Genomic DNA, 140650 nt, shown 5'->3' with positions numbered 1-140650 from the left:
TGGGTCATGACCCTCAGGTGCCCTTACGAAGGGCTGCTGTGGAGCTCTGTGAGAAGATTCCCTGGGGGGCACTAGGTGGGCTCTGCAGACCCCCGAATCTGCCGCCTGCGATCCTGCATGCCCCCTCACACCAGCCCCCGTTCCACGGGTGCCTCCCTGGGCCTCCCCTGGCAACTTAGCCCACACAGGCCGTAATGACAGTTCTTACCTCCCAGCCAGATCCCAAAACAGCCCAAACTGCTGGGAAGGCAGGGGACAGCCCCCCCCCCCCCCGTCCCAGGGTGCTGTGGAGTGAGGAACCGCCTTTCTGAATGGGCCCTCGCCACAGTCTGCCAGTGCTACCTGGACCAGCCGATCAGAGGAGGGACAGGGGATCCGTCAACACTCCAGTGGAAAGACAAAGAGGCGTGCGTGTGGAGGCTGGCGTCGCCTCCCATGACAGGCCGCCAGACTGCAGAAACACGTGAACCCGTGTGAGCGGGCCTCAGGTGGCAGCCTGCAGCTCAGCTCAGGGCAGGACAGCGCGCAGGCCCACCTGATACACATTGCCTCCTGCCTCCCACCCCCGATGCACTGCGCTCCGGCCTGATCACGGGACTGCGTGGCCCTGTTCCCTGGTAGTGGAGCTCATGACTGGGCAGTAAACAGCAGGACCAGGCTTACTCCCCTTCTTCGGCCTTCAGAGATGCAGAGTGGCCCATGCGGTGCCCAGTAGGCTGTCCAGTCTCCATGCGCTAGCCCTGCCCCACACATGGGCACAGTAGACCCACCCAGCCCAGCTACTGCTGGGAGTCGGAGTTGGCCCTTGACTGATCCAGGACCACTGGACACTGCCTTCCCACTGAGGCCAGACCCTCTGAGGGCCTTCTCAGAAGCACCTGGTGGCAATGACCACAGCAGATCACAGCCTCTGGCTTCTTGCTGGGAGCCATCCATGAACCTGGGGGAACCGAGCAATGTCTAAGGCATCAGGCAGGGAAGCCTCGCTTTGGGACTCACAGTGGAAATCCGGGGACTTGAGAACACCCGACTCGCCTGCGCCTTGACCTGCTCACCACTCAAGTTCAAGCCCAGCCCCCGTGTAGCCTGCCAAACACCCATCAACCTGTTTACCACAAGACCCGGCCACACCGCCAAACAAGCCCGGAACAAGACTCCTCCCGCTGAACCCTTACACCTGCCTTTGACGTCCCCGCCCGTGAGTGAGAACAGGGCCTTGTTCAGTGGTTCGGCTCTGGGTCCTGTCAGGACTGGAGGACCCACAGGCAGGCGCTCTGCTTTTCAAACCTGATCTTTGGCGCTGTCTCGTTTCTTACTGGTTTTCTCAGACCTGTTTTCTCAGGCAGCGTACACCTCCTGAGCAGGAACCTGCGCTATCGGGGCGCTGGCCGTCCCCAAGCTGCTCCTCCCTCCTTGCCTGGGGAGCTTTTCCACAGGCAGGGGTCCAGCCCTGCAGCTGATGGGCCTCCTGGAAACAGAGGGGAGGTCTGGAGACAGGGCCATGGCACAGGAGGGCGGCCCTGGCACACCTTTTCCTCTGAGCATCCGCGTCCCTTCCTTAGGGCGGCGCCTGGGGTGCTGTGAGGACTGGTGGCTGCAGCCCACTGGCTCCTGCCCGGGAGCTGTGCTCTGCCAGGCGTTCTCATCATGCCTTCCACATAAGGGGTCCACATAAGGGGCCACCGGGACCCCTGCACAGATGATGGCAGGGGCCAAGAAGCCGCCCAGCCTAGGCCTCGGTGCTTACGAGGTCGACCCCGAAACACTCACCTGAGCCCAGCCCTGCTGGAGGCCTCTGGCAGCCAGGACCAGGAAGCGCTCAGGCAGGTGCCCTCTCCACCCTGCAGGTGTCAGAGCAGATCCCTCCCTCCGCCCTCGTGGGAGCCGAGTGCGGCCACGCGTGTACTGGCAGAGTGAGCCTCCCACACTCTCTCTCGTGGGGTCTCCCGAGCAGGACCAGGCTGCTCCACACCTCGCGGGAGTAGAGATGCCCAGGGTAGGTGCCTGAAAATGCCCCAGGTCATGGCCCGTGCACCAGCCCCTTTGGTCCTCGCTCAGCACCTACCGTAAGCCCATCACCTTGGAGACAGCACAGAGGTGGGCCCTGTGTTGGGGCTCGGGCATTAGAAGGCCCAGCCTGGAGACCCGCAGGCTACAGAGGCACCTGGCCTGAAGCCCCGCTCCCACCCTGAATGGGACAATACCCTGCCAGGGCCCCTGCCTGCCAACCGCCATGGTGACCTGGCCTGGCCAGCCCCTGCCCCTCTCACTGGAGGCCCAGCCCCACCAGCTCACGGTCCTGCAGAAGCCATGGAAGGGTGCCCACTCCCACGCTGCCCACAGACAGCGGCCGCACCGCCACCTTTATGGGGTATTCTGCACCCGAGGGAGCTGAGTGGAGCAAATGAAATCGGGTTTTATGATTCCTTTATAGTCTTGCATGGCAGAGAGCTTTTCTTTAATTAGCTTCTAACTCGACACCTTTGGCAACTCTAAATAATTCACCAGTCCCCGCCCCCTCATCCCAGCCAGGTGTGCTCATATCTCTGCTGGGAGCTTGGGTTGCAGCTCCTTGGTCATCAGGGCAGAGGCCCCTGGAGGGGCAGTGCCCACGTGACCCACCCTCTGGTCACCAGGCAAGCAGGGCCACCTTTCCAGAAGTTGCAGGGCGTTCCTGACTCCAGGGCATGCTGAGCCGCCCTGGAAATGGCTTCTGTCGTCTCTGTTCCATGTGGAAAGACTGCTGCCGGCACCGCCCTGTGGGCCCTGCCCTCTGTGGCCACCCAGTCTCAGCACAGACCTGGCCCCAACTGTTTGCACAGGCTCCTATCTTCCCAGGGTTTCCAGTGTTCTGGAAGAGCAGTGTCCCCTGTCTCCTCCACCCACACTAGCGGAAGATCCACCCCACCCCATCACAGGGCCAGTGCCCAGGCCAGAAGCCTGGACAGCTGAGTGACCAGCCACTGGTGGGCCAGCTTCCAGGGGCCTGGTGGAAACGCACAGGCTGCCACTCTTGGGCCAGTCCATGGTTGGTCTTGGGGAGGGGTCCCTGGGGCCATTTCCCTGTCCCTGAGAAAAGGGACAAGGGCGGCTGCTGGCTTCAGGGAGCCCATTAGCCAGGGCTCCCGCTTCTGCGTTTAACAGCTCCTGTCAAGGGCGCCTGCCCAGATTCAATTACCACGGAGGTTTTATAAGAGCAGGGGCACCCAGCACGCTGACGTGGAGACACAACCCCAACCTGCTTCTCTCCTGCCAACGCCGGGGGAGGGCGGGGAGGCCAAGGTCACCTTCGGGGGGACACTCCCCTGCTCAGCAGAACGGCAGCAGCTGGGGCGGGTTTCCAGGCACCCTGAGCAGGGCTGCCGCGGGAGGCAGGGCCTCCCCCCGGGATGGCAGACCCTGCCAGGGGTCCCCGCACCTGCACTTCCACCTCCACCTCCTCTGGCTGAGGCCCTGGGGCCACAGGCCTTGGCAACCTGGCCCAGAGTAGACGGGGGACCCATGCTGGCCAGGACTGCCCGGGTTTCTCCCCAGGGCAGGGAGAGGGCAGCCCCCAGCCGCAGCACAGAGCTCGAGGCCTGTGGGGTCTCAGGTGCTTCTGCAAAGCTGGTCTCGGGTGGAGATCTGGCCTGCCCGGCAGTGGGGAGAGGAGGAGATGGGCAATTGTGGTCTGTGCCCACCTGTCCCCGAGGCCCACAGCCCTGTCCTGTCTCATGAGCTCCGGGGAAGTGTCCCCGGCCAGCCCCTCAGCTCCTCCTCACTGGCCCAGCAGCGGGTGGGGTGCCTGGCTTTGCCCAGCAGCAGGCCCTGGCCCCTCGCTGTGGGCCCTGAAGGCGGCCAGCCCCTCAGTGTTCCCCATTCCTCATCCCGTAAGGAATCCCACGAAAACCACGCCGGACACGGGAAATCACATAAGGAGGTTTATTAAGCAGAGTGTCTCCCTGCAGAGTGAGAGAGAAAATGAGAGGAAAAGAAAGGGAAAGAGAACGGGTGCACGCTAGAGAGAGTGGAAAGCGAGGAGGAGGAAGAAAGGGAGTCAGGGGGAGAGAAAAGCAAGAGAGAAAAGATGGCGGGGTAGCTACCATCAGCAGTTGAATTCCGCCGGGCTAACAGGCGCCTGATAACGGAGAAGGACACTTGCAAGCTGACTGAGGAACCAATAGCTAGCTAGGATGTTCACAGACTGACGGTAGTTGGGAGGCGGGGAAATGGCTGCAACGGAAAGGGTGGGGAGAGCAGCTTTGTACCTTCCATTCCCCCGAGCGGAGACATGGCAGAGCTCTGAGCCACGGACAGCGAAGTTGACTAAGGTCCTCAGAGCATTTGGCTGCAGGCCCCACAAACCCCCAGCACTGAGGCCAGGTGAGGGGCAGCCATGCCAGCCCAGGCCTAGTGGGCAGAGGCAGAGGCCAAGGGCCGGCCAGCCTGGGTTCAGCACCTGATGGCAGGGACTGGCACCGTGAAGCAGTCCCCGAGACACCTGCCTCCACGCTCTGCCCTTTTAGGTTCTTAGGGCAGTAGAAGATCACAGTGACCATTTCCTGCCCAAGAGTCATGTCCCCAAAAGTTGGCCCTCAGGAGTAGCATTCCAGGTCTTACACCAGCTGGGGGCAGCCACCCCTCTGCCGTGGTCACGGAGCCTCCTGGGAAGGTCGGGGGCTTGGGGCAGCCTTGTCATTTGGTCAGACACAGGGCAGAGCCTCCCGAGAGAGGGCACTGCATTGCTAGGCAACTCAAAGTCAGCTTGACAGTGTCCTTCCAGCGCTGGGGACATGGAACAGCAGGAGGGTCCTGGACGGGAAGCTGTGGTGGGCCCAGGGGAGACTGCAGTGAAGTGGACGCCAGGGCCCAGGTCAGGTGGGACCGTCCCCAGTCCCCTCTCTCTAGGAGCCACCACAGGCCTCTGGTGCCAGGGTCAGAGCCAGGGCCACAACCTCCAGACAGCGCGGGGAGCCACCCAGCCTGCCCTGCTCAGGACCCCTTCCTGCGCAGGCCCCTCCTGCACCGGAGCTGCCGCAGGCTCCCACCAAGAGCAACGCCAGCATCCAGACAGGCAGGTCGGCACATTCGCTTCAGCACCCCACTCTGGGCCACCCCAGGCCCTGAGGAACATTCCGGGGTGAAGACCAGCGCCAGAACCACCTCCAGCCCGCGGGCCAGGCCCGGGCGCTGGGCCCCGGAGAGGGGGACTCAGCGGGCCCCCCACGCTGCAGCTCAGGGAGAGGCTCCCCAGCTCTCCAGATTCTCCCGTCCACACAGCAAGGGTCCCGAGGCCCCCAGGCCGGCCTGGGCCTCAACAGGTCTCCATCCCACCCCGCCCTGCAGGCACGCATGGTAGGCACTCACCCCTGGGCACAGCCAGTTAGGAGGCAGGCCCCTCAGGCCCCGCGAGCAAGCCCGCGGCCTCCAGCACGCGCCCTCCGCCCTCACTCGGGGCACTGAGGCTCACCCCCTCTGTGCCACCCAGGCCTGCCGCCACCCGCCCTGCGGACAGGGTGGTCACACTGCGCCTCCAGGGGCTTCCTGCCCTCTGGGGCCACCCCTGCCCTCCCAGCTCCCACCCCCAGGCTCCTCTGGCTCCCGAGTCTCCCTGCCCCCTCTGCTGCAGCTCGAGGCTCGCTTTCTGCCATGACCCTGCTTCCTCTCCAGTGATGGGTGCTGCACTCAAGCGAGAACAGGAGCCATTCCCTTCCTCCGCGGGAGCCCCTACCTGGACCCACGCCGGGGCTCCACAGGTGCTCTGTAAATATTTGTGGGATGAAGGAGCCAAGAGCCTGCTGCCTGCCAGACACGCTCACCTCGCTAGATAAGTGGCATCTCCCAACAGGATGCAGCTAAGCCCCCGGGAAGTGGCTGTCATTCCTCTCCCTGTTTTCCAGTTGTAGAACTGAGGCTCAGACTGATTAAGTAACCTGTCCCTGGTCACAGAGCACTGAGTGGGGCCAGGTGTCCACCCCAGACTCTGACCCCTGCACAACCTGCCATCTACACGGACATCCAATCTTCAGCCTGTCCCGGTGACGCACATAAATCTCCCCGCTTCACAGATGAGCCGACGGGTGCTCAGATCCTCTGCACTAGCCCAAGGTCGCGTGCTTCCTGCATGGGCAGGTCCAGCAGGGACCCGGCTGCTAAAGGAGCCTGTGTGTCCCCTCCGAGGCCCTCCACCCCGGTTCGCCCGAGGGAGGGGCTGGCTTGGGCTTTTCCTGGAGGCGGGTCCAGGCACACCCCTCCTCCTCCCACATGGCTTTTAAGAAATATCACCTAATTAACTGATCGTTGGCGCTCAGCAGTGCCAGCTTCCCTCCCGAGGCATCTGGCCGCAGCCTGGGTGCTCCCATATGCCAGTTGGCCCTGCCAGGCGGAGCTGGCGCCTGCTCCCTCCTTGGCAGGCCTGCTGGGCCCTCTGGCTCGGCACCCAAGCTGCCGTTCCTGGTTAGGTCCCGAGTGCTTGGTGTCCTATCTGGCCAGAGTCAGCGGGCTGGTGAGCCAGACCAGGCCAGCTGTTCCCACGCCCAGCCCACCTGCGGGTCTGCATCCCACCCCGCCCTGTGGGCACGCTCCTTCCCAGGTAGCACCGAGGTGGGTATCCAGTTCTGCTCTCTCCAGCAAGCCAAACACCCTCATTCTCTTAATTATCGGAGAACAGATTTTTCCCCAAATAATTAGGCAATCTAAATCATACAACCTTTCCCTGAGAACTATATTTAACCCTGATTTGAATGTAATTCACACATCGCGGCTCCCTGAAGCAGCTCTGAGAGCCAAAACATGTATCAAATATTTCTTAAATGTCAAATGCTGCTTAATTGTGGATTGCGCTGAATTTATTTGTACAGACAAGTGCTTGATCTTCCGCGACTTTCTCCTCAGAAGTAGTTTTCCTTAACCTATATGATGCCCCAAGTTCTCTAGTGCTGGAGGCCCTCGCGTCTGTGAAGCAAAGAAGATGCGATTCAGAGTGGGGCCAAGGGTGCCTGAATCCATGCGGGGCTCGTCAGGCAGAAACAGCCTTGGAAGAGTGTCGGTGCTGAGAGCAGCCGGTCCAGGTCCTGGCCTTGCCACCCTCGCCCGGAAGGACCCGGGCAGCCCCAGCAAGGTTCTCCCTGGCTCCTGCTCTCCTCTGTCCTGCTCTCTTCTAAATATCCCCAGGAGGGAGGTGTTGGTTATTGCACACAGGCAACAGGGTGGGGCACAGATGGCACCCTTAGGAGCAGACCTGAGAAACAGGACCAGCCAGGGGAGGCAGGAGGGGGGACAAGGGACCTATGTCCTTGTCAGTCTGGAGGTCAGCCATGGCCCACAGGAGAAAGGCAACAATGGTCAGTATCAGTCAGCTGGTGGCAGATTCTGCTGCAGTAACAAACATCCCTGTAACTTCAGCAACCTCCAGTACCCAAGTTGGTCTCTTGCTCATGTCCATGGAATGGGAGGCAAGCTGTGGTTCTGCTCCACCTGTCCCCTTCTCCTCTCCCGACCTGCTGTCCTATGGCCAAGGGAAAGGAAAGGTAGCAAAACCACACGGCCCTCTTAGAGTTTGTGTCTGGATACGGCATACCCCACTCTGCCTGCCAAGCAGGAATGGGTGGGGAAGCGTGAGGAGAGGGTGGGAAGCGGGTGGCAGCACTGCACAGCCCATCCCACTAGCCACTGGGGCTAGCAACACAGGACAGTGACCCCGAAGCCTCCCTCATGAGGCATCCAGCTGAGTCCGGTTCTAGGAGCCTCAACATCAGATTCAATCCAGAGCCCTGTGGACTGAAAGGAAAGACTGAGCTCGGTGCTGCAGAGCGCGCCTCTGGGACGGGGTGGGATGGAGCAGATAAACCCACTCTCTCTCTTTCTTTATTTGTTCTTTTTAGTTCTACATGACAGTGGAGTGCATTTTGACAGATCATATATACATGGAGTAAAACTTCCCATTCTTGTGGCTGGACATGGAGTTTCACTGGTGGTGTATTCATATGTGAGCAAAGGACAGCTATGTCCAATTCACTCTACTGTCCTTCCAATTCCCATCCCCCACCTTCCCTTCATTCCCCTTTGTCTAATCCAGTGAACTTCTGAACTCTCTTATTGTATATTAACATCTGTGTATCAGAGAGAATATTCAGCCTTTGGTTTTTGGGGATTGTTTTATTTCTTTTAGCATAATAGTCTCCAGATCCATTCATTTACCAGCAAAAGTCATAAAGTCATTCTTTATGACTGAGTAATATTCCATTGTGTATATGTACCACATTTTCTTTATCCATTTATCTGTTGAAGAGCACCTAATTTGGTTCCATAGTTTAACTATTGTGAATTGAGCTGCTATAAACATTGATGTGGCTACATCACTGTAGTATGCTGATTTTAAGTCCTTTGAGTATATGTTGAGGAGTGGAATAGCTGGGTCAAATGGTGGTTCCATTCCAAGTTTTCGTAGGAATCTCCACACTGCTTTCCAGAGTGGTTACTCCAATTTGCATTCCCACCAGCAATGTACATCCTCGCCAATATTTATCTTGCTTGTGTTCTTGATAACTGCCATTCTGACTGGAGTGAGATAGAATCTCAGTGTAATTTTGATTTGCGTCTCTCTAATTGCTAGGAATGTTGAACATTTTTCATACGCTTTTTGGCCATTTGCATTTCTTCTGTGAAGTGCCTGTTCAGTTCCTTTGCCTCTTGATGAAGTGAAGGGACAGGTCCTGCGGCCACATGTCCTTGGCAGCACTTTGGTCCCTGGGGCAGAAGTCTCCAGGGTCCCGTGGCTGTAGGAATGCGCCTGGACCGGGCTGCCTCCTGAGGGTCCCTGGGCCGTGGGGCTCGCAGCTTCCTCACGGGAAAGCCCCAGCAGCCTGAGGAGCCGGCGGGCCCAGCCCTGCTCGCCGGGGCTCCCGCCCCAGGTCCGCCTCCGGCGTGTGTCGGGGCACTTCTGCTTCCTGGGGTGCCTGCACCCCTCTCCTCCTGCTCCTGCCCCAAGACTCAGAGCCCAGACCTGCGGCCCTGCACCTTCGCTGCCCACCCAGGCTGGACGCCGCTCCTGGTGCCACCCGCTGCCCCTGTGCTTCCAGGCAGCCCCTGGCCGAGCCCGCAGTCGCGGGGACGCTCCGATCCTCCAGAGCTGCCTGGGCCTCCTGGGGAGAGCGGTGCCCGCAAGCTCTCTTCCTGCAGAGCCATCCAGGGACGTCGAGAGACACAGGGACAGGCTGGAGGGCACACTCCCTGCCCCTGGCCACTGCCTGCCCACGTTCATCAGGCAGCACAGCCTCCTCCCTGGCCCTGCAGAGAGACAGCCTGCACCTACTTCATCTCTTCAGGCGCCTTGTCTGTCGTTCCCAAAGCAGTCGAGGCACCGCTGGTCTTGTCTGCAAGCCTCTGCCGGATCCAGGCTGCCGTCTCTGCCGCCTTCCGCGGAACCCATCCCCGCCACTCTTTTGCCAGACCTTTATCCACTGCCCGAAAGTGCCATTCCGGCCTCTGATCCATTTCCTCACTCTCCCGGGGCAAGGCTGGGAATCCGGGGTGCTGTGGATGGGAGCACAGTGCTCAGTACCAGCTCCTTGACTAGCGCTAATGGCCACGGGGACGGGCACCGGTGCTGATGGCCACGGGGACGGGCACTGGGTCCGCACCTCCTCGGCCTGGCGCACAGTCAGGTACTCTGTTCCGCACTCGGGCTGCCTGTTGGCCGTAGGCCCTGGTGGTGTCCCCTCCCCCAGCTTGGTGGGGAGTGGCTCTGCTGTCAAGCTGGCCCCTGGAGTCTGGCCCCTGGAGTCTGGCCCCTGGAGTCTTGGGGTCCAGTCACATTCTTTGGTCAAGGCAAGTCACATGTCCAAATCCCGTGTCAGGGAGGGAGGCAGGAATCACTGGCCAAGGCCAGGGCCAGGCATGGAGCTGACCACCGGGGACAGGAGCCCAGCTCCGCAGGCAGGTCCACCCAATGTCCAGGTCTGCAGTCCTGCACACCAGCCCTGACCACAGGCAAGAGGAGCAGCTGGCATGGGAGAGCCACAGGGGCCCAGGGACCCTCCTCAGCCTCCATCTCCACAAGTCCCTATGGTCGTGCTGAACAGAGGACAGAGCAGATGGAGCACCAGACACTGAAGGGACCTGAAGTAGGGACTCTCTCGTGTGTCTTCACACCTTGAGGAACTGGAGTCAACAGCAGAAGACGCCTTGGAGGTCCCCAGGTGTGTGGAGATGAAACGGCACTTCCAAAGAACCCGCAGGCCCAAGAGAGGTCTCCAAGGGGTTTCCAAATATTTCCGACTCAATGGAAACACAATGTATCAAAATTAGCTGCAGCAAAGGTAGCGCTTCGGGGAAATCTGTAAGGCAAATGCATGTGCCAGACAAGAAGACCCAAAAGTAACCTAAGCTTCCATCTTAGGAAACTGGGAATAGAAGAATGATTTAAGATCGCAGCAAATGGAAAAAGACATCATAAAAATTAGAGAAAATCGGTGACACTGGAGACAGGAAGGCAATAGGAAAAAAACAAGTCAAATCTCATTCCTTGAAAAGATGGATTAAAGTGATAACTCTCCCAAGCTAAGAAAAAACATCAAAACTGAAGAGGAGTCCTCAGCATGTCCCTGGGACACGAAAGGGCCAGTGGAATCCTCTGCCCCACTCGGTGCCCACAACCTGAAAATCCAGAAGAAACGCGCCACCCTGTAGCGTCTCTACCAAGAGGTGCGGAGAGCCTCATGGGCTGCGGTGGACTTTAAAACCTGGAGCCGTCATTTGTCACCGTCCCAGAGGAAACCCCGGGGCTCCTGGGCTTCACCGGTGAGCCCCCCCCACCATCCAGGGGTAACTACCCTTCTCCACGCAGCCCAGGAACGAAGCAGAGCGAAGGCACGCTGACCATCCTCCAGACCACCACGGCCCGAGGCCCACACCAGGAAAGACACTGCAGGAAAGCACGGGGCGGGAGCTGCGGAGCACGCGGTCCAGGAAGCTGCAGCAGGACGCTCCCAGCGCACGTCCAGTGGCCTGCGCAGGACTGTCCGTCGCGACGGGTGGGTTTGCTCCAGGTGGACTTCCCGTTGAGCAGCCGCTTCCAAAGGAAGGAATGAACCCACGTCCTGGAACAAATGAGCCTGCAGGATACGGGGACACGAGACCTCAGCGCTCCCGCCTCGTCCCCCATGAGCGCCAGGAACCCAAGCTTGCGATACAGCAGAGCCCAAGATGGAAGACCAGGTCTGATGCTAAGAATATGCAGAAAGAATCCATGTGCTGGGGGTAGAGCACTGAAGACCGCAGGATCCAGAAGCTTCTGTGGACAAAGGGGGACTGAGTCTGAGGTTATGCAGAGTCACACCGCGGGGACAGTGAGGATGCCCAAGACACTGGAATAGGCCACGCCACAGGGACACACGAGGACCACACAAGAGGCTGGAACAGGCCACGCCACGGGGACACATGAGGACCACACAAGAGGCTGGAATAGGCCACGCCATGGGGACAGAGGAGGACCACACAAGAGGCTGGAATAGGCCACGCCACGGGGACACACAAGGACCACACAAGAGGCTGGAATAGGCCACGCCACGGGGACAGAGGAGGACCACACCAGAGGCTGGAATAGGCCACGCCACGGGGACAGCATGTGAACCGTCCCCCATCCTCAGAGCCCACTGTGTGGCCAGGACCTCAGGGCAGGACGGAGTTGGTGAGACAGGTGGCAGACCTAGGAACCCCGCAAAGATTGACCTCACTACCTGATCTGCAACCAAGGGCCAAGGGGGCCGTGGAGGGGTGGGCTGGCACAGGGACACCGTGTGCACGAAACAACAGCAGCTGAGACAGGAAGGGCGTCTTCACGAGAACTAGCGCCAGTGGATCACGGACCTGGAGGTAACAGTAGGACTCCCAGGAGACCTGGCACCGCGCCCTGGGTCCAACGCCCAGGCTCCGGTGGCACCGGCAGAAGCACGACCCGTGAGGAAAGGCTGATGGAGGCGGCCTTGGAGCGCCACACCTCTGGGAGCGGCCGGACACGCCACCGGCTGGGAGGAAACCGCGCAGCGCGTGCAGCTCAGATGAAGAACTGCGTCCAAAGTGCACAGAGACCCTTCAACCTCCGTCACTAGGAAACGACCGGGTTTGAAAACGAAGGGCTGAGCCAACCTCTCATTTGAAAAAGGCAGGAGGCAAATGGGCACATAAAGACACAATGCCATCTCCACCAGGAAGTCACATTAGAACAATAAAGAGACACCACTGTGTGCACACAGCGTGGCTGGGTTCCAGAGCACCATCGCAGCCTGGCGCGAAGCCGTGGGATCTGCATCCGTGGCTGGGGGAGCAGAAGGACGGCCGCCCGGGAGAGGCCTGGCGCTTCTCAGTGCTGAGCATCCGCCGCCATATGAGCTGGCAGGCGAGTCCCTAGGTGTTTACCAACTATCTAGAGGCTTATGCCACACAGAGCCTCCTGCGCGGGTCCGTAGCGGTTCTCACACAATCACCAAAAGCAGGAAGCAGCCAGCGTGTCCTTCCAGGCCAGCGGACAAACAGGTTCAGGTGTACCGACACCTCGATGCGAGTCGAGGAAACGGGCCGTCGGGCCACAGAGAGGCACAGAGGTCGCCGAGTGAATCCTGCTGGGAGGAGAACAGATCCCACGGGCCCCGCGGCGACTCCGCTCCATGACGCTCTGCAGAAGGCGAGCCCGTGGCCCAGGGTGCAGGCCAGGGGGACATCACGGGGAGCATGGGCAGCAGGGCACTCTGTGTGCGTGCCGGGGAGGTGGCGGAGTGTCCTCAGCCTCAGCAGAGATGGCGGCATGTCCTCAGCCTCAGTGGAGGTGGTGTCCTCACCTCAGTGAAGGTGGTGACCTCACCTCAGTGGAGATGGTGTCCTCAGCCTCAGTGGAGGAGTGTCCTCACCTCAGTGGAGGTGGTGTCCTCACCTCAGTGGAGGTGGTGTCCTCACCTCAGTGGAGATGGTGTCCTCACCTCAGTGGAGGTGGTGTCCTCAGCCTCAGTGGAGGTGGTGTCCTCACCTCAGTGGAGATGGTGTCCTCACCTCAGTGGAGATGGTGACCTCACCTCAGTGGAGGTGGTGTCCTCACCTCAGTGGAGATGGTGTCCTCAGCCTCAGTGGAGATGGTGTCCTCACCTCAGTGGAGATGGTGTCCTCACCTCAGTGGAGATGGTGTCCTCAGCCTCAGTGGAGATGGTGACCTCACCTCAGTGGAGGTGGTGACCTCACCTCAGTGGAGATGGTGACCTCACCTCAGTGGAGGTGGTGTCCTCACCTCAGTGGAGGAGTGTCCTCACCTCAGTGGAGGTGGTGTCCTCACCTCAGTGGAGGTGGTGTCCTCACCTCAGTGGAGATGGTGTCCTCACCTCAGTGGAGGTGGTGTCCTCAGCCTCAGTGGAGGTGGTGTCCTCACCTCAGTGGAGATGGTGTCCTCACCTCAGTGGAGATGGTGACCTCACCTCAGTGGAGGTGGTGTCCTCACCTCAGTGGAGATGGTGTCCTCAGCCTCAGTGGAGATGGTGTCCTCACCTCAGTGGAGATGGTGTCCTCACCTCAGTGGAGATGGTGTCCTCAGCCTCAGTGGAGATGGTGACCTCACCTCAGTGGAGGTGGTGTCCTCAGCCTCAGTGAAGGTGGTGTCCTCACCTCAGTGGAGATGGTGACCTCACCTCAATGGAGATGGTGTCCTCACCTCAGTGGAGATGGTGACCTCACCTCAGTGGAGGTGGTGTCCTCAGCCTCAGTGGAGATGACGGAGTGTCCTCAGCCTCAGTGGAGGTGGTGGAGTGTCCTCAGCGGTCCTCTTTGGCGCAGGCCTGAGATACATCAGCCTAGGAGGAGAAGAGCTTTAGCTGGGCTCGCGGCTTTGAAGGTTTCAGTCCACGAGCAGCCGGCACCATGGCCTTGGGCCTGTGGCAGCAGAGTGGACATGCGGGAGATGGAGGAGAAAGACCTCTGGTCTCACGGCCAGGAGCGAAGGAGAGGAGGAGACCGGGCCCCACAGACCTGAGCGCCTCCCTGCAGAGCCCTCCTCCTCCCGTTCCCAGCACTTCCCAGTGCCCCCAGCGGGCCACGCTCTAGCACATGGCTTCGGGGACAGTACAGGTCACTGCGCACGACGTCGTACCTCTGGCACAGTCAGAGCCTCACGGCCAAGGGTGGACTGCCCCGGGCAGGCTTCTCCTGCACGCTTCCCACTGGGCCCCGGAAGGAGGGCAGGTGTGAGTCCGGCTGTGGCTCAGAGGACACCTCCGCACACCCGCGTCGAGGGTGCTGGGCCTGTTGTCTCCGTCAGCAGAATCGAAGTCAGAGACAGGCAGCCAGCAGCAGGTGTGCTGGGTACAGAGACAGGCAGCCAGCAGCAGGTGTGCTGGGTACAGAGACGGCTTCTCCAGAGAGAAGGCCCAGCCTGGGAGTCTGGTGGGGAGTTCTGGCCTGCTCTGTTCAGGCTCCCTGGAACTGCCTCCTCCCCTTATCTCCTCCCGCCACGCGCTCTCACTCTTACTGATTGGCGCCCCCTCTGTCCACGCGTCTGTTTTAGTTTTCTAGTGGGTCCCGACTCGGGAGGACAAGTGTGGCGGTGTCTCTCTCGTGAGTCCCTCTCGTGTCCACGAGCACTTCCATCACGCAGGGAGGACCTCATCAGGAGACCTCTCCCTGCTCCTCTCCCTGGTCCTGCCCGGCCTCCTCCCTGGCCATCCTGCCTGGTGGCCTGGGCCCTTCCTCAGCTCCCTCATGAGGGTGGGAGGTGCTGCCCAAGTCACTCGGGAATGAGTGGAGTCCTCCAAAGTGAAGCCACAGGAGCCGCCCACAGACCTAGGTGACCACGGCCCCGTGACAGGCAGGCAGTTCCACCACTGCTCCAGCTGCTCCAGGTGGACAGAGGGCTCAGGCCCCTCCTGCTGGAGAGGGAGCTGCAGGTGGCCTCAGCAGGGGCCAGTGGGGTCCACGTGAGCTGATGGAGCCTGAGCCCTCGGCGCCGATGCACGTTGAGCCTCATGGATGCCGAGGTAGGATGGGCAGTTCTGTGGGCCAGCTTGACCAGCCCCAGGACTCCAGATTAAAGGCTCTTCTGTGTGTCTGCGAGGTGTTCTGGGTGAGGGGAGCACTCGGATCTGTGCACGCAGCTAAGCCAGCCCCCCCAGTGTGAGGGGCATCACCCCAGGGACCGGGGGTCCCACAGGACAAGGTGGGAGACGGACTTGACCCGTCCACTTCCTCTTTGATGCTGCAGCTGGTACGTTCCTCTCGTCCCTCAGCCTGAGAGCACCGCCGGCTCCCTGGGTCCAGGCCTTTGGGCTCACCCTGAGTCGCTTCCTGGGTCTCCAGCAGGGGCAGCGTGGACCCCTCAGCCTCCACGATCAGGCAGCCATTTCCCATATCAATCTCCTTGTACGCGGAAATACGTGTGGCTCTGTTTCTCTGGAGAACTTGAGGATGTATACAGATGGTCACAGAAAGAACTGAGCATGTGTGTACGTGGGCTGGCCCACGTCTTCTCCTCGCTCTGTCACTGAGGTCCCAGAAGCCACGAGGCCCAGGTCTTGGTGTTTAACAGGGTCCTTGGCACGAGGAGCCAGGGCTCCCTGGGGGCACGGCTGGGGCCAGGGCTGGGCCAGAAGGGCACAGGATGAGCCTGGAGCTTCTCACAGAGCCAGGAAGTAAGGACAGTCCAGCACCCAGGGATGGGGCATGTCAGAGGACACGGGTGCCAGTGAGAGAAGGGGCTCCCGGTGGCCAGAGCTGGCATGGTGGGAGCCACAGAATAAATAGCCAGGTGTTGGATTACAGCCCAAGTGGGAATCAAGACGTGGTCCACACTGATCTGATCAGTGAGCCCGTGGCAGGAGGCAAACGCCGTGCAGGAGAAGTGCAAGGAACTCTGCACATGCCCGTCCTCCAGGAAGTGGGCGCCGCTACAATTTTCTATGCCACTTTCACAGCTTTTCTAGAAATCTAAAACTGTTCTAAAAAATAAATTTGGTTTTTTAAAAAGGCATGTTTTTTATGCATGTAAATTTTACCTCAGTGAAGTTGGTTTTAAGTATTGAAAAAGTATAGACTCTGCTCTTTGGACTTTGGTCTTGTGAAAGAGGAAAATAATCCAAAGGAAGAAACATGCGTGTCCAAGTTCAGGTGTGAGTTTCGCTCTGAGTTGAGCCAACAGAGCTGCAGGCACACGGACGGGCTCCCCCAGCCAGGCACAGGGGCCTTGGGCTCCACATTGCACAGCTCGGCCACCAGGGCTCTGCAGGTGCCCTCAGGGAACCGTCCCTGTGCCCACAAGAAGATTAGGCCAGGGGGAGCATCCCGAGGCAGGCAGGGGGCATGGGGACCCCATGGAGGCATCTGGTGTCCTCAGAGGAAGGCAGCAGGCCCAGCGTGGAGACCAGGCCGCCCGGCACCAGGCCCTGCTCAGAGACGCGGTCATGGCCGTTCCCACCGGGCTTCTGGGAAACGGCTGTGACCAGGCAGCAACCGCGGCCACTCCACTGAGAAGGCAGCCCCCGGCTCAGCGCCTCCTGCCTCCAAAACACACTCTGCATTAAGTGTAATGGGTTTTAGGGAATTTATTTTGCCAATTTTAGAACCCACCATAAAGAAGAAATATGAGAGAATTTTATGAGGTGTACTGTATATCTTTAATACTCGTATTTTTTCTCGAAATGCTGAGAATATCAATTACGTTTATGGCTTCACAAGAAGGTGCTCCACCCCGCGGCTGGCAGAGCGAGGTGTGGCAGAAAAACGCTGTGGTGGGCTTGGGGTCCCTGCGGGCTGGGGTCCAGGCAGCTCAAGGCACCGGCCAGCTCCAGGCCAACCTGTGCAGACAGCCTGGGGAAGCTTCTAGGGCAGGGGTGTGTGCATGTGTGTGTGTCACGTGGGTCTGTTCATGTGTGTGTGCATGTGTGTGCCACGAGGGCCTGTTCATGTGTGTGTGCATGTGTGTGCCACATGGACCTGTTCATGTGTGTGTGCACATGTGTGCCATGTGGACCTGTTCGTGTGTGTGCACACGTGTGGCTATGTGCCTGCATGTGCTCTCCGTGTCAACTGCTGAGTCAGAGGACGGTCCTGAGTGGGGAGGGGAGGTTGGGCGAGCCTCTGGAGATGGAGAGGACCCACCAGCAGCCCTGGTACAGGAGGGAGGGGGCTGTTCTCCAGGAGTCCCACAGGCCTCTATGCCAGACCCTGCCGGCCCCCATGCCCTTGGGGACCCCCGCGCTGGCCCCAGAGTTTTCCGTGATCCTTCCCATCCACACCTGGTCTCTCCACCAGGCCAGGATCCCAGGCAAGGAGCCAGAGGCACCCACAGTAGCAGGCAGGCTGGCCCGGGGGTTTCTGTCTAAGGCAGCAGAATCACAGCCCTGGGGGCATAGGGCTCAGGAGCTGAGCGGACTGCACCCCACGCTTTCAGTCACTGGAAGAGGAGTCCTGGACCTCTGAAGCTATGGTCTGGGGCCTGGTGCAGGCCCCCGCCCTGCATATGGTAACCCCAAAGCCCAAAGAGCAGCAGGCTCTGAGCTGAGCATCCAGCTGGGCTGCTGAGCCTGATAGCTCACACCGTGTGCACCTGCACACTCACGCTCTTACACTTGTCCGCAGGTTTGCACACACAAACACATGTGCACCTGCTGCTTGGAGGGCCTCTGTTCCTCACAACTGAGGAGCTCTGCAGAGCAATGGCACTTGGGCCCTGTGCACACCTGGGTGGGAGGCCAGAGCCCTCCCCAGGGCAGTGCTGTGCACCCAGGGGTGACCTGCAAGGAGGTGCCCCTCCCAGCGCTGCTTAAAGTTATTTATGGCTCTGACGTGCACGTTTGTTTAAAATCTGCTGCGGGATTCATCCTCTCTGCCACTTACTCAGCCATTATCGGCCATCGCAAAAGTGCCGAAGAGAGAGTCATAAAAGGCTGAGATTTACGAGGCAGCAAGAACACAGGACGAAGGCAAGGAAATTAAATCCTTTACCTGAGAGATTACTTACAAGTCCAGCTGACACTCAGACCCTCAGGGCGAATGGCGGCCTGGGGCACCCGTGAGGTGTCTGTCCTATGCTGGACCCGGGCTCACCTGTGAAAGGTGGCTGCCTGCCAGGGCCCAGGCCCTCCTCCTCCCTGCAGTCTGCCTGGGTGGGCCAGCTCAGGACGCACATGGGGCTGCAGGACCTAGGATGCCCCACCCTCTCTGGGCCTCAGTCCACCCCTCTGAACCGAGTGGGAGTCGACAGATGGGCTCGGGGACTACAGAGCCCCAGGACAACTTGCAGGTGTCCCACACTGGGGTGCACCTCCCTGCCGCCATGTGAGCCTGGTCTATCCAAGGCCAGGGTCTTCAGGCCAGCCCACCGTGAGCCACCGTGGCCTGACCCACCTCTGCTGTCCTTGTCCTTCACTGCTACTGCAGTGTGGGGACCCACATCCTGGACCAGAGGAGAAAGCCATGCTGTCCCAGCCCTTTGTCCTGCCCTCTCTAAAGGACCCTCCTCCATGTCCCACTATTCTCCCCCAACACGCCAGGAAGCCTCAGGCCTCCCCAGTCTGAGTGGTGATTTCCAGGCAGGGTGGACCTCATCCATTCGGCTCTGGGAAAGGGCTGGATCCATGGGGTTCTGCTCCTGTTTTCTCAGGGTCTGGAGCTAGAAATTCCCAAGAGTGGGAAGAAGGTCAACAGGAAATCCCAGGCAAGGTCCTGACCGGCCAGGCCCCGTGGAGGGTGCCTGGTGTCAGGGCCCCAGCCTGAGGAGGTGAGGACGGGCTCCCTGGGCCCTCAGGCCCAGGTGGAGGGGAAGGCCGGTCTCTCAGGAGGGGCCCTCTGGAGCCTCGCCCCATCCCCCCTGGCCCACCTGCTGGCCCACCTCCTGCCACTCGCTCGCCTCCATGGGGCTGTCCCGTCCAAGAGGGCTCTAGCCCAGAAGGGACACCACTCCGGGGCCACCAAGAGATTCCTATATCAGAAACCAGCTGGCGGTGACAGGTGTGTGCTCCGGTCTGCGTGGTTTTCACTTCTTTAAGAAGAAAACCGCCAGGAACTATGGTTGTCCATAAAGCTCTATGTGGACTTAGAAAGGAGCAGGGCACTTCCTGAGAAAATAAGAATTTGATTTTTCAATTAAAGCCCGGCATAGACTGAGCCTGAGCCTCGGGGACACATTTGCTTTTCAAACAGCTTGGTGGCATCGTCATCCCCACCCCAACAAGGGAAGGGCAGCACAATCAGCCCCTCCTGCCGCTGCTCGCCGGGCTCCAAGCCCTGCCCGCTGTGGGCTCTGCCCCCCACTCCAAGGCTCGTCCCAGCTCGGGGTCCTCACACCAGCCTGGGGGCTCAGGCCTCGGGTAGCAAGAGGTGGCCGAGTGTAGCAGGAGAGGTGACCCTCAGCCCTCGGCCTCGCGCTCGCGCCCACACCCCGCGCCCCAGGCCCAGCCGAGCTCCCCTCCCTCCCTGCACCAGGCCACTGCTTGGGGGGCTCCAGTCACGCCCCCACGTTGCAGTTCCCAGATGGAGGCCTGGCCTCACCCTCTAGGGCTCAGGAGGCAGAGAGCAGCACCCACCTCCAAACAGCTCAGGGCCAGCCAGAGTCCCAGGACCGATGTTGGTGGGGGAAGTAGGTCAAGGGAGCCCTGGGAGGACCAAAGGAAGGAAGGGACACTCTGGCCAAGAAGGCCACTTCAAAAGAGAAGTAGAGGTGAAGCCCACAGTGGCAGTGCCCGAGGGCAAGACCAGGGCAATGCCAGGAACAGGCGTGCTGCGCCCCCACAGAGCTCGGGGCTGGGCAGGACCCCAACCCGAGGGCCCAAGGCCCAGCTTCGCTGATCTCAGGGCTCACCCCAGAGCACAGCTCAGGACTCACTCACCCAAGCCAGCCGCGGGCCCCAGGCTTGGGTCCCCCTGCCACCCCCAGGAGGACCCCCCTGCAAGCCTCCGTTTCTCTGGCTGGACGAGGAACACGTGTCTAAGGCACTTGGGCTCCTAGGCCCTGGGGTGATGGCCTGTCTGGTGCCGGCTGAGTCTGGGCCTGCGGGGCCACTGGGTCGCCTGCTCTAAGGCTGCAGACAGCTCCACCCAGGGCTGCTGGGCACAAGGCCGCCCTCCGTCTCACTCTCGTTTTCTCCCCATTGTAATTGAAAAATCAATATGTTGCAGAATCTGTGCAAACCACAAATATGATCATTTCCAATCACAAAGAGGACGATCCTGCTGCTCTGTCCCCCGAGACCCCAGCACAGCTCTCAGGGTGGGGCCGGCCAAGCCCGTGGACGCCACCCCAAGCCGTCATCACAGGGCCCCGCCCAGGGACTCCTGGCCCCAGATTCAATCAAGCCTTCCCTCCACGCTTTGATCGCAGTGCCCGGCTCATAAATAATGGCACTTAATGAAAGGCATGAACAGTCAATTAACTGTGAGCATAGTCACACACGGCCACGCCACACCTGTCACCGACCGCGCTCGCGGTGGAACTTATTACATTTTTATCAACTCGGCCTCCCGGGCCGCCGCGCAATCTGGGCAGTGCACCGTCCTCTGTAATCAGAGTCGTTGGCTTTTATGGGCTTGCTCAATTTCGCCCAAGGGACAGATGGCACAAAGCAAGGAGAAAGCCACCGCAAGCTTTCACAGGAGGGCAAGCCAAGGCCAGACCCCAGGCCTGGGGTAGATGAGGCCAGTCCAGCCTGCCCAGCACTGCCTGGCAAGACACGGAGCCCCGCCACCCCTGCGCGCGATCCCAGGCCTCAGGACATGCTTGCCCACCGGGGACCCACCTGAGCCTAGTTGTCCCCAAACTGCATTATTCCAAATAGGCCCAGCACCATGTCACCCAGGTGCATGGCTCCCTCTCTGCAGCGGGTGGGCTGTGCCTTGTCTGCTGGCTGTGGACTCCTTCTCAGCACTCCAGTGAAGACCCAGCAGCTATGCGGTGACTGCTGCCTGCCCTGCACTGGACCCCCAGAGCCAGCGCCTGCCCTGCAGGAAGCCAGGTGCCCAGAGTCCCCACCCAGGGCTCAGCCTCTCCTCCCTCAGTGCCAGGGTCCTCAAGACCTGGCTGAGAAGGAGGAAGCGGACCAGAACTCAGAATCGGCACCGGGGCCTCCCCCATGCCTCAGGGGGCACCTGCCTGCCCAGCCCGACACCCACCTGCTCCTGGTCTGCTTATTCTCCAGTGGCCTCGCCCTTCTGAAGTGCACTTCCGGAGTGAGTCCACCTTCTCCAGAGACCCCTGCCCACAACTTCTCACCCTCCAAGGGAGACAGTGGGAGGCAGGGACAATGTCTCAACAGGACCAAGGTGTCGCCAGCTCAACACCCGGTCCCTAGCCTGCCTGGCGCAGGGCCCTCCATGCCTCCCTTCCCTGGCTTTGGGCCTCAGCAGTGTGGTCTCCCAACCACTGTGGCCACCTGGCACCTCCATGACTTTACTCAGGGGCCACCAACACCTCTGTCCTCACTGGGTTGGACAGCAGGGGTCTTGTCCCCATGAGGGTCCCTGGGGCCAAGACACAGACCTGGCCGGCCACTCCAACATCTGCCGAGGACCTGAAATCCCTCCCTCTGGTTTCTCCCCTGAGGTTTCGAACTGTGGTGATGACCACGGCTCACACACTGTGCATTGTGTGCGGTCTTTCCTGTATACAGCAGGCTCCTCCTTCGCCACACTTTCCAATATGCGGGTCTACTGAGCACCCTGTGGGTAGAGCTCGCGAGGTGCGATTACCTCAGACTAACACTGAAGGGTTGTGGAAAATAGTATTCCTACAAGACAGCTCCCCAAGAAAAACGGAGGGGCGGAGCGCCTGGGAGGAGCGGGGGACCGGCCAGTCACTGAACCCTCCCAGTGCGCACTTTCCCAGTAATAACGGGCCCTGAAGGAGCGGGGCGGATGCTGGAGGCTGGGCCCTGAACTCTGACCTTCCCCCATCGCACATTAGCCCTAGATGGAGGCACAGCACGTATCGAAACTTGGGGAACAGTGGATCCCAGAGAAAGAAAAGCGAAGGGCTGGATTTGAGAGCTCACCCCTGGCATCTGGACCCCTCTCTCCCCAGATGACAGTGAGTTTGAACCTCTCTACAGCCTCCTAACCTGCACACCAGCCCCTGACGGTCAAGGCTGCGCACACCATGGTATCCCATAAAGCCAAACCCCGTAACTGACAGCGCCAAGCCTGCCACGGAATCCAGGCTTCTCTGCGTCCAGTGAGGTCTGCCTCTGTCCTTTTGCGTTTACAAACACAAGGTGTTCACAGCGCACCACCTGTGGGGCTCACCACGCCCACCACAGCACCCTCCCTAGCAAAGGGTGTGTCACGTGCCACAGGGAAGTTCCTCCCCATCCGGCCGCGGTCGCAGCGCCCGAGCGGATCTGACTTCTGCCTTTTCCAGTTAGTGTGCACTGCCTAGAAGAGTATGTAAATCCCTCAGACTCCTGAGTAGCCCTGCTCCGCGTCCAGCTGCGGTCACTCAGCAGGCCACTTGTCCATGCCGCCTTGTTGCCAACCAGGCTGCCTGCGCATGTGGACCTGTGTGAGGCTGCCCTCACCCGCAGGGCCAGCGGGCACGCGGCTCTGGCTCTGGATTTGATTCTCATTTCCAGCAGCGAGCTGAGCGCCTTTCAGGTGCCTACTTGCCGTCTGTGGGTCATGACTGGCGAGGGGCATTTCCTCCCTGTGTCCTGTGGAACTCAGCAGGGGAACCCCCGGGCGAGGGCACAGTTGGTCTGGCCGTCCACCCCATCGGGAGCGCGTGTGGCCCCACGTGTTGTCCAGGGGCTTGCCCGTTTTGAATGGAGCTCATCAGCACGAGGGTCTTTATGCATGGCCTGCTGTCCCTCAAGATCAGTGGCGCTAGTTTGACACTGAGTGTCCTCCCTCCCTTGCTCCCAGCAGCCTGGTGGGCGAGGACTGGCCGTTCCACCAGTCTCGGGCCTGTGGGTCTGCTGAGTCCCCCGTGCCGTTCCTCCTCACCGCCCCGTGGGCTTCCTCTGGCCTCTGTTGACTCCTGTCCCCGATGACACCCGCCTCCCTTCTCCGTGCTCCAGGTTCTTGAGGCGCCAGCTGAGGTTGCTGGTTGTGATCTTTCTTCTCTTCTAATGTTTCTCTCCGCTCTGTCATTACTGTGACCAAAAGACCTGACGAGAGCTGCTTAAGGAGAAGTTCATGTGGTTCATATCCTGGGTGGTTCAGGACACGTGGCGACTGCACAGTCGGGCCAGGTGAGGCAGGACATCAAGGCTGAAGGGCACAGAGGAGGAAAGCAGCTCAGAACCTGGCACCAGGAAGCAGGAGGGCTCTGCTCTCCAGGGACAAAATATAAACCCCAACGCACGCCTCCAGGGACCCACCACTTCCAGCCACTTCCCCCTGCCTACAGTTACCACCCTGCTAATCCCTATCAGTGGATTAATCCACTATCAGGTTACACCTCTCATAATCTAATCACTTCACCTCTGGACACTCTCGCATTGTCTCACATGAGCTTTTGGGGGACAACTCCTATCCAAACCCTAACGCCTGACGTAGGTGTGTCATGCTCTGAATCTCCTCCTAAATCGTGCTTTCGCTAAACCCCACAAATGCCAGTAAATTCTGTGTCTTCATTTTGACTCAGATGAAAATACTTTCCAACTTCACTTTTGATCCCTCCATGACAAGCAATCTGTTACTAAGTTTCCAACACCAGGGGGAATTTCGGGATCATTTTGCTTCATTTCTAACTTAATTCCATTGTGATCAGAGAACATTCTCCCTGGCCTGGATCCTTGCATGTTTGGGGACTTACTCTATAGTGCAAAATATCGTCCCTCAGTAAATGCCGCCCGCAGCCTCCAGAGGAGCAGGGATTCTGCTGCGGTGGAGTGTATGTCCTTGCCCCTCTTTTGCTCCTGGGCTGCTTCTTTTGGATGAGATGTCTTCCACAGCCCTGCTTTACCTTGTGTGGGTCCATGAACTCTGCTTTACAGCCTACTGGGGCTAAGGCTCCCTGGCAGCCCTGGAGGGCTTGTGCCACCTCCCCACCCTGGGGACATTTCTCTCAGGTCACTCCCTCCCACTTTACTTCCTGTGTCATGAGCCACACTCTACCCCAGATCTCACTTAAATAATCAATCATCTTTTAAAGAAAGGTAAACGGTAAGCAAATCCGACACATTCACCTGCAAAACAGTTCCAGGGTGCGTGCCTTGAGCGGCTCCGCCTTCCGCCTGGGGCCCCTGTCCTGCCCGCAGGGCTCCTTGGATGGTTTTGCAGTGGCTCTTCTGGTGAAATATTCAGAAGAATTTTGTATGTCATGGAAGTCTTTATTTTGCCTCTTTGTTCTTTCTGTTTTGGGTACTGGGGACTGAAACCAGGGGCCCTAACACTGAGTAGCAACCCCCCCCCTTATTATTTTTTATTTTGAGACAGGGTCTCACTAAGTTGCCCAGGCTGGCCTCGGACTTGCAATCCTCCTGCCTCGCCCTCCTGAGTCCCTGGGACTACAGGTGTGGCCACAGCACCCAGCTTTGCCTTTGTTTTGAAGGAGACTTTATCTGGTCCTAGTGCGCAGCTCCTACCACTGTCCCCTGCAGGGGGTCTCTCACGTCCTAATGCCCCAGGCCGCAGAGTCCATACCTAGCACACCTCACCAGGCTGGGACCCAGGGCCTCTGCACTTGAAACCTGGAGAGCGGGGCAGCCTGGAGATGTTCCTGTCCTTGTGACTCAGGGAGAAGGAACCCAAAAGGGCCAGAGGTCCCAATGCAAAAATAGACGAGGGGTTTGAATGGATGGTCTCAGAGAAGACACCCAGGGGCCAAGAGGCAGGTGAAAGGAGCTCAAGGGTCCTCAGGGACGTGCAAAGCAAAGCGACTTTGCACCAACAGGCCGTCCAGGTCACACAGAAGATGGTGAGTGTCCGCGGGACCTAGGGAAGAGGCAGTGCTGGGCGGAGGGCGAGAGGGAGCCACCCCACGGGGAAGAGCGGGGGTTCGTTAGCCAGACACCCGTGGCCCGGTGGGTGTGCTCCTGCTGGGACACCAAGGACTCGAAAGCAGGGCCTGCAGGAGGCTTGGATGATCCACGTTCACAGCAGCACTGTTCAGACAGCGAGGGCCGAGCGGCCCCGTGGCCATGGAGGGAGGCATCCGCACAGCTGGGCCTCAGGGAGGAAGGCCGGCCCTGCGCCCGCGGACAGGGAGCCCGGAAACGCTTCCCTGGGGCAATGAGCGGACCAGAGGATGTGTTGTTCCTCCTGCTTGAGGGAGGGTCTCGGTGCAGAGGAAGCCGGGTGGGAGGGCAGGGCCCTGGCACTTGCCGGGGTGGAGGCGCCGGGGTGCAGGCTTGGGGTGCCGACGTGGGCCGGCTGCATAGCTCGCACCCTATTGACATGCCGACTGGCACCCGCCTGTGCAGGTGGCTCAAGTGGGTGGAGGCCCCCTGGCCATGCAGCTGCCAGAGCGAGTGCGGTCAGCCCTGGGGAAGGCCAAGGGCCCCAGGCGGGAAGGGCTCCTCCCATCCCCTGGGACTCCCTTGTCTCTGGCCCTGGGTGGTGTCCTCCCAGGAGAAACAACCCCTCGTGTCCGAGTACCGTGTTCCTGAGGCATCACAGGAGGTGTGGCACAGGCTGGTCTCTGTGGGAGCTGGGACAAGAGTGGGGCCGGCTGGCACCCTCCCACCACGGGTGGCCTCGGCTGGCTGGTGGCTTCCTGTGAACCAAGGACGCCCTGCCACCCAGCTGTGCCCTCCTGCTCCTGGGTCCCAGCCTCTGGCCCTGCCTTGACATCCCCGCTGGCCACTCGGGGCAGCCCACTCACAGCAGCACAACACAGCGTCCCCTCACGTGCAGCAGGTCAAATTTGCCCAGACCTGACTGACCAGTGAGACCCTGTCCATGGCTGACTCCACCAAAGGCACACACACAACCCGCACCCAGACACACGGGAGCACACACACACAGATCACACAGGCCACACGCAGGTTCCCACGAGCCCGCACACTTGGGCAGAGCACAGACACTGCAAACCTAGCATCCACGTGCTTCTTGCAGCCAGAAACAATGCTCTTGCCACAGCCTCTTGGAGGGCTGCTCTGGCCCCCAGGGCTGCAGCCCCGCTAAGCAGGCTGCGGGATGTGCAGACACACATCAGGCCAGCAGGCCCCCGGGGAGGGTGCTCACAGCGTGCTCTGGGCCTGAGGGGCTGCTGGGATTGAGTCTGAAATTGCCTCCACCTGGGCTCTGGGACCACAAGCACGCAGAGGACCCTCTCCTCAAACCCCCTGCCTCCGGGGCCCGCCAGCCTGCACCGCCCGCACGCCGCTCACTGGATGGTCATGTGACTCCTCAGGGTCCCTGAGCCCAGCAGAATCAGGCCTGGTGTGAGGGCAGCCGGCAGACCTCCACACTCACACGCACACACACTTGCAGCCCTGCACAGATGGGCTCTCCAGACGCCAGATGCCACCGTCAGCCGGTGCTTTGTTGCCTGCTGGCTTCCATCCGTCCCTCACCACTGGAGCCCCTGACCCCACGAGCCACTGGCACCCAGCTCTGCATCCTTCCTGGTGGCCCTACCTCGGCACAGCGTGTTGGTGCTGCTCAGAGCGCATGCCGGCACTTGCAGACGAGGTCAGATCAAAGCCCAGACTTCTGGCTTCCCCTGAAGTGCTCAGCCCCACCGAGCTGAGCCCCCGGCTGTGGACACCCTCAAGACAGGCCTGTCCTCAGGGAGTAGCCTGCCCGGCTCCCACTGGCTTTTGGGTTGGTGGCCCTGATCTGGGGGCCAGGGAGGAGCTGGGCAGCGCCTCTTTCACATCCAATAGAATGCGGCCAACGAGGAGGGGCTTTCTCTCAACTGGGCCACCCAGTGCCAAGAACTTGGGACCCCAGCCCCAGGGCACCCAGTGTAGCCAGGGGCCACAGTGCCCAGGGCAAGAGAACCCAGGCCAGGGCGAGGTAGCAGGAGCACCACAGCGTAAGGACCTGACTTGAGTCAGGGAAGAGCCCGCGGAGACAGCCAGCCCACAGGAGGTGGGCTCACAGGACACGTGGCCCCAGGGGAGGCTGTGAGGGGGAGGAGCCCACCTCAGGTGCAGGAGGTAGGTGAGCCTCCTAGTATGTCCACTTTCAGGACGGAAACGCCAAGCTTCAGAGAGGTGGCTCTTCTGTTTCCCCCATGCTGGGGATCCCAGCAGGGATGCACCTAGACAGCGCCCCCACGGATCCACACCTCCTGCCCTGCTGTCCTGTGTCCCCTCCACTGGGGCCTGAGAACAGGCGGGCGACCCCTGAGGACCTCCTTCAGACTAGGGGAAGGTTAACCTCCTCCAAGGTCAGAGGTGGGGAGGTAGCAGGTGGGAATCTGCTCCTCCTTGGAAGCCCTGTGCCCCCAGGTCCCCGCTAACCTGCCTTCCCTTCCGCTGTGAATTGCAGGTGGGCCTGGTGGTCTTGGGCCAGCCCACAACTTGGGACTTGCTGTGCCAGGTCCCTCCTGTTGCCCGGCTCTGCAGCCACCTCGTCCCTGCTGCTGAGAACATCTGGGTGGGGCCAGAAGCATGGAGCAGCAGTTTTGGGGGGCAGGGATCTGTGCCACCAGCCGTGGGGTGAGAGCCCCCTAGGCTGCCAGTGAGCTGGATTTGTTCTCAGAGGACCTTCCAGGCCTGGGGCTCCCCAGAGCTGCAGTCCTCGGCCTGGGCGCTCAAGCCCACCACCCTCACCCCAGCAAGCGGACTGTCGCAGGAGATGGGGGCTTGGTCAAACCCAGATGGCCACCCCAGGGAGAGCCGCCCACGTCCGCAGCCTCTCCCGGTGCTGGCTCTCGCTGGACACAGAGGCCAGTGGGCTGTCGAGGACCAGACAAAGGGCTGCCTGTAAATTGAGTGCAGTGCAGGCTGTGGACCCCCTGCTGCGGGGATGTGATAATTGGACCAGCTCTGAGGTGTCTGGGGGCAGAGAGGCCGTACTTGGAGAGGGAAGGAGAAGAAAGGAGCGGGCGGCCGCTGGCTGCCAGCAGCTGGCAGTGCAGTGAACTGGTGGGCGGAGGGCCCTGCGTGCCCTCGGCTCTCTTCCCGCGGGCCCCAGAGACCAGCCCCGCAAGGCGCTTGCAGGCCTCAGCCAGGCGGGCCCAGGACAGCTGTTCTGGGTGAGAGCCGGGCCTGGGGGTCCTCCGCCAGCTGCCCCCCGTCAGAGACAGGCGCACCTCAGAGCCTCACCTGACCCTGAACAAGTGAAGCACCCGCGAAGGCAGCCGGCCCGGCACTCCGGCCAGCCTCAGCCTCAGCAGCGCCCCTTGCTGCACTGGCCCGTGGTAGCCTCTGCTTGGCCTTCCTGCTGGGCCTCCCCCTTGGCGGCGTCCTCACCTCCAGAGTTGGCTGCCCCTGTCCTCTGACCCTCTGTAGCCCTGTGATCTCAGTGCCCTCAGCCACCCACTCCAGACAGCCCTCAGAGGTCAGCTTGGGCCATTGTGGACCACACAGGACCTGATGCTTAGACCCCAGGAGGGGGCCATTGCTTCATAGGCCACCCTGGACCGCAGGGCCACTCCTTACGGCTGCAACTGCCCTAGGCCTCATCCCATTCTGCCTCCTGCCCCAACCCTTGCTCTCCTGGTCCCTCCTGGCCCAGTGACATCCTCCGTTTCTGCCGGGGTCCCCTTCCCTAGGGCTCCCTAAACCCACAGGCCCCAACCTTCCTGAGGGGCCAAACAGTTAGAGCCCAGAAAGAGGGTGGGCGTCAGGCCCAGCTCCCACAGGCGCCCTTCAGCCCCTCTGTCCTGCTGGTCGCCAGGATAGTAGGTCCCTTCCCACCACTGAGCCTCCGTCCCCACACTGGGCTTAGGGCCAGGATTCCACGAGAGGGTTGGCCCCGTGCCAGGAGGGGCATAAGGAACAATCCCATCTCTCCACCACACTCCCTACCCTCTCCCTCCCCACAAAGCACCCCCACTTTGGGGGCAGAAACCCAAGAGCAAGGCCTCTGCTGTCAGGAGCAGGTGCCCAAGTGCCCAGAGCCGGCCAGTGGGTGCTGGGCACCCCAGACGCCAGGGTCTGGGAGCCCAAGTCTCACCCTGCTCCATCGACCCTCCAGGGGACGCCCCCAGCCACAAATTCCCCCAAACAGCCCTCAGTGAGTGTCTGATTCGTTTCTGCTTTGAAAACTAGCCCTCAATACACTGCAGGCACATTTCACTTGCTGCTGTGAAGCTCAGCTCACAATCGACCTGAGGGTCGTTGGCAGACAATGGAAGGCCATTTAGTCACCAGGTGCCTCTAAAGTCCTCCTGCCACTGGGAGGCTAGGGTTGGGGACTGAGGCGGGCAGGCCCCCCACAGGCAGCGCCCACCTCACACCCTTGTGCGCTGGCCACCTGGGAGGGTCCAGCCCCAGCCTTTGCTGCAGAGGATGGCTGCTGTCCCTGCACAGGCTGGGGACCAAGCCTGAGGCTCTGGGTCTGGCCAGATGGCCCTGGTGCTCGGCCCCTGAGGGCAGCCACGCTTCCAGGAGCTGCTCCTCTTGGGGGCAGTGGGCCCAGCAACCCACCTCCAGGGCCCCCAGAGTGCGCACGAGATGACGGGGAGAAGGGACCAACCCAGGGACAATGACCCCAGCCCTGACAGGGATGAGGGCCTGCCATTCGAGAATGGCAAGGCCCTGGGGACAACAGAATAACCAAGGGCCTTTGGTCAGCAGCTGCACTGTTGGCTCCACTCCAGAACTTTCTGGGCCTGGAGGCAGAGGTGGGGGAGGAGGGACACATGGGGATCTGCAGGCAGGTCAGGTCAGGTCAGGCCTGCAGACGGTCTGGGCAACCAGGCCTCACCTGTCTGTGGCACTGTCTGACTTGGTACCTGTTCCAAGAATTGTGTGTCCCCAAGACATCTGAGCTGCCCTGACCCAGCCCAGAGTCTGCTGCTCTTGGACATAGGCCTTTGACAAGGTGCCCAAGGTAAAAGGGGCCCCTAGGAGGACCCCGATCCAGTCTGACTGAAGTCCTCATAAGAAGAAGGGATCAGGACACAGACTCGCACAGAGGGGTGACACTGTGTGGACACAGGGAGAAGAATCCGTCTGCACAGGGAGAGGCCTCGGAAGGAACTGACCTGCCCCCGCCTTTGTGTGTTGGCTTGAGCAGAAAAAGACACCACACTCCGTCCGTCCACCAGACCCCAGCGAGGTGGACACCAAGGATCCTCTGACCCCCAGGAGGGCACAGACCTGCCCTACCCCCAGCTAAAAGGGCTCAGGTCTCCTGGCTCCTCCCAGTGCCAAGTCCACCCAGGAGTAGGTGGAGGCTCCTCAGCCAGCACTCCACGTGTCCCGAACCCAGAGAGCCACCAGGAAGTCATTTCCCCCAGAAATGCACCAGCCACAGACAAGAGTCCCTGGTCCTGCTCGCCCAGCACAGCAGATGTCCCGAGTCACTATCCTGCTAGCAGCCCCTCCTCACTGCTGGGGAGCTGGGCACAGGAGACCCTACCCAGGTCTTTCCCTCCCCTCGCAGCTGTGCCAGGAGCCCTGGAAGGGCCTGGCTGCTCCCCACACGCCCCGCAGTCCTTTGCAGGCACCAACCCAGCCAAGATATCCCCACTCTGCCCTGCTTGGCAGGAGGCCCCCTAGGACCGACTCCCAGGCCTCGGCCAAGCACTGCACCTACCGTGCATCTGATCAGTGCATTTCAACGACATCCAAGCCGCCGGCACGCAGCAGAGACCCCAGCAACGCAGCGTCGTGAAGAGATTCGGGCCATCGATTTTCCCCGCCTCACGCTGTCACATTCCCTCGAAGCCTTTTACCAGGGCTTTTAAGAGCCGCAGCGGTTCCACAAAAGAACAGATTACGTGCAAATCAGGCTGCTGCGATTTATTCTCCCTCCAAACCCTCCCCAGGAGGAGGGCTGAGCGGGCCGGGGCACAAAATCTCCTCTTGCTGAATCTGGGGGCCCAGAAGAGTCCCCTGAGGGCCCCTCCCTGCCGGCGGGAGAGTGGGGTCAGCAGAAGGACCTGCGGGTCTGTCCACCCCAACCACACCAGGGCCACTCTCCCCTTCCATCCCAACAATGCCTGAAAGTCATCACAGTTCAGGAAGCCGCTGGCCTGCTGGGCAGCACCTGGAATCCCCCACTGACCCTCAGTTTTGCTCGGGCTGTCCCACTCTTGGCCTGTTCTTCCCCAGCCACTGTGGGACAACAGACCGCCAGCACGCACCCCTCCCTTCTTGCCTCTGGGGCCCGAACCTAAGACAGCCACAACCCCACAGGCACCCACCAGCACCCCACGGCTCACACAGGGCCCTTCCCCGCGGTCCCTCTGGTTGTTCCATTCAGCCCCGCCCTCTGCACACAGGCTGGGGACCAGTGACCCAGGAAGGGCCCAGGGTCTCTCACTGCCCTGAGCACATGGCCCCAAGGCTGGGGCCAGCTCTCCAGAAAGAGAAGCAGGTAGCGGCCACACCAAAGTCCCCTCTGAATGAACCACCTCCAAAGGCCTGGCGGCTCTGCCTGGCCGCGGGTCCCATCCGCAGCTCCCGGGCCTGCACACATTCATGCGCTGCAGAGTCCCAGAGCAGAGCCCGCCTCAGACACCTACCTCCCCAGGACACACACTTTTGCACACAAACGCATTCACACTCTCACACGCAGGTGCCTGCGCAAGCTCCTACCATCACCCAATTTCCCTGACAGGGCACCCGTGGCCCCAGCTCCTCCAAGGGGCTGCCTCAGGCCCAGGCCTTGACGGCACTCTGCATGCTGCACACTGCTGAGCAGCCCTTCCCACGACAGTCCCTGAGCCAACCAGGAGCAGGCCCAGGACCACCCTGGTACCCCTGAGCTCCGCACCCAAAGGAAGCAACAAAAATTGCTCGGTTCCCATTTCTGTCTATCTGTCTTCTGCACAGTCCTGGGCCACTCTGAGCCTGCATCAGCCTACACTCAGGATCACCTGGTTAAAGTCCTGGCACCTGAGTTGGGGCAGCACCTGCTCTTGCTGCCTCACCGGCCCAGCCCCAGGATAGCTGCAGGGAGCCGGCTGCCTGAGTGACACTTCACCCTGACACATTAGACAGTCTCTCATGTTCTGCCTGGTCCTTCGTCCCTAAGGACACCGAGTGTGTAGGCGTGTCATCCTGCAAGGGAGCTCCGCGCAGGCCATGCAGCATAGATGGAAAGAGGTGTGGGAATCAGCCAGGAGCCTGCTCACCAGCAGGCACGGTGTCACCCTGTCCCTTGATGTCAAGGTGACTTCCACAGAGCCTCTCCCAGGGGAAAGCTCATCCTGTCCTGCGAGCAGTGAAGCTGCTGGGGTTCTGGGTTAAGGACCAGCCGGGAGCCCAGAGACCTGACTCCCGTTCCCCAGAGCCTCGGTCTCCCCTGTGGAAGGGATATTTTCCTTTTGGGCAAATGTTCTTCCAGCCATCAGTGCTCACAGCACAGCTGCCCAGTTCTAGAAACACAGCCCGCTGCACACCAAATGTGAACGTGCCGCCAGAGGAAAGGGCTTTGGACCCAAGGCAAGGGGCTCTGGCTCAGCCCTTCCACTCAGACGGCAGACGGTAACATCCGGTTTGGAGTTGAGACGTGTGTGAGCTCCCCAGTCAGAAACCACCCTCGACTCCCACTCAGCCCGTATGAAGGCCTTTAACCTTGGACAAGCCACCCAGGACTCCCCGCTGATGGTTCGAGCTGCCCAAAGGTTGTTGGGAGAGCAGATGGGCTTCTCGGTGGACAGAGCTCAGGCTGTACCTGGTCAGATCAGCACTTGGTGACTTGGCTCTGCTACTACTGCCATACACATTGTTGCTGTGCCCAGCTGGCCCCACCTGGTCATCTGGGCTGGAGGAGGAAGCCAGGTTCAGTGGCCATGGCGCATTTTCCAGTGGCACTGCCCACCTACCAGAGTGGGAAGGACCAGGGGAGGAAGCAGGAGACCCAGAGGAAGGCTATTCTTGACCCACCCTGGGGCTGGTCTCACCCGCATTTCAGAGCTCAGTGAGGAGTGCCCCCAGGAAGGAGCCCTCGCCTGGGGGCCAGTGGGGACCCTGCCGCAGCCCTGCGCACCCTGCCAAGCCTCTGCCTCCCGCTCGGTCTGTCTGCCTCACATAGCTACAGAGGCTCACAGCGGGCCTTGTCCCCACAAACTGAGGCACCGTCATGGACAGAGACGGAACTGTCAATGACTACTGTCCTAGGCCTGAGCAGTCATCCTGCACGGGAAGATCAGGGCGTTTAACGCTGGCCTCCCCCACCTAGTGGCCTGCTGGCCTCCCATACAGGGCAGGGGCTCATCTCCGTACACAGAGGACCCAGCGCTAGGATCCCATGGACTCCCGCCCCTCCACAGCCACGTGGCCTCCAGAGCCCCCACGGTGTCTGCTGCTCCCAGACGATACAAGTCCACCCCACTCTCGGCAGCTCCCCACCTGCTGCCACCGCGGCAGCAGGAGGGCAGGGGCCAGAGGAGCCCTTGCTGGGATCACGGCTATTTCTGGCCTGAGCAGGAATCAGGGGCTGGGAGGAGACTGGTCACGGCCAGAGCCTGGCAGCTGGCAATAGAAGGAATGTTCCCCGCAGAGATGCATCTTCCGATTCCGGGCTGCCAAGGGCGCATTCTCTGACATTTATGAGGCCCAGACTCCCCGTAAACCCAGATTCCAGAGAGGCCGACAGCTGGTCTGATCCCTGGAATCCGGGCTGCGGCCGTCATTTCTGATGGGCACATCTGCCTCTGTCCCGCCGGGAGGACTCCTGCAGCCAGTCGCCAGAACGTGCACTGAGTGTCAGCCCAGCATCCTGAGGAAAGCGGGGTGCATTCCCCTGGCAGCTGGGGGGACAGAGGCTCTAGGAGGCTGTGAGCCAAAGACCGTCAGCTGGTGTCTGCCAGCCCACCCTGCACCGAGCAGCCCCGAGTTCAGCACAGGCCCGGGGCTGACTCCTTATGCAGACGTAAGATCGGAGGAAGATTCCCAGGAGTCCATAGAGTTCCCATGGTGGCACTCTTGAGGGACGGTCGCGTTTTCTCTTCTACACTTTCCATTTCTTCCTGCAGCCACCACCTCGTCCTTACAGTTGGAAGTAGGAGACATGGATGCGGAACGGCACGCTGGACCGTCTCCTCCACCAAAGATGACTAGGAGCTGCACCATCCCTCTCTCTTCTCTAAAGAATGCAAGAGAAAGTCAGAGAGCAGAGGGCCCATCACCTGGTCCAGCCCAGAGCAGGCGGGTGGTGGGCAGACCCTCGACAGCAGGGGGTCAGAACAGTGTGGCTGGAGCCCACTCACAGGGCTCACAAGCGACCGCTGATGGCATCTCCTCCTGACGCCAAGTTCAGTGTATCGCCAAGCTGAGGGCAGCTGTGGTGGGGGCTCATACCAGGGGACCAGCAGACACCGCCAGCCAGCCTGCTTTACCCCTGTGGGGAGCCAGTTGTTACGTACTTACCAGCACAGCACTGGGGCAACAGTGTCGAAACCCAGAGCTGAGGGGCTGGGGAGATAGCTCAGTCGGTAGAGTGCTTGCCTTGTAAGCACAAGGCCCTGGGTTTGATTCCCCAGCACCCAAAAAAAAAAAAAAAAAAAAAAACCCAGAGCTGGGGACAGATGAGAGTCGGACAATGTCCCATCACCAAGCCCAGAGGCCACACCCTCAGCCAAGGGAAGGAAAGGCCAATGAGTCCTTGCATGAGCTTGCTGTAGTGGCCAGAGTGCTACTGGCCAGGAGACCTTGCAGCTTGAACTTCGCCAACCTCAGTTCCAGGCAGAGCCTGGAAAAACCACCAGGCACCTGGAAAAGAAGACAAACCCTTGTGAAGAAAGACGCGTCATCCTGACGCTCAAACGGTCCCCACGAGTGCTCTTAGAATACTGTGCCACTGCTCAGAGACAACCGTTAGGTCGCAATTGGGGCAACTATATGAGGGAAAGCGGAGCAACCGAGGCACAGGGCAGCACGCCACACGGCAACCAATCAACGGGCAGAAAAACCCCATTTTCCTGACCCTCACCTTCACCCGTCACTCAGCAGGACCCTCGCCCATACCGTCCTATAAAGACCCTGGGCAGCCGGGCCATATGTGATTTTCTCTGGCTCCCTACCTTGACCTGTACCCTGGGGGGCTGGGAATGTCACCCAAGAGCTAAATTCCAATAAAGCTTGCTTCGGGCGCTTTCTATCCGATTTTATTTGGCCACTAGCCGTGCCACCAACTTACAACAACCACACCCATAATAAAGCAGACCCGAGGTCAGGAGCAAGAGCAGAGGGCAGGAGAAGCAGGTGCAGAGACGGGGCTCAAGGACGGTGAGCTCACCAGGCTTGGAGGACAAGGACTCAGAGATATTCACGAGACCAAAAACATCTGAGAAAGAACCCAGTAAAATGTCTAAAGCTGAAAATCAACCACTAATGAGAACAAAATGCAGATTTTTGTAGCTGAAGAAAGAATGAGCAAAGCAGAGGACCCACCTGGATGTGCCGTCCAGGGCTCGACCCCGCCAGAGCAGCCGCAGCGACCGCACATCAGGAAAAGACGAAAAAGTTCAAGTTATATTTACCCACTGACGAGCAAATTAAAAGTGCCCTTTAAACACATCGAAGAATACCGAGTAGCCAGGAGAGTTATACAGCTTCAACAAGAGAGGCCAGGAGTTACACTGAGAGAAAATAAAGAGCACGGAGTAACTGCAGATAACCCGAGGCCAGGTGTCGGAGACACGAGACTGGAAAAACGCCAGTTCCCCCCGAACTGCTTGGTTCCATAAATCTCCAACCAGAATCCCAGCAGGGCCGGCTTCCGCATCTGCGGAGAGCCTCGTCAACTGACTCTAAGGTGCGCGTGGAATCACAGAGCGCCAGGGACAGCCCAGACACCGGAAGGATAGAGAGGGCGCGGAGAATCAGTTTACCCGAAGCTGCGCCTGCTTTAGAGCTATCAGACCTGCAGCGTTGACCAGGGGAGGCGATGGACCCGAGGAGCAGGGCCAGGAGTCAGCACTGGCTGGGAAACCCACGGCCACTTCTCCTGTGTCGGCGGCAGGTCCTTGGAGCATGGCGAAGGGATCGTCTTCCAACCAGCTAGTCACGTGGGGGATGGACTTGGGACTCCGGTCCCACCAGGAGCAAAAGTCATTCACGTAGATTCCCAGACCTCAGTGTGACAGGTCGAATAAGCAACCGTCAAAGTCGAGATGGGGTGTGGGTATCGCAACCCACAGGGAGGCGGCTCAAATAAATCACTGCAAGCAAGATGGGGTGTGGGCATCTCGACCCCAGGGTGGAGGCAGCTCAGATAAGTCACTGAACACGAGATGGGGTGCAGATTTCGTGACCCCACAGGGAGGCAGCTCAGGTAAGCACTGAAAGCACAGATCCAAAGGGAAGGTCAATGGCTCAACCACATTAAAATCAAGAGTCCTGTTCCTGGAATTTCTCCTGCGTGAGAGTAGAAAGACAACCCTCGCCGCAGCCCAACAGACACCCACAAAGTCCTCATGAGAAGGGAGCTTGAGGAATAGCCTCGATCAGCATGAGACAAAAGCAACCCAAAATCATGGCCAGAAGACCACCAGGCACGTCTCCAAAGTGAGAACCCACCCATCAACAAACAGGAAAGCGCCCAATGTCCCCCAGGTCAAGGAATGCACAAGGTCACAGTAACGAGCCTCCCTGTCCATCAATTCACAGAAATCTAAATTCTCACTATGGCGCGTGGGGACGTCCCACCAACACTGGAGGCTCCTCAGCTGGAGACGCCCCTCAGATTGGTGGAGCCCGGGGCTCTGCGGGGTGGGAGGCTGACCCCGATGCTGCTGTCAGGGTCAGGCGACATTGTGCGCTTACCAAGACCTGCAGGCTGCGCCCCGCAGAGGCACCCTCGAGTGAACTGGGTGGTAGCCAGCGCGTGCACCAAGGCCAGATCATCAGTCGTTAAACATGTACAGCCCCAGGCTGGGGTGCATCTCAGGATAGTGCACTCCCCCAACAGGCCGGAGCCCTGGGTTCCTTCCCCAGCACAGTACAGATAGTGACCATGACGGGGACACTGCGAGGAGGCTGCAAAGAGCAACTCTGCTTTGTGACCGATTTTTCTGTAAACCTAATATTGCCCAAAGAAAGTATGTTAATAAAAACAAAACAGCCCTCTGCCCTCAAAAAGAAAGCAGCAGAAGACAAAGCCAGATCAGTGACATCTAAAGGGAGGGCCAGCGCTGTGGCTCCTGGGGAAGGAGCCTGGCAATGCCTCCGGGAGCAGGCGTGTTCAGGGTGGCGCCTGTCCATCAACCACATTTGCCAAACAGCCCATGTTTTTATCCACAGAAGGGCAAAGTCCGTTAGGAAACTTGGCTGGACGTCACAACAAAGGGCAGGTGACAGAAACCAGCAGCAGCCCACCAGCAAGACAGTGGCAGCTGCTCAGGACCGCGAGCTCCGGGTGCTGCCCTGAGAGGTCCCGGTGGCAGGAGAAATAAGGAGACGGATTTGGCTTCTCCTTTGGTTCATCTCCTTACTCTGAGGTGGAAACTGCACACTCACCTCTGGGACCACAGCCCCCACCCCACCCCGGGCTATCAGGGTCTTGGGCACCCCTGGGCACTTCTGGAAGAGGGTCTGGCTGGCAGGGCCCATGCCCAGGTGGAGGGTCTACCTCACCCAACACCACCGGGGCTGGGCTGGACATTGGCATGATCACTGAGCACCCTCTGGGGAAGGGCAGCTCCAGGGCCCCCAGGGCGGCTACCCTCCGGCTCTCCTACCCGCCGCAGAGCTAAGTCCAAGCCAGCCCCAACTCCTGTGCCTGGGCCTCCCGCACGCACAGGGAGCCGGTGACAAAGGGGCTGTCACCAACACCCCAGGAGTCCTGCTGCTCCTCCAGCGCCCACAGCAGGAGCCCCACGTTGGCCAACAGGAAGCAGCAGTCGAGCCTGCGCAGAGCTGATCGATAATTAATTTGAACATTAAAAGCATTTTCTCCGCCTGACGAGTGCTGACTGCTGATGCTGCCAGGCCTGGAGGGCTCCTCCCTGCTCCCGCGGCAGCCCGGGCTGCCCACTCTGGCCTTCCCGTCAGGCCGAGCGTTCACTGGGTGCCACCATGCCCACACGGCCCCAGCCCCGGCATCCCAGCCCCTGGCTCTACCCTCCCAACCCACAGCTTTGCCCCTGCCGCCCTCCCTCCCTTCGCCGGCAGCCGCCCTGGCCCAGGACTTGTCCCCGCCGCACTCTGCCACAGAACCAGAGCCACCCCTAAGCCTTCCAGGAGCAGCTCAGGGCCCACCCCTCCCCACACCCCGGGCGGCTGTTTCCCCCACACCGACCCAGCCTCCTGATGACACCCACAGCCTCCCGCTGCCCTGGCACCTCAGGACCCTCAGTGACGCTTCACACTGATGTTCTGGAAGCCCCTGCCTGCAGGAGGGGCCTCCCTAAGCTCCAGGCTTGATGGCCAACTTCCACTCCCTCTTTCCTGAAGAACTCACAGGACCTGCAGGTCAGGAAAAAGAGGACAGGAGAGGGCAAGGGACAGACGGACGGAAGCACTGCCTGGTCCTGCCCAAGCCAGGGCCCCCCTACTCCAGAGCTATCCTCTAACTGTCTGGATCAGACAGATCCCCCAGGAGCGGGAGTTCCTTACCCTACTCCAGTGGGCAGCGGCAGGGTGGGCCCCAGCTCCTCCGCCCGAGTGCCTGCCCCAGTCAGCAGATCTCACACCAACAAATGTGCGCCACAGCCCTGACCCTGGGCTGTCCCCATGCAGTCAGCCTACCCAGGCACAGGCCTAGTGTGGCAGACCAGCATCTCAGGCTGCGGTGCCAGGGACCGACCTGTTCCTGGATCCTGCAGGCCAGTGCCGCATGAGGAGCCAAGGTGCAGAGCCACACACCCAGGACACATGCGTAGCAGCCAGACAGGTGGTCTCCACTGAAGGCTGGACACAGGGTGGGGGAGCTAGTGATAAAAGCCAGAGAGGGCAGAACTAGTGTGTTCTCTATGGAAAGAGAAAAACCACATTATTCACCAAGATGGTGACAATGATGATGATGACAACAAAGACAACAGCAAGAACGATGACAATGAGTTGAGGACAATGATGGTGGTGATGGTGATGGTGATGGTAATGGTGGTGATGGTGATGACGGTGATGGTAATGGTGGTGATGGTGATGAGGATGATGGTGATGTTGATGGTGATGGTGGTGATGGTGATGGTGGTGATGGTGATGGTGGTGATGGTGATGGTGATGGTGATGGTAGTGATGGTGATGGTGGTGATGGTGATGTGGTGATGGTGGTGGTGGTGATGGTGGTAATGGTGGTGATAGTGATGGTGATGATGGTGATGGTGATGATGGTGATGGTAATGGTGGTGATGATGATGGTGGTGATGGTGATAATGGTGGTGATAGTGATGGTGATGATGGTGATGGTGATGGTGGTGATGGTGATGGTAATGGTGGTGATGGTGATGGTGGTGATAGTGATGTTAGTGGTGATGGTGATGTGGTGATGGTGGTGGTGATGGTGATGGTGGTAATGGTGGTGATAGTGATGGTGATGGTCGTGATGGCGATGATGGTGATGGTAATGGTGGTGATGATGGTGATGTTGATGATGATGGTGATGGTGGTGATGGTGATGTTGGTGGTGATGGTGATGGTGATGTGGTGATGGTGGTGGTGATGGTGATGGTGATGGTGGTGATGGTAATGGTGGCGATGGTGATGGTGGTGATGGTGGTAATGGTGGTGATGGTGATGGTGATGTGGTGATGGTGATGGTGGTAATGGTGGTGATGGTGATGGTGATGGTGGTGATGGTAATGGTGGCGATGGTGATGGTGGTTATGGTGATGTTGCTGGTGATGGTGATGGTGGTAATGGTGGTGATAGTGATGGTGATGGTGGTGATGGCAATGATGGTGCTGGTGATGGTGGTGGTGTCAGGGCCTACAGTGACAGTAAAGCTAATGTGGAGGGTGGTACTGACATTATTGATATGACAGAAATGCCCCTATGCCAGCCACAACAGTGGTGGTGATGGTGTCGAGGATCACAGTTGGGATGCCAATCACATTGGCCATCTCTGTCCACCAACCGCATGCTGGGTGTGTCCTCCGTGTGCGCTTGTTTGAGCCTCATAACAGTTTACAGGGTGAGGGCATTTCCTCTCCCATGGGCAAGACTACTGAGACCCCCAGAGCGTCAATGTCCTGCAAAGCAGTCACAGGGCTCAAGCCAAGCTTGGGGCTCCTGCTGACCTGGCCCCAGACCAGGCCTGCAGCTGAGCCTTGGCTCTGGGCCAGAGTGTACAAAGCCCTGGTCACGGTTCTCTGAATTTTCTCAGCAGGCTTGCTGGATCCTGACATTCCACAGCGAGGAGACGTGTCCCAGACACGCTCATTACCCCAACGGAGGCCACAGCTCTGCTACAAGCAACAGGCTTCAGGGGCTGCAGAGTGTCTGGGTGCTGGAAAGGAGGGCAGGGGCCCCACCTCTTCTTCACCATGTGAACTAGAGCCATCCTGACCCAGGTGCAGCTGGGGAGGTGCGGGCAAGGCTCGGCTGCCATGCTGGGAGCCCAGGGGGTCTGACCAGGGTGGTCACAGCCCTGGGCTCCCATTCCTGGGCTTCTGCCCTGTGCTGTCCCAGTCCCTTCTGTCTGGACCTCTGGGACCTCCAATGGACCTGGGCCAGGGCTAAAGGCTGCAGACCCGGGAAGGAGGAACAGGGTGACACTAGAGGCTGGGCCTCTGCCAGCACGGACGTGACATGACAAAGGCTTGTGAGCCCAGGAGCTGCGGCTCATTATCATTGCTAATGCGGATCAATACTCACCAGCTTCTGACAAACCAGGGCTCCAGCCCCTTCCTGCCTCTGAAACATGAAAGACCCCCTGAGCCGCCACCGCCTGGGGCTCAGCCCAGCCCCCTCCCCACGCCTCATCTCCATATTGTTGCTAATCAAATCATGGGCAAGGATGCCAATCAATAGGTCCGCATTGATCATCTCTTCTCTCTCCATCCCACTGACATGTGGTCGGCCCTCCCCCACCACCAGCCAGGCCAAGGGGCTCCTGCCCCCCACGAAGGTGGGGCTCCTGAAAGGCCCTGATTGCTTGGCAGCCCAGGCCGGTGGCAGAGGGGGTGGCCAGCATGGACACACTGCACATGGGGCTTTATTTCCCATCGTAAAACAGATTTCTCTTCCGGCTCAGCCCTGGTCCAATTTCTCAGGCCTGGCAGGGACAATCCACCTCCCCCGTCTCTGGCCAGACGTGGGGATAAGAAGAGGTGGGAACGTGGATTGCCAGCTCTCCCTGGGCCAAGGACTAAAACCACATTCGCCTCCTTAGGAAGCAACTCCCTGAACACAAAGGGGCCAGGCAGGGACAGGGGCAGACCTGGGTCAGTGTCTGGTCCTCGCCATGGTCGGAGCCCGAGAGAGCCACCACAGGGAGTCCCCAGGCCAGCTCCCTTGGGCGGGACCCCCTCCCTGCTCAGTTTCCCCTTGGGACACCAACCTCACGGGGCTGTCACAGCCCTCAAGTAGAGCAGAGAGCAAAGGTCTGTGACGGAGACCTGCGCACGGGGTGCTACATAAAGGCTGCAGGCCAGCCTCCTCCCACCACAGGACTGTCAGGCCCGGCTGCGATGCTCACCCAGGGAGAGAACCTGGAGCCAGCCGGTGCACCCCGTGCAGGTGTAGGCGTGTCCGCCATGGGCCCCAGCACGCTGGGCAGAGAGAGCCTCCTTTCCCTGGGCACAGCTGCCTTGGGAGGGCCCAGCACACTCGGGCCAGGGCCAGCAGTGTGAAGAGTGTCCAGTGGCTCCACACAGCATCCCAGCAAGTGCTCCTGGCCAGGCGGCTGCCGCGCAGGCTGGAAGCCAGTCTCTGGATTCCGAGCAGCGGGCGAGTCAGCCTCAGGCCCCGCAGACGCCCCAGCGAGCTCCAGCTGGGTGCTCCAGGCACCTGCTCCTGGGAGCACGGCTAGATCTGGGCTCAGTGCCTGCTCGGGACCAGCAGGTCGCCTCTGGAGAGAGAGGAGGAGGGGCAGGACCACCGGGCACCGGGAGAGGTCTGGGAGGGAGTATGGCCTTCCCCAGAGACGGGGCCTGGGGTCACTCCTCTTCACTGGGGTGGTGCACGGCGGAGGTCGGGGGTCTTTGATCAGCGGGTGCCTCCTGGGGGCGTCCTGCAGTCTCTCTGGGGGCAAGGCACTCGGGAGCAATATCCTGCATTAGCCTGCAGAGGAGGTGCCCTTCAGGGCTGTCCAGCCTGTCAGTTAGCCTGGTGGCACCCAGCCGTTGTCCCCCAACAGGCCCTCAGAGTGACAGAGGGTGGGGTCCAGAAAGGCTCAGTGAGGAGCCACCATCCCGGAGCCAGGCCACTCTGGGTCCAGCCCTGCTTCATACCAGTCCCTGGGTTGGGCACAGTGCTTGGGCCTCTGGGAGGAGCCAGGGAAGCAGCCCTGGCCACTCCCTGCCAGGGAACAGGAAGCCAGCCCCACCTGCAGCTGCTGCCCTGTCTCCTCCCCGAGTGCCCAGGTTGGCCCCCTTCTCTCTGGTTTGGCTGGGGCACCTGGACAGGTGTGGAGTCCAGTGCAGGGTTGAGCCCAGAGTCCCGCCGTTGAGCGGCCACCTCCCGTCAGCCCATTGAGGGACACGCACCCCTGAGGTAGGAGCAGCCACGGGAGAGAAGGCTAGGCGCCAGGTGCCAGGGGACGTGCTCCCTGAGCTCCCAAGAGCCCAGCCTCCCAGCCCAGCTCAGCCCCGGCCTAGGGAACAGGCAGCGGACACCCTGGGAGCAGGCCGGCTCCGTGACCCCACGAGCCAGAGCAGGACAGCAGCTACACCAGGACCAACCTGCCTGAGCCTCCTGGGGCGGGGGCCTCTGCCCTCAGCTACACCACCTCCCAGCCCTGCTCACGGTGGACTGAGGACTGACCACCACCCCACTCACCAGTGGCTCTCCACTGCTCCTGGACTGAAGTCCGGGCCTGTAGCCAGCACCTGGCATTCCACCTTCCTGCACCACTTGGCTCGGGATCCGTGCTCCAACCTTGAGGAACGGCTTCTTCTTCCCGGGCAATTCCAGGTCCCCAGGCCTCTCCGTGAGGTTACCTCATTCTCCACCTCTGCCTAGTGAACTCCTATTGATACTGCAAGACCCAGCCCAAATACTCCTCCTCGATGAAACTGTCCATTTTTCTCACAAGCAGGCTCATCCACACCTTCCTCTGAACTCCCCTGCAGACTGAAGGAGACCACAGTCACGCTCCCCTTGAAAACTGCCTCCAGTTCCCTGCCCTGCAGCTACTGCGAGAACTGCTGTTAGTAGGAGGTGACCCCACCGCCCGACCCCAGCCGAGTTGTCCTGAGGGAGTCACCTGACTAAGCTGGGCCCACAGAGCCTGTCACCAGGGTTACTGGAACCAGTGCCGGAGAGGCTCTCTGGCAGCCAGAGGGGCACAGCACGCAATTTGGCCTCCAGCCATGGCTGCCACGTCACAGGACAAGACGGGAGAGCTGAGGCCTGGCCTGGGGGCCTGCGACCTCAGCTCCTGGAGGAAGGCAGGGGCCTCCCTCCCCTCCTGCTGCAGGACCCGGCCTCCTGGGGGTTCCCCGGCAAGGCCAGGTCCTGTCCCGCCAGCCCTGGGAGATCCCTCAGCCGCTCCCGGAGGCCACGCAGGCCCCTCGCGCTGGCTGGCTCTTGCAAGGCTCTGGAAACAGGGTGATGTTCCTATGTCTGCATTTTCTTTATTAAAGAAGACCTGCCCCCAGATTGCACCTGCTGCCAGCCCAGGGGATGCTCCTGTGGCCACTGCGGCCTGTGTGCCCAGGACAGGCCTGGGAGCAGGAACCAGGCCCTTCCAGCATCCCCGGTCAGGAACTAGCTCAGCCGTCCCGGGCCCGCCCCTGGGGGGCGCAGCTGGCACAGCGGTGCGTTCTAAGAGCTTCCAACAGGAGCCCCGTCAGCAGGGCTGCGCTCCCAGGCCCGGGCCACTTCTTGGTCCTGCCAGCCCCCCAGGCCATCGCCTGAGACCACTATGCCCAGCAACAAGGGAGACCTGCCCGGCTCTGCTCTGAGAGCCTCAGGACATTCCCTCCAATGTCCCCTCGTGTGTTCAGCAGCCACGATAGAGAGGGCCACAGGGGAGCCAGGGACCCACCGCCACGGGGCACCTGGGCTCACCAGGGTGTCTACGGCTCAGTCGGACACTGAGCCCCCTAATTTCTCTAAGAAAATATTAGCCAGACAAAATGAAGCTAAATGGTAATAAGACAGTGGCGGCCAGGAGGCCAGAGTGGGCCACCTGGGAAATGGCACTCCACAGCGTATCCGAAGTGGGCCAGGCACACGTGGGGGGCCCTGCGCTGGCACCCCCTTAAAGACACAGTGCCTCCTTCCCAGAAGGTCCTCACAGGGTCAGCAGTGGAGCCAGGGTCCCGGTGGTCCTGGGGGCCTCTGGGTGGGGAGAGGACCTCGGCACCCTCCTTCCCAGGAGTCTGTGCAGCACATGGTCACTGCCGCCCTGTCCTCTGCCTGGAAATAGGCCAAAGCCACCATCTGAGGTGGTGGCTCATGTCAGGAGTCCCTTAACCCTGGAGGACCCTGGGGTGTGGCCAGATGGGAAGCCCCTGTCTCGAGGCTGTCACTGTGACGGGGCGGGTCTGAAGCAGGCCCGCTCCCTGTGAAGAGGGGCTGAGAAGCCACAATGCTGGCAGGGGACTCAGCTAAGCCCACCCATGCCAGCCAAGGGAGTTTGTCCCAGGGTTGGCTACCAAGTGGCCTGGTGGCACCGTCCCCAGCCCAGTCGTATGCAAGGCTCCCACGTCCAGGTGAGCGGGCTCCCAGGGCACCTCAGCACACAGGCCGGGCCTCACCTCCCTGCTGCCCCTGCCCAGGGGGGCCTGCAGCACAATTCCCTCCACGCCCTGGACCAAATCAAATCCAGCCCCTCCAGCTTCCTGCCGAGGACGGACAGTGGGGGCCGGGCCAGGGGAAGCTCCGTAAAAATGTTTGAAACTTTTCTCCAGATTTCAGACACCAAAATCTCATTAGCAGGCTGAACCCAAGGGAGGGAAATGGAAAACTAGTGTCCACAGAAACAGGCCTGAAGAAGCCAGCACCTGGAGCAGGGGACCTCGGGGAGACAGCGTGCGCACCCAACCCCAGGCTGGGGAGGCAGGTGGGGTGGAGGCCCTTGACCCACAGGAGAAGGAAGATGCTGCCGCAGGAGGTGGCGTGGGACCCCAGGGTGGTGGCAATCTGCCACGTCAACAGGACGTTCACCCCTTGCCACCTGACGTCCTGCCTGTGCCCGGGCCTGAGGACAGCTGGAGGACCCCCCAGGCCACCACAAACACAGCCACACTGCACCTTGGAGCGCTCAGCCAGGGGCCGAGGATGACAATGACAGTGTGGCCCCTGATGCCCCACCTGCTGGCTCAGGGGGACCTAGCTTGGCAGACGGACGGAAGCCCCTGCCAGTGAGGCCCACCCAGGGGCCTGCAAGAATTACCAAAGTGGGTGGCCCAGCATCCCTGTCCCCCTGAAGGTCACCAAGTCTCCTGGGCAGCAGTCCAGGACACCAAGCCAGAGGGCAGTGGTCAGGGAGGAGGCAGGCCAGGGTCTGGGAAGTGGGTGGAGCCCTGCCCTGCTCCCTCCGGGGGCTGCAGGGTGTCCCAGAGCAGGGACTTGGCCCTTGGCCCAGCAGGACACACACCCTGCTGGCAGCCAGGGACGCAGCCGCCTCCAGGCTCAGCAGAGAAGTCAGCTGGGGAGCCAGGGCGGCCTCCCGCGGCGAGCAGGGGAGGAGGCGTGTGTCCCTGGCGGCTCCACCCGCCATTTTGGAGGATCAGAGAGAACACAGCTGCTCCGAGAGAGCCCAGTTGTGCCTTCAGTCTCCTCTGCACCAGGCCCTTCAGGGGAGGCTGCACCCCAAGAGCCCTGAGGGCAGAGGAAGCCAAGGGCAGAGCTCAGGCCTCCGGGCTACCCAACATCATCCCGCGCCTGTGCTGGGCTGAGGGGCCTCCAGAGGCCAAGGGAAAGGCGCCCAGCCCGGCCCATCCTCAGATGCCCCAAACGACCTGACATCTCCAGTCGAGTGGAGAGGCGGGGCGTGGGCTGCGTCTGGCCCAGCGGAGACCAGCAGCGGGCCCTCCCTTGATGGCAGGCCACACCCAGCTGTGGGCTCAGCCACGTCCACAGATCTGACTCCACTCCGGAGCAGGCTTTCTGCTCACCACCAGGAAACTCCGTCCAGTGGGGGTGCTCACCCCACAGAGGGACCACAGCTACAGGCCAGGGATGTCTGGGGCCTTTAAGAGATGGAATCCAGCACACACTGACCCCACAGAGATGCCATGGAATAATTTGGAGCCATCGACCTCTGCCACCCATGTCTACCCATGGAGGGGACCGTGTGGGTTCTCTGCTCCTCTGGGTCGACTCATCTCCCCTACATGCTTCTGGAGGCTTCCTGCATGCCAGACCCAGAACTCCAGGCTGAGGACCCAAGGGACAGTCAGCAGGGCACCCCAGACTCGCCGACCGAGACCTCAGGACACAGGCAGAAGCACTCCCCCAGTACCCTCAAAGATTCCCAAGAGCAAACCAAGGCCGTCTCTACTGCCCCCCGGCCCGTTCACAGAACCCTGGGATGCCCGGCGCCCCGACACCAGGCAGAGCCAGGCCCCGCCGAGCCGAGGCCCCACGGAAGGAGCCATTGTGGGGGCAGATGATGCTGCAGATCTCTGACCTGCACTCTGAGGGCAGCAGGAAGGCCTTTTGCCAATTTCCCAACACAGGTCCGCTTTCCACGTCAGAGAACAACACTCTGTCTCCTTATCTTTCCCACCAGGCCCAGAGGGGCTGCTTCCACAGCCTCAGGCAGCGTCTCCGTGGGAACTGATCAGAGCGGCTGGCCTCTGCCAGGGGATGGAGAGCTGCCTGCCAACCAGGCTCCTGACCGCAGCCCTCGCAGGACGAGGTGGGCATCTCAGGAGAAGAGGCTGCCTGGCCCATGTCCCCAGGAGGCAGACGCCTGGCAGATCCAGACCCTAGGTCAGAAGGCCTCCAGGTGGCCACGCCAGCCACCACAGAGCGCTTTCCAAGCCCCTGCCTGGGTGGCCTCGGCTCTCGTCCAGCAGACAGCACTCCCCAGGACAGGGGGTGGACTCTCGCCCTCCACCTGGCTCCCTTGAGGTCCAGCCCGAGCAACACCTCTCAGGGCCCGCCAGGCCCTGTCCTGCTGTGCTGTTTGCCCTGGGCTGTCCCCAGCTCCCCCACTTTGGGCCACTGCTTTCCCACCCTGGATGACACAGGCTGGGGCTGCTTACCCAGGACCTCTGCCACTCCCCAGTCCCTGCACCCCTCTGGGCCCTCACCCGCTTACCCCGCCCCTGGCCCCCACAGCTGACCCCGCCCCCGGCCCCCACAGGCTGACCCCAGCTTCGGTGCCTGGTACACAGCCGGAGCGCACACCGGGAGCACTCAGGCAGCGTCAGTTCCACTCAGCAGCCAGGAGCAGAGACCTTCGGGAGGGACCCAGGGTCCTCGGCATGACATGCCTCCTCTCTCACCAGCCGCCAATGCCCACCTGGGGGTTCCTGAGTGCCTAGCCTGCAGGGTGGCCATGGCAGGCCGCCACGCATGGCCACACTCCCTCTGACCAGCCACCACCCCTCACAGCCCCGGCAGAGTCTGTCCTTTCAAGCAGCTCAGGGACACTGGGCAAGTGTGAACCAGCCACAGGGCCTGCAGGGAGCCAGGGCGGGGACAAGCGTGGCCCCTGAGCATGGGAGGGCCTGGGCTCGGGGCCACGGCCCCAGGAGCTAAGGGAAGAGGGCCCGGGGGCCTTGGAGAGGCACTGGAGGCTCCAGGAACCTCACCTTCTCGCCTTTCGCCAGAAGCACTGCCTTGGTGCCTGCGGACAGGCCACGAGCCGTGGAGCCTCCCAGGGACCCCAGGGGCCCAGCAGGGAAGGGCTCCCTGGCCGAGGCCAGTCCTGTCCCAGAATCAAATCCCTTTCAGGTGCTGCCAGCACACCACCCCCACCCAAGGTCCTCTCCTTGCCCCTCCTTCTGGAGCCACAGAGGGTCACTGCCCCAGGTACCTCAGGCCCAGGGAAGCGCCATGGCCTGTGGAAGACCAGAGAAGGCTGAGCAGCCCCCCTGTGGGACCACCACACAGCACAGCAGCAGAGGCTCCTGCCAGCCCAGGACCACCTTGGTCATCAGCTCCCCCCGAGGGTCTCCGGCATCCTGGACGAAGGCAGTCCACCCTGAGAAGGACCCTGGGAGGCCCTGGGGCTGGCCCACATAGAGGGAGTGAGCTCAGCTCCGCCCTCCAGAGGAGCACCCGGGGGCCCTCCCGCCCCTGCTCCCCAGAGCAGAGCCTGCCTTGGGCTGAGTCCACAGGATCTCCAGCTCCTTCCCCAGGGTGACAAATCCACGGTGGGAATGATCTCAGGACCCTCACGGATCAGAGGAGCCGGCTGTCAGCTGCCAGGCAGCCGCACCTCCTCGGCCAGCCATGGCCCTACACGGGACCCCGTCCGCACCGACAGGCGGGGCCCCAGGGCTGAGTTAGTTATGAACACGGCGTCCAGACCAGAGACTGAGCCCTGCCCACCCGCCTTGCCACCCCTCCCACCATCCAGGAGGAGGCGGGAAACACACTGAACACCCTTGGCCCTGAACCTGCCCCGCACCACCTGGTTTACCGGCAGCCCGTCCCCAGCCAGCATGGCCTCAGGGCCTCCGCAGAAGCTTAGCAGACGCAGACCAGGTGAACTTCCGCAGACAGGCTCGCGCTTCCAAGTGGGGTGGGAAGCCACCCGTGCGGCTGTGGCAGTGAAGGTCTCTGCCCCGTGTGACCTGTAAAGGGACACCACTCACGACCCTGGCGCAATGGAGGTTCTGAACAGCGGCTGAATCAAACTCCACGCTGCTTCCCTGGGTCTCTCCCCTGACTGCCCACCTGCTAGGACCCCCTCCCTGCCCTGGCTCCAGCCCAGCTCGCGCGCTTCCCGGGCGGCCCCAGCCCGCCTCTCGCCCGGAACCCCCAGCCCTAGCCGCTCACTGTCCTCTGATCCTGACGCCCTGACAGCCTTCCCAGATTGTTAAAGTTCATCGCTGCCTTCCTCCTGCCCACCACTGCCCAGCCAATCACCAGCCACCATGGCCTGTGCAGGTGACCTATGACTCCTGCCCCTGCGAGACCTCTGTCACCAAGATGTGAGGAGGGGCCCAGGAGGACTTGCCACCAAGAGCATCTTGTCACCTGTTGTTGAATATTGAAAACAGACAAAAGGGAGAGGTCTATGTAAATTATCTATCGATATTCCCTGCTAATGAGGGCCCGGGAGCCCGTGGAGGCTGAGGCCGCTCTCCTGCCAGCTCGCCGGAAGGGCATCTAACAGGGCCTGTTGGGGGGCTGGAGTGGACTCAAGAGACACCACCCAGCCCACCGCAGCCGGCTGGGCCGCGCGCCCGCTCTGTGGCTTCTGTTGGTTTTTGCAGTACTGGGGGGAGAACCCAGGGGCACCCGTCCCCAGCCCCTGCCCTGTTGTTTGCAGTGGAAGCATTTGAATGTTTTTCAACTTTAAAGCAATGTCCGCAGTAAGTGTTAGACTCAGGGGTGACGCACGTGTTACTGGAAACCCCTCTGAGCGAGTCCTGGCGGTGGAGGCCAGCAGGCCTCGTCCTGGATCGAGCCACCTCCCAGGGCAGGCAAGCACCAGCTCTGCAGGCCAGGCCCAGACCTGGAGGGGAGAGGCAGGGACGTGCGGCTGGGGCGCCTTGAGCTTCGCCATCTTCCTGGAGAAGGGTGCTGCTTCCAGAACATTCCCACTTCTCACCACGGGTACTGGGCACTCTACACACCATCTCCTCTAATCCTGAAGTCCTGTGTCCTGTCCACCCTATTGTCCCTGACTCACCAGCTGGGCCGAGACTGTGGCACTCTGAACTCACATCTGCTGAACCCCAGACCCCTCCACCAGGCCCAGGTGCAGGCTTCACTGAAGGTCCCCTTCAGCTGTCCCCTCAGCTGTGAGGACAGAGTTGTGCACTTCCACCCTTGCCCCAGGGCCCTGCTCCATGCTGCTCCCCAGGGCTTGGCTCAGGGGGCCTCCACAGAAGGGAGTCCCAGATGGGCTAGGAGATGGAAGGACCCCTTGCCCTGAGCCGAGAACAGTTTGTTCACAAGGTTGATCCCTCAAGATGCCCCAAGAAAGAAGCTGGGCACAGCCGCAGGGTGTTGATGATCCACATCAGCTGACCTGGGCACTGACATCTCCAGGACGCAGGATCAGAGGTGCGGCCACACACCCACAGCTGGCGAAGGCATGAAGGACCCCCCGGTTTGGGAAGAGCCCCAGCACAGGGCTCCCCAGCCCCCACTTCCTGCAGAGGGACAGACCCTCTCCCAGTGGTGTCCCAGCCCTCACCCAAGCCCGGGCCAAGAGCTCAGGACACCAGACCTGAGTGACCAGTCCATGGGGGGTACTGTCCCCAACACCTTAACACAGGCCTGGCCTCTGCTCCTGTCCCCCTCCTTGGGAACCACTCAGTCCCACCCACAGCCCTGCAGGTCCAGATTGCAGAACCAACCAGGCTGTACCAACCAGGTACAGGTGGGCCCCAAGCCAGAGCAGCCTCAGTTTCCCCAGGAAGTTGATGGAAATGGGTCTCATCTGTGGTCCTCTACATCCTTCCAGTCCGTGGTTCGCCTAGGTCTTCTCCTGCCTGGGAGAAAGCCCTTCTCCAAGTCTGTCACAGCAGATTTGTGTCTGAACGGTCAGTTCACTTGCCTCTTGTCTGCCCTAGTCCTGGGGGAAGGAAGGCCCTAAGTACGGGGCAGCTTGAGGCTGTGCATGGCCAGGTAGGAAGCCAGCTGGTGCGCACAATGCTGGCCGATGATCCCCAGGGGACAGAGACGGAACACCCTCCACTCCACTCAACCTGAGGCTCCAGAGCTACAGGTGACCAGACTGCTGGGGCAGGAGTAAGGACCAGCAAGCAGCTCCGGGAGAGTAAGGGCTTCAGGGCAGACCCCCACCAGCTGAGCACCAGAGCATGTGGCTGGCAGGGTCAGTGTCCCGCTGGACTGGTCAGGCACCTCCCAGTCCATTCCAAGGTGTTAACAGACAGTCCCAGCAGACAGCTGCAGGCGTGAGGTTGAAGAACACAAGACTGTGCTTCCCAGAAGCCCCCACCCCGCCACGTGACCCTGTCTCCCCATGCCACCTTTGTCCTGCTCACCTGAACCCTGAGATAGCAGGTCCTCAGCCTGGGACCCGTGGGTGTGACCTTATTCACCAAGAGTCTGCAAGCGTGATTCTGTTAGAGATCCTGAGACGGGGAGGTTATCCAGGTTTTCCTGGGTCATCCAGGTGGATACTAAACACAGTCAGGTGCCTATTATGCAGGGGAGGCAGGGAGACCTGACTGTTCACAGGGGAAGCCACGTGAAGACAGAGATCAGAACGACGCCCCAAGCCGCAGCTGGAAGGGGTGGGAAAGTGCCCTGAGGGGAGCGCGGCCAACGGACGCCTTGATGGGCAGCAGGGATGCAGAATTCGGTCTTCTGCAGGCTAGAGCCAGGTGGCCGTCAGCTCAACAGCCCAGGACAGGCTGAGAACCCAGCAGGGCATGGGTTGCTTCTGCCGCTGTGTGACGGACTACCACGAGCTCGTCTTGGAGCCCTGGCGGGCATGCGCACACCAGTAGGTCCAGGGTCCCCTGAGCACAGCCGGGGTCTCTGCCCAAATGCACCCCAAGCTGCTGGCTGCTCTGAGGCCCTCTGGAACCTCTGGGGTAGAAGCTCCCAGGCCAAGTCCTCTTGCCTCGGGTCCCTGACCACCGGAGCTCCTGTCGCCAGCCAGAGAACTCTGACTATAGATGACCCACGAGATACGGTCAGTCCCCTGATGGCACTGCAGATCCATGGTCCCAAGAAACCACAGGAGCTCGGGCAGGGGTGGGCACGTGGCGCCATGAAGACAGGTGTCCCTGACTTAGGAAGCCTCCAACTGAGGCTCTGCCAACGTCACAAAGAACCATCAGCTTTCAGCAAAAACCGCAGCTTGGCTCTGGGTCTTCTCCTGCCAGCCACGCCCCATTGCACCCTTGTGCTGCTGGGCGTCAGCCAGGGGCTCAACGGAAGAACGAGGACCCACAGGGCACCATGTGGCGATGCCCAGAGGTGCGGGGTTCCGCGTGACCAGCGCCCTTTCCAGCCGGAACACTTTTTACTTACGATGGGCTGCCAGGACGTAGCCCTGTCAAAGCTGAGGCAGGTCTGTGTTCCCAAAATCAGCCCATGTCCCAGCGCCCCGCATTCTGTGCCAGGCCATGCAGGCCCAGGGCAGAGCCCAGCCAGGTCACACGGGTGAGCCTGAGAGACGGGTGTGGGGCTGGGAGGGGGCGTCTCCTCACCGGGCGGCCCCACACGCGGAGGCTTCCCTAAGTGCCCCACGGTCCTCCGTGTGCACTTAGCCCTGTGGTGGGAACGCTGTGACCACCTGAGCCGGGGCCAGGGCCACCCCATGATTCCCCAGCCAGGCCCTTCTCGACCTGGCGCTGGGTCCTTCCCTGGTGGGGCCCAGAGGCCAGAGGCCCCACTTCTGCTCCAGCTGGGCTTGGGAGGCACAGTGGGCCTCCACCGCCCTGGCTGGTGGATCTGCTGTGCCAGGGGCTGTGTGCGAGGTGCACTAGGCCCCTGCACCCTCCACAGCCGGAGCTCCTGAGGAGCTGGCATGGCAGATGCTGCTGGCACCCCAGAGTGGCCTGCGGGCCCCATCATTCCCCACAAAAGCAACTGCACCATCACCCACTGCACCCTGGGTGTCCTGGGCCCCAGTCCTGTGAGGGGGATGGTAGGACTTGCCAGGGAACACCCCTCTCCCTGTCCCTCTGCTGGGACTAGTCCACACACCACCCCATGTCCCAGAGCCCATGGGGGCTATGCCGTCACCTGCCACGTGGATGGCCCACTGAGTCCTCTCTGCTGGTTGGCTCCATCCACGTCTCGCCGTCCCCTTATGTACCTGAGCCCTGGATCTCCCCAAATCACCACCTGCCCTAGAATCTGTGTGTCAGAGCACATGCGTATGAGAAGCCAACCTGTCACTCAGTTTGGACCTAACAGGGTACAGCCCCTTATACAGATGAGGAAACTGAGGCCAAGAGAAGCAAAATGAGCTGCCCAAGATCACTAGCACTAGTGGACTGCCCACCTGGCTCCAAGGCTGCCCTGGGCCAGCCGCTCTTCTGTGGCCAGCTTCCTTCTCAGGCTCTGCTCCCCCATGGACGGTCAGTGACTGGCCCTGCTCTTTTCCTTAGATGCAACCAGAATCCTTGTACCAACTTGTCCCAGCTGGGTACAGGCAGACCTCAATCTGACCCAGACGCAGGGCAGTCAGCTCCCTGCCCACCCTGAGCTCCCCAAGGTGGTGACAGGGCACGCCACTCTCCGTGGTCACCGTGGGCTCCTCCTGCCAGGCTGGAGCACTAGAAGCCACAACAGTCACCATGCCAGCTCCCACGGCCGAACCTGCCCTCACGCCAGATCTCCTCTGCTGACCCCACACATTCTGCTCTTCCTTCAGGGACCCCAGGCCCATCCTGGGCGCCCAAGAGGAAGGTGGGACAGTTGCACCCAGCACCTGCTCAGTAGGGACCCCGGGCGAGGAGAAGGAGGCTGGCCCATCCCCTGAGTGAGACCCCAAGGGCCCACATCTCCTCAACCCCCACCCAAGAAGACTCGTCAGACACCTCCTCCAACTACCCAGCGCCCAGTGCAGGGTTGGCCAGTGCCAGGTGGTGTCCAGACCTCAGCACCCCTGCGGGTGCTGGCTCTGACTGGGGACGCCAGAACTACCCTCCAGGGACTCCCCACACTACCTGGCCCCTGGGGTGCTTGGCCTGTCCCTCTTAGGACCCTCCTCCTGCCTAAGCTGGCTGACACTTCCTGAACCCTCCTCAGCCCCCCAGCCCTGGCCTGGGGCTCTGCCCTGTGGGGACAGACCCCTGACTTGCTGCTGGCCTGCCCCTCAGAATCCTGCTCCCAGAAATTCTAGACTGCACTGCATGCTCAGGGACCCCATGGCTTCTCCCTGAAGCCCCTGCTGCCGCCCTCTGGAATGGGGTGGGGACCCTCCTGGGCCTTCCAAGGTCCCAGTGCCGCATCCTCCAGGTTCTGACGTGAGGCAGCACAAAGGCTGCCTGCTTTCAGAGGGGAGAGCGAGCTCCCACTCAGCCCGGCACACAGCAATTGAATCCTCACGGTGACGTTTATTTCGGCAGAGCTGTAATTAAAATGCATTTGGGAAGCACTTCTTAGTGCTAATTAGGCCTCGTTGGGTTTCTATGGAGACTCCCTTCAGTTGTAACAGGAATATCACCATTCACAATAGTGGGCCATGGACAGAGGGACGGTGCAGACAGCTGGGCCACAGCTGGCCACCGTGTCCTTCCTCCATCCTTGGACAAGCCCAGGATGCCCCCCTCCAAACCAGGGAGATACATGTGGGGCTGGTTGGCTTCTAGGAGGGGGTTCCAGCCTCCCTGCTGCCCAGGACCCTGCCCAGCCCTCCACAGCAGGGTGCACCCAGGCTGGGGGTCACGGCCAAGCCTTGCACCCAGCCAGCCTGGCCTCTGTCCAGAAGAGATCAGCCCCTAAGAGCAGGCTGGCAGGCCACAAAGTGGCTGACCACCATCATTTGTCCCAAGAACCCACACAGACAGATGGACAAAGACTGAATGAGCCAGATAGGCCGGAGCTGGGGCTCTGTGTGCTTAGGCCCCAGCGTGAGGCCTGCATGCAGTGTACAAGGGGCTCGGGAGCTGCCCGGAGGGCGGGCAGCAGAGTCTGGCAGTAACAAGAGGCACCACTCAGGAGGGTCACCCCACCTTGTTAACAAGGAAACTAAGGGACACAGCTCAACCAGAGGAAGGGAGGGACCGCAGAGAGGGCCAGGCCAACGGATCTCAGAGACTCCGCTCCCCTGGCCAGGCCAGGCAGGGCCCAGGGCCAGGCAGGGAGTGGACAGAGGGCCTGCGGGAGTGGAAGCAGCATGGGAGCAGGAGAACGAGGGTGCGGGAGGGCCAGCCTGGTGAGGGCGCAGGCTCGAGGAAGGTGGGCGGGCACCCCAGCGTCCCTCCTCTGCCAGGGCCTACCCGGCAACTGCAGGGCCAGCGGGCTCCTCTCACCCAAGGCCACACCACTGAGGTCCCAGGCTGTGTTCCCCAGCGGGAGGAGCCCTGGGCGGCAAAGGCCAACGAGACTCTGTGGGACAGCATGCAACAGGGGGGCCCTGGGTGCCGTTCAGGGGCGCTGCCAGGTGAGCGGGCACCTCACGTAAAGGCCAGACCTGGAGGCCAGTGTGGGGCTGGCACGGGGCTGGCAGGCTCCAGAGTCCTGGCCAGGGCAGGGCCTGAGCCAGCATCTGGGGACAGTGAGGTGCCACGGGAGCCAGAACCTGCTGTGGAGAGACGCTGTGCGTCCCTAAACCAAGACCTGGTCCTCCCCGCTGCAATCGGATGCTGCCTCCAACACCAGCACGGGAGAGCCCAGTAGGGGCCAGGGCCGAGCCCAGCGCCCTCCTCTGGTGCCATGCCAAGGGCATGTGTGGCCACCTGTGCCTGTGGCCTCGCCTGGCGGTGGCGCTGGGCAGGCCGTGGCTCCTGGTAAGGCGCAGCCCTCTCCACACACTAGTGTGCACACGCGCTCCTGGGTTCCTTCGCGGGTCCACGCGTGTGTGCACCCACACCTGCACACAGGCAGAAGCACACGGGCACACAGGCACACAGAGCAGCACCCTAGGGCAGCAGGGAGGGTCTAATGGCTGGGTTTCCATTAGGCCACCGCCGCCCAGGCTGGACACATAATTGGACTTGGCGCTGTGGGCCTGGAGGAGGCTGCGTTTGATCCCCGGCTGGGCGGGCTCAGTGCCTGGGAGCAGCGCTCAGGCGTAATTGGCGTCTCCTCCCCCGCACTCGGCCTGCTGGGCGCTTTCATCTGAGGACAGGCGGCTGCACACTCTCACCTCTCCTCGCGGCCCCGAGTCCTGAGGAGCCAACAACCCTGCCCTGGCTGGCGACAGCAGGTGCGTGGCTCTTTCTGGGGGAGAAGACCACTCAGGCCTCTCCAGCACAGAGGTGGTCAGACTGGGCTGCAGGGCTGGGCAGAGGCCACACCGGGAAGCAGGCCTCCTCTGTGGCCTCCTGGGGGCTCTCAGCAGGGCTCAGGCCTCCTTCCTCCAACCTCTCTGAGCACAGACCCACCTAGAGCCAGTGACGCCCCGGCCACGGAGGAGCCCTCGGAGGGGAGCTGGGTCTCAGCTTGGGCATGGAGGGCTCAGACTGAGAACAGGCACCGGCAGGGGTCAGAGGTGGCATCACCAACAGGCAGAGTGGTAGGGCCCTGTGGCCGGGGAGGGCTCTTCTCTACCCTTGCCCGGGTTCCCTGAGGCCCAGCTCCCTCTCGGGTGCCTACCTGTGCCGCACGAGACGGAGCGGGCAGGGACCTGCTGCTGGGGCCTGTCAGGAGAGAGGACTAAGCTCCTGCTCCAAGCACGACAGATGTGGTCCCAGCACCTGGCCAGGGGCAGCGCACCCCACACCCAGGCAGGTAAGAGCCCAGCCAGCAAGTCCACTGGAGGTATCAGGTCTTTGAGCATCAGGTCCAGTTCCTCTGAGGCATTTGGCAGGGAGGGGGCCTGCACCTGCCCAGGTCTTTGACACCACAAGGACACAAGCCACCAGGGCCAGGCTCCTGGGGCCACCTGAGCCCTGGCCACACCTCCCCTGTACTGTGGTGGTGCTGAGGCTGCAGGGGAGGGGCTCAGCCACTGACTGAAGGGCAGCCAGGGAGCGGGGGGGTCTTCCAAGCACAATGCCTGGGACCCCCCCCCAGGACTCCCTTTAAGGCGTGCTGTGATTGGAGGCCCCAGGAACCAACGGGCCCTGCTGTAGGGGCACAAAGCACCCACTGCTGATCCTTCAACAAAGACCAGGCTGGACGTGGCCCCCTAATCCACACCCCTATCCCCGGGGGTGCCCAGGTGCCCAGCTGGGCTGGGCCTCACTAAGAGGCCCTTAATTGGCAGGTCTGGCCCAGGGTGGGTCCCAGGGGTATCTCATGGGGGACCGAGCGCAGGTGGAGAGAGTGAGGGGGCTAAGGCAGGGCAGGGCCATCACCCCTGCCCTGGAGTGAGGGGCCTCCGGGGTCTGGGACCTGCCACACACCTGTGCCTCAGATCCTTGAGGCTCTGCTATGGCTCCAGAGTGGGATCCCGTCAGCACCATGCAGTCCCTACAAGAGGGCTCCGGAGCAGGGCCTGTGCTGGGCCCGCCCCTCCCTGGGGGTGGGGGCAGGGCAGGAGGGTCTGTAGCTCCACAGGTGCTTGGGCACCCAGCCCTGCACCCCTGGGAGCCCGAGGCAGCCAGGTTCCCTTCTTCCGCCCCCTTCTTGGCCTGCTGCACATCTGCCCTTACACCTGTAGGGTCACTACCTGGGAAGGCATGACACCCCACCCCAGACTCCAGGCTCTGCCTTGGAGGATGCCCAGGCAGAGAGACCCAGTCCTTGGCCTGCCTCCCTCACCCCAAGCCCCACATGGACAGCCTCGCAGGTCCCAGTCAAAAGCCCAGGGCCCACAGTGCCTAGTGGTCCTTCTGTAAGGACTGGCCCGTCCCACCTCCCTGGCCTGCAGCCCCTGCCGGCCTCGGCGCCCACTCTGCCCCAGTCCCTAGAGGCCCAGTCCCCAGAAGGCCGTCCCAGAGCATCCTCCTCCCTCACCTGGCTAAGTTCCCTGGCCTGGGTCCACCACTGGCCGCGCTCTGGGAAGTGTCCTGGGGAGCACACAAGCCCCCACGTTCCGGAGAACGATCTCCAGCTTGCCTCTGCCACGGAGGTGGCCCTGGGGCCACGTTGCAGTCCCAGAGGATCCACCAACCAGAGCAACCAAAGAGATCTTCCGAGGTAACTGCCCCGCACACAGCCAACTGCCCCACGCAGCCGCGTGCGGAGTCAGACACCCTGCCTGCCAGGACACTGCAGGGACAGAGCCCTGGCTGCATGCTCAGGAGCCCCCCACCTGGCCCTCTGTGTGACCTGCACAATCCCCCACAGGGTCTCCAACGGCTGAACACCCTGAGTCCCCCAGGTTCGCCTGGTGGTCTGTGGGCAGCAGCACAGGTGACACTCTGAACAGGTCACTCAGGAGTAATTGATCATCCTGGGGCAGCCGGAGGGACACCAGACAGGGCCTGGGCAGCAACTCCTACCTGTGTTCACAGCCAACCTGGACAGCCCCACACAGCTAGACCAAGGCCATACGCTCCCTGGCAGGCATGATTTATCCCCATTAATGCCCACGTCCACCCGACAAATCAAACCTCTTAATTTAATCTGTCTCTAACGGTTGGCAGGAGGGGAAATCCTGGTGCTGGCTTTGAACACCTGGACCCCAGGAGCACGGGTGCACGGGGAGCTCCACACTCTCCAGAGACCGGGGCCCTCCAGGCCACGCCCTCCCGAGCAAACGCCCGTCTATCTGTGGCTTGCAGGCACGTCGCCAACAGGATTAGGAGACTGTCTCATGAAATGGAGGCAAGCAGGATTTAACGGGAAAACCAAAAGATGATCCAAGGCCCATTTTTCTTTAATGATATTTCTGGGCAGGAGGTTCTCCTGAATGGCCTCCTGGGGTGTGTCCCCAGGAAACCTCCCCTCACTCCCCTCCGCCCAGGACAAAAGCCAGGCAGAGCCGGGGACCTGATAAGAGCAGAACCGAGGTGAGAAGAAAGAGGTCTGCGCCAATTACACCATCGATCCTCCGGCGAAATTCACTTAACGGCTTCACAGGGGGCTCGATTGCCAGCAATGACTTAATCCTTTGCCCTGGAAGTCCATCCTGGGGCCTCTGGGATTGGCCCTCCAAGCCCTGGCCAAGGAATGACCCAGCTGGACACACTGGAGCTGCCAGATGGCTCAAGGCCTGCTGTGCTGACCCACAGGCTGGTCACCCTCCCTGGAGAACCTGAGACATGGGGGCTGGCCCTGCAACCCCACAGCTGCAATTTGGTCCCCGGGGCCCCTGGTCCCTGAGTGCCATGGGTAAGGCCCACAGAAGCCCAGAGTCTCTGTGGCAGCGTCCAGGAGCCAGGCCTTGTGTCCTGTGCCTACAGTTGGGCCCCAGGTCCACAGCAATCTCACCCACTGCATCCACCCACTCACCCATCTGGCCAGGCCAGACCAGCCGCCACTGACCCCACCCACGCGCCCCAGGCCTCCCAGCCCAGCCCTGTCTCCCTCCAGCCCTGCCCGGCCCTCTCTGTCCCCAGCACACGTCCAGTCCTCTCCCAGTCCTGACCAGACAGCTCGGATGCCACCCCCTCTGGGCACTCTTGCAGCTGTTGCCTCAGCGGAACTCCTCACAGCACTGGTCACACTGGGTCCCTCAACCAGACACCTACAGTCACCGGGAGCCCAAGCAGGGGTGGAAGGTGTGCTGGGAGCCTTCGGGCATGAGCCCCAGACCGGCCAGGCCCGCCTCCAGGGGACCAAGCTCTCTCTGCTGGACTCCATTTCCCCACCTGAGCCGTGAGAGAGTCTATCAGGCTGAGCTCAGCCCTCCCGGCTCCAAAGCCCCCAACCCAGGGTCTGCCCCCCTCTCACCTGCTCCAGAGCCCTTCCACGCCCTCCTGGCACGTGCCACTGTCACCCCTCCCAGGCAAAGTCCCTGGAAAGCAGAGTACCCCGGCCCCAGAAGAGCCACGTGGGATCTTGGCTATGGACTGGGCAGACGCTACGTGATGCCATCACAAGGCAGGGAAAGAGGCCACTCCAGTCATGACCTGCCTGCCAGGGACGCCAGGGAAGGGCAGGGGGCACAGCCAGGGGGCGGCCGCCCACAGGCCCAGTCCTTCCAAAGTCGGGGTCTCAGACAGGTATCCTGCGTCTTCCCGGGGAGGGCCCGCTGGCCTGGGAGCTCCCCAAGGGCAGGTGAGTCCATTGGCTTTTTGTTGCTGTGACAAAATACCTGACGTAACTTAGGGGAGTAAAGACGTGCATGGGCTCGTGGTTTCAGAGGTTCGCTCTGTGGTTGGCCAACTCCCTTCGTTGCTCGACCTGAGGCAAGGATGAGTGACATGGTGCAAAGACGGCAGAGAGAGCAAGGGAGGAAGGGGCGGGGACAAGGCAAGCCCCAGGGCACAGGACCTTCTTCAGCCACACCCACCTACTGTTTCCACCCCCAGTTATCAGCGGACTGGTCCACTGGTGAGGTGAGAGCCCGTGAGGTGAGAGCCCACCTTGACACACTGGTGGTGTTGTGGCTGAATCGTAACCCACAAAGCTTCATGCTGAGGCCCGGCCCCGGCTCTGCAGCAAGCCCCTGCATTTGGAGACGGCCCTTACAGAGGCAGCGAGTTAACGTGGGGTCACTAGGTGGCCCTAACCCCGGGTGGCTGGTGCCCTTGTAAAGAGAGATTGGGACACAGAGACAGAGGGACTACCCTTGAGGACACAGGGTGAAGAGAGCCACCTATAGAACAAAGAGAGAGGCCTCAGGAGAGACCAGTTCTGCTCATACCTTTGCCTCACACTCCCAGCCTCCAAAACCATGAGAATAAGCTGCTATTTAAACCACCTGGGCTGTGGCCCCTTGTTATAGCAGCCCTAGCAAACCAGTACCAGGTTGGGCACTAGGGAGCCATGGAAGGTGTGTGAGTTGGGGAGGTCAACTAGAAGAGCTGCACTTTGGGGAGGTCATTCTGGCAATGCAGGCCAGAGAGAGGGTTAGAGGAAGGGTCTCCCCACCCATCCACAAGCCCCACTGCAACAGCCCAGTGCCCTGTGGGCACCATGATTGGCTCAGCCCTGCAGGCCAAGGCCAGGCACTCCAGGCCAGTGGCCACTCAGCAGAACACGCTCCAGCTGCCCACAGCCAGACCAGGCAGGGCTAGGTGACTCCACCGGGCACCAGTCTTCCTTTGACATCAGAAGTCTTCCAGCCTAGAATAAGCCCTTGCCCAGCCAGTGAGGAGAGGGAGGCAGGCAGGTGTCCGGAATGTCCCGTGGCGGGAGCCAACCCTGCCTCTGCAGCCTCAGCCTCTCCCCAGGTCGCCACCCCTCCGGGCGGGTGTGTGGGCCAGTGAGAGCCATCAGGACAGGCGGCACGTGCTGCCCACGGGTGGTGGCTGGTGGTGGACCACGGTGTGGATGAGGAAGGCGACGGTGCTTGCCTCCAGGGGCCGGTTCTCTGGGCGGGAGCCAGAGCTCGGTTCCCGGGAGGTCGGCAGGTAGGTTGCAAGCAAGGGCTCCCGTGACTCCCTGCTCTGCGGTCTGCTTGCCGAGGAGTGGACGACCCCTGTGGGCCATTCCAGCCTCCGCCTCAAGGGTGCCTGGCTGGGGGCCGAGGCGGGGACCCCTCGCTCCTCCCAGTGAGAGGGCACCTCGCTGCCTTCCAGCCACGTGCCCTCCTCCAGGCCCACTGCCCACTGACCGGGATGGTGGGCTGGATCCGGGGGTGCCGAGGGGCATTGGAAACGGATCCAGCGTTCATGCCCCCCGGAGTCCCGCGGGAGGTCGCCTCGGTTCCTTGCCTCTCGCGGGCAGGACGCCATCAGCCTGGCCCAGGAGCACCTGCATCCCGGAGAATCCCGTGAGAGTCAGGCCACCCCTGACCCTTGCAGCCCAGGACAGAGCCGGCTCCGGCCCCTGGCTGTACCCAGCCTTCGGTGGCCTCAGGAAGCAGCAGCTGGCCAGCCCTGCCCCAGCTGATGTGGATCACTGCACCCCAGCCGCCCGAAGCCCGAGGTCAGAAGCTGTCGGGACCAAGAGGGCAGAGGGGCCACTGTGCCTGCACCACAAAGGCCAGGCCCAGGCGGGGCAGGAGCCACACCAACACCCCAAAACAGTGCCTGCACACCTTCCTGCGAATCAGCCTGCTGCTGGCCGGTCAGGACAGGACGCCAGCCTGTCCCTTGGCCCAGCTCCAGGCTGAGCCTGGATGTGGTCAGGGGTGGTGACCCTGGACAGCTATTGCCCCAGGCAGAGCAGGAGGCAACAGAAAAGGACACGACTCCCTGTGGGCTCTGCCTGGGGACAGAGCCAGCGTTCCTGAGCTGCTCATGTTTGCTGGCCCCACCGAGGGTGTGGCCCTGGGAGCCCCACCTGCTGAGAGGAGACCCTCCTGGGACGCAGAGCTCCACACACACCCTGCGTCCCTGCAGTTGCTGCGCAGGCGCAGGTAGGCCCCAGCCGCCCAGCGTTTACATGATTAGCACTCACAAAGCTCCCACGCTGGCTTCCGGCACCCACCACCAAGCGGAGCTCTGCCAGCTGCGGCCTGGCCCTCCCGGAGCAGCAGAGTCCGGCGAAGCAGAGTCCAGTAGAGATGGCTCCCGGCTGGCCTGGCCCCGTTCCCACTAGCTCTGCAGGAGGGGAGGGGAGCCCCGTCCACCAGCCCCATGTCCATGGGTCCCCACCTCCTGGTTCTGGTCCTGAGCTCAGGGCTCTTGGTGTCCCAAACTGGGGCTAGTCCTGGGCAAATGAGGAGCGGGGAAGAGAAGCCCCCGCCGCCATGCCAGGACGCCCCGGCCAGTCCTGCCTTCACTCTTCCCCACAGTGTGCACCCCGAGGACAGCGTCTCCCTACAGGGAGGCAGGGAGCAGAGGGGTCTGGGCTTTGGACTCAACCTCCCCGACCTGCCAGAAGCTGGTCCCAGGTGTGGCCTCTCAGGCCTGACCCCGCCATCCCAATGCATTCGGGTGGTTGTGCATGGGGCCAGCAGGTCCGCGGGGAGACCTCAGCACCCCCTGCAACCTGAGTCCTCAGGGCCATGGGGAGCCCAGGGGAAGGCGGCAGCCCCACCTGGTTCCAGCAGAGCCCTGCAGGACCCTTATCATGAGGGGATCAGCGATGACAGCTTTGAGGGGAAGCAGGGCAGCTCCAGGAGCTACTGACCCTGACTATCCCCGGTTGCTGACCCTGCACCGCCTACCGGCTCCAGGCCAGGAGGAGAACCCTCGGGGTGCCAGGGCCCCAAGGACTGCTCCAGGGACCTGATCTTGGCCTGGGGCAGCAGTCCCTGTGCTCTGGGAAGGACTCTGGGTGGACAGCATGCCCATTCAGAGGGCAGGGCGGGCATCTCCCTGAAGGGCTAGCTAGGGGCTCCTGCTGCCCTGTGGGGCACAGCGTCCAGCTCCACTGCCCACGTCCCACATGGGGACGCAGCCCCGCCCCAGGTCACTCATTCCCACACTCCACACCCCCAGGGTTGTTCCACACACTCTTGGGACACAGGCGAGACAGAGACACTGGGGCCTGCACCCCTGTCCAGCCCCGGCCCACCCCCTCATTGGGGCTCCAGGCAGGGTGGCACTGGCCTGGCAGTGCTGGCCAGAGGCTGGGGCAGGGCCCAGTTCTGATTAGGAAGGCTTGCGATTGAGACTCCATGGCGTGTCCAAGGCATAGGTGTGGAAGCTGCTGGTCCCTCAATTTGGACTTTGAGAAGCTTGCTCAGCTGGAGTGGGGCAGGATGGGGGCCCACAGCAAAGGTGCTCGGGGCTGTCTCGTCCCAGGCAGGGCCCTACCAGGAATCTGGCCCGAGTTCTGGTCCCTTACTCCACTCGCTTCCTGAGGAGCCCCTGGGGGTGCCAGGCACAGGCTGGGTGGGGTGCAGTCAGGCCTGGGGAACGAGGGATGATTCCCACAGTGTAGAGGCAGTTGAGGAGGCTGGATCTGGAAGAGGCCAGCTGGACCTGGACACGAAGGCCAGGCAGAGGGCCACACTGGCCACTTGGCAGGTGCCCTGGGCTGAATTGCAGCCCCCTCCCCAATGCACAGGCTGAAACCCTGCACCCAGGACTTCAGGAGGTGGAAGCATCGAGAGATGGGCCTTTACGAGGCAACTGAGGAAAACTGCAGTCTCTCAGGCCCATGACCAACATGGTGTCCTTAGAAGAGGGGAGTTCAGGACAGGCCTGCCCAAGAGACGGCCCCGTGATGACCCGGGGAGACGATGTCTCTGCTCCAGGAAAAGGCCCCGAGGAGCCAGCCGTGGCGCTGACCTGGTGCATCCTCCTCCAGGACGACGGCGGGCTAACAGGTCAGCCAGGCTGGGGTGGCACTCGCCCGGCCCGCAGCCACCAGGGCCCTCAGTACCGAAGTGCGGCTGAGGCCGCGGCCGGCCTGTGGCCAGTGAGAAGGCCCAGGTCAGCCTGCGCTGAGGGCTCCTCTCCCCACTCCCTCCCTCCTCTTGGAAACCTCTCTGGGGTCCCCGCTCTCCCAGGGCACATTCGCACCGGGGGCTTCACCCATGCCCTGCCCACCCCGCAGCCCAAGAGCCCGTGGAGGGAGGCAGAGGCGAGTCCCCGCAGCCCCACCCCGCCCGGCTCCCAGTGCCCAGCACAGGAAGGCCAGGGACAAATCTCCTTCCCTGGCCCGCCCCAAACCAGTCCCTCGCCAAACACAGTCAATAAATTATTCAGTTTGCAAAATGCCATTATGTGTGAGTTTACTTAATTGAATAGAATAATTTATGGTAAAATCCGGGGAGAGGAAGATCGATGAGGAGTGGCACGGCGGTGATTGGGTTTCGGTGAAGGCGATTTGATTTTTATCCCTCATTATAACAATGTTAAGGGGAAAACATCAACTTGGGGCAGAATCAATATTTGCGAAGTGGCGGGACCATGAATTTTAACTGGAGGTGGTGAGGAGGTGGCCAGCGCCTCAATAATTAATGCCACGTCTGCCGCCGTGCACCACGGCGGGTGTGGGTACAGATGCCCGCTACCCGCAGATTTGCTGGTGATCGTAAAAGATAATTTAGGAACAAGCCTGTTGGCGATGCCCGAGCCGCACGCCCAGCATGATTCAGGACAGCTCCTTGCAGCTCCATTGCGGCTTCCCCACAAATCACCCAGGCAGATGGCGCAGGGCAGGGCCGCTGCTGCTCCTCCGGGGGCCGTGCCCTGGGCCACGTGGCCCGGCCGCCCGTGCCAGGCCGACTCCCAGCACAGCCCCTGCCCAGACCCCCTCCCACTGACCACCCGGCACCCCTGAGCCCAGAAGTGGTGGACAGACAGCTTGGGGGACGCAGTTAGGTCTGAGAGGCGAGGAGCCCCAGGGCCAGCACTGCACGAACCCAGGGTGGGTCACCTCTCCTCAGCAGCCTCATCCCCTCACCGGAGAGCAAGGTGGCTCCCCCGCCACCCGGCTGGGGGCCTGTGCAATGACCGTCCTGCTGTTCTGGCCCCCGGAGCTTCCTCAGTTGGCGTGTCCTACCCAGACCCCGCCCACCCCGCGCAGGTGCGTGCACACCTGCAGAGAGAGCGCTGCCTGGGGCCCGAGATCCAGGAGGCCCCCAAGAGCAGCTCGCTAAGCCCAGCGGAGCTGCGCGGAGCCTCCCAGGCAGCCCTTCTGCACCCCATGACCATGGGTTGCCTCCGGGGCACCACTGCGATTTGACCTTAGACTTCAGGACGGCCTTCCCCTTTCACTGAGGTGAAAACTGAGGTGGAGCCAACCCCAGGTCTGCAGGAGGCCCATCCCACCCTCCCCAGACAACCTGGCTTCCCCAGCAGCACCCCCAGAGGGGACTCCGTGCAGGGCTCTGCTCCAGGGTGGGGCAACCACAGCTCTGCAGACCTGGCAAAGAGCCAGTCGCCATTTCAGGCCCTCTTAGGGACCAGGGTCCATCTGCCCCGTACGGAAAGGGGCGGCAAACTATCAGTCTTCCTGGAGAGAGGCCTCCTGGGGCCTGGGCACACTAGGTAATGCCAGGCCCTCTCCCCAGCCCTGAGTGTAGAATGAAGTAAGTCTTTTTTTTAGTTGTTGGCGGACCTTTATTTTATTTATTTACACGCGGTGCTGAGAATCAAATCCAGTGCCTCACACATGCTAGGCAAGTGCTCTACCACTGAGCCCCAGCCCAGCCCCTGAAGTAAGTCTTGACTGTCACTGGACCAGTGGATGGACAGGTGGGTGGATGGATGATAGACAGCAGGAGGGGAGATGGATGGGCGATGGATGCATGGGTGGGAATATGGGAAATAGACGGGCAAACGATTGACAGAATGAGAAGGAGGGGTGCGTGGGCAGGGCAGAGGGACCCATGGGAGAGAGGACTGGCCCCAGAGGACAAGGACCCTACCTGTGCAAGCTCCCTGGCCTCAGCCACCCTCCCCAGCTTCTGGTGGGCTTCAGGTGAGTGGCAGTGAGCAGCTGCAGGGAAGCCCAGCCACAGCCAGGAGGCTGCGCCCCCGCCTGCCCCTCAGGGGACCTCTCTCCTGCTGCTGCACTGGCCTGTCCTCCACCCACACAGGGTCTCAGCAGGAGTGGGCAAAGGTGGGCCCAAGGAGGTCAGATGCCAATTAAGGGGGCCACACCACTGCCGCCTGTCACAACAAGGGATGAGGGACACAGACGGAAGTGGCCTGGAGGAGACTGAAGGGAACGGCTTCGGGGATGAGACACCACTGGTTTCAAAACAGAAGCAAAAGCCACGGGCCAGCGGCCCTCGACCGTAGGCACCATTGTGACCTGGGCCCCAGGCCCTGGCCCCTGGCCGCCCTCCCCCACAGCCCCTCCCCCAGGCTCCCCCTGGTGAGCTCTGTCTCCTGTCTCACCTGCAGCCCTGGCATCGCCTTCCTCCGCCCCCAGGGGTGCGGGTGCTCAACGGCTAGCTCCCTGAGACACAGCCCCACACCCGAGTCTAGGATCGACGTCGCTGAGGGGAAAGGTGCACGCACGTGACCACAGAGTATGAACGAGCTGGGCAGCACAGTGGCCACATCTGTACTCCCAGCAGGAGGGAGGCTGAGGCAGGAGGATGGCAAGCTCATGGCCAGCCTCCGCAACCTAGCAAGGCTCTGTCTCAAAATAAAAATATTAAAGGGTCGTGGTGTGGCTTGGTGGTGGAGCATCACTGGGTTTGGCTCCCAACGCCCAGAAAAAAAAAAAAAAGAAAAGTTGAGGAAGGGAGAGAATACGTGCTCGGCACTGCACAGCCGCCCTGCCTGGTGCCATGGAGGCCCCTCACGCGCTGCAAGCCCAGGCCTCCACAGCCAGCCCCATCACCACCACCAAGGAGAGCTGAAGAAGGAAGTCACGTCTTTCTTTCAAATGAAGTCACTGTCACTAAGAGTGAGGTGTGACTCACTGCTCGGCCATCTGGGGCCTGCACACAAGTTTAATTCATTCAGCCAGCACACGCCGCCCACCCCAGACTCTGGTTAGCTTCTGAGCTGCGGCAGGGATCGGGACATGACTTGATTCCACGTTCTTTGATGACAAATGTGCTTAGCGACTGGCTTGCAAACGCTTTAAAACATCACCTGCGTCTTGCCAGGCAGAAGGGGCTGGCACCCAGCTCGGCTGCCTGCCTTGCACGGATGAAGGAACAGAGGAAGAGATCCTGTGCCTCGGCTGCCCTGGGACGCCGCCTGGAACCACCTAAAGCCCCTCGGCCTAGGCGGGTCCCCAGAAGGCGCTGCCACACCTGCACCATTCTCCGTGTGGCCTCCTCCACCCAGCCGGGACGGCCCCGCCCACCTGCCCATCTCCCAGCCCCTGCCCAGCCGCCAGCACACCCCCAGCACAGCCCGCTCAGAGCACAGGCCTAGGGAGTTACCAGGAGCAGGGACACTGGCCTCCCTCACCCTCCCTCGAGCAAGCGCCCAGGGTATCCTTGGGGAAGCAGGTCCTCTCTCCCGACCTACAGATGACATGGCGGCCCAGCCAGGATGGGGCTAAAGACCCAGCCCAGACTGCTGCAGGGCCTGGCTGGGGGTGACATGGAGCCAGACCCCTGCGGCTCAGGACCCACAGATGCCCACCAAGGTGCAGCAGAGCCCGGCTCCCGAGCCGCAGGTCTGCCGCCTCTGCCTCTGCTGCTCCTGCCGCCCTGACCTTGCCTCACTTGACCCCTCACCACGTTCGCATTATAAATGCCCAGGTCTCAGCCAGAGGCTGCAAGGAGCTCAGTTGGATCCTGTGCAAATATTTGTTTCCTTAAAAGAAAAGAAACCCTCTGTTCATTCACAAGAAACATAAATCAAAGCAGCCAGGAACCCCGGGGCCGCAGGGTTGATCTGCCTCAGGAAGCAGCTCGAAGCAAACAGACTGATGGGCGGGCAGGGTCCAGCTTCCTGGTGAATAAATGTTCCGTGTATTTTAAATGGAAAGCTGGGTTATACGCAGAGGGTTGCCTGCGGTTTTCAATGAAAGACCCTCCATACCAGTTCCCTGCTTCTCCCCAACCCTGGGCACCAGGTCCTTCCTGGACTTGCCCTGAGAGCCCAGGTCCTGACCTCCCCTTGGCAGCCGGGTCTGGTTGGAGCAGCCAGGGGTGAAGGAGACACACCCAGGCACTGTCGAGGGGACGAGGCGGCCCCCCTTGTGTGGGTGCACAGAAAGAAGTGAGCTGGAAGGACTGGGGTCCAGGGGCAGAGGGTGGGATGACCAGGGGCTGATGGGATTGAAGGTCTAGGGCTTGGGGAGAGAGGTCTGGGGGATGAGGTGCCTGGGGGAGAGACAAAGCCACGGGGCAGGGCCGTAGAGGGAGGGAGGACTGAGGGCCCCGGAGGGCCGCCAAACAGGCAGGCCCAGGAAGTGCCCCGGTGCCGAGGAGCAGCCAGGCAGCGGGGAGGAGAAGTGGGGGCCGGACATCAAGAGAAAGGGACAACATGGAGCCTGGCTTGAGGAGCTGAGAGCTCAGTCTCAGACTTCGGGGGCGGGCAGCCCTGTGCAGGTGGCCCTCCCAGCCCCTTGTCCCCAGAGGTGCCCTGGTGGCCTGCTGGAGCAGGCCTGGGACTCACACCAGGTCTCACTGGGGCTTTTGACTGACGTCCCCACTCCCAGCTCTGGCGCTCACACCCCACATACGGACACCCGGCCGAAGCCCTGATTGCACCCAGGGCAGCCGCCTGGGAAACCCCTCCACACGTACAGGGAGGGGCGCGGGAGGTGCCAGCCAGCTTCCCTGGACCATGAGAACACAGTTAGGCCTGGACCCAGCCGGACCTGATGAATGCCCAGTGCAATGACAGTAAGTGCCAGGCAGGGCTTCCTGTGTCCCTTGTCCCACACCATGCACAGGGCACTTTAAGCATACTTCTCTATTTCCCAGATTGGGAAGGGACCTCAGAGAGGGTAAGTGGCCACCCCAGGTCACACAGCAGGTAGGAGTAGAGCCTGCTGCAGGCGGCGCCATCCCACACTGTGTGCCTGTGCTGCCCCATCTGAGCAAAGTTAATGCCATTCATTATGTGCCAGGCACTGCTGAGCCCCAGCTGGAGTCAGACCCTTAGCTGAACCCCTGGGAAATGGTGTGAATGCTTCTCTCCATTTTCAGAGGACACCGCACAGAGAGGTTCAATGGGGTCACACTGTTGGTAGGAACTTGAACCCAGACAAGCAGCTGGCTCAGGGACTGAGGCCCCTCACTGCCTGACCTGTCTGTCTGTCTGTGACCTTGGACGAGCACCTGGTCCAAGGTCTGTCGACACAGGCAGGTCCTGGGAGGTGGGTTTCCAGGCAGAGCAGGGCCCGCTGCTCCTGCCCCGCGTGGACCGTGAGATCCAGGAGGGCTGCCCTCACGCCTGCTCCAGGTCGCAGCTCTGTGCCTTCCTGGTGCTGAGCCACCTGCTGGGGACCCGTGCTCTCCCTCCCACAGCAGGGCCAGTGCCGTCATATGGGGACGGGGTGCAAAACTGGAAATGCCAGGCTCTGTCCAAGCACCTCGAAGCAATCCAAGGTGACGGTGGCTGGGCAGTGACACATGTGGGGCCCACGACCACCCAGGTGGGCCCTGCCCCTCCCTCGCCCTCCCTGAGTCCTCCACAGCACACAGGGGCTGCCTGTGGGACCCGGGAAGCCCTCAGGGTCTAGGCCAGCCTGCCCAGCCTGCAAGTCCCAATCCTGGAAGTCCCTGGCCACCATCCCCATGGGGATCCTCGCCACAGATAAAGGTGTCCCTGTAGAAGCTTCTGAAAGAAAATGCTTGTACTCTACTCCAGGTTCCTTCAGGGGGGCTCTGATGCAGCCCAGGGTCCTGAGCTAAACTCCCAGATGCCCCAATGCCCCCCGAGACCCGGGGCCCTATCTCCCTCTCCAGGAAGCAGCTGAGGCCTCGTCCACCTCAGGAGCTGGCCCCGGGGTCTAGAATTGGAACCCCAGGTGTTCAGTGGTATGCTCTGGATGTGCAGCCTGCCCACCCTGGGCTCAGGGGCCACACTCACTCCCGCCACTGGAAACAGGCCACTTGGACCAGACCAGCCAGCCTGTCCCCTCCTGCCCTGCCTGGGAACCCTGGCCCTGGCGCACCCTGTGCAGCAGGGCCCTGACCCACACCCGGGCTCAGCAGGCAGATCCGCCCTTGATGCAGGTCCGTGGCAGACCAAGGCCGGGAGGGGGGGTGGGAAAGAGCCCTCACCGGGGCTCCCAGGGCCCGGCATGCCCCAGCGTGGCTGGTGTCGGGCGCCCTTCCTCCTCTGCAGCACACTAACCGATGGCAGCCCCACACCAGCGGCAGGGACCCCACCACCGGCCAGGTCAGCATCATGGGCAGGAACCAGGCATGGCGGGCCAGCTCCTCACCTCACCCTCGGCAAGGGCTCAGCACGCCCCGGCCCTGGCAGGGTGCGACGGAGGAGGCCGCCACTGGGACCGCCCTAGACCCGGGTTCCCCACCCAGCTGCCAGCCCCGAACAATCGTGCCCCCTGCCTCCCCTGCAGAGGGGCCTCCGTGGACCAGGACAGGCAGCAGCAGTGGTGGCCTCGCCCTCAGCCCTTCCTGGGCCCTCTCCCTCCACTGCCTCACCCAGCCGCCTGGGGGAGCAGGTGCTCCTCTCCTAGGCAGGAGCACAGCTGGGGAGAGGGGACCCAGCCACCTGGGCCCCGTCGGGGAGATGGATGGGGACAGAGAGGCTCCCCTCCACCACCCAGCACAGGAGCTGGCCAGGCAGACTGAAGACGGTGACCCCGGGACAGCCTCAGCCTCACAGTGGCTCCCCAGCAGGCCCCAAGTACCTGGCAGAGCCTGCAGCTTGGCCCCATGCCCCTCAGTGGCCAGTGGGTGGAGGGCCAGGGTGGTCGGCTGTTTGAGGTCAGCGACTTTCAAGCTGTGAGAGAGGGGGTCCTGCCCGGTCCCCAGAGAGCCTGGAAACTGTCCTGGGGCAATGAAGACAGCCCAGGCCGCGGTAGGTGGGCTGGGAGAGGCGCCCCGGAACCCTCCATCTCTCCCCAAACTCACGGCTCAGCGAGGGATCTGCCCCCCGAAGGCACCCAGGCTGCACAGCGCTCTCTCCTGGGGAGGACTCAGCTCATTCCTCAACATCACACGCATCATGAAGGAACCAGGCTGTGCGCCAGCTGTGTGGGATTTGGGCACCAAGAGTGCCGAGAGGTGCAGCAGGTGAGTGTGCTGAGCCCAAATCCCACTTGAAAAAAAATCCCACTTGAAGAAAGGTACACTCTTAGCTAGAAAGAGAAACCCAGGCAGGCACAGTGGCCACACCTGCAATCCCAGTGACTTGGGAGGCTGAGGCAGAAGGATCACAAATTTAAAGCCAGCCTCAGCCACTTAGCGAGGCCCTAAGCAACTTGGCAGTGGCACCCCAGCAGCCTCTTTCAAAATTAGAAATTAAAAGGACTGGGGATGTGGCTCAGTGATTAAGCACCCCTAGGTTCAATCCCCAGTAACTCGCCCCCCCAAAATATAGAGAAATATATAGCCACTGTCCCTTTATAGAGCCCAAAGCAGCCTCCCTGGTCTGGAGGGAGGCTCAGGGACCTGACTCACGAAGGGACCAAGATGGTGGTGTGTACAAGGAGCTCATGTAGGTGCAGGTAGCCTGGAAGGTTTTGAGGGGCCAATGGGCATGGGGAGTGAGTGGGCCAGGGTCATCAGTCTCCCTTGATGCTTGTCCAGGTAGCTGGCCACCATAGCTGCCAAATGAGGCTTTTGTGGTTCAAGGAGGGGGCTCAGTGGGACCCCAAACAGGGGTCAGAGGTTGGGCACTCCAAATACGTCCTGGTTGAGACAGATGGTGTCCAGAGGAGAAGCAGGTGCCCATGTGGGCCCAGTGGCACCTCGCCTGAGAACCCAGTTGGTGCTGGGGACAGGTGTCCCCTGGAGGCCAACTCCCATCCCAGGGCCGGCCCTGCCCACACCTCAGGGAGACCACGGTGCATCCACAGGGCCCTAGTACGAGGTGGCCCTCTCTCAGACCCACAGCTCTACGGCCTCCAGACCCACCAGGCCTCTGCCTCCAGCAGGCTTGGGGGTCACCTCCCGGCCTTCCCTTCCTGGCCTCAGAGTGCAGCACTTCATTGCATTTGTACCACTTCTGGGGAAACCAAGTCTCCGGAGGACGAGCCACCAGAAACTTGAGCCGGGAAGGAAGGAGCAGTGTGCCCTGGGACAGGAGTGACAGACACCACCCTGCGGGCCCTGCTAGCCCTGACGGGACCCGAGGGGCCCCTGCACAGGCAGCCCCTCGGGTCTGCATGTGACCTCTGCAGTCCTCACCACAGCCTCAGTTGCCCATTTCACAGGTGGCAGAGCAGGACAGGAACCAATCTGTGTGGCGCTCTCAGGTGCAATGCTGAGGCTCTGCCCGGCTTCAGAAGTGCCCATCGGGGCTGGGATGTCCCCCGGGGCGGCTGGGAAACCCCTTTCTGAAGCCAAATTCCAAGGCTCCTGGGGAAGTGGCAAGGCCAGAGCCTCCTGTCCTCCACCGGGTCCAGCTGAAGCCAAGCCGGCCTGGCCTGGGAGGCACGGGCAGCATGGTGGATGGGAGGCTGGGCTGGACGGGGCCGTAGATCACCCCAGCCGTCCCCATCTCAGCTGAGGCCCCTCTGCCTCGAAAAGATGCCACAGGCCTGCGCCAGCACAGCCAGGCCCACAAATCATCACCGGGTATGGGATTTAGAGCGTCACCCTCTGCCAGGCAGATCAGCTCCCCTGGACGGCCACCGAGGCTGCGAGAAATACAGCCTGTCTTCCCCGATGCTGGAGAAAAGGGAGATTTATTCCAAAGCACAGAGCCCAGGTCCGACGGCGGGGCAAGAGGCAGAGAGGCAGCTGCTCGTCCTGCAGGAGGGGAATCAAGGCAGGGCTGGGGACCACCTGCAGGGACCCACAGCCAGCCTCCCCCGCACCTGGTCTCTGCCCATCCTGTGGTGCCATGTTCCCGGAGGACCAGGCCACCAGGCCCCCAGGCAGGGGTCTCTGTGGGTGGCAGTTTTCTCAGACAGGAAGGCCACTCCACTACCCTGGACAAAGTGCTTTCCCAGATGGCGGGGAAAACCAGGAACCCGCAGCAGGAGCCTCAGGACGTGAGCAAACGAGGGGAGGGGAGCAGCCTGGCCAACCCCCTCCTCGCCTGCCGCCAGGGCCACAGGGCGCACCGGGATATGGACTGGCTGTGGGTGGGCTGGCAGCGCAGGAGGCCGCACAGCCTGTCTGACCTCACAGCCAGGGTGACGGGATGACGGCCTGAAGCTGGCTATGGGTGGTTTCCCCTGGAGCCACCCCTCGGACTCCCAGGGACGTCACTCTCCCTCCTCCAGCCCCAGGGCGGAGCTCGACTGCCAGACCACACTGGCAATTAGACTGCATGACCCTGGCACAGTGGCCAGCAGCCACCTTCCGCCCTGCCCTGCCCCCAACCCTAGGCACCGAGGTTGACATGAGGCCAGGCCTGGTCCCACCAGCCTTGGGAGCCAGCCCCCGGGCTCCTCCCCACTCAGATGCCCATAGCACAGCCTTCTGGACTTCAGAGACTGGGGGAGGGGGTCTCTGCTCATGGGGGGCTAGTCAGGGTAGAACAGTCCCCACCCCAGGAGCTCCCTGCCGCCCAGGGAGCCCAGAGCTCGGGGACAGGAATGCCCACACCACGGGCTCCCTGCACCCAGGGTTTCTGAGACCTTCGCTCCCCAGGGGTCTCAGCCCACATGACCCTCATCTGTCATTCCAGAGACATTGGGGACCCCCAGCACAGGCCACCAGGCCTGTGGGCTCAGGCCACCCAGGGGGGCCTGCTGAGGACCACGTGGGACAACATGGACCGAGTGTGGCCTGCAGAACTCAGAGCCTCAGAGGCCTACAGAGTCCTGGTGCCTGTGAGGCTGGGCCGGAGAAAAGATGGCGGCCAATGAGAGGACTCCCGGTGGTCAGAGCTGCGCACCCCTGAGGTACGAACCTAAGTCGTGTGGGACGGAACTCAGAATAGACTAGAAATCCCCATAAATCCCACCAAGGTGAAGTGAGGAACTGCACCCATTAACACACGGGAGAGGAGGCGAGTCTCTGGCGCAGAATTCCAAGCCATTTGTGTCTGTGTCCCACCCTCACAAACTGCAGGGCCTGGGAGGGAAACTGAGGCCGTGTTGGCCATGTCCCTTCCTGCACCGGCCGGAGGGAGCGCACCACACGAACGTGCCATGGGACGGTGCAGCAGGGCAGGAGGGCTGCGCTGCCCTCAGGCCTCCTCCGTCAGCATCAAGTGAAGCTGCTTTTTCAAGAGGACTGTAACAAAGGCAGCCTGGCAAAGGTGCTTGGTGCACTTTGGTGGGCGAGAGCCCTGGGCAGGGGCAGGAGGGCTGGATCCCAGGCAGGCCCTTCCCGGAGGCCACTACTGTCACTTGCTCAGTCCCCTGCCTGGACTCCATGCAGGGGAGACTCTGCTTCCCTGCCCTGTACTTGTCCAAGGGCGAGACAGACATGGGCCTGGGCCTCAGTGTTCCTAGTCAGAGCCCGGTTGGGGACAGGGATTGCAAGGCCACCCGGCCTGGGGCTCTGAGTGGGTCCCACCACACAGGCCTGCAGCCTCAGGAGCCTCTCCTGGTTCTCAGCCGCCTGCCCAGGATCCCTACTGCACCCTGCCCCCATGCCTCTGCTGACCCCACAGGAAGGCCTGGGTCTTGGCTGGCCTGGGGAATTTCTTCCCGGCCCCCTCCCAGCCTCCAGGGCTTCCTGTGTGGAAATGGGCCTGGATCCCGCCTTGCTAAACACAATATCAGGAGGGAGAAATCTCCTTTGGATTTCCTGTTTGCTGAGGGCAGATCCCAGGGCCAGACCCAGAGCTCCTGTCCCAACAGAGGAACAGCCATCAGGCTCTTCATCCCAAGACGGGCCCTCCCAGTTGTGGGCGGGGCCTCCTGGGAGGGTGTGATCACAAGCAGGGGTCTCCACAGATTCCCCTGGCGCAGGGCCCTTTGTCCCCTGTCCAAGGCTGGGACCATGACCGCAGAGCACAGAGCACCATGCACCCCAAGGCAGTCAGTGCTGGCACTGGGAGAAAGACAGGTGGGGACAGGCCTTCAGCGTGGACACGCATAAACTCTGACATGGGCCGAGAGGAAACCAAGGCTCAGAGAAGGGCCAGGCTTGCAGACTCCCCTCCCGCCCAGACTCCAGGAGGGCATCTGCGAAAATGGCCTTGCTGCTTACTAAGGTCTGTCACCTGGGTTCCTCAGGCTGCCCCCTCTCAGCCACAGGGGGTCAAGACCCAGAGAGGACCCCACGGACATGCCCAACTGCCTTTCCCAGGTGGAGAGGTCAAGAGCAAAACAGGCCTCCTGGCCTCCACTGGGCCAGAGTCAGAGACAGACAGGCCAAGAGAGGGAAGAGGGCCGAGCTGCCTCCTGGGCTGCAGAATGCAGCTGCTGTCCGCCAAGCACAGGGCTCGGCCACCACAGTGACCATGCTCCCTGTCCTCAGGGTCCAGCGCCCAGTGCATCTCCACTGCCCCCTGCCATCTCCCCATGGCGGTGGCTTTGAGTCGTGTCTGCCACTTCTGTGACGGTGACCCTGAAAAGGGGATCTCGGGAACCTGAGAACCAGTATTCGCCCTGGAAGCTGCACACTGTCCCCTGGCACCAGGGCGCCCACTGGGAGGCAGGGGCTCTGGCTCCTCCTCCCCCCTGCTGACCTGTCCTTGGAGAAAGGAAGCCCCACACCCCCACCTGGAGAGCAGCCTCTGGGGACGGCAGCCTCCTGTGGGCAGCAGGCCTGGGAACCCAGGGAGCTGGGAGCGGGAGGGGCGGGCAGCCCCCAGGGCCCCCATCAGGTGGCTCCTGCCTCATAGGCCTGCCCCCACCCCAGCTCCGGTCTCTTCCCGGCCCCCTGCAGGCCTGGGAGTCCCTTTCCCCTACCCCTGGTGTCCCCCAGTGCCAGGGCTGGGGTGGGTAGGGCAAGCAGAACAGGCCCTGACTGGCTGGGTGAGTCAGGCGGGCACCTTGCCCCAGGGGAGCAGATGGCCCAGTGCCAGGCCAGCCCTGTGGTCGTGAGACCACCACCTGAGCTGCCTCCCGCCCAGCCCCGCACAGCCCAGGCAGGCACGCACCTCCCCTTGGCCCTGGGCCCCTGTCCAGGCCCCTGCCTCCTCCCGGCCACAGGCCATCAGCAGTTGGCTCCCCACAGCCCCTACTCCTGCCCAGGCTCACCTGGCGCTGGCACCCCACCCCCCGAGGCTCCGACCTGTCCTCGCTCCACGGAGGAAGAACACAGGGCTGGAGCACTCCCTGCACGTCAGTCTCCTGATGTTCAGTGAGCAGGGTGCACGGTCCCCTTGCACCCTGGGGTGGCACTAGAGGTCCGTGCTGGCTTTGGCGTCAGTCAAAGGCTGGGTCCTGGGCAGCTGCAGCTTTCCCATCCATAAAATGGGTGTAGTGGGTTCCCGCTGCTCCCCACGGGGTTCTCAGCAAGTAATGACAGGGCTGAGGACTTTGATGTCCCAGATGAAAGCCCACAAAGCCTCCCAGGCCAGCCGAGGACAGAGGAGTCCTTGTCCAGAACACAGACACCGCCCTCCTGGGCCTGGCTTGGACTGTGGGCCAGCCTGCCCCAGCTGGGCCTGACCAAATAAGCCCCAGGCCAGCACAAGCAGTGCAGACCCCAAGTGGCTCCCTGGAGAGCAGAGGGACAGGGAGGAGGCCGAGCAGTCTCTGCAGAAGGAAAGGACTTGTCCAGTCCTCGCCTCCTAACGCTGCAGCACAGGTGCATGCTGGGAGTGAGCGCCCAGACCCAAATACAGACCAAGGGCCCTGGCAGGCCCTGTGTTCAGTCAGCACTGTCCCTGAGCACTGTGCTTCTATGCAGGTCAGTGATCAGCACAGGCACCAATCACAGGACGGTGGACTTCAGCCTCCCTCCTGAGAGATGTCCCACCCTGCATGCCACACACTCCTCTCCCCTCCCGTCCCCACTGAGTCCTCCAGATTCAGAGACAGAGCAGTTTGAATGGCATTTGACTGGTTACAAATGACCTGGCCCTTCCCAGAAGTCTGTTCTGCCTTCAGAGTAGAAGACCAGGGCCTGGGAGTCGGGGCCAACGGGTTGGGCAGGCCCCATGCCCGCTGCAGCAGGGAGCAAGCAGAAACTCAGGAGGGGCCTGGGCGTGCACAGCTCTGAAGCCTGAGCACAGTGGCCATGAGATCTGGACCTGTTTGGGGACAACAGAGGGTCCGGGTAAGTGTTCTGTAAACCCTCAGGGGCATTCTCCTCGGCCTGCTTCTGCCCAGCCGGAGCCTCCCCAAGGAGATTCAGTCGCTCGGCTGCTTGTTCATTCTTCCTTGAGCAAGCGCCCGGCCCCACTGGGGCCCAGCCTCGGGCTGCTTGGGGGTGCAGAAATGACTCAGACCCCACCCCACCCGAGGGCCCCACCGAGGCTGGGAGATAGGCAGAGACCACACACAGTGTGACATGCCACAGGGAGGGGCCCAGGTAGGGCCACCAAGGAGAGGCCATCGCTTACCACCTGGAGCCAGGAGAGGTGCTCCCAGCAGAGCTCGCCCTGGGGCGAGGGCTTCCTGGGTATAGGGGTTGTGGACACAGCTGCTGGCAGGGGCAGGGAGCCTGGGGGCAGCACACAGTTGCCCAGGGCCAGGACCAAGGCTCAGCCCCAGGTGGAGCAGCCAGAGGCCAGGGGGAGCAGAGAGAGGTGGACGCCCAGAGGCAGCCTCCATAGACCTGCCGGTGGGGACACTGGCATGGGCTTGCAGGGGCGTCAGGTGAGAGGGCACAGGAGGCGCCTCAGCCAGGTGGACAAGGAAGCCCCCAGGCTGGGGGAGCGAGCGCTCCAACTTCAGGGCGCAGGGCTCTGGTCAGCGAGCTCCCGAGAGCCCAGCAGACGGAGGCCAGGCAGCCAGGTCAGAGCCTCACCCCCCTACAGGCACTGGCCCTGCGGGCTGGGGCTCCTGCCAGCTTGGGTGCCCACAGGTGTGCACCTGTCTCCTGGGAAGGCAGGGGGGGAACAAAGAATCCCCTCCTGAGGGGTCAGCATCACCCATTTCAGCCGTCAGTCACCAGGAGCAGGCTGGCTCCCTGCCCAGCCTCAGGACCCCAAGAGCTACTCGGGGCCAAGAACAGAGTGACGTGGGGGTCAGAGAAGAAGCATGGGTTCGAATCTCAGCCTGCCTGGTCACCTGACAGTGTGCTAGCAGTCCTGCACGGTGTGGCCGCAGGGCCCAGGGCAGGCGAAGAGTCCCCAGCACGGCTCACCAGAGCCTCTGTGCACAGGCCCGTCCCTCCCACCCTCCGCGGCCTGCTCACCCAGTGACTCCTGGAGGTGGCACCCTGGGGTGAGGGGCAGTGAACCAGAGCCGTGGGAACAACAGGTGCATCTTTAATTCACAAATAAAAACTGTGGCGAGATGTTATCTACACATCTGTACAAAGATCTGAGCGCCCTCCAGAAAGCACAATGGCCGAAACGTGAAGGTGCCGGCGGGGGACCTCACTTGGCTGGGCAGGCACCGCACCACCCGGGGCACCCCCCCCCCCGCAAGAGCCCTCTCCGGCAGCTGCCAGGAGCCTGGCCAGGAATGCCTTCCGTAAAAAACCATAAAAAGATAGATCATTTGTCTTCAAACCCCCACTGCAAATCCCACGTTCATAGGCAAAACGATACAAAAATAGGGACCTAACAGAACCTTACAAAACCCAACCCCGTCTGTTGGTAGTGGTTTTTGTTTTTTGCTGTGGTTTTGGTAAGAATTCCTGCCGTGGAAGAAGGCAACGTATAGCCGTGGTTCCACCCTCACCCAAGTCCTCCACCCTCACCCAAGTCCTCGCTCGGGACCAGCAGAGGCCTCGGGGAAGGGAGGGGACCTGAGGTGGCCCTCCCAATTCGGGAGACCCCACTGGTGCCGTCCACTCTGCCAAGAGCAGCGGCTGTGAAGGAAAAGAACCCCAGCACTCCAAGAGCTGGTGAGCACAGGCACGTCCTCGGCAAGGAAGGCCAGGTCCGAGGCCCGGGCAGGGGAGCCGCCAGCCACGGCCCGGCACCGCCCGCTGCTGGTGTCTGGAGTCCATAGCACCAAATGTGAAAAGAAGCAAAGTCCAACTCAAGGTCAAAGGCACTTGCATGGCTGTTCCAGGCGACAGTCCGTCTCTGTGCTCACTCGCCGTCTGCTGCCGGCCGGCCCTCCCCTCCCCACGCTCCATCTCCTCTCTGAACCCCAAGTCCCACGCAGACCCCGCATCCTCCTTCCAACCTCCAGCACATCCTCACTCCATCCACGTCCCGTCCTCACACACCCTGACCACCCCTCCTGGGCCAGGTGTCCCGTCCAGCTTCAGACGTCCACCTCCTGTGGCCCTGCCACAGCGGCGGCCGCAGCAACGCTGATGTCGAAGCAGGTGACCATCATGACGTGGGCTTTGCACAGGTTCACGCACTGCTCCAGGGCGGCCGTGGCCCGCTCCAGGGCTGCCAGGTACTCGGCGGACTCAGGCTCCAGCTCCGGGTCCACCTCGACTGGAAGGGGTGGGCCAGGGTCAGGCCAGGGGCCAGGGCAGCAGCTAGGCTCCCTGGAGTCCTAGGACGGGTGACCGGGCCCAGCAGACCTCCCAACGCGTGTGGGCGGAAGGTGCCTGCGCAGGAGCCGATCCTGCTCAGGGGGCGGCCACTCACACTGCTCCAGCCAGCGGCCGGGTGCCACCATCAGTCGGCCCTGGGTCTCGGCCAGCTCCTCGCACAGGTGCTCACGCTTGGCCTGCACCTCCCGCAGCCGCTGCTGCCTGCGCTCCGCCAGCCGCAGCTTGGAGCTGACACACACCGGGCCCTGGCAGCAAGGGACAGGCGCAAGTGGGCTCAAGCCTGGAGGACAGGCAGCCGCAGGCAGGCTGTGGCTCTCCCCGGGGCCCCCAGCACCCGGCCTTGGCCTCCCTCCGTTCACCAGGCACACGCGGGGCCCCCACAGACAGGGTAGGACCTGTGGGGGCCACGCCCGGGGTTCCTGGGGCAGCAGCAGTGGCAGCTCAAGTGCCCTCCAGCCACCTCTGCCCAAGGCAGGCGCCAAGGGCCACCACAGGCTCAGGGCTGGCAGGGCTGGCTCCTACCTTCTCCACATCCTGGGGGAGCTGTGGGCAAGAGCAGGAGATCCAGGGGTCGCCCATGCCCCCGAGCACACACCGCCACCCGAGCTCCCAGGCCCTGCCAGTCCTGACCTGGGCGGGCTCTTCCCGCGGGGGCTGACGGTGCCGCTGCAGGCGCTGGACATCATCGATCTCGTACACCTTGATCTCAAAGGGCTCCTTCAGAGCACCAGCTAGCGGCGGCAGGTCCACCCACTGTGCAGGGAGGCTGGGCTTGCGGCCCAGGGCAGCGGCGTCAGGCAGCGGGGCTGGGATCAGCCGCCGCCGCTGCAGTCCTGGACGGAGAGCCAGAGACGAGCACTGGTGAGCAGAGGCCAGGGCCCAGCCCCAGCCCTCTACCACCCAGATGGCCACCGCACCCCTGCAGTGAGTTGCATGGTCAGCCTCCTGAGTCCCCCTGCCCTGAGACAGAGGGGCCAGACACCGTCCCAACTGCCACTGGCAGGGACTTTCAGGCAGCTGGGCCGCGCACCAGGGAGAGCCCAGCCTGAAGGCCAGGACCCACTCACACCCAGGCCCTCGACTGGCTCCCTGGGGCCCCAGCTGGGGGACTGTGCTTGGACAGGGATGAGCCCACCTCAGGCAGCACGGGGGTCAGAGGGCACACAGGACGCGTGGACCACCTGGGGCCACACACGCCCTGTGCCGGAACATCCAACGCTTAAACTGAGGAGGGACCTGGGATCTGAGAACAGCTTCCACCTATCCAGCCCCTGCTGGCCGGTGAACTGTGGAGGGCCCCACCTTGTTCCCTGGGCGCCCCCAGGTGTGCTTGACTGTCAGGGGCTGCGTAGGCCGGCGCCCGTGAGGCCGTGCCAGGGGACCCTCCCCCAAGCCAGCTGCAGAGGGGCTCCGGGCACAGGGCCCCTGGGAAGGCAGGTGCCCAGCCCCACCCACCTGTGGCCCTCTTCTTGGGGGACCTGAGGCTGCGGCAGCGGGCGCCTGGGGAGGCGGCCCCGCTCTCGCTGGTAGAGTCGGGGGCCGAGGAGGCGCTGCCGGTGGCCTCGCTGTCACGCATCATGCTCTCGTAGCCGCTGCTGCCCCCGCTGTGGTAGAAGAGCGCGGTGCGGCCCATGGCGGGCGGGAGCTCCCCGCTGAGCACGCTGCTGTTGTCACTGCCGTGGCCGCTGCTGTAGCGCTGGGGCCTGCGGGGCGCAGTCACCTTGCTGTAGGGGGAGGGCAGGGCTGGGCCTGCAGGCGGTCGCTCCTCCGCCACGTTCACACCGCTATCGTTACCGCTGTCCGAGTCAGCCGAGCCCCACGAGGGGCCTCTGCCAGGAGCTCCGCTGGCCGCCAACTCGTGGACACGACTGTGGGCAGCCCGGAGCGCCTGCTTGGTGCCCATGATGGTGCCACGGCCCGCCTTGGCCCCGAGGCCAGGTGCAGCCCGTGGAGCTGCCCGGGGGCCCATCATGGGGCCACCAGGGGTCCTGCTCGATGCAGGGGCCAGTGGCTTCACGGATGCTCCCACGGCCCGAGATCCACTGGTCACAAGGCTGCGGCCCTTGGCCCCGCCCGTTGGGGGCTTGGGGGCTCCCATGCTTTTAGCAGGGCTGCCCCGACAGGCAGGGAAAGGCCCGGGCGTGGGGCTGGTGGGTGGGATGCCCAGCCTGGGCACAGCCCGGGGGGGCCGCCCAGGGGCCTCCCTGACCTTGCTGCTGCTGTGCACCAGGCCCTCACACCGCTCCAGGGACGTGTGACCAGCGGGACGGTGCGCCACCTCCATCTTGCCAGCGCGAGCCTTCAGGCTGGCCGTGGCCCTGGGAATGGAGTGGTCAGCCCGGCTGCTGGGCCTGGCTTCCTCCTCCCCGCGGAAGGCAGCAGCAGCCCCTGCCCGGTGCAGGCCCAGGGCCTGGGGAGGGGCTGACCCCACACAATTCTGCTCCAGGCTGGACTTCCGCACCGGTGGAGCTGGGGGAACCGCCCCACTGGGCCTCGGGAAGAAGCCCCCCTTGAGAGCCAAGCTCTTCTTGCTGTTGGGGGAGGACTTTAGGCTGCCAGAGCAGATGGCCTCGGCCAGGGTGTCCCCACAGGACATGGCAGGTGTGGTCACGCCCAGAGTGGTGGCACCCCTCCGCAACGGTGGGATCAGAGCCACAGCCTCAGGTCTGCGGCCTGTCCCGGCTGCCACCTGGCACACATCCACCACCCTCTGGGCACCAGCCAGCACGACCTGCGCCTCCGGCAGCCAGGGGGCACCAAGGGGTGGACTGGAGGCCCCAGCAGCAGAGGCCCGCGGCAGCACGGCACAGTCATCAGCACGGAGCAGCCAGGGGTCCTCAAATGGGCCCCCAGGGCTGGGTGGGCTCCGGCCTGGGCGAGTGCAGCCCGCACAGCCGGCTGAGGAGGCAGTCCTGGTTTTCCGGGGGAGGCTGGAGTGGATGGTCTGGACCGCAGCTGTCCCCCGTGGAGACCCGGCCCAGGGCTCCCTGACAGGTTGAGCCAGGGCCGCTGCCGTGGCCTCCCGGGGGTGAGGACTGCGGGCTGGACCAGAGCTGCCAGGCCCACCATGCTCCACTGGCCTGCAACTGCTGTCCTCCAGGATGCCACTCAGGGGAGGGGTTCCCGGGGGAACAGGCCCTGCTGGCCAGTCAGGGCTAAAGGGAGGCCCTGGTGTGGGGCTGGGGCTCTCAGCAGTGCTCACGCTGACCTCACTGAGCCAGGAGCCGATGGATGGGCCAGAGCTGCCACTGGCCCAGGCTGCACCCTCCAGGGCCCCCACAGAGCTGCTGGGACCCTCGGGTGCCTGAGAAGTGTAGGCATCAAACTCATCGTTGATGCTGCTGATGATGCTGACTGGCCGCGAGCCAGAGGCCAGGGCCTGCAGGGAGCAGTCGCTGCCAAAGCTGGCCAGGCTGGAGGGCCGCGGGGCCCCTGCCAGCGCCCCCAGGGGCAGCTCCTCCACCACCGTGAACACCAGCTCGTCCTCGCCGTTCAACTCCACCGGCTGCTGCAGGGTCACCGTGGTGGTCAGCAAGCCCCGTTCCAGGCGGAGGCTGCGAGCAGACGGGCAGGGGCAGGCCACGTCCGGGGAGGGAGGGGGCTGGCCCACCTGCCCGCTCATGCCCACGGGGGGTGTCCGCACCACGCTGCCGGCGCCCCCTCCCCCAGGTTCTGCAGGGGCTTCGCGAGCTTCTGGCTGCTGAGGTGGCGGAGGGGCCGGGCTGGGCAGTGGCCTCCTGCCTCCGCCCCCTGTGGCCGTGTCTGGGGCAGGTGGCTCAGGCCAGGTGCTGTTGTCCCTTCTCTGGTCACCCTGGACACCAGCCTTGGAGGGCTCAGGGGCACTCCGGTGTGTGTCTGGGCCAGGGCTGCCTCGAGGGGTGCTGGCAGCCATTGGGGGGCCCACGGCCTTCCTGGGGGATGCAGCCTCGGGGGGCGAGAGCTTCCTGCTGCTTCGGGCGGCGCTGGCCTGAGCTCCACTGGTGCCGCCTGGGGGTCCCGAGGGGCCCTCGCTGCCATCGATGCACTCTAGCCGCTCCTGCAACTCCGCGAAGGTGCTGCAGCGGAAGTGGTCGGCGTCCCGAGGGCCCTCCGAGGGCCGCCGGCGGCTCAGTGCGGGGATAATGGGCACGAAGTCAGGCGGACCCTCGTTGTCGGTAAGATCCCGGTCGGACAGCGCAGCCCCGCCGGGACCCACGTAGATGACCGTGTCACAGGACTGCTCACTGCTGGATGAGTAGTCAGGGTCGCCAGGAAGGCCAGGCACCGGGCGGTCAGGATCCAGAGCCATCGTGCGCGGGTGGAAGGGCCGCAGGTGTGGGGGGCGGCGGGCCCGGCCCTCCTCGCAGGAGCTCTCCCCGCCCGAGGAGCTGGACGCATACTGGGGGCAAGGCAGAGCTCGTGAGCATGCCCCTCCACCCACACCTGGCCTCCCCCCCAGCCCTTGGCCTCCCCACAGCACACGCTGTGGTCCAGCAGCTGCCCCTGCCAGGACCTGCGCTAGACTTAGGCGGATTCGGCAAGTCTTCCCAACACAAACCAGCTCCACGGGAGGAAAAGGAGCCCAGACAGGTGGAAACGCCACAGAACAGGCCCAGGAATCAGACTCAGTGCTGCCCCGCCCCACAACACCCCACAGTCCCCGCCAGGTGACACGAGTCCAGGAAGGCCCCTGCTGGGGCCCAAGTCCACATGCACGCGGGTGTCTACTGGGTGGGGCAACCACAAACCCACTGGGAGCAGCTCCACTCTGCCAGGGGCTTCGGGCCAGCCAGGCCGGGCCGCGGGATGCACAGAGCGCCCAGGACAGGACTCCTGCTGCACCACCCCCAGGCGCCCTGCAGAGGGCACTGCAGCTGGGGCCCTCGGGTGGAAGGCAGTGGGGGACGGAGCCCACCTTGGCCTTCTTCCTGCGTAGGCGGTGGATGCGGGCAGCCAGCTGCACAGTGCTGAGCGTCTCGGCGTGGTGGGCAGGTGCATCTGAGATGTGGGCGATCATCGTGGTCCGACAGCCAGTGGTGGCCAGGGACTCCCGCAGCAGCATGGTGAGGCTGTGGTCCCTGAGGGCCCAAGAGGCTCAGAGGCCCAGACCTGAGAGGGCCTCAGGGTGGGAGGCTGGGCAGGGTGTGGGCTACGGGGCTGGAGCAGGGCTGTCTGCCCCTGACCCTGGACAAGACTGTGGCCAACTCCCCAGGGGTCACCCTGGCAAGTGCCAAACTCACCTGTAGGGCACATGCTTGGCCCCATTGACCAAAGCCAAAATGACGCTGCCCAGGGCTGCCAGGGACAGACACAGGGGTCCCCCAGTGGCCTCTCCACCCCTGCCGGGTGCCGCCTCACAGCTGCCCAGGTCGATGAGGTGCAGACGGCTGCGGCCTCCGGACACTGTAAGTGCAGGGCGAGAGCCTCAGGAGAAGCCCAGCGGAAAGCGCCTCACCTCCCCGACCTGGGCACCTACTTCCTGCCTGGCCACACTCGCCCACGCGGTACTGGTAGACATGCAGGGTGAAAAGCAGGTGGGAGCTGTGCCGGGCATCCTCGCCACAGCCTGCCCGGCTGGTGCTGCGGGCAGCCAGCGCCGCATCCAGGTAGAAGGCAGCCTGCTCTGCCGTGGGGGCCCGCAGCTCACTCTGATTCTGGAGCTGGAGAAGGAAGAGGCCGCCACACCCTCAGGGGCTCAGGGCCAAGCAGCCCCCAAGCCCTGCCCACCCTTTGCCCACAGGAGGGCCAGTGGCATGGGCGCACCTGTGACCCACACGTGGGGTCCTCCCGCAGATACACGCCTGGAGACTGGGTGTCCTGGAGGCTACCAGAGGCCACCTCGGCCAGCAGGTCATGCAGGTTCTGGTCCCGGCCGCACACCTCCATGGCGGAGACGCGGATGGAGAAGCGCGTGCCTGTCTTCTCCTTGCGCTCCTCCACCAGCCTGAAGAGCCAGGAGATGGCGCAGGGCACCACACCCAGGCTCTGGGGCGAGCTGTCCTTCCCGATCATGGTGTACGACTTGCCTGGGGGCCACAGGGCGCATGAGGGCCCAGCACGACCACGTGACCCAGAGCCCCACCGTCTTGGGAAGTGCCCTAGGCCCAGCATAGAGTCCTCAGGGATCACCAGGGACACTGAACCTGGGGCCTCCTCATTAGGGCCATCCCTGTGCCTCCTAGCTTGGGAAGCTCACACTTCCTCCCGTGAGACCCCACCCACATGCCCACAGGGAAAGCCACATTCCTCACAACCAGGACCCAGGCTCAGGGATGGCAGCAACAAAGATGGGGCAGGGAACAGGGAGCATTTACCAAGACTCATGTGGCCAAAGGAAAAGATGCAGCCATCAGCCCCACCGACCACAGACTGGAGCACATCGGCCACTGTCCCGGAGCACACCTCAGCCTAGGGGTGGAGGGACCGGGCAGGTGTGGGCCATGGGGCTGTGCCGCCCACCTTCTGCCACACCTGGAAACCCAGGTCTCTCCTGGGCACACGCAGAGGGTCAGCTCATGGGCAGCTGAGCTGGCAGACACCGCCAAGCACACAGCGCTCACATTCACAGGAAGCACGGACATGCACCAACAGCAAGAGGACACAACACGTGTCAGAGTGCTGGCACGGCCAGTCGGCACTGCTGCCGGCCCGGACGCACACCTAGGACGCCAGATGATGCACGCAGACGCACGGCCACGCTGCACGCAGGACCATGGGGCATCGGTGCCCCGCATCCAGGGTAAAACAGAGCCAGCTTTGGAGGACAGTGGCTCCAAAACACTCAGCGCCGCCCGGAAGACTCGCCTGCAGAGGCAGGCGGGCTGGGGCGAAGGAGCCACGGACTCACTCTCCGCGGACACGGCACAGACTCCACCCGTGGTCCCCTGGCCCCGGGAGCCACGCCCACTGTACCTGCTCCGAGTCCTGGGGGAAGATGGCATCAAAGGCAAAAATCTTGGGGACAGCTGTGGTGGCAGCACGCCGGGGGCCGGCACTGCCCGGGGGCCCGGCAGCTGGATCGTAGAGGGTCACCTGCTTCTTCCGGGGGTCCACCTTCAGGAAGGACGTGGACTCGGCACAGCGCTGGGCCCCCTGTGCTGGCCAGATGCGTAGCATGACCTTCACCTGGGGGCAGGTAGAGCAGGCATCTGAGCCCTGCCCACCACCCAGCTGGCCGCTAATTACAGGGCAGGAGGAGCCGTGGCGAGTCAGGACAGCGGACGAGGCCTCAGCACGGGCACCGACACCGCAGGAATGCGGCCAGAGCCGATCCCGTATGAGGTCAGCGGGCAGGGAAGGAATGAAGCCCTGGGCAGCGGAGGTGGGCAGGGGCGCAGAACAGGGGCAGGGAAGCCAAGGGTGGGGGTCGGCAGGCCCCAGACCCCAGGGCAGAGGTGCTCCGGGCAGAGGTGCGGGGACACCCAGCTGCCACCACAAGCCTCCCCCCGCAGCAGGCCCTGACGCCCGGGAGAGGCAAGAGCATTGGTGTTCTGAAGGAGCACACAAGCCTCGGGCTGGGCTTGACGCTTCTGACCCCGCCGAGGACCTGTGTCCCGCAGAACTGGGGTCAGCAGAAAGGCGGAGGAGAGCCTCAGAGAGAACCCACCCAGATGCGCTGGGGAACTGAGGCGGAGCAGGGCGGGATGAGCGGGGCCTGGGCTTGGGGAGCCCGGCAGGTGACCACTCAGCCTGGGCTTACGGCATCATCAGTGGTGTCCCTCCAAAGCATAAGAGAAATCTCCAAATGTGCCCTGTAGCCACACCCCATGCCCTCAGATGAAACAGGACTGGTGGGCACCAAGATGCCAGGGCCCAGAGCAGGCGGCGCTGCAGACGGCCTGAAGCCCACGTGGAGAACGGACACCCCAGGCAGGGGCACACCGTCCTGTGCGTGGATGCCAAGGGGTCCCAGGGCAGTGTAATCTGGCAGGCAGGCACTGTTCCCCCAGAGCCACCCTGGGTCAGGGCTCCCTGAGCCAGGCACTGCTCCATTTTCTGAAGGACACCACCGTCCACTCTCCGATGAAATCTCCGATTTCCCCACATCAGTGTAAATCAAATTACCCGAGACTCATTTCAGAGCCAATATTTTTCACGGATTTAATTGTAAGTGGCAGATACATAACGCCAGTAAAATTGGTTTACCGCGGGAAGTGCACACGGGCGCCATCCACCCCCTTGGGCCCGCGGCACATTGATATGCAGAACCTCCCGCAGTGGGGTGGGGTGTGCCGCCCTCGGAGCTGCGAGGGAACACTTGGCTATTGTGCTCATCGGAACCTGGGCTCCGTCAGGCGAGAATCGATTCTTTTATTCCCCAGCGACATGAACAAAACTACTTCATTTCCAGACGCTGCTGCAAAGCAGACGAAAATGCACACTTCCCGGTAATTTTTGGCAATTTTTTTCCAGCGTGAGCCCCTCACCGCTTCAAGAGCCAAATGGGTCTGGAGAGTAGAGAAAATTCCTAGCAGGGAGGAGAGGTGGGGAAGCTCCACATCCCACACCTCCTGCCTCCAGAGCAGACACTCATCCAGGCCCAGCCGAGCCAGGCTGGAGGGGACGGGGCAGGGGCCACTGGCCGTCCAGACTGCCCACCACCCACACGCCCCCCGCCCCCATTCCAGTGCCAGGCCATTGTCTGCCCGAGAGACCCTATCATTACCACAGGAACGTCAGGGTCCTCCAGGAGACAAGCACGAGCTGCTCCCCCAAACGCAGATGCCACAAAGCCCTGAATGGCTGCCGCCGCCAGGAGGGGAAAACCACATTTTGCATAAAAAAGGAGGCTGTGCAGCTCCCGAGGTGGCCGGGCGGGCGGGGAGGGGGCGCCGCTGCACCCTCCAGAGGGGATGTCTTTTTTAATACCACAACATGATGAATTATCTTAAGTAGCACATTAATGTCAGAAACTGAATGTAATCTAACTTCTTTCCTGTGACAGTATTAAATGCTTTTCAGGAGGCATTTCTGACGCGGTGACATTAGCACTAATAACACCAGGCCCGGGAGGGGAGGAGCGGGCGCAGGGAGTAAGGCTGCTGGCCAAGGCTCCTGGTCTGGGGGAGGTGCTGAGTGATCCAGGGCTGCAAGGACGCTCCTGAAGCCCCCTGGGCCTGGCCCTGAGTGGTGGAGGGAGTCTGTGGGCCTGAAGCGGCAGGAGAGCTCTGGCTGCCCAGCTCAGAAGGCAGCCTCACTTCTCCCATCCTGCCTGAGGCAGCGTCTCCCACGCCCACCATGCTCCCCTTGCCCAGCAGAAGCCCAGCGGGTAGACAGGCTAAGTGACCATGCCAGGGGTCAGCGCCGAGAGCCAGAGCTGGGCGGGAGCCTGGCGCCACTCCCCTCGCGGCCCTCAGCTGTCCTCAGGTCTCAGCACAGCCCTGCACCCCACACAGCCAGGGCAGTGGCAAACTGGCCATGCAGACCGCCTGCCCTGCCTGGGGGACTGTCCCCCAGGTGGAGAGGACACTGGGGTGCCCAAGTTAGCCAATCTGGGCCCATCCTCCCTCCTGGTCACCCGATGGGGCTAAAACCTCCTAAGGACACTGCTAGAAGATTCAGCCCACGTGCAGGGCAGGGAACCAAAGGCCCAGGGCACAGGCACTGGGGGCGGGAACACCCTCCTCCCATCTTGTACCCTGTGCCATGCAAGAGGCAGGTACAACTACCTGCACCCCAGGACCAGTCCAGAGGCAGGCAAGTCACCTTGACAAGCAGCTGGCTGCCACCCTTGCCCCTGACCCTGGAGGCAGCTCAGACAGAATCAGCAGCTCTAGGACACGGAATGTCCACTTCAGGACCTGGAGAGCCAGGCCACCCAGCCAGCACATGCACCACAGATGTGGTGACCTGGGGTCAATGAAATTTGTTCAGATCCATGCAGCTGAATCAGCCTCAGGTGGCAAGTTTGCCAGGCAACTTGATGCTCCTGGTACTGGCCACAATGCCACAGTCCATGGGCTGTGCCTGAGGCTCATGTGCCAACTGCCCGCACCTGACCCTGGGCACAGAGTTGGCCGACCCAGTTTCCAGTCACCAAGTAAGCGCTCTGCAGTGAAAGCCATGTGGCTCCAATGCAGACGCACTGCCGCCGACTTGCCTGGCAGGGGCAGGGCACCAATCCTGAACTCTATGCAGGAGTCCTGGGTCATGAGGCTCCACAGCTGTCCCCAGGTATGGACGCTCAGGAGGCCCCATGTGGGGGGATGCAGTAAGGGAAGGCCTCCTGAACCAGAGCACACCTGGCCCACGATGCTGTGGAGTCCAGCAGACAAGGCCACAACCAGAAGAAGAGAGGTGCCCTCCAGATGGGCTGCTTGGATGTGGGCAGCTGAGGGCAGGTGGGCCAGCCTGGGTCTCTTGAGGCTGGGGGCGGGGCCCATGCAACACAATTCAGCTTCCTCTCCAGACCCTGTCCCCGGGAGCTGGAGCCCCTGAGAGTATGAAGACCACTGGCCTGTGCTGACCGCCTGAGCAGGGTGCCAGCCTGCAGGGCCTGTCCCTCTGCTGGGCAGTGCTGAGCAGGAGCAGGAAGTCCCACCCCCACAGCTGCCAGGGCATCTGGGAGGGACCTCTGGGCTGCAGAGGAGGCAACAGGTCAGGGAAAAGCCCACAAGGCACACAGTAGCCTGGGGTTCGCCTGCAGCCCCACGCCCTGGGCCTGCCTACCCACCCTCACCAGGCACCAAGCATCCACCCTGCCCAGGCCAGCACACAAGTCCCAGGCTCAGAGGCCCCTGGGGCCAGGGCAAGGTGCTCCTCTAGGCCTCTCAGGAGCCCAACCCACAGGACCCAGGATCAGAGCTCTGGAGAGGGGCCAGGAGCAGCCCACTGTTCCAGCCAGAGCCCATGCCCTCTCCAGGCCACAGCGTCCCCACCTAAAACAAGGGGCCCTAAATCAACGTGGGATCTGCCTGGACACAGTGACTCAGGAGAGCTGGGCAGCCCAACTCCCCAGCAAAGCGGACCCCTGAGCAGGAGTCCCAGAGTCTACCACCTGGCTGTCCAGCACGTGCCCAGGACCCAGAACACCCCGACACTGCCGCGGGCAGTCTCCAAGCCTCCCTGTCACCCCCGGGGCACTGCTCTCCTGAGCCTCGGCCTCCCCATCCGCACCCTGCTGACCATCCTGTCCGACTGGGGAGGAAGTGGAGCCCCTCTGCCTCTGCACCTTCCCAGACTCCCCTGACCTCCCGCTCCAGGGCCACCTGACCTCGGGGCTGGTCTACCTTTCCGAAGCTGCCGGGGTTGTCCTTGGTCTTGGAGGCAGCCCTGAGCAGGCAGGGGGGTGCCGGGGGTGGCCACAGCTGCAGGACACCGCTGAAGTCCGTGGGGTAGGTAGAGGCACCGCGGGCAGCAGGGGCAGGTGGTGGGTGGTGCTTCTTGCGCTTGGAGGCCAAGCTGAGCTTCTGGGCGGCCCTGGGGAGGAGAGGCACGCACAGCCGTCCCTGTCACCACATCACTGTGTCCACACACACACCAGGCCATCTCACCCTGGGACCCCTCCACCACGCGAGCAGACTCCAAGGAAACACGGGCCAGAGCGTTGCCTCTCCAGGTGGGATTGCTGGAGCCACCGCAAGGTCCCCTCCCTGGCAACTGTGCCCAGCACCAAGGCCAGGCAGGTGACAGAGGGTCCCGGCAGACCCAGGACAACTCCCTTCTCTGTGCAGGGTCCCGAAAAGCATTGTCTTCGCCCCCAGTCCTGCAGCTACTGTGGGGGACAGGCTGCAGGTCACCACCTGCAGGCAGCAGGACCCTGGCATGCTGACCCTTGGCGCCTCAGTGTCACCACCTATAAGATGGGATGACATGACCCCTGGAGGCCTCGTGTGGTCCAGACGAGCTAACACATTCAAGGTGCCTGCACTCAGTGCTGCCATCATGATCACCACACCGGGAGCCCCACAGAGGAGACAGCCTTGGTCCTTTGTGTACACCAGCTGGCAGAACCAGACCCCAGGCCCTCGGACAGGCACCCACACCTGTGGGTCTGGCGACCATTGCTGTGAACACCCTGCTTCCTGGCAGCCCCCAGCCCTCCAACACAGCTTCCTGCTGCACCAAGTCAGTTCCCTGGGCACACACGCCCCGCGCCCACATCCTGGGCCCAGACCACCAGGGCTGCACAACCCACCCCACTACCCTCCACACAGGGGCAGGCAGGTGACCACCCACATGAATGTGTGCACGAGTGGGCCTGGCGGAGCCCCTCTCCCTGCACCTGCCCCGACCTTCCAAGGGTGGAGCCCCTGGTGAGGGGCAGGCGGCCAGGAAGAGAGCGGGCTGCACCTGCAGATGCCCTCCCAGCCTGCCCGGCGCCACTTCTCTTCCACCTCCCACAGTGCCCTCCTCCTTGCCTAGCTCCCTGGGTCTATCCCGTTCTCCTAGGACCCGACGCAGAAGGGCCCACAACTGGGGTGGCAGCCGGGCCCTCACCGCACCTCCCACCATGGAGAGCTCTGTTGCCAGCGTGCACGAAACTCCTCTCATCCTTAATAGGAATTGTCTTTTAAGAGGCCCCAGGGATGGCTTCCTCCCAGCGAGGTGTCATCACAGAAGATAAAAGAAATCTACGGCGCATGGCAGAGTCCTCAACAGAGCCACAGCAGGCGACAGGCGGGCCCAGGCGAGGCCAGGGTGGGAGCGAGGGGCCCAACCCCGGGAGTCCTCGGCCTCGCTGACTTGGGCTCTTGGCCGGAGTTGATGGCAGCGGAGGCATCTGCACTCTGGGGAACCAGGCCTGTGTCTACGGACCTCGGGGCTCACGCAGAACCTGGAGCGCCCCATAGGGGCCCAAGCCCAGGTCCTTGACCTCTAGCTGCCCTGCAAGCAGGCATTGGGTGCCCGCGCCTGCCAGGAACCTCACAGGAACCTGGCGTAGAAGGAGCTCAGGCCTGTTGCCTGGCACACTGTGCGCCTGCCGCGGAGTGGGAAGCCCAGGCAGGGGACCTTAAGAAGCAGAGCCACACCCACACGCAGGGGCGGCCAGCGCAGGTGGGCTGTGGCGTCTGTCCAGTCAGCAGGGTGAGCAGGCGTGAATTTCCTCAGTCTGTTCCAGGGCTCTTCCTGCCTCCCGTCGCCCCAGCCCTGGCTTCCTGCCTTGGACCCCACCCCACCCCGGGGGATACCCCACGGCTAACCCAGGGGCCTCCGTGGGAAGAAGTTCTGTGGGTGCCGGAGAGGCCTGGGGGACAGAGACCCAGGGACCCCTGGGCAGAGTGAGGAGGTTCCTGGAGTCACCTCCTCATCTGCACCTGGTGCCTATCCCCAAGATTCCAAGGCAGGGTGTGGGCTCGCCTCTCAAGGGGACAGCACTGGCCAGCAGACAACAGTGGCCAAGCCACTCCACCAGGAGCAATCTCCACACCCTCACCGGATCCCACGCACGCCCCTCCCAGCTCCAGCCCAGACACACAAGCACGTGTGTCCCTAAGCCGAGAGGGGACAGGGAGGCCTGACTGCTGGCGAAGTCCTGGGGAGCTGGAGCCAGGTGGAGCCCCAAGCAAGGCTGGCTTTGCTAAGCCAGCCACATGGCAGCCACAGACAGCTCTGCCCTATGACCCCAAGAGGCCCACCAGCAGGCACAACCAGGCCCCAGGCCATCTGGGCAGAACATGGATGGTTATGGCTAGTGTCCCCGCCCACGGTCTGACCTAACTCGAGGGGCTCCCTCCTCCCTCGGCCCACGTCAGCCCCAAGGGATTGGGAGCCAGCGGGTCACGCCCCAGCCCGCCCGGCCCTCAGGTGTCCGCTCTCACAGGCTCAGCTCACTGGGCATGACTCACAGCCCAGGCCTCGGAAGGAGGCCCCAGGACGGGCACTTTCTCCTTTGATGGATTCAGGCCCCGTGAACAGACAGGCCCCGTCAGCTGTTGGACACACCACGTGGCTACCACACCTCGGCTCTCACAGGCCTGCCAGCCCTCGTGGCCCCAGCCCTCTGGGGGCGCAAACCTGGTCCTGAGCCTCAGGGTAGACACAGCACCAGGGCAAACTGAAGATGCTCCACACTCCACCACTGCCTCAGTCCCAGCGGTTGGCTCGAAGGGACACTGGAAAGGCAGTGGAACCAGAACCACCCCATCCTCGAGCAACCTCCTGGAGGAAGCTCACCCGATACAGAAAGGGGCCCAGTCCTGGTGCTGCCTGCCCAGACCAGCAGACGCTGCCGGGCCCAGGCCCAGCTCCCGGGAGCCCAGGACACGCCTGTGAGGCCTGAATGCTGTGGTAAACAGGTTCCGGGAAGGACCCTGGAGCCACTGGGCACCTCTCACCACAGGCCCAGAGATTTCCTGGGCTTGCTGGCCCCGGACACCATTCATGGTAAGGAAAAGCAAGCTACCTTTTTACAAAGAAAACTCACCCTTCCAAACAGTCATTTCACAGGCAGGTGGGCTTACGGGGGGCCCTGCGATCACCCGGAGAAGCTCATGCTTGTACCGAGGGGGGCCAGAACCGTCAGCCCGGAGCTTCCTGGCTGTGCTGTGCTGGGGCTACCAGGCAGGGGGCCCTGATCCTGGCTGGTGAGAGCAGCCACGCCTCCAGAGTCCGCTGTGGCCAGCACACTCCTCGCCACCCGGGAGCCTCACCTGGAGGGACACCTGCCCACAGAGCCCTGGGGCCCTGGTTTCCTGGCTAGAGCTCCTGTGAGCTTCTCCTCTGCCCAGCCCACCCCAGCCCTCTGCCAGGCCGGCCTGGACATCCAAGCAGACACCAGGAGACTCCCAGGCCCCGGGTCCTGTGAGAGCAGTGGAATGTCCCTGTGCTGCAAGGAAGGCCCCCTCTGCCTACCCCGCCTGCCCAGGAGACAGCCCCAGTGGTTCTTTCCAGGACATTTAGATTCCAGCCCCAGAGGCGCCACCCCACCCCCACAGAAAGGGAGGAGAGCCGGCAGGCGGGCAGCACTCTGGGACATTTCCGAGAGCAGAGAGCAGAGATGCAGGCTGCTGGGCGGGACACTCCTGGACAGTGAGGAGGACACAGGGTCACTGAAGGGGTGGGACAGCTCCAACGTGGGCCAGCGCCTTCCTACCCAGGCCTCAGCCCTGCCCAGTCCTCACCCCTGCAGGCCCTGAGGAGACCCCGGCTCCAGGCACCCTCAGGTCTCCCAACAGAGAGGAAGCACACAGAGGTGACTTGGGGTCTGGTGTTGCCCAGAAACACTCAGAGGGAGGGCAGAGCCTTTGCTCCAGGGCTGCAGGACTGGAGAACCCAAACTCCCGACCCCCACTCCATTCTGCCCACTGGGCAAGGCCCCTGCCAGGCTCCCACTCAACCCTTCGACCCACTCCCACTGCCCAAGATGCACCAGCCACTTCTGCAGAAAGACCACCAACCCCCCGCCTGGAAAGCTCCCAGGGGCAGGGCAACTGAGGTCAGCCACCCTCTGTCCTGCTCAGGATGACGGTGGGAGTCCAGGACATGCTAGCATGTGCCTGAGGCCCCACGGGGTAGGGGCCCAAGTGCCACGGTCTCTCGATTGACTCCAACAAACCCTGTCCCCACTCCAACCCACAAAGCCAGTGAGCAGGCACACAAGCTCAGAGCACCTCTAGTCTCAACGCCCTTGGTCAGGGTCTCACCACTGACCCTAGCCCAGGGGTCCCCTGCTGGGAACATCACCTACCAGACCACCCACCCCCAACCTGACCCAGGACCCACCACCTGCCACGGGCCTTCAGGAAGCCACTGCAATTCAGGGGAGCTAACGGGCTGGAAGTAATGGCAGGCGGCAGGGCTCCCCCCTCGGGAAACCTGCTTCCCCGTCCCCAGCCCAATGCGCTTGTTTCTTTGTTTCTATGGTAACTGCCCAAGGTCAGCTGCTGAGCAGGCAGGGAGCAGCACCAGCCTTGGTGGAGACAAAAGGCAGCAGCGCCCGCTCTGCTGGGGCTCGGGGTCGCTAATGAGCCAGCGTGGGGCTGTGGGGCGTGGGGCGGACACCCGCCCTGCACTCCTCAAACACCAGGGGCCTCGGTGGCAGGCGGCAGGGTGGCCCCAGGGACAGGGGACCTTGCCGAGGTGTTTTTTCTTTGCAGAAAGTCTCCTTTTCAAATCCCCTGCTGCCAGGCACATCCCCCAGCAACCCCAGGGCAGAGGCCCCTGAAATCAGGACTATGCAGGGTGGGACATGACCAGCTGCAGTGCCACCAGGGCCATTGCCCTGACCACTGCTGGCACACAGGACACCTGAGCAGACTGGGCAGGACCCCCGCCCCTGCCCAAGAGTCCCAGCAGGGCCCTCTGCACCTAAGTGGGTAGTGTCTGAGGCCACATCCATCACGGAGGCAGACCACACGGCCGCCCGCCTGTTCATCAGCCGCACAACAATGCCCTAATCATATGCCCCGTCACTCCCCAATCAGGCCCGCAGTCCCCGGAACAGCACTGATAAGGAGCTCCCCTCCCAGCCGCCGGTGTGATTCACGGACAGGCTTATCAGCACGCTGCGGGCTGCTAATGGGACAGTGACCCGCAGCTGGCTTGCCATTACCGCTCATTACCGCGACTACGTCTTATAATCCACATCCCCAGCCACCAGGATGAGAGCAGAAGGCTGGGCCTGGGTCCGCCTGGGGCTGAAGCCAGGGGAGAAGACTCTGCTCCCACCCCCCACCCTGAGCACACCGTTCCCTCTGCAGGAACCAGATCCACGGCCACATCCCAGCCTCCAGCTGGGCATTCCAGGGGCACAAGCCTGCAAACCACAGTCCAGTCACTCCCAGACCCCCAGCTCTAGCCTGGGACGGGAACCTGGGGGACCCGTGCTGGGAAGCCAGCCACACCTGCATTCCCACAGCCTCCAGCCCCTGGTGTGGGCAGCATGGGGGCCGAAGCCCAGGGACCCTCGTGCCCCTACATACGCCTCTGGTCCACCCTGCTGCCCACAGGGCCCCAGGAGGACCTACCTTATAAAGAAGGAGGCTGCGGCTGATGATGGGCCTGTGGAGCCCCCTGCAGAGGTACCTGGGGCTGGAGTGACCAGGGCTGACGTACAGGCCCCACCACGGCCCCACATCTTGGACACACCATCAGGGCCCACCATGGGGGGAGAGTCTCGGACTGTGTCTGCCACCGCCACGGCGGCCACCGCTGCCTCAGCCTGCAGGGAAGGAGAGAGTCCACATGAGGAACAGAGGGGCAGCACACGCACCCAGGACCCAGGCCTCGGTCGGGACACGGCACCCCAGATCCCCAGCACAAGCCCTGCCCCCACACTCAGCTCCTGCCCACGAGGCTGGGAGACTGAGGCCAGGGAGAAGGCCGGGGGTCCAAAGGCGACACAGGAGGATGCCGTGCGCAGCCCGGGAGTGTGCTGGGTCTGCCCTGGCCGGGGCCCTGCAGGCAGAGGTGGACCCACCGGGGCCAGAAATGCAGGGACCACAGAGGTCGGGGCAGCTGGACAGGACCCTGTACCCCTTTCGCTCTGGGCCAAATGGGAGCACCCAGAGACGTGATCAGACAAAAGCCACAATAAATATCTGGCACAAGCTCTAATTGCCCCGCATATGAGCATGTATTTTGCTCCCAGTGTCTGAAATACTACTCTGGCATTTCCAACTAATTAGCTAAAATAAATTCCAGAAAGGAGACAGTCCCATAATGAAGCACAAATGTAATTAAATGCTCCCCAGGATGCACCCAGCGAACCCGGGACCAGCTACCGCACGCGATTCATGTCAGTTCTGGAGCCCTAGACTCCAGGTAGCACTGGCTCTGGGTGGGCAGGAGGCAGGACACTCCCCAGGGGACAGCTGCCCAGACCCTCCCAGGATCCCCACTCCACCAAGTGGAGCAAACCTGCCCACGGCGTCCTGCCAGGCTGACCGAGGGCTGGGGTCCCCAGGCTGAGAGGACATAGTCCCGGTCTGGTGAAATTGGGGTTGAGGAGTCCACTGTCCTCAGGGTCTCCCCAGGGGCACAGGCTACAGGCAGGTATGGCCACTCTTGGCCCCGGGAAGGAACATTGCAGAAGGATCCCTCCTCTATGGGATCTCCGCCTGCCCAGCCCAACACGGGCGCCAACACTGGCTCCAAACCTCCTGGCCCCCAAGCAGCAGTTGACCTCACACTGGCAAGAAGGAAATGTCGGTGGCAGAAAGGGAAACCAGGGGCCTGGAGAGGGGTGGCCTGGGCCAGATCACCAGGCCCTGGGCCAGCACACCATGCCCACCACCTGCAAGGCAGAGCTGCTGCACAGCCCTCAGAACCCAGCCCGGCCGGCCTCTCCTCCAAGCCACTCTCTCACCTCGAGGTATTTTCGTACCATTCCATGTTTCCCCATGATTTCATCTAAATTCCTCTACATTCATCTAAATTCCTCTGCTGAGCAGAGTGGCACAGAAAAGAATTCATCTTAGAGTTATGCTGTCGGCCACCAGGACTCCTTGGAGCAGAGCTGGGTTTGGCTGAGCACCCACTGACACCAGGCCAGCATCCCAGGGTCAGGGGCCCCAGGAGGTGGGCAGGGGGCACGCCGCCCACAGCCCACTGGTGCCCATAGGTGGCTCTCACAGCCCGTGATGGCACTGCCAAGGGAGCCCAGGCAGCATCCCGCAGCCAGGCCCAGCCACACCACCACACCCCGCCTGCTTGCCAGACGAGAGGGACAAAGGCCATAGTGCAGACAGCTGTGCCCAGCCCACCCCACCCTGCCGACCCCAGCTTGCCGGCACCTCCGCCCCAAGCAGGACTGCCTGGTCCTGCCTTGCGGTGCATGCAGGCAGTGGCTGGGCCTCCCCGCACTGACCTGTCTCAGGAGTCCTGCACGTGCCTCGGCTCCGCCGTCCCACGAGCTGCCGTGACACGGCTCCGTCCATCGGGTGGACGGCCACTGTCAATTCCTGCCAGAAGCAGAGCCCAGGCATGCCAAAAGAAGCCGTCCCAAAGCGAGAGCTGGAGTGGGGAGGGAGGGCCGGCGAGGGGAGACCACGACACGGGGGCTGGGACACAGGGAGGGCGCCAAACGGAAAGCAAGGCGGATGCCAGAGCAGCAACAGAAGGAAAAGCACGAGAGAGCAGAGCGTGAGGCCGGCCCGGCACAGCAGTGGAGAGCCCACGCTCCGCTCGCGGCGGCCCACATACGCCCAGGGACCTGCCTGAGCAGGGCCTCCAGGTCAGTTGGCTCCAGAACAGCAGGTTTCCGTGGAACTCAGTTTAGGAAACACTAAACCACCCATTTCCTAGGAGCACTCTGGGCCAGGCCTCCATAGCTGCAGACTGGCCCGTGAAGGACAGTGTCCACCAGCCTGCTCCCCACAAATACCTCCCCAGGCACTAGAGAGGGGTACTGAGGCATGGCCAGGCAGTTAGGGCTGAACCCACAGACTCTATCTCAGCCTGCACAGGCAGGAGGGTGCGCTGGAGCCTCCGTGTGCAGACTCCCCAACCGTAGAAGCTCCACCTTGTCATCCAGAGGCCTTGGGGAACTGGAGAGCCCAAGCTGGGAAGGCCTACCCCACAGGGGCCTTGTCCACTCCCACATCACAGAGCATCAACACAGCCTCCAGTGTAAGAAAGGACTACCCTGTGACCCCCACTCCAGGACCTGGGGACTTGCACGGGGCACCAGCAGTGGGTCAAGAAACATCACAGAAGAGCCAGGCCTGAGCCAACCTAAGCTCCCTCCAGCCTGCAGTCAGGGACAGGGGACAAGGGCAGGGGCACCGTCAGGACCCTGCAGGGCTCACAGCAGGAAGCAGGTAGGCCCAGAGCAGGCGGCAGGAATCCCAGGTCAGTACCTCACAATCACCAGGGACAGAGCTCCCTGGCTCCAGGGGCTTCTGCTCCCAGGCTGCCCTCTGGGGGCATCCACCATGCCACATCTAACCTATAGTGGGGTCAGGAGGCCAGGGCCTCCACCCTGTGGCCTCCGGGTATAGAATGAGCATAGGTTTCCTTGCCTCTGTGAAAGTCGCCATGGGCACTAGGACATCAGGAGACTGTATCCCAGGCCTGGTGGAGCAGGCCAGGGCAGAGGGTTTAAGGCAGCCCTGTGGCTGTCCAGCACTCTCAGAGCTAGCAGGGTGGGAACAGGCCCAGAGCCCAGTTTCCAAGGGGGCAACCAGCACCCTCTGCAGAGCTGCCCCTATTTGACAGTCTGGAATAGACTACTGGGAGGTCCTGCAAGGCAGCTCCAGAACAGTCTGGACACTCAGGAGATGGAATGGTCCAAAAAGGGCCACACTCTAAGATCGCGTACACTGAATGTGGGCTAAGACTTTGATTACACCGTGCCAGCCAAGGCCTGCTCTACCAGGACCCAGGGCTCTCCAGACAGCCATGGCCACAGAAAGACCCAGAACAGGGCCACCAGGGCAGGCTTCCATCATGGCTTCCAGAACACTCTACACCCCTTGGAGCCATGGGTCCCCTGCCTCCCATGCCAAGGACCAGCCCTTCTGGCCAGGCCCAGCCATTCTCTCCCAGCATCTCCTGCTGGCATCCGCCAAGATGGCAGTAGCCTCTGGGCCAAGCCCTGCCCACAGGCCGCCTGACAGCTGCCGAGATCAGCTCTGCTGGGCCCTGGGGCCATGCAGGTCTGAAGTGGAGTCACCGTGCCTCTGCAGGAGTATCTAGCTCAGCACACACCAGCAGCATTTCCAGTGCGGGGCCACCTCTAAGGATCGATGCCCTGGCTGGGGGGCCATGCCTCACCTGAGTCCTCAAGTCCTACTTACAGTTCTAATAATCCCCCTATTGATTGCCGGGACTGTGCTCTAATTATAAATCCATTCCTGCCTGCCCTGAACACAATCGACATGCACATAAAACAGGGAGCAACGTGCTTTACGCGCCCGCGTTTTATGGCCTGCTGGCCACCAGCAGGGCTGCGCAGCCTGGGGTCAGTGCCCCACACTGTCCCTGAGCCCCCACCACCACACCAAGGCACAAAGACTGAAAAGCCAGCCTCACTCCATTTCCAGCAAGACACGGGGGATGCAGCCAAGCTGGCCGTGGGGTGGGAGGAGAGGGGAAGTCTGGCTACCACCTTAGGCCTCCAGTCCTCGGAGCCCAGCCCAGCACGGCCTCCTCCAAGAAACTTCCCGGCTCAGTGAACAGGCATCTGCGACCTCCCCGTCCCAGGCTGCCCACATTCCCCTCCAGCTGTCAGGTCAGGAGACCCAGAGGCCTCAGGAGGGGCCCGCCCCCCATCTTCCCGGAATGGTGAGTGGAGGAGCCTCTGCCCAGGTCCCGGTAGCAAAGCCACTCCTAGAGGCCAGTCAGTCCTGAGCCTCCTGTGCACCTGAGCCCAAGATCACAACGAGTGGCCCCAAAGGAGCAGCCTAGCAGCCAGTCACAGGGACCGTCCGGGCTCAAGCAGGAGTCTCAGACCAGGACACATCCAGGTGGCAACATCCAGCCAGTAACATCTCACCAGACTCAGTGGGGTCAGCAAGCGAGATGGGGCAGGGCCTGTCCTGTATCGACACTGCCCAGCAGCTGTGGGAGCCCTCTGCACCTCTTCCATGCCCCTGAACCACCAGGGGGATCAGAGGCCAAGGGCCCACTCACTCACTTCAGAGACTGCAAACAGGAGAGCCTGTGCAGCCAGACCAGTACCACCTGAAAGTGTACTGTGCACAGGAGTACAGCGCCTGCTGCCCCTGGCCTGGGGCATCATGCAGGGGGCCTCTCCACGGGGGCCCCACATCACCCACTCCACTCAGACCATTTACTCCTCCTGGAGGGTCCTCCTTCTCTGTCCACCCAGGGAACCCACATCAACACTGTGCAGGCACTGGGGGGCCCTCAGTCTCAGTCTTCAATAAGCAGATGACTATAGGTGAGGGCATGGTGCCCCTAGAGGTGACCCCAAGTCAGGCAGCACTTGTGCAGAGTGACCTTCTGGGAACAGGCCCTCTTCAGAGGACCCCACACCTTCCTAAACCCAAACCACACCCTCCAGGCTCCTGGGAGACCCCCAACACAGCAGAGGCCCCTCTCTGGACCCCCACCCTGAGACCCCTTGGGAGAGAGACTCCGCACAGCAAAGCCCCAAGGTCAAAGGAAGAGAGCTGCAAAGATGACCTCCACTCAGGCCATGCAGCTGAATACCGGTCCCTCCACAAAGGCAACCGGCCCTGGTCAGGGACAGCAGAGCCAGTTTCAGGGCAGCCGGCCCCACCACAGGACCCCCTGGAGGGGCCGTGGAGAGAGAGGCTGGGTACATCCTCCCGTCAATACCCTCTCTTCTCCTTGGAGCACAACAGGCCAGCGTGGGAGTGGCTTAGAGCCCGCCACCAATGCAGGCCTCACCCCTCACTGTCACTTGCCCATGGAACAGGTCTGTGTCACCTGGGCTGTGCTACCCTAGGCAGCCTGGTGTGGCAGTTCCTGACTGGGCCCTCCATTGGCCCACGGCATCACACGAGATCTCAGGAGCAAGGCTGAGGTCCCAACAACTGCTCTGGAGGAGGCAAGGGGCACTGCAGCCAGCACCACTCCAGTGGCAGGAAGGTGGAGACGACGACATCCACAGTCCTCCTGCAGGGCCCCCCACAAGGCATCTGGAGGTGGGGGCCCTGGAAGGGAACCCATTTCTGACCCAGCAGCCACCCACCCAGGGTACTCACCAGGCAGGTGGGCGGCAAGATGCTGTTGACCCTTGAGACGCTCCACATGCCCTCCAAGCACTGCTGGGCCTGGATGGTGACTGTGCTCAGCGCCCCGCCAAGGCCCGCTGGAGCCACAGACACCTGGACACTGGGCCCAGGTGGCCAGGCCAGTCCCTTCCTCCTGTCGGGCCCTGCTGGGGGCTGCCTCCCCATAGGGCCCACTGGCCCAAGTGCGTCCCTGGGGCTGGTCACGGGTCCAGTGCCGGGGGACGCAGGGCCTCCATGGGGGGCCTCAGGGTTCCCGCGGCCGGCAGGGGCCTGGAGCAGGCGCAGGGCCTCCCGCGTGAGCTGATGCAGGTGCATGGTGCAGACGTCACAGCGGCGCTCGGCCTCCGGGCGGCACGCCGGCAGGACCCCCGGGGCAGGGAGTTTGTCCAGAAGCAGAGCAGAGAGGCAGGGATCCTGAGGACAGCAAGGGACAAAGGCTCGGTCAGTGCCTGGGGACAGGAGGGTGGTGCAGAGCCCACACCCGCGCCTCACCTCTGCAGCGGAGAGCTGCCGGGGGCTGCAGGGCCATCCATACCTGATTAATAAGCCCCGAACAGTTCCATCCACAGGAGCCCCGCAGGAAAATAATTATCAGAACTTAACGGTGAGGCTCACACTGCCCTTGGTAGCCACACGGCTCCCGGCTGTCATTAACCGCAACGGCTGGCGGCTGACAAGGCGTGCTGCTGGCTCCCGGACAACCACCCCAGGGTGAAGGCCTGGCCCAGGTGGGAGCAGGAGGGCAGCGGGAAGCAGGCAGAGCAGGGGGCTGGAGACCCTCTCCCTGCCTTTCCAAGGTCTCCAGCCAGCCCTGGAGGAAAACGAAGTCAGGCACCGAGAATGCTTGCCAAGATCCCTGGGGGAGTGGGGTCGTCTCCAGTTCAGGAGCTAGCAGAGGGGCAGCAGAGGGAGGCAAGACACCCGCCCCCGCAGAGCCAAGGCACACGGGTCCCCGGCCCTAAGAGTGGATCCCGAGGTGGCAGCCACGGGGCCCTCCTGGGGGGCCACCTTTCCAAGGAGGCAAGGAAGGGCCAAGCCGCGGGGTGAAGCTCCCCAGGGGCCCCACCAGGCTCCACCCCTGCCATGAGGAGCTAGCCAGCACCCCTTCCCCAAAGGCCTGCCCCAACATAGGGCATCCGGCCTGGGCAGCCCCTTGGACAAACACCAGCCTAGCCAGTTGTGGCACTGGCCACCCCAGCTTTTCCCAGGGTTCACCCTGATAGAGCACAGGGTCCCTTCCCAGTAGGTAGACTTTACCAGTCCCACCACCTGCCCCCAACCTGAGCCTCCCTCCCATACAAAACCCCAGGGATTTCCAACACCTGGCTCCTCTCCGGTCCCCAAGTTGGTCACAAAAGAGACTATGGTCTCCCCAGACACCTGTTTCTCAGTTGAGGAAGCTGAGGCACCACAGGGGTGTCTCATTTGTCCCACTCACGTTCCCTGAGCCTGCCCTGTGGTAGCCTGGTGGGTCCTTGTCCCCCACGTATAGGAGGCTCACAGTGGTGAGAGCTGAGGCTCAGGTGGCTGAGCAATGAGGGACCCTGGGCCCAGTGTGAGCAGAGGTCTCTCTTCTCCTTGTCCCCAGTACCACTCCACATGCAGGGTAAGCCCCACCCCAGAGCCCCAGGCACTCCAGGCCAGATGAAAGGCTGACCTGGCCAGGCCCAGCATGAGCCAGCTGCCTGGTCTACAGCCCCTCCGGAAGGCCTGGATTTTCTCCAGGCTCTGAAGTGCCTGGCAGGTCTGGTCCTGATTAGTCGGCACCCCCACTCCCTCCCGCACCCCTGCGGGAATTCAATGAGCTCACTTGGGGAGTCCTGCAGAGGGAGGAGGCCCCAGCAGAAAGGGCCCTGGAGCAGCTGGCTCCGCAGTCAGGAGCACACAGGTCCACACCAGGAAGCCAGGCTCCCCTCCCAGATGACCGAGTGCCTCAGCCCCAGCTGAGGGCAGTGGGGCCATTTCCCAGGGCAGCTCTGCCCGCCCCATCTTTCCACTCCGCAGGAGGCTGTGAAGGGGAAGGAAGTGCCTGCTGCTGGAGCCGTTAACTGACCTAGAAAGGTGGCCAGCCCAGTCCCAGCTCCAGCCCTAGGCCCCAGGCCCACTGCCCTTTGTTCTGGGACTTGGGGACAGGCTGAGGACCTCCTCCTGTCTTCAGGCCTCAGGCTTCTGGAGAAGCCCTTTATCCCCTTCACAGTCTGTGTATCAGGAGGGAGGAAGGAAAGTGGCCTGCAAATGCATCAGCCCGCCGCGGCCTGGCCAGGAGAGGGTGGGAAGCAAGGTGACCACCTGAGCATCCCCAGCCCAGCCCCCACTGCCAGGACCCCAACTCACGGGGGCCTCAGGAACTCAGAGCCCTATCCAGGCCTCGGCCCTGGGCGGAACCAAGGGTGCAGGGCTAGCCCACCAAGCTCAAGTTCCACTGGGAAGACAGCAGAGGCTGCCAGTCACCTGCTCAGCAGTAGCAGCCCCCACCGGGCAGCTCAGCCAGGGCCTTCCCCCACAGCTGCCCTGCTTCACAAGTACCCAGGAGGCTGGGCCCTCTCTTGAAAGAGCAGCAAGCCCACCTCTCAGGGACACTCACCCCCCACTCCCCCACATCCTGGCTTGAGACTGAGGCTAGGCCAGAGAGGAGAAGGTGGCAGGGTGTTGAGCAGCGGGGGGCCGGCCCTCCGACAGGCCAGGGAGCAGCAGGGCACAACACAGGCCCTGCAGCTCTTGCTGCTCAGGAAGAAACAACCGCTGAGCAGAGCACCCAAGTCACTCCGAATCACACAGCTTGCTCCAGAGGGACTGACCTCCCCACCCGCAGGACCAGTCCTGGGCTGAGAGGGGCCCAGCTCCATCATGCAGAGCTGTGGGGAGGCGGGAGACAGGGAGGGGTCCTCAGGCACCAGCTGTTCCCTTCCCGTGCCCTAGAGGCTGCCTCGGACCAGACAGGCCTGCACAGCCCTGCGGGCCCCCAGCCAGCATTCTGCCCTCCCCAGCCTGCTTTGTGGGCTCAGCGAGACCCCTCGGGCTGGGAAAGGAGGGGAGAGACCAGGAGGGGCAGCCAGGCCCTCACCAGGCCAGGTCTCCCTGCCCAGTCAGGCAGCTCAGGTGTTCACAGGCCCCAGCCTCCAGGGTTCACTGCCCAAGTGCAGGATTTTAACCCCCCAGAAAGCCCTGATACAGGGCCTGTTGCCCTCCCCCTGAAACCCAAGGCCTTCAGAAAGACAGTAATTACTCCACTGCAAAATATTGCTTTTAATTTTCTCTTTATAGTCTAATTAAACAGATATTTTACTTGCATTTGGAAAATGTTTTTCTTCATTTGATTCAATTTAGCACTGGGTACGACCCAGCCGTCACACCCAGCTGGGCGCTGGGGAGCCTCCCTGGCTCAGAAACCATGCTTCCCATCTTTCATTTCACTTCTGGGGTCTCTGGGTTGCTTTAAGTAATCCTTCCATTTTCTCCGGTGTGGGAGGCTGCCCCATCATCAGCGCCAGGAGAGAGGGGACAGAACAAGTGCAGGCCAGACCTCCCCTGGCCGAGGCCACTGGGAGGGGTGGCAGGGGGCTGCAGCCAGGTGTCCACCGCAGGAGGACCTCTCTGAGCCCATCACCCTGTCCTTACAAGGGGCACCCAGCACACACTGGCAGGGCCACTACGAAGGCAGTTGACTGGAGCCCCTGACTGCAAAAGGCCCCAAGATCCAGGGTCCCTCTCCTGCTCCGCCAGTCAGGTGTGAGCGAGTGGCAGCTGAGCACGAGGCCTCCACAGTCCAGTGCCCTCTATATGTCCTCCCTTCCCTTCCCAAACAAAGCCTCTGGGCCATGGCCCCGGGCTGCCACTGTTTCCGGAGTTGACAACAGGTCCAGGAAGGGACCCGGCCAGGGGCCCATGGCTGCTCTCAAAGGTCCTGCTGTTGAGGACATTCCTGAATCTCCTGCAGCCTGGTGGGGGGCGGCCAGGAGTTTCCAGCCTGGAAGCTGGCAGCCAGGCTGCCGTGGCCTGCACTCCAACACTCGCCCAGCACCTGGTCAAAGGCTCGGACCATCCAGTCCGACCACCTGCAGCTCGTCGGAAGGGCTCCCAGCCAGCGTAGGCCGTCCTCCTCTGCCAAGCCAAGGATGCGCCCAGCCCACCCAGCACAGACCAGCACGCCACCCCCAAGGCCCTGTGCCAGGCACCAGCCCAGCTGGACCTCTCAGGCACAGGCCAGCTCCCCTCCCCCCTCAATGGCCTCCCCTGTTCTCCACCAATGCTCCAGCAGGGTGTGGGGAGCCCTGAGGGGCCCAAGGCCAGACAGACAAGGATGGCCTCGCCTGGGTGGGGTGGCAGCAGCTCATCAGGACACCCACCACCCCAAGGAGGTACTGAGTGCTCCCCTGCACTGCAGGGACTGAGCTGCCTCACACTCGATCTTACCCAGGTGCAGCCTGTAGCCATTGGCCAAGCACGAGCCCCTGGGGGCCGTTCGCTCCTGGGCAGCAGGGAAGCAGATTCTCACAGCCTGGATGGGCACTCCAACCCCGAAGCCAGGCGTGGCAGTGCCCCCGGCTCAGCTCCAAGCCCCAGAAGGCAGCAGGAAAGGGGCATGTGCAGAATCTGAATAGGCCCTCCCTCCCAGCAGGTCCCAGGACCCCAGGGCAGACACCAGGAGACCACAGTATGTGAGTGACCACAGATCTGTCCTAACCATCAGCCCCTTCCAACAGGACCACCCAGAAAATCCAAAGCTGGGTCAGCAGGCGGGTGTCAGACTGCACTCTTTAGCAAAGGGCTTCCTGGGACGCTCCAAGCCCTGCCACTGCCAAGCTATATCACAGAACTGCCACACGCCTCACTCCCCCAGCCCCCAACCCACTGCCCCTAAGAGTCCCCAGAGTTTTTGCTGCTCCCACTCCCTGGAGACCCTCGCCTCACCTCTCCACGGTCTAACCCTAACCTCCCAAGGCCACCAGCTGCACCTCCTCAAAGCACTCTGCCAGGGCCTACAGTTCTTTGCTTAAGGTACAGACTTTGGAGGAGAGGTCAGGTGGAGGCTCCATCACATATGGGTGCAGCGCGTGGCCTCCAGCAGGCACATCGGGCGTCTCTTCCTCCCTGCTCCATGAGGAAGTTGTGCTAAGTGCAGAGAGGGGCACCCCACTCCCAGGGCCTGACTCCCTGCCACCCTGCCTCACACAGCACCAGTGGTCTATGACTGGTGGAAGCACTGGTCTTCCCCACCTGCCCAGCTCACCCACCAGATGGGCCCCATGGCCCAGAGGGGAGCACATCCACAGGACCCAGTCCAGGTACCAGGCCCCCATCCTCACCAACCACCCAGCAGAGAGATGGGCCCCAGCATCATTCTGAGGTCCAACACCCACAAGCCACTGCCAGGTACCCCACCACTCAACAATCCCAGTCTCCCACTTCCACAGATGGCCATTTTGCTTTCTGGCTACCATGAGTATGCCTCCTTCACAGACTGAGAGGCAGGGAGGCTAAGACACTTGCAGACACAGCCTGGGCAGCAAAGCTGGAGTACAAACCAAGCCCACGGCCCCTGCTCCCAAGCTTCAACCTGCGCTTCCTCCTCATTGACCCATCTTGGGGACCCCGAGCTGACTGGGCAGTCCCAGCACCCCTCAAGCCCAGATCAGTTCCAAGCCTGGAGGAAAAGGTAGGGAGCCAGATCTCCCAAGGCCTCTTCCAGCTCAGGGGCAGGCATGGGGGCTGAGAAGACCCAAGGATCAAAGCAGGAGGGGCCTGTGGCTGCCCAGCAGGCCAGGCTGGAATGGCGTGGACTCCCTAGGGTTCTGCTCAGGTTGGCTGCAGGGCTGCGGCTGTAGCAAAGGCTGCAGGTCGGGGAGAGCACAGGGCTGGACCACAGGGCTGGACCGTGGGAGGGGGTCCACCCTGCAGCCCAAGCCCCAGAGCAAGGTCCAAGCTCGGGTCAGCCCCTGACAGGCTCCACCAGAAACAGGCAGCGGCTCAAGCTGGCCTCTGTCACCGGGGTCAAGGGCTAATGCACATGGCCGCGTAAGCATGTGCATCCAAGACGGGACACAGCAGGCACGAGGCCTGGCGCTGGGCTGCCCAGGACTATAAACCCATCAGCCCCAGGCGTCCAGTGACTGGTGTCACCCCCAGTGGAAGCCTGGGGTGCGAGCTGGGGCTGAGGGCCAGACACAGCTGGGAGCTCTGCATGGAGCTCTGGGGCACCTGCAGCCAGCCTCAGGCCCTGCCGCTGCTGCTCATAGGTGCTGTACTGGAAAGGCGGATGTGGCTCAGGGTACCCTTCCTCAGAAGCACAAGAAAGACACCTGGGGGAACATGCCCCCAGCCGAGAGGGGCAAGGGGGACAACTCCACAAGCACCCTGCCCAGAGATGGGAGAACCTCTGGCCAGGAGAGTCCTTGGCACGGCACTCATCCCAGATGAAATTCAACCAGAGCTCAGTGGCAGGCGTGGCCAGACCTCCCAGCCCAGCTGCCAGCAGGAACCTGCAGGGCGCAGCCCAGGCTCGAGGGCCACACCCCTCACAGGCCCCGCTGCCATGGGCCAGACACGCTGAAAGCACACTCTCTTCAGTATTCTATTTATCACGGCCCGCACCATCTTGCACAAAGATTGTGCTGTTTCAAGAACTATGCAATATAAATTAAAAACAAGACCTGGAGACAGAGATGGTCACAACTGAAACACACAGGAGTGATCAGTTCCCATAAGGGGTACAAGAAAGCCTCATGGGGTTTCCAGAGCTGCAGAGATTCACTGTGAGCCTCCTGGAAGGCCTCTGTGCCCCTGCAGACACAAGCCAGCTCTTCTGACGCATGAGACCCTGCCAGGACACACGAGGAAGGCTTGGGAGGCCTCAGACCCCTTCCCTTGCCTGCTCCAAACCATGCAAACCCCTCCAGCTTGACTGGTACTAGGTGAGATACACCTGCCTCCCCCACCCTCCATCCTCCGCAGACAGTGAGGCCTGGGCCACATCTGGACACAGCCAGATGCCCCTTGAGCAAGTCCCTCCCTCCAGGCATGTGCTCCAGAGCCCCCTGCCCAGGCTCCACCTCTGCTCCCAGGTGGTGTCCCAAGAGCAAACACTCATGCCCCTTAAACTCAAGCACTTCCCCAAAGGCCACCCCATCCCCAAAACCCCAGGCCAGCAGAACAGGTAAGACAGACCCAAGGATGGCCCCTGTCCTGGCCATACTACACCAAAGGAAACCTAGAACAGGGAGCAGGAAGCCAACCCAGGGCAGGAGGGGCTCCGCAGAGAGTCCGGGGCTGCCTGGCCTCTGCCCAGCCCCGGCCAGGTCCTCTTCAGCAGCCCAGAGCCTCTGACTCTGCAAGTCCAGGAGCAGGTCTCTTTCAGGCTGATGCACCCCGTCCCGTGCCTGCCAAGCCCAGGGAGCCTGGCCCTGTCACACCCCCCTGGCTGCCACTGAATCGGCTGACACCTGGCTGGGTTGAGAACCACTTCTGGCGCCAGGACCCCGCCCTGCCTAGCCCGAGGCACACACCGTCACCTGGCACAGGTCGCCTGCCACAGCGGCACAGCGGTGGCCCCGAGGCAGGTGGAGCTCAGGCCATGCTCCAGACAGCATGGGGGGCAGCAGCCCACAGCTGGGGGAGGTGGCACAGACCCTGACCCCAGGGGCAGACTTCCAAATCATATGAATCAAGGCCAGCCCTCCACAGGACCACAGCGCATTTGGGGGCCACAGACCCAGGACTCCCAAATCGCAGCATAGCTGGAGACAGGGCTTGTGTAAACAGACACGCCCCATCCATCCAGAGGCCTGAGGGCATCCTGGATGAAGGGACAGAGGAATGGAGAGCTGGAGGGACCCCACCACCTCTTGCCCAAGTCCAAGGTGAAGGCCCACTAAGGCAAAACAGACCCAGATCAGCCACAGAGGCCTGGCTACGGGAGCAAGAAGGCTCCAGAACCTGCTGGCCCTGAGGGCTGGCTCCCTGAGTGCAGGAGGCCCAGAGCCAGGGCACAGCACCCTGAGCTGCTCAGGAACAGAAGCCCCCAGTGGCCTTGCTCACTGTCCTGCTTGGAGAAAACTTGGACTTCTAACACACAATACCACACAGGTAGGCAGGGTCACCCACACAAGTGAGCAAGTCCAGTGCCTGCAGGGAGGCAGAGTCAGGGGACCCTGCCTGGATGAGCCAGGGGTGTGGGGAGCCATGTGGGAACAGACGGTGTTCCCACCAGGGCGATCAGCAACTCAGCACTGGTATGGACACTTTAAATGTCACAGGGCCGCTGGAGGAGTTGACACCTCTAAATGACACATCTGGGCATCAGTTGGGAGGACCCCCTTGCAGCAGGGTGTGATCTTTGCAGCAGGGTGTGATCCTTCCTAGGGCAGAGGGGTTACCACCATCAATACAAGTTGTCACCTTGGGGGACGCAGAATCAGAATCTAGCCTCAAGGTGACCACATGAGGTACAGCAGGCTGTTCTCCCACTGTGCTGGTCACTCAGTCATTCAATTTCCAAGTGACCTGGACCCCACACCTGCCCTGGCAGAGCTACTGCCTGGGGATGGTACCCTAGACGAGGGTAGAAGCAAAGAACAGGGCGTGGTGAACCTGGAGACCAGTTCACCAGAACAGCACAGCTCAGGCGTGGCAAAGGAATGGCCTGGCTTTGGCCTGCAAGTGGGGGTCACTGTACTGCAAGACCCACAGGGACATTTCAGAGGCGGGGGCTCCTGGGAAAGGGGCACAGAACACCAGAGCAGAGTGACAGCAGGGCCTTCTGCCCAGGGAGGCTGGGGGTCTAGGGACAGGGAGGCATCCACAACAGGGGAGGAAAGGGGAATGAGGCTCAAAGCTCCAGAAAAGGCCCACTGAGCTTCCAGGAGGCCAGTCCGAAGGTGGACCCCAGGCCAGACGGACCCTGAAACAGTCACCTGGGACGTGAGACCTGGGAGAGTGAGCACAGTGCGGGCCAGCCTAGAGGCTGCCTCTCCACGCCCAGGACCCAAGGTCCTTCTCAGATCAGCTCCAACCTGGGCAGGAAGAGAGCATGCCCTCCACTTGGGCCCAGAGCACAGTTCTGTCCACGCCATACTGAGATCCCTGCAGGGAGATGAGACCACACAGTGACCAAGGGAGGCAGGCCTCACACCCAGGCCCCCTGACAGACAGACAGGCCCCGGCCACCACAGCCAACACCCATGGCACCAAAGACCCAGGCACAGCATGACTCCCAAGCCCGTTTCATCAGTAGCTCGGGTGCAAGGCTCACCCTGCCCTGCCACTGCACAAACACAAAGGCAGCCCCATATTACGGATAAGGAATCAAAGCCAAGAGCTCTCAAGGAACCTGCCTGTGGGAGCAGTCTGCTGGCATGAGGGTGGACAGGGAGCCAGCAGGGAGGAGCCCTGGCAGGGCCCTGGGGCTGGACCAGTCTGCCCCTCCACCACCTACCTCCCTTTCCCTGAGATCAGGCAAGGACACCAAAAGCAAGAGCTCCTAACAGTCAGGCTAGGGACAATGACGAGGAGCAGCCAGTGTCAAAGGCCAAGCTCAGGGAATATGGCAATGGTTGGTCCTGGACTTTCCTGACCAACTGTCTGCAGAAACAGACCAGGGAGACTCCCCTTAGATGAGGGATCTCAAATCTACCAAAGACTGGACCAGAACCAGGACCCCTGGCCCACCTGTGGCCAGCCAGATCAGGTCCTTGACTGGACAAGGCCAAGGACCACGGTTTGGGGCCTGGGCAGTGGCACAGGCAAAGCCCACTGCAAGAGGGGAGATCAGCTCAGTTACCAAAGCCCCACCTCTCTCTGGCCTTGGCTTCCTGAAGGCCCTCAGGATCCCATCCCAAGTGGCCCTCTCTGGGGTCCTCAAATGTCCCTCTGTTTGGAAGCTGGACCCAGGTCATTTGGGATACAGAGCCTGGCAAAGGCTGCAGCCTGCTCAGGGCAGTGGATGCTGCAGTGTCCAGTCACACCCAGGACAGGCCCACAAGTCCCCTCCCCAGGGTCACAGAAAGAGGCAGGCACATCCCCACCCCTGGTTGACCCCGGAGGACTAGAGAGGGCACCCAGGACAGAAACCAGACTGTCTCCTGCCTCACTCTGCTCTTGCCCAAAAGGGAACACAGTGTCCTGTCTCCCTGCCACCCCCAGACCACACAGGTCTCTGTGGAGAACTATATTTAGATTCAATGGGGATTATGTGGACTTCCCAGAAACTCCTTCGAAAAGACTGAAGGTCAGGCACTCGGCTTCCTCTGGAGACCCCCACCTCCCTGGTCTGCAGACTTCCAGAGTGCATTGTTCCCTGGAACAATGGTGCCTGCTCCTTCCAGGCTAGGGGCAAGCCCATGGCCGGAAAGCCCAGTGGAACCCTCTCCACACAAGCACCAGTGCAGTCTGGGAAAGCCAGAACGAGCAGCTCACTTCCCACATGGGTGGCCCTGGCCTAAGAGTCCCAGGATGGGTGGGACGCAGGTCATATCCATGACACTCACTGAAGGCCAGGCAAGGACCCAGCTGCAGGGGGTGACGGTCCATCTCACCCTCCATGCCCTCCCAACACCTGACTCACATGGCTGTGGGCCCAGGTGCCCCCAGGGCCAAACTGCACCAAATAACCTCTAGCAGCTGGCAGGGCAGGAGCTGTCCTGCCCTGGGTGGAGTCCCTGCCAGCGGGCTCTCTCCCCTCCCCCTCCCAAACAGACTAGCTGTGGGACATCTGTGGCTGGGAAAGAGACCGCCTGCCCAGCTCCCTCTCACCCACCACGGCAGGATCCCCTTCAAATGAGCTGCCCCAGCTCACACGCGGGGTTACAGCCAGGGAAACTGAGGCCCAGGAGGGGAAACGGAAAACAAGCCTGGTGAGAAACCCAGCCTCCCTCCAAGCTTCAAGGTCTCCCAAGCTCCACAGAGGGGCTGGCTTGGGGAGGGATCGCTTACTCGGAGGGGCGTCCCGGGTCCACTGACCAGCTTCCATGCCTGTCGTTTGAGCTCCACAAGCTTCGTGTGGCAGTGGCGACACCAGCCGCCCCCGCTGGCCGAGTGGCTTTGCTCTGCGCCGGCCCCGGCGCCCTCGGGGGCAGGGCGGTTGCCGCATGGGTCCTGGTCGGGCCCGGAGGGCAGCCTCTTGCGTGGGGACACTTCCAGCAGCGGCAGCGGCTCCCGAGTCGGGCCGCTCTCGACCACCTAGAGTAGATGAGGGAGGAAGGGGATAGTTAGCTCGACTGCCCGGCGGAGCCACCCCGGGACCCGGCACAGGCGATTTTCAGTCCCTGGCCCGCCAGGCCCTACTGCGATCCTCTCGCCAAAGTTAGAGCGCGGGGCCGAACCTGCAACCCACCCTCTCCACGCACCGCCGAGGTCCCGAATGCGGCAGCCCCAGCAGGAGGCCGGCGTCCCGCCGCGCCCCGCTCCAGGCCCGACCCACAGGGGGCGCGCCACCCGGCCCGTGTCCTCTGCGTCCTGGATTCCGTGGCGGGTGTCCGCCTGCCCCGCCGCCCACCGCCGGTTGCCCGCTCCGGACCCGGCCGCACGTACCGCGGGCGGCGCCGCACACTGGGGGGCGCCGCGGCCGCCCATGGCCCGGACGCTGGAGGGGCAGAGCTGGCTCTCAGGGCGCCGCGGTTACGTGATCCGACCCTGGGGCACCCCCATGGCCCTGCCCGACGCTCCGAAGTTGGCGGCGCTGGCAAGTGGCGGTAAGCGCTCGGTGGTGGCGGCGGCTGTAGTGTTCGCGGGCGGGCTGGGCCGGGGCGGGCCGGGGGCGGGGCGCCGGACGGGCTGCTCGGGGCGGGGAGCCGGAGCGCCGCCCCCTACCTAGTGCTGCGCGGAGCGCGGGTGCGGAGCCTGCCTCCGCGCGCGGCCCCTCCCACTCCAAGGGCCCAACCTGTTAGGTGAGTGCCTGCTGGGGGAGGGGCGCTGGGGGTCGCGGAGAGCCTCAAGTTACGCGCGCGCATGCGCCTCCCTCTACGCTTCTGGGACGCCCGGGTCTGCGAGCCTTTTGCAAGGCACCCATCCACTCCTCACGTTGCTGGCAGGAAACAGGCCCGCAGAGGGTAAGGTCTTGCTCGAGGCCACACAGTCAAGTGGAAGGAAGGGACAAGGAAGGGACTGGGCCCTGGCCCCCAGGCTGCCAGCGCACTCAATGTGTGGCTGGCCACCCTTTGGTTTAACTGCCTCGCACGGGTGAGTGTCGACGCGATCTACGCCTCAGGAAGTGCAGTGCCCCGGCCGGTATCTGTGTCTTGGCGTGTCTGCCAGCTGCACGCGTGTCTGCAGCCGTGCATGTGCCTGAAAGTGGGTGTGCGAGCCCTGCCGCCAGGGAAACTAGAGGAAGTGTAGCGGATGGCCCTGGGGGTGTGCGCGAGACCTGTTGTCAGCAGGCCTGGCAGATGGGAACTTAGCTCCGGAATTAATTGCCTGTTTGTCTCCGGCTGGGAGGTCGCCCCCCTTCTCTGGCGACTAGTTGCTCCCGCCCAAGCCCAACAGCAAGTGTCGCCGCCATCCGAGGTCGCAGGCGCTTCTGGTCCGGTCTCTGGGTCAATCTTAAACCCCAAGTCTGGCTAAGCGGGCGCAGTGGCTGGTCTCCCCGTGACGCAAGCGCCTCCTGCCGGCCGCCGTGCGCATGCGACTTCAAGGCGCGGAAACACCACTCCAGGAACGATCCGGGCGGGGAGGCGCACCTCCGAGGCCCAGGAAGGCAGAGCCAGCGTGATCCAGCCGAGAGCCCACCCGCCGCCTCCTGCGCACACAATCGCGGAACTGGAGCCTGTCAAAGCGACCCTTCCTTTCTGTTTAGCCCACCCCCCTTTACTTGAACAACCCTCCACTTCTACACACTCACTCCCCAAGAAAGTGGGGTAGATGATCCTTTCCTGGTTTTCCAGGACGTCAGTCGGCTGAAGGGTTTGCCAATGCAGGGGGGAGTGAGGAATAAGGTGGGCTAGGGCTCCCCGCTCTGCCTCTGCGACCCCAAAGCGCCTTTCCACACAGCTCGGGGGGCCGAAAACTCCTTTCCTCCCCTGGCTAATCGCAGCCTCACTAAGGAAGAACGTCAGTCCACACCGGGATCTGGGTACCCCGGGACACCATTCCCCACCACACCCCCAGCGCCTGCAGACAGCACAGCCCCCCTCTACTGCCCTGGGACACACACCCGGGCCCAGGAAGCGTGGCTCGCACACCCTCTATCCATATGCACACAAGAGCACTCCCAGCACGGACCCCGCAGAAACAACGCCAGGAGCCCTGGTGCAGTGCCCATGACCAGCCACACCCGAAACTTCAGTTCACCGCACCGCCACGGCTCTTCGGCAAGCACGCGCGCTCACCTTACACCGGGTCATGCGAGGGAGCCCAAGCAGCCCTGAAGAACCCGGAGGTGCATGCAAGAGCCAGGAGTCACCTCAGGGACTCAGAATCAACCAGGGACCCTCGGAACCGCCGCCTTTCCCACCCCAGCAAGGCGAAAGGTGAGACCAGGGTCCCTGCTCTGCGCTCTCCGCCCTGGCTCATTGCCTCAGGCTCGGTCCGTCAGGAGAGAGATGCGGAGGGCACCAACCGAGGAAAGTGCGGCAGTGAGTCCCCGCCTGGGCTGCGGGACTCGGCCCGGGACCGGCCGCCTCTTCCACGCGCGGCACCCTGAGTACTATAGCCGCGCCGCAAAGTCGCGGGACAGCGCCTCCGCCGCCAACCCGGCCCCGCCTGCCCTCACCTTGCCTCGCCGCCGCAGGAGGTGGCTAGTGAAGCCCAGGATGATCTCTGAGTCCAGGCAGAGCGCCCCATTTCCAGCAGGCTGGGAGCTTTGCGGGGCGCGCCGCGGGGCGGCTCGGGCGGCCCGGGTAGCGCCATGGAGGAGCGGAGCGCGGGGAGCGGCCCCGAGCGCCTCCCGCCGCCGCCGCCGCCGCCTCCCCGCCCGCGCGCTCACTGGCCGCGCGCCCGCCGCCGCCGCCGCCGCCGCGCCCCACACGGCGCAGGCCGCCCGCCAGGCCCCCAGTCCTCCGCGGCCCGCGCCCCCGGGCCCTGAGCTCGCTCCGCGCAGCGCGCCCCCGCGCTCCAGCCCCGCCCGCCCGCGCCTACAGCGCCCCCTCCGCCCAGGCGGCGAGCCCGACGCGCGGACCCGAGGGGGAGCGGCCCCGCCCGCTGCGGAGCGGAGGTTGGGGGGCCCGGGAGCATGGCAGAGGCTGCGCCGCCGAGCTTGGCTTAGGGAAACCTCTGCCGATAGGGGGCATAATTCCAGCCATCTCCACTCCAATCTGTCCAGGAGACTTCGCGCCTTGGGGTCCCGGTCCCTGAAAACCCCTAAGGGAACCAGGTGACCTTGTGCTCCTCACCCCGAAAGCTCCAGGGCACCCCTACCTGAGCCACTCTTAGGAATCCCCATCCAGCGCCCAATCTTGGTCCATAGGCCCCAAAGCGCTCGTGGCAGGGCCCGTGGGCCCCGTGCCTTCACTCTGGGTCCCCAATTCTGCCTTCCCTAGCGGCCTGCTCTGGCTTCTCTCAGGGTAGAAAATGCAACCAAATTTACTTCCAGAGTCAGGAACCCGGAGTCTGTGGTGCTGTCAGGACCCAAACTCAAGCCGGGAACCCCTTGAGCCTACGTTGTGCTGCTCCCGGCCTGGTGTGCAGTGGGCAGGACACCAGGGAGAAGATGGCAAAGCAGCTGGAGAAGGTCACTTAAATTTCCAAGACCCACGGGGAAAATCTCTGGGAGTTTTGGAGGTGATGGGACACGGCTGGGAAAGATGAGCGTTGAAGTGGACCTGAAAGGGAAGCGGACAAAGAACCCTTTCAGAAGCGCCAGCGCAGAAAGACCTGGCTGGGTCCTGCCACTGGGAAGAACCGGGGGATCTCCTGCCCCCTGCCCCACCGGAGCCAGAGACGTCTCTCCCCTGACTCCCCCCAGTGGTAACTGAAGGGCGTTGTCTCAACCTGACTCAGTCCGGAGCCCAGCGCTTCCATCTGTCTCCCAGCAGGCCCCTCTAGAACACTTTATTGGCAATTTACACCAGCCCAGCCCCCACCCAGGCTTCTGCTTACACCCCTGGCCTGGGGAAGAGATCGCTGGCAAGATCACAAAGGGCACCAGAGGCCCTTCCCACACCCTCCCGTCAGTCCCACTGGTCTAGATTTGGGGGTGCAACTCTAGTGTGGTCCTGGGGCTCCCCGCCTCCCCACACAGGGACCTGGGGGGAAGCTTCCTGCCCTCCTATTGCCCCACCCTGTCTCTGAGATACTGAATCTTGAGCGGAGGGTATCCCTGCAGTGTACTGTGCCTTCTGAGAGGGGGTCATCTGCCATCTCTGGATTGATTAAAGTCATTGTAGGGATTTTTTTAACATTTAATTTACCAGGCCCGCAGCGCCGATCAGAGCTGTCCCCAGGGAAATCTAGGCCGAGGGAGCAAAACAGAAAAAAAAAACCTCCTGCAATTGAGCGGGAGCCTCCCTAGGATTAATTGCTGGAGCTCAGCCTCCAATCGGACTGCGTGTGGTGATATTTCAGGGAGGTTGGAGTGGTCAGGTTCCTGCACTGGGCATGTGGAGCCCCAGCCCCCCAACCCCAGGGAGGCACCTCAGCACTACACAGGAAGTCCCTCTGAGGTGGTCTCAGCCTACCTCTGTCCAGTCTTCAGGAAGAAGCATGGTCCTCAGAGCATGCCACTGGTGGCTAGGGAGACTGGATCCCATGCAATGGCATGACAAACAGCCAACTCTCAAACTCCCTCCTTGGTGACAGTGGGTGGACAACAGGTGGGAACGGGGGTCTTGGAGTGGTGGCCCAGACACAGTACAGGGGCGGGCACAGAGGTATGCAGTGTGGCCATGTTTGTATTCCAGGGACAATTTGTGCTCATACAGGCTGGACCTTTCCTGGGAAGAGCCTGAGACATGCAGTCATTGCCTCTGGGCTGAGGGCAGGGAGGGCTGTGCTTCCATTTCCTACCCCTTGCAGGGGTTGACTTCCATGGCTGTTGTGATCACATGGCAGTATTTAACAGAGAGGTCAGGAAGGTTTGCAGGGCTCATGCTGCTAGAGATTAAAGTGGATCCCACACACTGGGCATTAAACACACTCTCACCCCTCCTGGAATGGGGATGGAAAGAGCCCTCCACGCTCATCTCCAGGGAAGTTTGGACCCTCCCTGTACTTCCCCAAGCCTGGCGACTCACCATCCCCAGGAAGTGGGAGAAGGCAGGGTGCCTCAGGAGAGCAGCCAGCCCTGTCCACAAGGCAAGCGGGCCTTGGCGCAAGACAGGACCTCCTCCTCCGCAGCACCAGGGCAGCCTTGGGTCCCCGTGAGGGAGGTCATGGGCACCAGCGCTTCAGGGGGCGTCTGAGTGCTGGAGAGGGTGACCTGTTGGGTTAGCAGACCCCAGGTTGACTGCAGTCCAGGCTGCTTCACCCACGGGACAGCTCCCTCCTTCAGTCCTCACCACAGTGCTAGAAGGGGATGTCATGGGTTTCTCACAGAGGACAAGCGATGATGTCACTGGCCAGAATTTACCCCTGAGTCTGATGGAGTCTGGGCTCCTCAGACCTCAGCCTTGCTGGCCTCAGGGGAGCAGCTGATGGGGTGGACTAGGGGCTGGAGTTCCTGGTCCAGGGACAGAAGCAGGAGCAAAGGGTGGTCAGCTCCACCGAGGGCTTCTGGTGCCTGGCCGGGATCCTGGGGAGGACACTAGGCCAAAGGTCTTAAGCAGAGAGAGTCCAGTACAGTCTGGCCATCGCCTGTAGCATGGGGACCCTTACTGGTCCCTCCCTTACACCCCGCTCCCTGGCAGGAGCGCGGGACTGCTGGCACAGAGATTCAGCACCTTGGCCAGCGCCAGAGAGGGCCCAGTTCCCTGCAGGCCCCAGTGCTCCGGCTGTCAGGTGGGTGGATTCAGGGAGAGGAGGGAAGCCTCCTTCCATCTCTCAATTGCTCACCATGCACTGGGTGAGCCACGCCCAAGTCGTGCTGATGCCTCCTTCCTTCCCACGACCCAACATCCCATCCATCAGGACCCACAGTCCCTGTTGCCTTGGCCCTACTGTACCTCTGGGTCCAGAGTTGAGGCCTCTAAGCCTTCAGGACCTCAGCCACCAGCAGGCTCTACCCAAGCTCTGCGCCCCTGGGCACCCCCTTCCACTGGTCTCAACACAGCAGCAAGGGAGAGCTTTGAGAAAGCAGGACTTCAGCTTCCATCTTGCCCACTGAGGCAAGGTGCCCTATAAAGCCCGGCCGCCCTCCCCCACCCCACCCCAAGCTGGGCTCCAGCCCCAGGGACCTCCTTACTGCCCCCATAGCAGCCCTTGCTCTGTTGTTGCCACAGCAACAGGACCTGCCCCGCCTCCTCCCAGGTCTTTTCTCCCTAGCCTGCCTCCCCGCTGCTTCCCTCTTCCTCCTTGGCACAGTGCTGGCTTACCGAAATTCTCATTTGTCTAGTGCGCTGCCCGCAGCCCACTGTAAAGTCAGCTCCAAGCGGGTCGTGTTCTGTTTCCCAGGACCTGGCGGATTAGAAACCAACTCATATTCATCGAGGAAATGAAGGAATGGCCAAAGCCTGGGCAGCTCTGCCTGCCAGTTCCTACATGGGCCCCACTGCAGAGGGGCTCCTGCCCCACACACCCAGAGCACCGCTGCACTGCCAGACCCTCTGCAGGATGAATGGCCAGGACTATGCAGCCTACCCCAAGAAAAAGTCCACCCATGTGGCCCATGTCGTGTGTGTCTCAGCCACCCAGCCTGAGATGCTTCCCTGGCCAGTAGAAACCTTCCTGATCACCCTCAGCTTCCCAGCTCCTGGGGGTGCTCATGGGACCCAGTGCCTCCAGCCCATCTTCCAGGGCTCCCTGCCCTGGTCGAAGTTCAGAGCCTTTCCAGGGTGCCGCCTGGACCTGCCATGGGCTCAGCACGCCCGCGTGCAAAGACCTCTCTGCGTACCTCCAACGCCCGAACCCTGGCATCTGTCCTGCTCTCAGTCCTGCTCAACTACATCCAGCAACAGGACACTGCATCTGAGGCCAGCAGATGGCGCACCCTGGCCACGGTCCCTGTGGCCAGAGGAATGGAAACAACCACTTGGGCCAGTTTCCCTCCTACACAGATAGGGAAACTGGGCGGGGCAAAGGCTTGACAGATTCCTAAGAGGGCCTAACCCGAGGTGTGGATCTCAGGGCTCCCTCCTCCAGCCCCTACAGCCCTGCCAGACCTGTGGCTGTGTGTCCCCCAACCCTCCACCCCACCTAAGAGGCCTTGCTCTCCAACCCCTGACTTCCTGTGCCTGCTCCCTCTCTCTCTGCCTCTCCAAGACTGGACTCAACCTCGATCTTGAAACAGGCAGTGTCCAGGGGACAGAAACATGGGGGCAGGAGTCCTACCCTTCCAAAGCAGCTTGCCTGGGTGCAGGCTGGCAAAGCCGCCAGCACAGATGCACCACCTGGGTAGCCCCGAGCACATGCACACTATGCCAGCAATAGCCCTGCTCACTCCCAGTGGGCCCTGGGTGAACCTCATGCACAAGACACCCCCAGCCTCTTGAACCTCTCTGGGAGGTTCTCCAGGGCAGGAGGAGTCCAGCTGAGCTCTGGACCCCAAGGGACCAGCACTGGGCATGAAGGCGGCCTTGTAAATGCGGGTTCTGAGGGAGTGGGTGTGTGAGTGAGCGAGAGGGGTAACTTGCAAGGGTGTTCCTCCCAGAGCATGGTGACCGCACACGCTGAGGGGCTAATGCAGGAAGATGGGTTCACGGCACTGCTGACCACCGTGCTCTCCCCAGGAAACACCATCTCCATGGCGACCGGTCCTGGGGGAGGTCAAGAAGTGTCCTCAGAATAAGAAGATACTGAGTTCCATGAACTCAAGTGCAGATGCAATTTAGAAAGCAACAGAAAAACACTTGGAAAATAAAGTATGGTAATAGAAACAAAATTCAAGAGAACTGAAAAACAAAACCAAAGGAATTCCCCAGAAAGCAAAGCAAAAAGACTTGGAAAAGAAGAAGGAAGGGGGGAAATGATGAGACAGAATAGGAAGCAGAATTTCTGATTAATGGGAACTGCAGAGAAAGGACAGGAAAGACGTGAGTGAGGAAATAATACACAAATTAAAAATAACAATTCCCAGAACTATGGGCTAGGAGTCTTCAAAGCCTACAGTCATAAAAAATGTCAACATGTGTGTGCAATTTCAAAACAACACCAGGACAAAGAGGAGATACTGAAAGATTCAGGGAGGGAGGGAGTGTTTTCCACATAAAGGACCCAGAAGTGACTGGCATCAGTTATAATGAGGGTTTAACTAGTATCACCTTAAAAAGCAAAACAACCATCCACAGGATCAATCTATTTACAAGTAACTTCACCATGTCCCAGAAAAAAGCTTACAAATATTTATAAGAAACAAAATTAGCCAGCACCCAACAATGTAAAATTCACAATGTTTAGAAATCAGTAAAAAATGACCAGGCATACAAAGAAGCAAAAATGCACGATGAGAAGAATCAATCAATAGAAGCAGACCCAGAAATGAAGCACATAACAATAGACAAGAACACTAAAACTATGTTACAACTAATTTCAGTATGTCCAGAAAGGTAGAATCTATAAAACACAGCCAATCAAACTCCCAGAGATGACAAATGTCATGTCCAGCATGGAAATTACACTCAGTGGAATTGATAGCAAATTAGACCCTGCACAAAAAAAAACATTACTTTCAAAATTTTTTATTTTTTTATTTTTTATTTGTTCTAATTAGTTATTCATTGAAGTAGAATGCATTTTGACACATTGGACATAAATGGATTATAACTTCTCATTCGTCTGGTTGTCTATGATGTAGAGTTACACCGGTCATGTAGTCATATATGCACATAGGGTAATAATGTCCGATTCATTCTACTATCATTCCTACCCCCATGCCCCACTCCCTCCCTTCACTCTCCTCTGTCTATTCTTCCCCTCCCCCTTATTGTGAATTAGCATCCGCATATCAGAGAAATCATTTGGCCTTTGGTTCTTTGGGACTGGCTTTTTTCATTTAGCATAATATTCTCCAGTTCCATCCATTTTACCAGCATTTGGCAAATGCCATAATTTCATTCTTCTTTGTGGTTGAGTAATATTCCATTGTGTATCCGTACCACAGTTTCTTTATCCACTCATCTGTTGAAGGGCACCTAGGTTGCTTCCATAGTTTAGCTATTGTGAACTCAGTTGGTATAAACAGCTGCGTCACTGTAGTATGCTGATTTTAAGTCCTCTGGGTATAAACCTATGAGTGGGATAACTGGGTCAAATGGTGGTTCCATTCCTGGTTTTCTTAGGAATCTCCATACTGCTTTCCATAGTGGTTGCACCATTTTTGAGTCCCACCAGGAATGTATGAGTGTACCTTTTTCCCCACATCATCCCCAACATTTATTGTTGCTTGTGTTCTTGATGATTTCCTTTCTGACTGGGCAGGTTCTGTTGCTCTATCTGAGGTGCAGATGGAAAAGATTTTCTTCCATTCTATAGTCTCTCTCTTCATGTTATTGATTGCTTACTCTGCTGTGAAGAAGAAAAGTCATTATTTATATAGAACTAGAAATTATCCAGCATGAACCAAGGGAGAGATAAAAGACTGTTAATGATATTTGAGACAGTTCTAATTGACCTAATATACATGCAACTGGAATTCCAGAAAAGGGATAGGGATTTATAAAAAATGTTTAAAGAAGTGATGACTGAGAATTTTGTGAATTTAATAAAATTTAGTAAACCCAGAGATTCAAGAAACTTAGTGAACCCTATTCACAAGAGTCATAAATAAAACCACACCAATACACACAATAAAATTTCTTTAAGCCAGTGATAATGAGAAAATCTTAAAAGCATGCAGTGGGCAGGAGTGGAAAGGGAGGCAAAACATATACAGAAGAATAAAGGTAAGGATGACCATAGATGTTGCATCAGAAATAATGCAAGCCACTCAACAATGGAACAACTCCAGAAAAGTGAAAGAAAAATGCTTTGCAACCTAGATATGTATAGCCAGTGGAAATATGTTCTAGAACTACAGGTTAAATAACTTTCTGATGTTAAAAAGTCATATAAATTCATCTCCAGCAAACCTGTACTACAAGAAATATTAAAGAAGTTGTCCAAGCATAAAGCAAGTGACACCAAGTAGAAGTCTGGATCCCCACAGAGGAAGTAAGAGCACCAAAAGTGGAAAATAAGTCAGCAAGTGGAAACTATTTTTCAAATTTTTACATCTTTTAAAGGATAACTAATGCCAGGCCCAGCAGCACACAGCTGTAATCTCAGCTACTTGGTAGGTTGAAGCAGAACCATCACATTTTGAGGCTACAACTTAGGGTTTGGATATGAGGTGTTCCCCAAAAGCTCCTGTATTCATGCAGGAGGTGAAGTGATTGGCTCCTACTTCTCTCTCTCCCTTTCTCCCTCTCTCCCTCTCTCCTTCTCCCTCACTCCATCCCTTCCACCGTGAACTGAGAAGCTTCCCTCCACCGTGCCCTTCTTCCATGATATGCTGACTCACTTCAGGCCCAGGCCAATACAGCCAACCAACTATGGACTGAACCCCTGATATCATGAGCCCAAAATAAACTTTTCCTCCTGACAAATTGTTCTGGTCAGGTATTTCGGTCATAGTGACAAAAAGCAGACCAATACAGAGACTCTTTCTCAAAATAAAAAATAAAAACAGCTGGGGATGTAGCTCAATGATCAAGTGTGCAGGACCATGGGTTCAGTCACCAGTAGTGGCGGGGGGGGATAATTAAGTCAAAAATAGTGACATATTGTGCAGTTTATAACATGTAGAAATGAAATAAAAAATAGCAATAGCACAAAACCTGGAGGTAGAAATATACTAGTCTATATTTGTAAGATTTTCTTTCATTTCTTTGTTATTGTTTTTGTTTGTTTGTTTCTATATATGCTAGAAATTGAACCCCAGGCCTCATGCATGCTAGGTAAGTGCTCTACAACTGAGCTACATTCCCGGCTCTTTTTATTTGATTTTGACCCAGGTCTCACTAAGTTTCACAGGCTGGTCTCAAATTTTAATCCTCCTGCCTAAGCCGCCTGAGAAGTTGGTATTACAGGTGTGCACCACTGTACCCACATGTAAGGCTCTTACACTAACTATACATACGTTTTTATGCTATTACTTGAAAATAGAATATGGTAAGTTAAAGACGTATACTACAGAGACATATGTCACATAATGACATTCCACTGATGACAGACTGAATACACAAAGGTGGTCCCATAAGACTACCTCAACTAGTGACATCGTAACTGTATTAGTTGGTTTAAGGATATTTTATAGTGTTTGCACGATGATGAAATTGCCGATGGACACATTTCTCAGAATATGTCCCTGTTGTTAAAAAACACATGACTGTGTATCCAATGAGAAAGCACAGAAAAGAAATTAAGCTAATAAGGCAATAAAGGAAATAAAATGTAATCACAAAATAAATCAATCCAAAAGAAGACAAAAAGGGAAAAGAGAACAAATAATAGATGGGAAAAATAAAACAAAGAATAAGACAGAGTAAAACCCAAATGTATCAGTAATCAATCACAGTAAATGTAAATGGCCTAAACATCCTGTTTAAAAGGCAAAGAGTCTCTGATCACATAAAAGAACAAGATCCAATGATGTGCTACCTAAAAGAGAAAATGCATTTAAAACCTTATATCACAAAACTGAAGATGATAATTTGAGTCACAGGAGAGAAATAGGTTGACAGTAAAAGGACAAAGAAGAAATGCCACACTGACAATTCAAAAGCAAGCTGGGGTGGCTGTATTAGAAACAAAATTGTTAAGTTCCAGAGTGAAGAATCTGATCAAGGATAAAAAGCTTATTTCAAGAAGAGGACAAAGCAATTCTGAATGTTTATTCACCAAATAATAGAGCTTCAAAATACATGAAGCAAAGAGAATAGAATTGAAAGGAGAAGTAGGCAGATCCACAATTGTAGTTGGCGACTTCGAAACTATCCTTCCAATAACTAGACAGAAAATCACAAGGATATAGTTGGCTTGAACACTACCAACCAACCTAACCTAACCGACACAGATGTTCCTCAACTTAAGAGGGGTTGCCTCCTGATAAACCCACTGTAAGTCAAAAATAATATGTTTAAAATGCATTTAATACCCTGATTAACCCATCATAAATTTAGAAAGTTATAAGTTAAGCAATTGTAAGTTGGGGATCATCTGCATATGGAGGAGTCCACCCAATAACAGCAGAATAGACATTCTTCAGTATATATAGAACACTTACCAGGATAGACTCTCTTATGGGCTATAAAATAAGTCAAATAAACTTAAAATGACTTGAATGATACAGAGTATAGTCTCCACTCATAAAAGAATTAAATTTAAACATCAGTATCAGAAAGATATTCCCAAATATTTTGCAAATAAATTGTGTACTGCTAGGTAATCCAAATGTCAAAGAAAAATCTAAAAGAAATTAGCAAGTATTTTGAATGGGTTAAAAATGAAAGAAAGGAGACCAACTGCAGACCGCCAGTGGATTGCCAGCTGCCTGCTGTTGCCTGGAAGTCCACTGTCACAGTACCTGGTTACACATGGCTGCCTCCATTTTGAGACAACAGCCAGGACCTGTAGGACCCCTAGCTGGACTGACTGAGCCCCATCTCCAGGACCCCTCAACACGACTGACCACTCCCTGCCTCTGGGACCCCAGACTGACTGACTGCTCCCCGCCACCAGGACCCCCAGACCAACTGACTGCACCCTGCCTCCAGGACCTCCAGCCGACCACACCCACACCCTGAGCTGCAGCTCCCCATTTGCCAACACATTTGGAAGCCAGAGCAGCCATCTTGGATAATCCTGGAAGCTGTATCTCCCATCCTTAGGTGGGGCAAAACCCATCCTGAGACACCTGCTGGAGACTGGAAGCTCATTGTCAGGTACCTCCCATACATCAGGCTACTGAAGACCAGGAGGTTTGATTAGTATGAGACTGTTATAGTATAAATTTCTTTTTCTTTTTCTTTTTTTTTCTCCTTTTTGAAAATTTTAAAGTTTTTATTTCTTTACTTTTCTCACTCTATTTTCCTTTTGTTTACCTGTTTCCTCGGAGTCTCTTTCTCCCTTTTGTCATGCTAACAACCAACTTCTTTTGATTACACTTTCACTCTTTCTACGATCTAGAACTTCCATATACTCTTTTCGTATTCCATTAAAAGCTATAGCCTACATCCCTCCCTGTCCTCTTTGTCCTCCTTTAGAAACTGCAGACCTTATTGCAAATCTATTTGTTATACTGTAGATAATAATTGAACTCATTCTGTTTATTATGACAATATTGTTAACATCTTCATAGGGGTTAGTTGCTTTAGGGTTGCATTCTGAACTGGGCACTGCTAATATTGATCTCCCCCTTAAAGAAAAGATTTTGGAAACCAATAGGGTCACTATAAGCCTATAGGGGGGAAATTGCAATACCCCAGATCTGCACTGCTAGAGGGGAAGAGACACGAACAACATGAAAAAACAAGGGAAGAAAATGATCCAAACAAATCTAGATTCTTTATTAACAGAATCCAGTGACAGTATGGTAGAAGAAATGTCAGAAAAGGAGTTCAGATTATACATGATTAAGATGATTCGTGGGGCGATCCAAGATGGTGGACTAGAGGGTGACTGCATCTCCAGTCGCTCCAGAACCCAGGACTCAAGAAGGGGAGGCATTGAGAGACTCAGACTAAAATAGAGCCACGGGTGAGTCTCGCCCACCAGGTAAAGCTCGGCCTGGGTGGCAGGCCCAGATAGAGGTGGCTTATCGGAGCAGGGCAGCTAGAGTCTTCCACAGGCAGCCCTGCGCACTCCGGCGGTGGGCCCCTCCCACACGGCCAGCTTCTCCAGCTTCTCGGAGCAGGCCCCCCAGTGAGAGCCTTTCTGATCAGAACCAGCTCCAAGTCCCAGAGCCAGTGCAGCGTGCTCCGGCCCGCAAGCGGCTTCAGGGACCAGGACAGGGCAGCCAGGGACCTCCCCAAGCAGCTCGGCCCCCTGCGGCGGGAGGCACCTTTCAAGGTTAGCTTCTCGGAGCAGACCGCCCAGTGAGAGCCTTTCTACACAGAGCCAGCCACAAGTCCCCAAGCCAACGGAGAGCTTCGATCTGCAAGCAGCCTCTGGGATCAGGGCAGGGCAGCCAGAGACTTCTCCAGGCGGCTCTGCCCACTCCGGCCGCAGGCTCTTTCCACAGGGTGATCCAAGATGGCGGACTAGAGGGTGACTGCATCTCCAGTCGCTCCAGAACCCAGGACTCAAGAAGGGGAGGCATTGAGAGACTTGGACTAAAATAGAGTCACGGGGTGAGTCTCCCCCACTGGGTGAAGCTCGGCCTGGGCGGCAGGCACAGATAGGGGCAGCTTATCAGAGCAGGGCAGCGCAGCTAGAGTCTTCCCCAGGTAACCTTGCACACTCTGGCGGTGGGCTCCTCCCACACGGCCAGCTGCGTGGTGCAGGCCCCCCAGTGAGAGCCTGTCTGCACAGAGCCAGCTCCAAGTACTGGAACTAGTAGTGGGCTAGGGGCAGCTTTCTTCGGAAGCACTGCATTATCAAGTTCCTCCAAGACTTCAGGCTACTGAAGACTGGGAGGCGATACACTGGAAATCTACAGGGACACTATAAGCCAATAGCGGAAATCTGCAATATCTCAGGGTCCCACTGACATCTGACCAATATGAGAAAACAAGGGAAGAAAATGTCCCAAACAAACCTAGATACTATATCAATAAAACCCAATGACAGCACAGCAGAAGAAATGTCAGAAAGGGAGTTCAGAATGTACATAATTAAAACAATCAGGGAAGCAAATGAGGAGATGAAAGAGCAAATGCAGGCATTAAATGATCACACCAATCAACAGTTAAAAGACCAAATACGGGAAGCAAGAGATCATTTCAATAAAGAGTTACAGAAACTGAAAAAACAAACAAACAGAAATCCTTGAAATGAAGGAGACAATAAACCAAGTTAAAAACTCCATAGAAAGCATAACCAATAGGATAGAACACCTGGAAGACAGAACCTCAGACATTGAAGACAAAATATTTAATCTTGAAAACAAAGTTGGCCAAACAGAGAAGATGGTAAGAAATCATGAACAGAAACTATAAGAAGTATTGGATGTCATGAAAAGGCTGAATTTAAGAATTATTGGGATTGAGGAAGGCTTAGAGAAACAAACCAAAGGAATGAACAATCTATTCAATGAAATAATATCAGAAAATTTCCCAAATCTGAAGAACGAAATGGAAAACCAAGTACAAGAGGCTTATAGAACTTCAAATATACAAAATTACAACAGACCCACACCAAGGCACATTATTATGAAAATACCTAACACACAAAATAAAGACAGAATTTTAAAGGCCGCGAGAGAAAAGAATCAAATTACATTCAGAGGGAAACCAATAAGAATATCAGCAGATTTTTCAATACAGACCCTAAAAGCTAGAAGGGTCTGGAACAACATTTACCAAGCCCTGAAAGAAAACGGATGCCAACCAAGAATCTTATACCCAGCAAAACTTACTTTCAGATTTGACGATGAAATAAGATCCTTCCATGATAAACAAAAGCTAAAGGAATTCACAAAAAGAAAGCCAGCATTACAGAACATTCTCAGCAAAATATTCCAAGAGGAAGAGATGAAAAACAACGATGCAAATCAGCATTGGGAGGAACTAGCCTAAAAGAATAGCCAAATAAAGGAGAAATCAAATCATGTCAAAAAACAAAAATGAGTCAAATGACTGGGAATACAAATCATATCACAATAATAACCCTGAATGTTAATGGCCTGAACTCATCAATCAAAAGACATGGACTGGCAGATTGGATTAAAAAGAAAAATCCAACAATATGCTGCCTGCAAGAGACTCATCTCATAGAAAGAGATACCCATAGACTAAAGGTGAAAGGATGGGAAAAAACATACCATGCACACGGACACAGCAAAAAAGCTGGAGTATCCATCCTCATTTCAGATAATGTGGGCTTCAAGTCAAAATTAGTCAGAAGGGATAAAGAAGGACATTACATGCTGCTTAAGGGAAGCATAAATCAGCAAGACATAACAATCATAAATATCTATGCCCCAAACATTGGCTCATCCACGTACGTCAAACAAATCCTTCTCAATTCCAGAAATCAAATAGATCACAACACAATAAATACTAGGTGATTTTAACACACCTCTCTCACCACTGGATAGATCTTCCAAACAAAAATTGAATAAAGAAACCATAGATCTCAATAACACAATCAACAATTTAGACTTAACCGACATATATAGAATATACCATCCAACAAAGAACGAATACACTTTCTTCTCAGCAGCAGAAGGATCCTTCTCTAAAATAGACCACATTTTATGCCACAAAGCTACTGTTAGCAAATACAAGAAGATAGAGACACTACCTTGTATTCTATCAGATCATAATGGATTGAAATTAGAAATAAAAGACAGAATAAAAAACAGAAACTTCTCCAATACCTGGAGATTAAATAATACACTATTACATGATGAATGGATAACAGAAGACATCAGGAGGGAAATAAAAAATTCTTAGAAGTAAACGAGAACAAAGACACATAATATCAAAATCTCTGGGACACTATGAAAGCAGTACTTAGAGGAAGATTTATTTCATGGGGCGCATTCAACAAAAGAAGTAGAAATCAACAAATAAACGACTTAACACTACAGCTCAAAGCCCTAGAAAAAGAAGAGCAGACCAACACCAAAAGTAGTAGAAGACAGGAAATAGTTAAAATCAGAGCTGAAATCAATGAAATTGAAACAAAAGAAACAATCGGAAAAATTAACAAAATAAATAGTTGGTTCTTTGAAAAAATAAACAAAATTGATAAACCCTTAGCCACACTAACAAAGAGAAAGAGGGAGAAAATTTAAATTACTAAAATTCGGAATGAACAAGGAAATATCACAACAGACACGAGTGAAATACAAAACATAATTAGAAGCTATTTTGAAAATCTATACTCCAACAAAACAGAAAACCTCGAAGACATCAACAAGTTTCTAGAGACATATGAATTACCTAAACTGAACGAGGAGGACATACACAACTTAAATAAATCAATTTCAAGCAATGAAATAGAAGAGGTCATCAAAAGCCTACCAACAAAGAAAAGTCCGGGACCAGATGGGTTCTCAGCCGAGTTCTACAAAACCTTTAAAGAAGAGCTCATTCCAATACTCCTCAAAGTATTCCATGAAATAGAAGAGGAGGGAACCCTCCCAAACTCGTTCTATGAAGCCAATATGACCCTGATAGCTAAACCAGACAGAGACACATCAAGGAAAGAAAATTTCAGACCAATATCCTTAATGAACATCGACGCAAAAATTCTCAACAAAATTTTAGCAAATCACATACAAAAATATATTAAAAAGATAATGCACCACAATCAAGTGGGTTTTATCCCAGGGATGCAAGGTTGGTTCAACATCTGGAAATCAATAAATGTCATTCACCATATCAACAGACTTAAAGTTAAGAATCACATGATTATTTCAATAGATGCAGAAAAAGCATTCAATAAAATACAGTATCCCTTCATGCTCAAAACACTAGAAAAAATTGGGGTAGTGGGAACATTCCTTAACATTGTAAAGGCCATCTATGCTAAGCCCATGGCCAATATCATTCTAAATGGTGAAAAACTGAAAGCATTCCCCCTAAAAACTGGAACAAGGCAGGGATGCCCTCTTTCACCACTTCTATTCAACATCGTCCTTGAGACTCTAGCCAGAGCAATTAGACAAACCAAAGAAATTAAAGGAATACGAATTGGAAAAGAAGAACTCAAACTATCCCTATTCGCTGATGACATGATTATATATTTAGAGGAACCTGGAAATTCCACCAGAAAACTTTTAGAACTCATAAGTGAATTCAGTAAAGTAATAGGTTACAAGATCAATGCTCATAAATCCAATGCATTTTTATACATAAGTGATGAATCTTCAGAAAGAGAAATTAGAAAAACTACCCCATTCACAATAGCATCAAAAAAAATAAAATACTTGGGAATCAATCTCACAAAAGAGGTGAAAGACCTCTACAATGAGAACTACAGAACACTAAAGAAAGAAATTAAAGAAAACCTTAGAAGATGGAAAGATCTCCCATGTTCCTGGATAGGCAGAATTAATATTGTCAAAATGGCCATACTACCAAAAGTGCTATACAGATTCAATGCAATTCCAATTAAAATCCCAATGATGTACCTTGCAGAAATAGAGCAAGCAATTATGAAATTCATCTGGAAGAATAAAAAACCCAGAATAGCTAAAGCAATCCTCAGTAGAAAGAGCGAAGCAGGGGGTATCGCAATACCAGATCTTCAACTCTACTACAAAGCAATAGTAACAAAAATGGCATGGTATTGGTACCAAAATAGACAGGTAGATCAATGGTACAGAATAGAGGACATGGACACAAACCCAAATAAATACAATTTTCTCATAGACAAAGGGTCCAAAAATATGCAATGGAGAAAAGATAGCCTCTTCAACAAATGGTGCTGGGAAAACTGGAAAACCATATGCAACAGAATGAAATTAAACCCCTATCTCTCACCCTACACAAAACTCAACTCAAAATGGATCAAGGACCTCGGAATCAGATCAGAGACCCTGCATCTTATAGAAGAAAAAGTAGGTCCAAACCTTCAACTTGTTGGCTTAGGATCAGACTTCCTTAACAGGACTCCCATAGCACAAGAAATAAAAGCAAGAATCAACAACTGGGATATTTTCAAACTAAAAAGCTTTCTCTCAGCAAAGGAAACTATCAGTAATGTGAAGAGAGAGCCTACACAGTGGGAGAATATGTTTGCCACTCATACTTCAGGTAGAGCGCTAATTTCCAGAATATATAAAGAATTCAAAAAACTCTACACCAAGAATACAAATAATCCAATCAACAAATGGGCTAAGGAAATGAACAGACACTTCACAGAAGAAGATGTACAAGCAATCAACAGATATATGAAAAAATGTTCAACATCTCTAGTAATAAGAGAAATGCAAATCAAAACTATCCTAAGATTCCATCTCACCCCAATTAGAATGGCGATTATCAAGAACACAAGCAACAATAGGTGTTGGCGAGGATGTGGGGAAAAAGGAACACTCATACATTGCTGGTGGGGTTGCAAATTAGTGCAGCCACTCTGGAAAGCAGTATGGAGATTCTCAGAAAGCTTGGAATGGAACCACCATTTGACCCAGCTATCCCACTCCTCGGCCTATACCCAAAGGACTTAAAATCAGCATACTACAGAGATACAGCCACATCAATGTTCATTGCTGCTCAATTCACCATAGCCAGATTGTGGAACCAACCTAGATGCCCTTCAGTTGATGAATGGATAAAGAAACTGTGGCATATATACACAATGGAATATTACTCTGCAATGAAGAATGATAAAATTATGGCATTTGCAGGCAAATGGATGAAATTGGAGAATATCATGCTAAGTGAGATAAGCCAATCTCAAAAAACTAAAGGACGAATGATCTCGCTGATAAGCAGATGAGGACATATAATGGGGGGTGGGAGGGGTTAGCATTAGGGTTAGGGTTAGGTTTAGGGTTAGGGATAAGGAGGGTGGTAAGAATGAAGGAAAGAAGGACTGTATAGAGGGAAAAGAGGGGTGGGAGGGGTGGGGGGAAGGGAAAAAATAGTGAATAAAACATCATTGCCCTATGTAAATTTATGATTACACAAATGGTATGCCTTGACTCCATGTACAAATAGAGAAACAACATGTATCCCATTTGTATACAATAATAAAAAAAATAATAAAAAAAAAGATGATTGGTGAAGCAAAGGATGAGATAAGGGAGCAAATGCAGGCAATGAATGATAATACCAATAACCAGTTGAAAGAGCAACTGCAGGAAGCAAAAGATCATTTCAACAAAGAGATAGAGATTCTAAAAAAAAAATGGAAATCCTTGATATGAAGGAAATAATAAACCAAGTAAAAAACTCAAGGGAAATCATCACCAACAGATTAGACCACTTGGAAGACAGAACCTCAGACAATGAAGACAAAATATTTAATCTTGAAAATAAAGTTGCCCAAACAGAGAAGGTGGTAAGAAATCATGAACAGAATCTCTAAGAACTATGGGACATCATGAAAAGACAAAATTTAAGAATTATCGGGATGGAGGAAGGCTTAGAGATACAAACCAAAGGAATGAACAACCTATTCAATGAAATAATATTAGAAAATTTCCCAAGCCTGAAGAATGAAATAGAAAATCAAATACAAGAGGCTTACAGAACACCAAATGCACAAAATCACAACAGATCCACACCAAGGCCTAACATACAGAATAAAGATAGGATTTTGAAGGTTGTGAGAGAAAAGCAGCAGATTACATATAGGGGGAAACCAATATGGATATCAGCAGAATTCTCAGCCCAGACTCTAAAAGCTAGAAGAGCCTGGAACAACACATTTCAAGCTCTGAAAGAACATGGTTGCCAACCAAGAATCCTATACCCAGCACCTAAGAATCTAACCTTAAGATTTGAAGATGAAATAAAATCCTTCCATGATAAACAAAAGTTAAAAGAATTTACAAATAGAAGGCCTGTGCTTCAGAATATTCTCAACAAAATATTCCATGAGGAGGAAATGAAAAACAACAATGTAGATCAGCAAAGGGAGGAACTACCTTAAAGGTAAAGCCAATCAAAGGAGAAACCAAGTCAAGTTAAAAACCAAAAATAAGCCCAAATGACTGGGAATACAAATCATATCTCAATAATAACCCTGAACATTAATGACCTAAACTCATCAATCAAAAGACAGAGACTGGCAGAATGGATTAAAAAGAAAGACCCAACAATATGCTGCCTTCAAGAGACTCATCTCATAGAAAAGGATATCCACAGACTAAAGGTGAAAGGATGGGAAAAAACATACCAGGCACACAGACGCAGTAAAAATGCGGGGGTTTCCATCCTTACATCAGATAAAGTGGACTTCAAGCCAAAGTTAGTCAGAAGGGATAAAGAAGGACATTTCATACTGCTTAAGGGAACCATAAATCAGGAAGACATAACAATGGTAAAGATTTATGCCCCAAACAGCAGTGCATCAATGTACATCAAACAAATCCTTCTCAATTCCAGGAATCAAATAGACCACAACATAATAATTCTGGGTGACTTTAACACACCGCTGTCACCACTGGACAAAACTAAACAAAAACTAAACAAAGAAACCATAGAACTCAATAACACAATCAATAACATAGACTTAACAGACATATATAAAATATTCCATCCATCAATGAGCGAATTAACTTTGTTCTCAGCAGCACATGGAACCTTCTTGAAAATAGACCATATGTTATGCCACAAAGCAACCCTTAGTAAATACAAAAACATAGAGATACTACCTTGTGTTCTATAAGATCATAATGGATTGAAATTAGAAATCAATGATAAAATAAAAAACAAGTTACTCCAACACCTGGAGACTAAATAATATGCTATTGAATGAAGCATGGATAATAGAAAACATCAGGGAGGAGATAAAAATATTCTTAGAGGTAAATGAGAATGATGATACAACATATTAAAATCTCTGGGACACTATGAAAGCAGTATTAAGAGGAAAATTCATTGCATGGAGCGCATTCAAGAAAAGAACAAAAAGTCAACAACTAAATGACCTAACATTACCGCTCAAAGCCCTAGAAAAAGAAGAACAGAACAACACCAAAAGTAGTAGAAGACAGGAACTAATTAAAATCAGAGCTGAAATCAATGAAATTGAAACAAAAGAAACAATTCAAAAAATTGACAAAACAAAAAGTTGATTCTTTGAAAAGTAAATAAAATAGAGAAACCGTTAGCCCCACTAACAAAGAGGTGAGAGAAAACTCAAATTACTAAAATTTGTGATGAAAAAGGAACTATCACGACAGACGCCACTGAAATACAGAACATAATGAGAAGCTACTTTGAAAATCTATACTCCAACAAAGTAGAAAATACCAAAGACATCAACAAATTTCTAGAGACATATGATCCTCCCAAACTGAATCAGGAGGACATACACAATTTAAACCGATCAATATCAAGCAAGGAAATGGAAGAAGCCATTAAAAATCTACCATCCAAGAAAAGCCCAGGACCAGATGGATTCTCAGCAGAGTTCTATAAGACCTTCAAAGAAGAACTCATTCCAATACTTCTCAAAATATTCCAGGAAATAGAAAAGGAGGGTATCCTACCAAACTCATTCTATGAAGCTAATATCACCCTCATACCCAAACCAGACAAAGACACATCAAGGAAAGAAAATTTTAGACCAAAATCTTTGATGAATATAGATGCAAAAATCCTTAACAAAATTCTGGCAAACCACATCCAAAAACATGTTAAGAAGATAGTGCACCACGATCAAGTGGGGTTCATCCCGGGAATGCAAGGTTGGTTCAACATCTGAAAATGAATAAATGTAATCCATCACATCAACAGACTTAAGGTTAAGAATCATATGGTTATTTCAATTGATGCAGAAAAAGTGTTCAACAAAATACAACACCACTTCATGCTCAAAACACTAGAAAAAATAGGGATAGTAGGAACATACCTCAACATTTTAAAGTCTATTTATGCTAAGCCCACAGCCAGCATCATTCTTAATAGAGAAAAACTAAAAGCATTCCCTTCAAAAACTGGAACTAGACAGGGATGCCCTGTTTCACCACTTCTATTCAATATCGTCCTTGAAATACTAGCCAGAGCAATTAGACAGACCAAAGAAATTAGGAAAAGAGGAACTCAAGCTGTCACTATTTGCTGATGACATGATTCTATATTTCGAGGATCCAAAAAACTCCTCCAGAAAACTTCTAGACCTCATAAATGAATTCAGTAAAATAGCAGGTTATAAAATCAACATGCATAAATCTAAAGCATTTTTATACACAAGCGATAAAACATCTGAAAGGGAAATGAGGAAAACAACTCTGTTCACAGTAGCCTCAAAAAAAAAAAAAAAATACTTGGGAATCAAGCTAACCAAAGAGGTGAAAGATCTCTACAATGAAAACTACAGGACATTAAAGAAAGAAATTGAAGAAGACTTTAGAAGATGGAAAGATCTCCCATGTTCTTGGATAGGTAGAATCAATATTATCAAAATAGCCATACTTCCAAAGGTGCTGTACAGATTCAATGCAATTCCAGTTAAAATCCCAATGGCATTCCTCATAGAAATAGAAAAAGCAATCATGAAATGCATCTGGAAGAACAAAAGACACAGAATAGCCAAAACAATCCTGGGCAGGAAGAGTGATGCAGGAGGTCTCACGATACCAGACCTTAAACTCTACTATAGGGCAATAGTAACAAAAACAGCATGGTAATGTCACCAAAATAGGCAGGTAGATCAATGTTACAGGATAGAAGACACGAAGACATATCCACATGAGTACAGTTGTCTCATACTAGACAAAGGTGCCAAAAACTTACAATGGAGAAAAGATAGCCTCTTCAACAAATGGTGCTGGCAAAATTGGAAATCTATATGCAATAAAATGAAATTAAACCCCTATCTCTCACCCTGTACAACACTCAACTCAAAATGGATCAAGGATCTAGGAGTTAGACCTGAGACCCTTCACCAAATAGAAAAAAAGGTAGGCCCGAATCTCCAACATGTTGGCTTAGGACCAGACTTCCTTAATAAGACCCCCATAGCACAAGAAATAAAAGCAAGAATCAATAAATGGGATAGATTCAAACTAAAAAGTTTTTTCTCAGCACAGGAAACAATCAATAATGTGAAAAGAGAGCCTACAGAGTGGGAGAAAATCTTTCCACACACACTTCAGTCAGAGTACTAATCTTCAAAGTTATAAAGAACTTAAAAAACTTTACACCCAAGATACAAAGAACCAATCAATAAATGGGCTACAGAACTGGGCAGACCTTTCCAGAAGAAGACATACAGGTGATCAACAAACATGAAAAAGTGCTCATCATCCCTAGTAATTAGAGAAATGCAAATTAAAACCACCGTAAGATTTCATCTAACTCCAATTAGAATGACTATTTTCAAGAACACAAGCAATAATAAGTGTTGACATGGATGTGGGAGAAAAGGCACACTCGTACATTGCTGGTGGAGTTGCAAATTGGTACAACCACTCTGGAAAGTAGTATGGAGATTCCTCAGAAAGCTTGGAATGGACCCACCATTTGACCCAGTTATCCCACTCCTTGGTTTATACCAAAAGGACTTAAAAATCAGCATATTACAGTGATGCAGCCACATCAATGTTCATAGCAGCTCAATTCACAATAGCTAGATTGTGGAACCAACCTAGATGCCCTTCAATAGATGAATGGATAAAGAAACTGTGGTATATATACACACAATGGAATATTACTCAGCCATAAAGAGGAATAAAATTATGGCATTTGCTGATAAATGGATGAAGTTGGAAAATATCATGCTAAGTGAAATAAGCCAAGCCCAAAAAAACCAAAGGCCAAATATTTTCTCTGATAAGTGCGTGACAATATATAACGAGGTGGTCGGGGGAAGAGAAGAATGAAGGAACTTTGGATGGTTAGAGGAAAATGGAGTGGGAGCGGGTGGGGGACAGAAAGATAGTAGAATGAAACAGACAGCATTACCCTGTGTATATGTATGATTACATGAATGGTGTGCATCTACATTATGTACAACCATAGAAATGAAAAGTTGTATCCCATTTGTGTACGATGAATCCAAATGCAGTCTGTGAAAATAAAAAAGATTTTAATAAAAAAAATGAAAGAAAAGTATACCTAAATTTGTATTGTGAAGCTAAAGCAGTGCTTAGAGGGAAGTTTATAGCACTAAAATGTCTACATTAGAAAAGAAGAAAGGTCATGCGTAGATGACTTTAGCTTGTACCTTAATATACTAGGAAAAGAAGTTGGGGAGGTGTCATCCAAAAGATTAAAAAAAATAGGAGGGATAAGTTCAAGAGATATATTATACAACATACAATGTTAATAACAAGAGTCAATAACAATGTGTTGAATTCTTTAAATTGCTAAGATTTTAATTGTTCTCACCACAAAAAATCTATAAATGTGAAGTGATATATCTGTCACTTTGATTTAGCCATTGCACGATATATTTCAAAACAAGCTAAACAAATTCATATGATTTTTATTTGTCAAGTAAATAAATAAAGTTTTTTTAAAGGAACTAGGAAAAGAAGAGTAAATAAAACCCAAGAAAGAAAATAATAAAGATCAGAGTGGAAATCAGTGTTATAGAGAACAAAAAAATAATGAGAAAACAATAAAACCAAAAATAGGTTCTTTCAGAAGATCAGAGAAAATGATAAACTTTTAGTCAAACTCATCAAGGGAAAAAAATATGTCATTAATATTAAAAATGGGATGCAGGCAGAGAATCCCAGTGGCTCAGGAGGCTGAGACAGGAGGATCTCAAGTTCAAAGCCAGCCTCAGCAATGGCATGGCACTAGCAACTCAGTGAGACCCTGTCTCTAATCAAATACAAGATAGGGCTGGAGATGTGGCTCAGTGGTTGCATGCCCCGAGTTCAATCCCCAGCACTCCCGCACCAAAAAAATGGGATGCTGGACATTGATACAGAGTCTCCATAGAAATGGAGTGCTACACACAACTTTATACGAACAAATCTGACAACCTAGAGTAAGTAAATCTCTTAAAAGAAACAAACTCCTAAGACTCACTGGAGGAGAAATAGAAAAACTAAGTAGTCCTGTACCTAGTAGAGACAATGGAATTTTCAGTTAAAAACCTTCCAACAAAGAAATTCCCAGGGTGGGCAGGAGGGAAAGGCGGGAAGGAATCGCCAAGAGCCAGATTACCCCTAGGGGTTGAGGTGGAACTTCATGGTTCCATGGCTGCACACAGCTGTCGAGTCACCAAACTGTACACTCCAAACGGGTTTCACTGGATGTCAGTGAGCCTGCAGCCAGCCTGCAAAAGCAAGTAGGAAAGTGTCCCCAAGACTAGGAGACTCAGGCAAGGTCACTTCCACAGGTGCCTCTACTCTTCCTGGTCCTCTGCCTGCGGCTCTCAGAGCCCCAGACAGATGCTCGGGAAGCCAGTCACAGCTGGCCCCATTGCCCTCCAAAGTGGGCAGAGTGGACAGATGTTTCCCCACAGGCTTCCTCCAAGTCACCGAGGAGGTAGAGGGTGAGGAGCCATCCTCTGACCAGTCTCCACTCTGAACACGGTAGAAGTCGACCCCGCCAGCTTGTGCTGTGGGGCTGGAGCGTGCATGCCCTGTGCCGCGGGCTGGTCAGTCGAGGGTGCACGCCCCAGAGGGAGTTTCTGCTCTGCACTCCTGCCATTGGACTAGGAGGCTCCGGACGTCGCCAAAAGCCAGAGGTGCAGGGTCCTCCCACTTTCAATTCCTCACTCCCTTCCCCTGCTGAGGTTTCGGCTTGAGAGAGACAGTGGCCCTCAGCCTCAGCATTCACCGGAACCTCCTGGGAACCCAGCAAAGACGCAGACTCCAGACCGTCCTGCTCGGGAGCCTGGGCCTCCGTGCTCCTTACGAGCCCCACCTGTGAGTCAGCAGCCAAAGCCTGAGAACCACCGACTTAGCAGACTGGCTGAGCAACTTGAGCAGAGACCAGAATCGCAGTGGCTTTAGAAAGTTAGAAGCTTCGTTTCTCCATGGGAAGGAAGGACAGGCCGGTAAGGCCTGAGTGGCCAGAGGCGTGCGTACCATGTCCTTACCCTAGGCTGACTCCCAGGCCCGTCCTGCCTCTGGACTTTCGGTGCTAAAGCCAGAAAACCCAGACAAACCTCAGCAAACCTATCAGTCACCCAGGGACATCTTGCCACACCCTGGGGTGTGGCCCTCCGGGTGCAGCCTCCAGGCTCCACTCAGAGGCAGGGGAAGCCAAGGACAAGGACATGCGGCCATCTATGGTCACGCCCCCTGGCGAGAACTGCCTCTTAAGTCCACACACAGCCCAGGGAGGATGCTGGGGAAAAAGACCCAGGAGTGGGGAGGGAAGTGGCCAGCTAGCTTGCAGCAGCTCCATCACCAGAGGGAGTGGACACTAGGGACCCTCAGCGTCCTCTGCCTGATCAAAGGAACAGAGAGGCTGCAGTGCCAGGAAGCACAGGTCTGGTCTGCCTGCCCTCCTCACAGCTCCAGGGACAAAAAGACCTGTGGTGGG

General features: G+C 59.2%; 1 protein-coding gene across 5 annotated transcripts; it reads right to left on the bottom strand.

The window, feature by feature from the left end:
* Positions 1-78565: 78565 nt before the first annotated feature.
* On the bottom strand, positions 78566-114058 carry Kif26a (kinesin family member 26A). 5 transcript variants are annotated; one of them, XM_047541586.1, is made up of 16 exons: positions 113886-114058; positions 113289-113534; positions 102333-102776; positions 96666-96859; positions 90987-91176; positions 86671-86883; positions 86073-86166; positions 85522-85784; positions 85235-85418; positions 84999-85161; positions 84674-84836; positions 81235-84157; positions 80410-80612; positions 80302-80322; positions 79874-80024; positions 78566-79717 (listed from the first exon to the last, which is right to left on the bottom strand). In XM_047541586.1, exons 1-16 carry the CDS (start codon positions 113925-113927, stop codon positions 79536-79538), a joined length of 5676 nt encoding a protein of 1891 aa, XP_047397542.1. In that variant the 5' UTR covers positions 113928-114058; the 3' UTR covers positions 78566-79535. The 5 variants fall into 5 exon arrangements, with proteins under 5 accessions (XP_047397542.1, XP_047397545.1, XP_047397543.1 ...); XM_047541589.1 differs by having other exon boundaries at positions 113316-113534; XM_047541587.1 differs by lacking the exon at positions 80302-80322.
* Between the last annotated feature and the right edge of the window lie 26592 nt (positions 114059-140650).

Source organism: Sciurus carolinensis, chromosome 2 (assembly GCF_902686445.1).
Source record: "Sciurus carolinensis chromosome 2, mSciCar1.2, whole genome shotgun sequence".
NCBI classification, from domain to species: domain Eukaryota; kingdom Metazoa; phylum Chordata; class Mammalia; order Rodentia; family Sciuridae; genus Sciurus; species Sciurus carolinensis.
This window is presented reverse-complemented; position numbering and strand designations above follow the sequence as displayed.

What these genes read in the sequence shown, in the direction of transcription:
- Kif26a (XM_047541586.1), bottom strand. Translation starts at nt 113,927, where the DNA reads ATGGGCGGCCGCGGCGCCCCCCAGTGTGCGGCGCCGCCCGCG. An exon ending in GCAGCCTCCTTCTTTATAAG is followed by an intron (nt 91,177 to 96,665) that starts GTAGGTCCTCCT and finishes TCTCCTCCCCAG; the next exon opens with GGCCGCCCAGAAGCTCAGCT. An exon ending in ACCCCGGCAGCTTCGGAAAG is followed by an intron (nt 86,884 to 90,986) that starts GTAGACCAGCCC and finishes ACCTGCCCCCAG; the next exon opens with GTGAAGGTCATGCTACGCAT.